Source organism: Lathyrus oleraceus, chromosome 5 (assembly GCF_024323335.1).
Source record: "Lathyrus oleraceus cultivar Zhongwan6 chromosome 5, CAAS_Psat_ZW6_1.0, whole genome shotgun sequence".
Taxonomy (NCBI): Eukaryota; Viridiplantae; Streptophyta; class Magnoliopsida; order Fabales; family Fabaceae; genus Lathyrus; species Lathyrus oleraceus.
This window is the reverse complement of record NC_066583.1, coordinates 509,656,006-509,800,184: the sequence shown is the minus strand read 5'-3', so window position 1 is coordinate 509,800,184 and position 144,179 is coordinate 509,656,006. Positions and strand designations below refer to the sequence as shown.

At 30.4% G+C, this 144,179-nt stretch overlaps 1 protein-coding gene and 1 long non-coding RNA gene across 5 annotated transcripts in view; one reads left to right on the top strand and one right to left on the bottom strand.

Moving 5' to 3' along the window:
* The first annotated feature begins 37,063 nt into the window (after nt 1-37,063).
* Nucleotides 37,064-101,965, top strand: LOC127082931 (uncharacterized). Of its 4 annotated transcripts, none has more exons than XR_007788263.1 (4): nt 37,064-37,287; nt 56,765-56,839; nt 80,470-80,544; nt 101,891-101,965. It is a non-coding gene; the product is annotated as an uncharacterized LOC127082931 (long non-coding RNA). The 4 variants fall into 4 exon arrangements; XR_007788262.1 differs by lacking the exon at nt 37,064-37,287 and adding an exon at nt 38,070-38,347; XR_007788264.1 differs by lacking the exon at nt 37,064-37,287 and adding an exon at nt 39,124-39,407.
* Nucleotides 101,966-143,179: 41,214 nt separating this feature from the next.
* The window catches only part of LOC127082930 (protein MAIN-LIKE 2), a 3,148-nt gene continuing 2,148 nt past the window's right edge, over nt 143,180-144,179 (bottom strand). The window contains exons 3-4 of the mRNA XM_051023158.1: nt 144,105-144,179; nt 143,180-143,679 (exon numbers count right to left, since the gene is read on the bottom strand). The exon at nt 144,105-144,179 is cut by the window's right edge and continues 87 nt beyond it. Of these exons, the coding sequence (XP_050879115.1) occupies nt 143,662-143,679; nt 144,105-144,179 (93 nt within the window). The 3' untranslated portion in view covers nt 143,180-143,661. The remainder of the gene's footprint in view (nt 143,680-144,104) is intronic.

The following is a 144,179-nucleotide window of genomic DNA, read 5'->3' as shown; positions in this document are numbered from 1 at the left end:
AATATTTAAAACAAGTCAAAAACCATTTAATTCATGAAAAATATCAAAATTAATCCAAAAAATGATTTTAATTTAAAATATGGAAGAGGAACATATTTAAAGATTTTTGGTGAAAGTTCAATATTTTTTGGATTAAAAATGAAATTAATATGAATTAAACAAAATAAAGGGATTAAATGAAAAATCAGAATTAAAAAGAAAAATAGAAAAAACGAGGGCCATCAAATCTCCCTCATTAATTGAGCTGGCAGATCTGATGGCCAAGTGCGCGTTATCTACCATGGTCCTCAGTCAACGCGCCACATGGTTGGTAATCACAAGGAGGGGGCTCAGATTAAAATGTTTTAAATAGATCAAGTGGCCAGGAGACACGCCAACGCATCACTAGCGCCCTAGCTCCGATTGTCTTCTCCGGTGGACCTCACCGGACTAGTCCACCATCAACCATCAAGAAAATGAAAAGTAAGGACACTATTTTAAAGAGAAAAAGCTTAGGAGCTCGAATCTGGTCTCAATTTCACCTAATTCCAAATATATTGAGAGATATGAGGAATTTAATTTTAAGGTATACGATCTGAGTTGCTTCGATTTGACCTCAAAGCAACTCAATCTTGTTGCCTACATTGGTAAGACTTAAGACAACCAATAAACAAGAAGAATGGTGGAGAATTGAGAGAGAATCTAAGGCTTGAAGTTTTGGAAAATTCACCTTCGGGTAGTAGTGATTTGACTGGATCTTGATGCAATTCCACTTGGTTCTTCCTCCTCTTACTTGCAGTGATCAATTGAGATGAAAATAGCTATAAATTCTTGGAGTTTAAATCCCAAAATAGAAGGGGGAATTCAAACTCGATTTCAAAGAAATCTTCAAGAAATTCTTGGAGTAGGGTTTTGAGTTTGCTTGGCAAGGGTTTGGAAGAATGTGTGTGTCATTTCTGAAGCAATGCACTTGTATTTATAGGCTACATGATTCATTTCTACACCAATCCAAAAAATGTCAAAAATAGCAATGTTAGTGCATTCTTTCACGGGCTTGTCATAGGCCCATGAAATGATTGAAAAAGGTCCACAATTGTGTATGAATGATGCTGAAAGCTTAACATGAGGCCATGCAATTGTTCTTGAGAATTGGTCATGTGATTTATCCAAATGGAACCATTAAGTGTAACCATACGCAAGTCCTTGTAAAATACTCCAAATGACATGACCTTGGACTCTTTAAAAAGGTGACATCAAGGGGAACAACTTTAATGTTGAAGACTTTTTCATTTGGGACTTGGATCATGATGAATTTTGAGGTGGAAGTTTGAGAAATCAAACATGGTTGAAAATTTTCTAAGTACCAAGTCAAATGACCACTTCTTCCACCTTGAATAACTTTTGCTATGAGATTAAAATGAAAACAGTTCCTTCACAAAAGTTGTATCTACTTCATTCCTCTTAAATTTAGTCACAAGTTTGAAATAATTTGGATTTGGCATGATGGATTTATGGATTTTAGAAGTTGAGGAAAATTGCTTGTTCAATGGTAATGGCCCAAAATGACCTATAATGTTTCCTCTTAGAACATGCCCTTGCAAGTAGGATTTGACATTTCTCAAAGAATAAAAGTTGGAGAAGACATCTTGAAATTTGTCATGAAACTTGAATGACCTCCATATAATAAAAATTGAGCAAGTTATGCTCCTTGAAAGTTGACCTCCTAACTAGGGCACAAACAAAATTACCTATAACCTTTCACCATTGAAAATTACTTTCCAAGCAAAATTAGCTCTTGATGCTAACATGAAAGTTGTTTGAAATGTCATAAATAGTAACGTTTCTCTTGGAATCATTTTCATATGACAAAAATTATAGGAGATAGGGTCTAGGGAACCCTAGTTTTGATTAGTTGAGTTTCTCTAGTCAACTTCTTTGAACCAACTTGCAAACTTGAAGTTCTCTTGATCTTTGAGACTCGTGAAGGATCATATATGCTTTATATGATATAAAATGAAGTATCATTTAATATCTTTGACAAATTGTTGATGAAACTTGCTGAGGAAGTTACACAAGATACCTAGATGAATTAGGGATTCCATAGCAAACAAGCTTCAAACTCTTGATGAATTCTTGATCAAAATGGAAAATAAAGAATGTGGGGATCCATATATGATGTTTAGAATCAATGTGGACCTTTGATTTCTTGATCCTTTTTCCTTGAGGGTCTCAAACCCTATATATGAGCTTGATGAGGCATAGGTGGACACACACACTACCTACAAAAGAATCAAAGACATACATAGACATATTTTTGGTATTTTGTTTAGTAAATAAAAAGAAAATAAATTATGATACAATCAAATGTGCTTGGTGATCTCTCCCAATGAATGAGGGGTAAGGAGGATGCCAAAATGTGATCTCAAATCTAATGCAAATGATGAGATATCATGAGGGATCTTAGGGTCAAAATTGGGGTCTTATAGTAGGGTTTGCTAGAGGGTTTTTGGGTATTTTTTATGGCTTGCTCACAATGGTGAGAACCCCCGTTTATTGGTGTTTTGGGATATGGAGAGAGCAAACTCACGTGAACGGAGAAGCTCTGTATTCTTAGGGTATTTCGTATGTATTATGACTTGTCTTTCCTCATGCTAGGAATGAGGTATTTATGGAGACCAATAGGCCTACAATTAGGGTTACTCGAGAATGACAAACACCCACCTAGTCATCGTAGTGGACCATTGAATTCCTATTTCCCCGGAAGACATGGTTTAGTCTCTTCAATCTAGTTACTATTTCCCATATTTCCCCAAAATTGGTCGAGTGGGGAGTGCCCAAGGCAAGGTGGCCCCTAATTGTAGGCATTGTAAGGATGTTGTCCCTTACTTAAAGCATAGTTCCCTCTCTCTTTATAGGTCCTCCACAAATATATCACTACAACAAATTACCTAGGTTGAGCTGGTAGGCGAAGGACACATTATTCAGGGAACACATGTTCTATTACCTAAGTTAAGTTAGAAATTGAGGGGAAAGATATTCAGAGACACGCCTTCGAATCCCAACAATTTCATTTTAGCACTTTTAATTTTTTGTTTATTTATGACCTACTACATTGATAGAGCTGGAAACCGAAGGGAAAAGTATTGATCAAGTCCCCTTTCAAATTACAACAACTACGTTTTAGCGTTATTTACTTATTTATTTTTTAAATTTATTTCTAACCTATTACCTCGGTTGATCTAGAAACTGAAGGAGACAACTTTTATCTAATTTGATGAAAAAATTAAGTAACAAATCTTTGAAGTCAATTTATAAAGTAACAACGGTCAAGACATTGTCAACTCATTAATCCAATGAAACATCAGTAATCCGTGTGAAATCCTCACTAGCCAACCAGAGAGTGAATGCGAAAATCATCTATCTTGGATGCAAAGTGCCAAAATGTGAACTTAACATAATAAAAACAAAGATAATGAAAGCAGGTTATGAAGTACATCACAATTCTATAGAATGGATTGAAATAGAAGGAAAATATTTCAAGGTCTGTTCCTTAATGCAATATATTCTCTTGTAATTTCTTGTTAAAAATGTTTAATGTTAGTTAGAAAAGCGTGGATGTGACTTAGTAATGTTAGTTGTTGTTGTGTCAAGTGGAATGCTTAATTTTGTTGTTGTGTCAAGTGGAATGTTTAATGTTGTTGTTGTTTTATTGAGATTTAATGCTTAACAATTATATTGATTTTGTTTATTTTGTGTTGTTGTTGAGATCTAATGTTTAACAATTCTATTAATTTGTTATTCTTGTTGTTGTTGATGTTGAAATTTAAAGTTTAAAGATTCTATTGATTTTGTTTTTGTTGTTGTTGAAGATGAGGAGGAAGATTCAAAATTTGTCAACAAATTTGATGTTTTGTAAATTTAAACAAAAAATAGAATAAAAAGAAAATTTTGTATATAGGGTATTCTAGTTCGGGTATTAATTCCAACCAAGGAGAAAAGTGGCGCACTTTTAAGTTTTGAAAATCTAAAAAAAGACTATTGATGGAGATCGAACCCGTGACTAGTTTCATTGTTCCCCCTTAGTTGGCAGTTCAACCGAGGCAAAACATGACACACTTTTTATAATACTCTTATTTACCTCATCCATCGAATTGAGGTAAACCCCATTTTTCAACTGATGTAAAAACAATTATTCGTAGTAGAGGCTACACATTTAATTTTGAGGTGTTATAGATTCTCTTGTTCTTGATGGTGATGAGTTTGATTTTCATGAATTAGTTTCTTTAAACTTGAATGAGAGTAATGACCCTAATAATAATATAGATGATAAAATAAGGAAAGTAGAAAGGGGATAAAGCTTCAATGTTGTGAATAACATAACTTGTTAGAAATAGGTTACAAAGAGAATATATAATAAACCATAAATAAATTAAACTACTCTTCGTCCAATCATAACAAAAGTTTTAAGGAGAGAAGGAGATGTGTAACTAGTGTTGCATATTATTAATGATTAATAATCGTGAGTGTGGTTAAGAATGACAAGAACATATTCATGTGAAGATTAATTTTTAAATTCAGAAAGAGATGACACTTGTGAAGTGTTGCAGTAGGTTGGAATTCAGAAATAGACAATACTTCGTGAAGTGGTCCAAATTGCGAATCAGTGGAACCTTTAAAAACTGTTGTTGTAGACGAAATAATATAACATTTTGTAAAAGTGATTTTGTAGGTGAAACAGGGCAACATTTAGGACGTGTTGTTGTAGGCGAAACAATGCAACATTTAGCAAAAATGTTGTTAAAAGTGTGTGTTTCATCTAAGATCGCAACCTTATGAAACAACATCAGTTTGACCTATAAATTGAGCATTCCAGATTTAGAAAAACACATTAAAAAAGTGTATTTTCACACAAAATTTCAGACTTCAACTTCCCAACATTCGAGTTTTTATCTGTCTTGTGCAAACTCGAGTATAGGTTGAATTATTCTGCGCATTCCTGCATTCCAACTCTAATACATTTAAGAATGTTTGAAATACTTATAAGGAAAGTGATTCGTTCACGATTCTAGCATCGGTCAATTCGATTTATAAATTAAGTTTTCTAACAATCTTATAAGAATCAATAACAAGAATGGACGTCATAGATTAATTGCAAATTGAAACGTTCGTATCAAGAATCAAGAACAAGAATTGACGTCATAGATCCGAATACGTTTTTATAATTTCTCATAAAAAAATAAAATATTAGAAAAATGTGAAAATCCTAATGTAAAGATCCCTGAATAAATTTTTTCTAACCATTGGTATTCATAGACTTGATTGTCTATAATGTGGTTTTCTGATAATTATTAATTTATATGTATCATAATTTAATTTTATGTGCCATACATAAAATAATCTTGATTGTGCGTAACTTTTTCATAAAGAACGGTGATTTCCATATCAGACTTATTCATAATTGAAAAAGGAATTGCAGTAATATGTTTAGTCTCATGTGTTCATAAGAGAAGTAACGTTTTACCATATTAATTTTTTATGAACGCGTTTACTTACGGTATCATAACGTTTCAAGTTTATCTTGATTTCAAAATTAAATATGTGCATGGAAAAATATGTTTTATTAACGTTTTTTTAAAATAAATAAATAAAATAAAAAATTTGAAATTATTTATTAAAGTAGAATTTATTAATTACTCAAGTGATCAATTATTAAAATTATGATTCCAAATTATGTGATTTAATTTTTTACTCTAATGCTATGTGAAAAAAAATATTTTTTGTTGAATAAAATTTATTATTATAAGAAGATAATCCGAATATGGATAATGACTTATTTAGATTTTTGAATTTTGAATATAATCTAACTATTGAATTTTGAGATGTAGAATTTCTAGAACCTTATCGCGGAGGATGTGGAATGAATTTGAAATTCGCACAAATGAAGAACCTCGTGAGGAACGTTCTCTATCACAAACCAAAAATTTGTCACTGATTATTGAAAAACAATCTGAATTTAGAATAAGCAAGAGATTTTGAAAGGCTAAGGATATAGGACCGAACGAAATCGATAGTAAATTTATTTATTTTATCTAGTAGAAGGAAATAATTAGCATTTTGTTCGTAAGATTCCTATTATTCTTCAAGTGGAAGGTGATCCTAAGATTTATAAAGAAGTAGTAACTTAAAAAGACTCCTCATTTTGGAATGATGTTATCCAAGACGAAATGGATTCAAAAATGTCAAACCACACTTGGGAACTTGTCGATCTACCTAAAAGATCAGGACCCATTGGATGCAAGTGGTTGTTTAGAAAAAAGTATCATAAACCTTATAAGGTTGGATTAGTAGCTAATGGTTTTTAGACAACATGAATGTGTTGAATATTTTAACACATATGCACCACTAGAAACGACGTCGCCAATTAGAAGTATTGTTTGCATTATTTTCTTTGCATAACCTTATAGTTCAACAAATGGATGTCAAAATAATATTCCAAACTATGGATGTCGATGAGGAGATTTACACAGAAAAATCAAAAGGTTATAGGCTTCTTGGTAATGAACAAAAATCGTGCAAACTTGTCAAATCCTTGTATGGATTAAAACAAGCACCAAAACAATGACATCAAAAAATTTGACTTTGTCATTGCAAGATTCACCAATTAAGAGGGAAACACACAACTTAGGAGGAGACATTATTTTGTCATCATCAAAAGGGGAAATTTTGAGGAATAAATCTTATATCTAGTTCAATTTTGATGAAGACAAAGATTATCAAAGGAGAAAATGTTTAAAAGTTTCATGGAAATCAATGATGAAGTTGATCAAGAAGGTTTAGCATAAAATTTCAAGTGAATATTTGAGACAAGTGAGCATAAATAAGGTGCTCATTGCAATTTATACTATACTACTTTAAATTTCTCATAATTTCATCTCTCATTTCATCTAAAAACCTTATTGCATCATCATGCATGATTATTTAAAAACCTTCTTCATCTAATTCCTGTTACAAGTGTTTTTACAAAAAGTTATGTGAGAATATTGTGATATTCATTTGTCTTCATGTTGATTATATGGTTGATCATTAGCAACGAGATGAATGAAATTTTAGAAACAATGAAGTTTTTAACTTCCACATTCAAGATGAATGATCTTGGACTAGTTGACACACTTTTGGGGTCAAAGTAAAGCGAAATAGTAGAGGTTATGAACTTAAACAAACACATTATATTCAGAAAGTACTTAGTGCATGCAATGTACTATACCCGACATAGCATTTGCAATTAATAAAATAAGTAAATTTTACTAGCAATCCAAATGGTGAGCACTGGAAGGCCATCATTATGATTTTTGGATATCTTATGAAAACCAAAAATTTTGGTCTCTATTATGGTAGATTTCTTGTCATATTATAAGGATATATCGATGTGAGTTTGATATCAAGTGTTGAATATCATAAATATGCATTTATGTGGATATTTACACTAACAGGGGGTGCAACTTCTTGGAAGAGCAAGAAACAAATGTGGATCACTCTCTCAACCATAGAATCAGAGTTTGAGGCTCTTGCTTCCGCTGGTGAAGAAGCTGAATGGTTAAGGGACCCTCAGTTGGAAGTTTCATTGGCTAAAGACAATCTTTTAAAGGTGTTGATACATTGTGAAAGTCAAGTCACTTTACCCAGAGCATACAAAAAGTGTATAGTAGAAAGTCTAGGAAACTAGGACTTAGATTTCTTTCGTGAGAAAATTGATTAAGGATGTAATCATCGAATTATAATTTGGCTGATCCATTTAATAAGTTACTGGCCATAGACTTAGTAAAGACAACCTCGAATATTTCATTAACAGAACATTAACCCCAAGATTCAATTGGTAACAACAAGTCGTTGATTTGCATGTTTGTCAGACATTTGATAATAATGTTGACCATTTTAAATTGAGGGTTGAGTTTTTCCAAACTGTTAATGAAGTTGAATACCAAGAATAAGTATCTTATAAAAAATGATACAATATGACCATAAATAAATGCTAGGCGAGATATGTAGGGGAATAATCCTTAAAGAATGTGTGTAAGGTAATGTCGGTCTAATCATATGGATTAATGGTTTAAAAGCATCGCTACCTAACATTCTGATTGAACTTTGTGTTGTCCTCACTAAGGTTAAGTTTTAAATCGACAGATACATAACTGTATTAATATTCTTTATTAATTTTTTTAATTGATCTTGTCATTATTAGAACAAGTGGGATATTATTGTAAATTATTAACGATTAATAATCTTGAGTGTCCAAAATGACAAGAAAGTTCAAGTGAATATTAACTTTTGAATTTCTAAATAGGCGACACTTGTGATGTGTTGCATTAAGTTTGAATTCAGAAATAGGCAACACTTCATGAAGTAGTGCAGAATGCAAAATAGTGCAACTTTTGAAAATTATTGTTGCAGGAGAAAAAGTGCAACATTTGGTAAAAGTGTTGTTGTAGGCGAAACAGTGCAACGTTTGAAAAGTGTTGTTGTAGGCGAAACAATGCAACATTTATTGTTGAAAGTGTGAATTTCATCAAGGGTCGCAACCTTATGAAATAACACTCGTTTGGCCTATAAATTAAGCATTTCATATTCATAAAAACACATTAAAAAAGCTCATCTTCTTCACACAAAATTTCAGATTTCATCTTCCCTACATTTGAGTTTTCATTGGTCTTATGCAAACTCGAGTATATGTTGAATTATCTTGGGTATTCATGCGTTCAAACTCTAAGACATTTGAGAGTGCTTGAAATACTTATAAAGAAAATGATTCGTTCACGGTTCTAGCTTCGATACATTCGATTTATAAATTAAGTTTTCTAGCAGCTAGACAATTTGATGATTAAGATGAATTAAAATAAATTTTGAGAAAGACATATACATCATCTCATTATTAAAGGGAACTACATCAAAAAAAAAAAATCAAAGGATAATAAAATAAGGTTCCAAGAGTGTGGAGAATTATTATAGAGACTTTGAGATTTAACTATAACATTAGAGAGGATAAAGATATTATAAGAGCTAGGTTTTTTTATGGTTTAAACTATGAGATTAAAGATCTTATTGAGTTTTGTTCATAAATATTTAGAAGTTTTTTCATAAGTCATCCACTTTTTAACAACAATAAAAGAAAAAGAGTACTAATAAAAGTATTCCTCAAACAAGAAATTATCGCACTGAAAGGACAAACACAAGCAGCGGTAGGTTCTACACTAACATTGGCAAAGAAAGATAAGTTTTTAAAATTTAAAGATCCTCCCTCTAGTTCATCTTATCATTCTTCAATGAAATGTTTGAAATATTTAAGAAAGATCACATAAAATTACTTGTATGGAAATACACCTAAATTCATATTTTTAGTTTCAATAAAAAGAGGGAAAATTTTAATTTTTTTTTTTTAAAATTAGAATCATGGGGTGATTGTGATATGAAGGAGAGAGAAAGTTTTTATTTTTAGTTTTTAATTAATAAAAAAATTTGATTAGTTGTATGTATAACTATGTGTTATGATTGTTTCTATCTAAGAATTTTCTAAATTAAATTAAAAAAAATCTTATATAAAACCAACCATAACACATAAGTATACACAAAACCAATCACAATTTTTTATTAACCAATCACAATTTTTTATTAATTAAAAAATAAAAATAAAATTGTCTCTTGCCTTCCTATCACAACTAACCCATGATTTCAATTAAAAAAGAAATTAAAATTTTATCTCCTCATATTAGATCTTTCTAAGAATATAGATTTAGAACTGTTTCCATTAAGTATTTCTCACCAAATTATTCAACAACAAAAATATAGATTGAAAAAAATAAAATAGTACTCCTTATGCCACATAAATAAGAAATTTAAATAAAATACAAACTATTAATAGAAGTGATTATTTTTATTAAATGGAAGGTTAAAACTATTAAAATAGATTGTAAAGATAATAGATCTTCCTCTGTTTGGTGTGATTGAAATTGAAATAATAAATAAGGGTAACAATTTTGTCAAGGTTAACCTGTATATACCGATCGTGAGTTGATCCACTAAAAATGGACATTGATTTTAGTAGAGAAAATCATACTTCAATCCTCTACAATTGCAATTAAGAGGAGTTAGAATCATTTGATGATAGAATTAATTCTCGAATCGAATTAATCAGTTCAATAAATCAGATATTAATGGTAAAAAAACAATGTAGATATGTGACAGTTTTGTTATGCATTTAACCGTTTTTCTCTTAATTCAATTCAAGTTAATGTTAGAAGTTATAATAACGTAGAAGTTATAAAAAAATTTGTAAAGAATATAATGAATAGAAAAATAGGTTATAATTTTGTTCTATATAAACCCTTGAAACTAGTTTAACCATAACATACTTTTTCCTGATTATTATTTTGAAACTTTTTAGAATGGCTAAGTATTCTTTCATGCTAATCATCTTTTTTATCTTCATTTTTTCAGGTATATTATTTATATATTAAAATTTGCAACATTTATAAGTATAATATTTTTATATTAAAGTTTGTAGCATTTCTTACCTAACCTTATATATATAATAACAACAATGAATAAAAATGTCATTTGAAAGAACTACATTATTTCACACTGAATTTTGTATGCAACTTTCCACTTCTTTTAGGCTATGAAATAATATTCAAAAAAATTTAAGTTAAATATTCAGTTTTCAGATATCATCTCATATTTAAATATTAATATTCACAATTTATTAAGTCAAATATTCAAAATTTAGATATCATCTCATATTCAATATTAATATTCACAATTTTTAAGGTCAAATATTCAAATTTTAGATATCATCTCATATTCAAATATTAATATTCACAGGTTTTTATATTAAATATTTATAATTTTAGATTATGCTATTAATATTTACAATTTATTAAGTCAAATGTTTGTAATTTTAACCAAACAATATACACAAAACACAAAAGTATTGTAAGATTTGAAAATAATATAATAATTTTAAAATTTAAAACTTGGGTATATGTTTCTTAATGATTTTGATTTAAATAACATTTACATGTTTGGTATTTGAAAATATTAATTCCTTCTCCAATATTGTTCAAAGAAATATAACCTTTCTAAATACTTTTTTCTTTAGAGTTGTTTTTTCATGCTAATTATGCTCTTTTTTTCTTTTACAGTCATATCAATGACAAATGGTATAGACAGACCAAGAGAATGTTTTAAAAGTCGTGAGGGACAATGCATCCTTAATGCATGTGGAGCATGGTGTTATCAAATTTATAAGGGATATGGAACTTGTATACAAGGTGGTACAGATCCCATTAACCCAATTTATAAATGTATTTGTAGATATATTTGTTCCACCTAAAGAAAACTTCACATTTAGATATACTTTAAACATAGAAGTTATCAGAATAAAGATATAAATTTGAGGTAATTCAGTTATTGAAAGTTTATTTAAGTGTTTCTTATATTTATTGTAATTCAAGACATAAAAATAAAAATAATTATTGTTTTATTTTGTGAAATTTTGATTATAATATAAGTCTTTTATCTCAAAAGTGTTGAATGACTAAGTAGTCTTTAGTCTTAGTTTTTTTTTTGTCTTCATTTTTTCAGGTATATTACTTTTATATTAAAATTTGTAGTATTTTTAAGTATGCGTTATTGTTCATTGGGCTGGTTGAATATGTCTAACCTTATATATAATGACAACAATGGATAAAAATGTCATTCAAAAGAACTACATTATTTTACATTGAATCTTGTAACACAAGGTTTCAAAATTTGGGGGTTTAATAGTTTTTTTATTTGATAAAAAGTATTTTAAAAAATAAAGATCATCAAAACGAAACAATGCGCTCTTCTCTCTTATTCTTTCATCTGTTTTGTACTTTTGTGAAAAACAAAATAAAATGGCGCTATCTTTTTTTTAATTGGTTGATATATAATTGTGTATTTGATGTATTATTTTTAATTACTAAAATTGTTTTTTTCTTAAATTTAAGTTTGTTTTATAAATTAGAACATGATGTTCGAATTGACTAAACCGACTCTGAATAATATTTACAATTTTTGAAGTCAAATATTCAAATTTTAGATATCATCTCATATTCAAATATTAATATTCACAATTATTAAAGTTAAATATTCAAATACAGATTTGTTAAAGTCATATGTTTTTTTTTTTTTTGGGGGGTCAACTAATGTTTTGTAATAAATTTGATATTAATATTTTTTCTTAAATAATTATAGGTCTTTCCAGGATAATAATATAATTTGTTGGTTTTGTAGCAGATTGTTAATTTAAGTTAAAAATTGTTAGTGTGTGAGGCATTTTTAGTGAGGAGAGAAAGAGAGAGAATAAGGAAATAAGGATTGTATTATTGAATTGAATGATAATAAAATTGAATTAGAAAGTGTTTATTTATATATATCTAAGTTACTTGACAATTAAGTAAAATAACAAACTAAGTAACAAACTCTAAACCCTAATTAGCTTTGGGTTTGAGCCACACAACTCAACTTGGATTATATCTAATATTTCAACATACTCCCATATAACCCAAGTTGTCGAAACACACTAATCATTGTCGATCTGAACTATTTCTAATTTCTTTCTCAATGTTAGGAACCTATTGATCTTCAATCCTTTGGTGAAAATGTCGGTCAATAGTGCTTCACTTGAGCAATGTCTTACTTCAAGTTCACCTCGATTCACCTTCTCCCTTAAGAAGTGAAATCTAGCTTCTATGTGCTTACTTCTTCCATGCAAAATTGGATTCTTCGCGAGATTTATGGATGACTTGTTGTCGATCTGTAGTACCAGAGGTTTCTTCATTTCGACCTCGATCTCTTCAAGCACATATCTAATCCAAATTGCTTGACATGCAGCATACGATCCTGTTATATATTCAGCCTCACACGATGACAATGCCACCACAAATTGCTTTCTCGAGCACCATGAGATTTAGACACCAAATACTTGAAATAAATATCTAGTAGTGCTTCTTTGATCTTCCTTATCTCCACACTAATCAGCATCTGAGTAACAAGTAACCATAGCTTCTTTGCTTTCAGAGTCTCGTCGAAATAAAATTGCATAGTTTGTTGATCCTTTTAAGTATCTCAGCATTCTTCTTGCATCCTTTATGTATGACACCATTGGTTTACTCATATATTTGCTCACTAATCCGACTGAGAAACATATATCAGGTCGAGTAATGCACATATCTCAGAGATTCGACAATTTGTTTGAACAAAGTTGCATCGACTTTGTCTTCTTCTCCATGCTTCTCCAACTTCAAATTTGGTTTGATATGCGAAGATGCAGAAGCCGGATCACCCATCCTGAATCTCTTGAGTATCTCTTTCACTTACTTTCTTTGATGTAACACCATACCTTGCTTCGACATTTGAAATTCCATGCCTAGGAAGTGTGACAACTTTCCCATATCCAACATTTCAAATTCCTTCTTCATTAGCTCTTTGAACTTTGACAAGTTCTTCAAGCTATTTCCAGTTACTGGTAAGTCATCGACATATAAGCAGATGATTGTTATATCTTGTTCCGCAACTTGAACATAGACACCATACTCAGATTTGCATTTGACGAATCTCAATTCGACCAAGTATGAGTTGATCTTTTTGTTCCATGCCCTAGGTGCCTGCTTGAGAACATAGATCGTTTTTCCGAACTTGTATATTTTCCTTGCTTCCTCTTGAATCACATACCCAGGAGGTTGTGTGACATACACATCTTCATCTAAAGGTTCATTCAAAAAAATTGATTTCACATCCATGTGAAATATCGACCAACCTTGCTTACATGCCAAGGCTACCACTAGTCGAACATTTTCCAATCTTACGACAGGTGCAAAGACTTTAGAGTAGTCACGTCCTGCTCGCTGAAGAAATCCTCGAGCTAACAATATCTCCTTATGTCATGCTATCGTACCATCAACATTGTGCTTCAACTTGAACACGCACTTCACTTTGATAAATTTTTGTATGTGCTGGAAATTCGACCACCTCCCATGTGTTTTTTCTTTCGATTGCTTGTAACTCTTCGACCATAGAAAACTTCCATTTCATATTCTTTAAAGCCTCGTTAAAGTTGATTGGTTCAGCACCTGCAAGTAAAGCAAATTGAACTAGTTCTTCATCTGTTGTGACTTCATCATTACCAAGCATTTCATAGTCTTGAAGTCTTGTTGGACGAGCTCTAGTTCTTTGAGGTCTCTAACTTGTGCTAGCCATAACCTACCAGACTTTGACTGTGTTGAGTATGTCAGCAACAACTTCGACTTCAACTGGAATATCGACAATATCTTCGACTTCGACATCATTACTTACTTCGTCAAAATCATAGCTCATGAATGGCTTTTCAATTGCATTACTAGAATTCAAATCCTAGGAAGAATTTTCATCAATCACAATATCTCGACTAATCATAATCTTCTGATTAATTGGATTGAACAACCTGTATGCTTCAGTCTTATGATATCCTACCAGAATCATAGTTTCACCCTTGTCATCAAGCTTCCTTCTTCTTGCACCAGGAATATGCTTGTAACACATAGAGCCAAACACCTTCAGATGACTCGCTAATGGTCGTTTGCCACTCCACGCTTCTTCAGGAACCTTGTTCTTCAGCTTCTTGGTAGGGCACATGTTCAGTATATAAACAGAAGTCAAAACAACTTCACCCCATAAGGATTTTAGCAAATTCTTCTGCTTCAGCGTGCATCTCTCCATGTCCAATATGGTAATGTTTCTATTTTCTGTTATTACATCATGTTGAGGATTATAAGAAGCAGTTACCCCATGATTAACACCATATTATGCACATAATTACCTCCATTTGTTGGTAGAACATTGATCTTCTTTTCACTCTGGTTTTCGACAAGCATCTTGAATCTCTCAAATATTTCGAATACTTCGTCCTTTCTCTTGATCACATAGATCCATAACTTTTGACTAAACTCATCGACAAACAAAACAAAATACTTGTTTCCACTAATGGTATGCTTCTCAAAATGACCAAATATGTTTGAATGTGCAACTTCGAGTATGCATGAGTATCGCATTGGTATAGTCGAAACAGAAGCTTTCCTGGACTACTTGCCGACTAGACAATGTAACACCTCATTTTCGTTAGATTATTTTATTTAATCTATTGATACATTTTGTGTAATTTAATTGTTTATCATATGATTATGGGTTATATGCCCTTGAGGTGAGGGCGCAGAGAGAACTTATAAGTGAATAGAATTAACTTAAAAATAATTAATTATTAGAATAAATAGTATCAGACTTGAGTTATTTAAATAAAAATAGAAATATGATAAATTGGGCCAATGTGTGATATGAGATAAATATATGGTAAGAGGAGAGAAGTTTAAAATTAGTTGGGTAATAATAATAATTAGGCTAAAGTAATTAGAATAATATATATTTTAAAAAATTAGGGAAATAGACTTATTCTATCAGTACGTAAAAAAGAGGAGAATAGAGAAACAAGGTTTTGGAAAATGAGTGCTATGGCTAGAGAGAATAGATCACTTGAATCTCTTCTTGCTTAATTTTATGGAATTACAAGGTAAGGGGGAGAAATGACTATCAATTAGGTGTATTGCATGATATAGTTAAAGAAGAGAGGTCTTTACTCTCATTATTAGTGTCTAGACATTTAATTTTGAGGTGTTATAGATTCTCTAGTTCTTGAAGGTGTTGAGTTTAATTTTTATGAATTAGTTTCTTTAAACTTGAATGAGAGTAATGGAACTAATATATGTTAATAATAGAGATAATAAAATAAGGAAATGAGAAAAGGGATGGAACTTCAATATTGTGAATAACATAACTTGTTAGAATAAGGGTTACAAAGAGAATATATAATAATCATATATAAATTAAACTACTCTTAGTCTAATCATAACAAAAGTCCCATTAATTATTATCGAACATCTCTTCTTAAACTTATAATACATTGCCATGAATCATTAAAAACTTGTTAAACAAGAAACCAAACTAATATAATAAACATTGTAACCAACAAAAAAAAAGATATGTAAACTTAAGAGATGGACCATCTTAGAAAAGAGGAACAATCAAAGAAAAGAAGCAACAAAGAGAGGATAAGCAACCAAAGAAAGAAATTTAAAAAACAAAACCACAGAAGGGAAAATGGTATTTTTATCATATAGATGAACCGTTATATTTTGGATGTTGTGAAAAATTGTTTCGTTGTCCCCTCTCAGCATATCAATGATTTATTGGTGGATAAGCCTATAATCTATAGATCAATGAGGATTAATAAAAAGTGAATTATAATTTAAAAGCTAAAAATATCATTATTTTTTAATTAGGTATGGTTGCATTTTTGTGTTTCACACTTTAATATTGCTAGAGAAATATGGAAGTCTGCTGAAATTACCCATGATGGTACTACCAAGATTGAAAGGGTTAGGATTAACATATTAATCAATGGAAAAATAATTGCTTAGAATGAAACCTCAAGAAAATATCTAAGATATGCAAAATTGTTTCATGCATATATTACTTCACTTAAGAGCTTTGAGTAAATTTTTTTAAAATTTGGATTTAACTAAAAAAAAAAAGTCCTTAGATGTTTAAACCACAACTAAAAACCTAAGCTCAATGCAATTTCTGAATCTAAATATTCGTCTTCTATGAATTTGACTACTCTATTTGGTAAATTGCATGAACACGAGACATAACTAAACTATATTGTTGAACGAGAAGAAGGTGGAAAAAAATACTTGCACTAAAGATGTAAATGTTAAAGATATGGAGTCAGAAAATTAAATTTTCCAAAATGAAAATGATGAAAACTTGGATCTTCTATTTTTCAAATTCAAATTTTTTTCAAGGAATAGAAAATAAACCTCCAAACATTAAAAATCAAAGTTAAGAAATATCATTCTTAATTCCAACATATTACCAATGTGAAAAAAACATCAGATAAAACCAAAATATCTGTAGAATCATAGAAAATTTTAAATATACAGAATACCACAAAAAAAATCAAAAGGAGTTTACATTTTAAAAGATGAAAACAACATTGACTCCTCCAATGACCGAGAAAAAAGGGAAGAAAGCAACTTGTCTTCCATGGAAAATCGCAAAAAAAATAAAGTAAATATTATAACTTTTCACTTTATTTATTTTGCATTCTTCTCAATTTGTAAAGAGTTAAATAATAAATTAAGCAATTAAAAAACATTGTTATTGTGTCTAAAAGACTATCTCCTCTATTGAAAATGAAAATGAAAAACTAGAAGAGAAAATAATTCGTCTTAAAGAGAAAATAATAATTTAAAATTCAAGACAATCCCTCTGTTCTTCATGATAATAAAATTGAAAAATCTATCAAATGTGTAAATTGCAAAGTGTTAGATTTTATTTTTTGAAATATTTCATAACACACATGATAAACTCAATAAAGAAAAAGATAAAGATAATTGGAATATCATTTTAGATAATCAAAATGGAATTTTAAAGATTTTGTAACTCAAATGAGATTGATAATCATAACATGCATAAATACACTTATTATGGTAAACATGATCTAATTTCACCTTCTTGTTTTATAAGAAAAAATCATGAAACTAGTATGAAAGGGACTTCTAGAAATAGAATGGTTTTCCCTAGAATAAGGCAAAATGATTAAAAAAAATGAGTTGTGTACCAAAGATCAAAGACATATGTTTTGATATATGTGTGTTTTAAACTCAAATTCAAAATGGTATATCAATAGTAATTGTTCATAGCAGGTGACAAAAACAAAAATAGTTCATCATCTTATACTCCAAGAAGGGAAGTTTTTTTTTAAATATACAATTTTAAAAAAAAAAATCCAAAAATACCCCCTTTTTAAAAAAAATTACAGAAATGAACATTTTTTGCCCTAATTTGCACTTGGGCGCCACCCTAGTTGGCGCCTACCCTTAAGGGGTAGAGCAAGTCGTCACTAGGAGTGGCGCCTACCCTTAAATCTTTTTTTTTTTAATTTATTTTTAACTTATTAATTTATATTAATTATAAATTATATTAATTTATATTAATACATATATATAAATAATATTATTTACAAGATATATATATATATATATATATATATATATATATATATATATTAATTTATATATATATATATTAATTTAATTTATAAGTAATTAATATTATTTATAAATTTTTGGAAACAAAATTAATTTATATACGTGTAAATAAATATTTATATACATGTAAATTAATATATATATATATATATATATATATATATATATATATATATATATATATATATATATATATATATATATATATATATATATATATATATATATATATATATATATATATATATATATATAAAGATATGATACACAATATCTTTAAAGATAAAGATATAAAGATAATAAACACAAAATATTTTTATTAAAATAATACACAAGACAAATATTATAAAGATATGATTAAAATGCATTATTAATTTGGGATTTATCACATATGATGCGGTCCCTTGTACGATCCGCATGGGGGAGGTCTAACTACTCGCCTAGACGGTTCACGTGGTGGTGGTGCTTCCCTATTACCACCCCTAGTCATAACGCGTCCCCTTGTCGTTTGCCGTCGTGGTTGGGTCGAAGTCCCTTCAATGCTGTAGGAAAGACGGGTGCCCTCTGCGCCCTCAAAGTTTTGTCTCGGTGGGACAAACTGACTACTGTTGGGTGCGCCCTCGAAATGTGGTCTTTGGTAGTTTGGGGTTGAATCGGGTTGGCCAAAGAACAATGTTTGTTGTGGTGTGTAGTAGTCTTGTTGGTAATCCTCTTGTATACCCGTGTCGGGGCTAGGTGGAGGACTGGAAGAGCTCGGGACATTGTCATGATGGAAGTGTTGGGATTGGTGGATGTGGGGGGATTGATATTGTGGTAGGTGTTGGGACTGTTGATGGTGGTGGGAATGTTGAGGTTGGTGTTGGTAATCTTCATGGTATTGGGGTTGAGTTTGTGGTATGTAGTGTTGATTTGGTTGGGGGGTGGACATGTGTTGTGGTGGTTGTTGTTGGTAATACGGTGGTGGTGGTTGTTGTTGGTAATAAGGTGGTGGTGGTTGTTGTTGGTAAAATGGTGGCGGTGGTTGTTGTTGGTAATACTGTGGTGGTTGTTGTTGTTGGGAATATTGTGGTGGTTGTTGTTGTTGGAAATGTGGTTGTTGCATCCGGGGATCGTCCAACTAGAACGGGTCAGACACAATCATTTCTGGATTTGTATTTGCTCTATACCAATCCACATATTCCCTTGTCGACTTCATTTTGTTGGGCGCCACCGGAAATTGTAGAACATAATGGGCACGGTCTTTCCACATTTTATGGAACTCCTTTGCAAATTCCTTCCAATTTTGGGCATACCACTAGTGGCTGACTTTTTTTAGATGCCAAGGTTCCAAAGACATTGGGGGGCCTGGGATTTCTTGATGCATTCCGAATTGCAGTTTGACACGGTCACTTTGGTGCATCTCCACAGTGGTGAACCGCATTATAGTCGTTTTTGCTGTCCAAACAGCTGCATCTTCGGGGTAGGGTTGATGTTCCAATCCCAAATATGGCCTCCAAATAAACTGCAAAGAAAAAAGTAAATATGTTATTTATTGAGAATGCTTGATATTAATAAATCAGTTAGAAAATGAGTGATTTAGTGGTAATACATCTTGTGCTCGGAGACGATCCAAGAGTTGACGATAAAATATTATTTTATTTTTGGGGGTAAGACTGTAATCTAGTCCGGTTGTAATGAACCTAAACAAAAAAAGATAAATAATATTATTTACAAATATTTATAGAATAAATATACAAAATGAAATAACATCATAAATTTACCTAGTTGCGTAGGGGAAGGAGTAGACGTTAGGATTTTCTGGGGCTAGCCTCGGCAATCTCCACCACCCCCATGTTTGGAGCAAAAAAGCACATCCGGAAAATGTACAGTGGTCATTTTGTGCATTTTTACACAAAGAGCTATGTAGGAAAGTCAATACAGCAGAACCCCAACTATACGTGCTTATTCTATCAATGTCCTCGAGCAAACTCAAGTACATAAAGTTTATGCTATTTCCCGTGCCTTCGGGAAATAGCAAGTTCCCAAACAATAACATAATGTAAACCCTGGTTTTTATGACTTTTTCTTGTTCGGACGAATCCTCAGTCAAAGTTATGGAGTCGTGGTAGAATTGGAGGCTCGATAGTTTAATACCCTGACCCCTTGCTTTTGTAAATCCCTCACCCTCGACCAGATCTACCCCCAACATTTGAACACATATTTCGTTGGGCTGTTGAACATTTCCAGTCACGGGCTTACCATCTATTCGAAGACACAAAAGCATGTACACGTCCTCTAGTGTGACGGTACATTCACCAGTTGGTAGGTGAAAAGTGTGTGTCTCTGGTCTCCAACGTTCACACAAAGCAAGAATAAATTTGACATCAATTGTGGCATTTACGACATGCATAACATGACCGAACCCCGCACGCTCTATGTAAGGTACGCACCATGGGTCTGGATAAGGCATAGGGTGTGAACGTTGGCGAAATTTCTTGGGATCCTTTAAAAACAAACAATATAAACAATCATTAGATTGGACTTTTAAAAAACAAATTATAAACATACGAAAGAGGCAATGTTCAAGAAAAACTTACGAATGAGGCAATGTTTTCCCTAGTGCCTCTGTGTTCTTGGCCCATGGTAAGAAGAGACATGATTGCAATGTAGAACGAAGCTTGGTGGATGAGAAGTTTCGCCAGAGTTCTCTGAATAAAAGTGTTAGTGGTTGATGAAAACTTGCAAGAATGACCTTCTATTTATACTCGTTTTCAAGTAGATTGAATATGCAAAAATGTGACACGTGTAAGGCATGCGTGGGAATCTTGTAGCTAGGTGGATAGGTTGGCATGCATTGGTACATATTAGGTTGCACTTGTCTTGTCTTGGGGAAGACTTGGTGGAACCTGATGATGCAAAGATGTGACACGTGTAAGGCATGCGTGGGAATCTTGCAGAATAGGTGCAGGCTAGGTGCAGGCTAGGTGGATAGGTTGGCATGCATTGGTACAGTTTAGGTTGCACTTGTCTTGTCTTGGGGAAGACTTGGTGGAACATGATGATGCAAAGATGTGACACGTGTAAGGCATGCGTGGGAATCTTGCAGAATAGGTGCGGGCTAGGTGCAGGCTAGGTGGATAGGTTGGCATGCATTGGTACAGATTAGGTTGCACTTGTCTTGTCTTGGGGAAGACTTGGTGGAACCTGATGATGCAAAGATGTGACACGTGTAAGGCATGCGTGGGAATCTTGCTTTGAATATTATTTTAGTACAACAGTTTTAGAAAGTTTAAATTGGTTTTTAATTCAATTTAGTTAATCAGGTTGTTTAAAATAAATAATTAAGCTTAAATAAGATTGAATATTATTTTAAACACATAATGGAAAAAAGAGGTAGTTTAGTATTGGAAGCGTGATATTCAGTATTGGAAGTTCAAGAAGTTTAACGTTTCGCTATGGAGTTATTCACTTTCAATTTGCACATGAAGACAAAGCTATTGTTGGTGCAAGCAAAGCTAAAGCCGAGAGAACATATTTGAAAAGGCATGCGTGGGAATCTTGCAGACTAGGTTCAGGCTAGGTGGTAGTGTTGCATGCAAAGATGTGACATGTGTGAGGCATGCGTGGGAATCTTGCAGACTAGGTGCATGCTAGGTGGTAGTGTTGCATGCAAAGATGTGACACGTGTAAGGCATGCGTGGGAATCTTGCAGACTAGGTGCAGGCTAGGTGGATAGGTTGGCATGCATTGGTCTCGGTGGGTGGTGAAGGCATGCATGCAAAGATGTGTGGGCTTGGTTGCAGACTTGGTGGTAGTATAAATATTCACACACATTTTCACAAAGGTATTCACAATATCTTCACATATATCTTCAAAATATCTTCACATATATCTTCACAAAATCTTCACAAAACCCTCACATATCATGGCATCTTCATCACAATACAAAATCAAAGCTCACGTCAATGGTGAGACTTATGAATGTGATATGTCTGGCTTCCTATTTAGAAACACCGATTGCACTCGTTTTTGTCTAAATAGAGGAGCTGACTTCTCTTATCTGAAAAAAAAGATTGAGTCCAAACTTAGACAACCCGTGTCCCAAATTTTTTATCAACAACCTTTTTTTCTGAAAATAAGTCAGTCAGGTTTTATAAGTCATTGATTCAAAATGACATGGAGGCACAATACATGTTTCGTAACCATGAGTATAGTGTTGTACATTGTGTTGGAACAATTTCAACCAACTTAGAATATGCAGTCACAGGTTATTGATCCTGTGGATGATGACGAACAAAATGTTGAACACCATGTTGAAGACGATGTGGTTGATGATGCAGAAGACGTGGTTGATGACTTGGTGAACCGTGATTCCGAAGACGAAGACCAAGTCCAAATACCTATAGTGCAACGCTACTCACCGCCTGCGCACTTCACAACCCTTAACTTGGGCGACGATGAGCCCTCATCAGATATGTTCTACAACCCATATATGAGGTCTGATGAGGAGTTAAAGAAGGGTGACCAATTTCGGACCAAGGAAGAGTGTCTGTTAGCAATAAAAAACTGGCACTTGAAAAACTGTGTTGACTACGATGTTAACAAATCAAATCCAGAAAGATACGTTATTTTATGCAAAAATCCGGAGTGTGGGTATAGGTTGATGGCATCGTACAAGAAGAAACATAATGCGTGGGTGATAAGGTCCATTTCTCAAGCTCACACTTGCGTCAACACAAACATGGCACAGGATCATCGCAAACTTAGCCATGATATGATCTGCCATTCCATAATACCTCTTGTTGAGGCTGACCCGTCACTCAAGGTCAAAACTATTATCTCCCATTGTGTGGCTGTTTTCAAATATACACCGTCGTACAGAAAGGCTTGGTTAGCGAAAACCAAGGCAATTGAACTGGTATACAGTAATTGGGAGGAATCATACAAACAACTTCCGCGCTACCTGGCTGCACTACATTTGTATTCACCTGGGACGGTTTCTATAATGGAGACCTTGCCGGCACAATCCCCTGACGGAACTCGTCTAGAAGGTAATGGAATATTCCATAGACTTTTCTGGGCATTCCGTCCCTGCATCATCGGTTTCACATTCTGCAAGCCACTTATTCAAGTCGATGGAACTTGGCTGTATGGGAAATACAAAGGATCGTTACTGATGGCGGTCGCACAAGATGGAAATTCAAATATTTTCCCAATAGCCTTTGCATTGGTTGAAGGAGAAACGGATGCTGCTTGGAGTTTCTTCCTTAAGAATCTCCGAACGCACGTGACTCCACAAGCTGGCATCTGTGTGATTTCTGACAGGCACGCTTCTATCGACAATGCATACAATAATCTAGCAAATGGTTGGCATGACCCCCCGTCTACGCATGTCTACTGCATCAGGCATATTGCTCAAAATTTTATGCGGGAGTTCAAAGATAATTTCTTGAAGCAAAATTTGATAAACGCGGGTTATGCATTAAACCAACCTGGATTCCAATACTACCGCCGGGAAATAGTGTTGGCAAATTCTGATGCAGGGAGGTGGATCGATAATATCGACAGAGCAAAGTGGACTAGGTCATACAACGATGGGGTGAGGTGGGGCCACATGACAACAAATCTTGTGGAATCAATGAACGACGTCTTTAAGGGCATACGTAACCTCCCGGTAACCGCTTTGGTGAGTGCGACCTATTTTCGGATGGCTACGTTGTTCGTAACAAGAGGCAAGCGCTGGCATGAAGTGTTACAAACGAGTCAAGTATATAGTGATGCCTGCATGAAGTTTATGAGGCAGGAATCTGCCAAAGCCAGCATCCATCGGGTTACGGAATTCGACCGCCATGGCCACACTTTTAGTGTCAAGGAAACAATTGACCACAACCAGGGGCTTCCCAGACAAGAGTATAGGGTCCTACTACCAGACTGTTGGTGCGACTGTGGTCAATTTCAGGCCTATCGTATGCCTTGTTCCCATGTCATTGCAGCGTGTTCACACAGCCACTTCGATGCATTATCGCTAGTGTCTCCCATCTACAAAGTTGCAATATTGCTAAATGTATACGACAATCCCTTTCCGGTGGTAGCATTGGAGGCATATTGGCCAGAGTATGACGGGGAAATTGTTTGGCACAACGAATCGATGCGGCGGAATAAAAGTGGTCGCCCAAATAGCAGGCGCATTAGAACTGAAATGGACGTCACAGAGAAAATGCAGAGGAAGTGTAGCATATGTAGACAACTAGGGCATAATAAGAACAAATGTCCATATCGTGGATCTAGTTCCACAACATAGTTTTCATACTCATAACTATGTGTACCAATGTTATTTATCAATAAAGTTTACTTTTCATTCCAAATAGAAGATGACACTGGAACAACAAACACAAACATCTAACATTACAACACCAATTACTAAAACAGGTACTAAAACAAGAACAAGTACTAGAACAATAACAAATACAACAACAACAACACAAACAACCATTAATATCTAGGAAATTACAACAGTCAACACTATGTCGTCTGATCCATGCATCATTTGGATGCAATCAATATCGCTTTCAACTTCAACCCACGAACATACCGTTTCTCCAGTTTCAAATGAGATACTTCTTCTAAGCCTCTGAATCCTTCTAATGACTTCACCAGGTTCGTAATCTCCCTCTAACCAAGACATCAAGGACCTTTTTAGTTGGTCCAACGAACGGATGTTCGAAAATTTCATCTCCATTAGGGGTTTCACAGGCGAGAAAATAACATGCGCATCCCTTTTTAAGATTACTGGTTCAGGATCCGGGCGCCTTGATGATGTTCAGAGAAAGTGATAGGAAATAGTGGTGAAGAAAATGCAAGGAAATAACACTTTATTTATAGGAAAAGATCTAGGTTGTACACAAATGTACTTAACCCTAATTAGATCTAGGTTGTACACCAATGTACTTAACCCTAAAAAGATCTATGAAAATAATATTAATTACTTATAAATTAAATCAATATATATATATATATATATATATATATATATAAATCAATATATATATATATATATATTGTGTATTTTACAAATATATACAAAATATTATTTATTTACACGTATATAAATTAATTTTTTTTCCAAAAATTTATAAATAATATTAATTACTTATAAATTAAATTAATATATATATAAATTAATATATATATATATATATATATATATATATATATATCTTGTAAATAATATTATTTATATATATGTATTAATATAAATTAATATAATTTATAATAAATATAAATTAAAAAAAATTTAAAAAAAATAAAAAAAAACATATTAAAAAAAAAAGATTTAAGAGTAGGCGCCACTCCTAGTGGCGACTTGCCCTAACCCTTAAGGGTAGACGCCAACTAGGGTGGCGCCCAAGTGTAAATTAGGGCAAAAAATACCTATTTTTGTAATTTTTTTGAAAAAGGGGGTATTTTTGAAATTTTTTTTAAAAAATTGTATATTTTAAAAAAAAACTTCCCAAGAAGGTGATGCTAAAACTATTATGGTGACAACAATAAAGATAAATGTGTTGGTTCTAGTATGTTTGATAAGAGTTCAAATCTTACTTTTGAGTTGTTTTAATTTTAGAAAGTATATAACAAAATTTACTTAGTACTAAGAAAATAGTGTGACAATAGTAATGACATATTGCCTGATTCTTCTATGTGGAGAATCATAAAATTGGAAAACAATTTTTTTTAAAGTAAATCTTTTTCAAGAAAAAAAATATCATATCTATAGAAAAATTCATACATAATACATTTTATAAAATAAACCTCATATTTAGACTAAGAACAAACTTCTTAGAAGATAAATATATAGACTAAGAATAAACTTCTTAGAAGATAAATACAAAAATAAGGAAGAACAAATGCAAATAAGGGACAACCTCAAAAGGGGAGTGATTAAGACCAACCCTAAATAAATGATAAGGATATTGAAAATCTAGAAGTGAATGTTCCATTTCAAAATATCAATCATGGTTATCTCTATAAATCATTGAAATTTTTATCTTACCTCTAACATAAACACATCATTCACATATTTAAATCACTTAGCATTTACTTTCATCACTTGTTTAATTTACACGTTAGGGCGTGCCTATGAATGTTTCTGTTTTTGTGATTTTATTTCTTTCAAATTCTTTGATTTTGTTTTGCAAATTTCTCTTGTCATATTTGACTTCTTGGATGATAACTTTCATTTATGTTTTGTCATATTTGTTAGAGGATTATCACAAACTTTATTGGGATTTGTTTATTTATTTTAGGAATCTGATGATATACATAACTGATACATTTCTTGAATGAGTAGTAAGGGCATTATTATTATTATTATTATTATTATTATTATTATTATTATTATTATTATTATTATTATTATTATTATTATTATTATTATTATTGTTTGTGTTCTTTCTTAGATGATTGTGGCCCTTTTTGAATTTTTCGTTATTGTCCGAAATTATGAGTGAAGTGAAATAACTCCATATTCTTCTAGAAGTGCTTCTATCATGGAAGACTTTACAAAAATATCGAATACTTAACTGAATTGCTTGAAAATAAAATAGTTTTATCAATTAAAGAGCCGTGATATTTTCAAAAATTTCAAGGAGAAAAGGGGAATTCTAGCTAGGCAATTTGATGATTAAGATGAATTAAAATAAATTTTGAGAAAATAGATATACATCATCTCATTATTAAAGGGAACTCCATAAAAGAATCTAAAGGATAATAAAGTAAGGTTTCAAGAGGGGGAAAATTACTATAGAGACTTTGAGAATCCACTATAATATTAGAGAGGATAAAGATATTATAAGAGTTAGGTTTAAACTATGAGATTAAAGATGTTATTGAGTTTTGTTCATAATTATTAAGAAGTTTGTTCATATGTCATCCACTTATAAAAATATTCCACAAACAAGAAATTATCACATTGAAAGGACAACACAAGAGGCCGGAGATTCTACACTAACATTGGCTAAGAAAGATAAGTTTTTTAAATGAAATGTGTGAAATATTTAAGAACGGTCACATAAAATCAAATTACTCAAAGAAAAACAATGATTGAAAAAAAAATACTACTTATTCTACCACATAATTGACATTGATTTTAGTAGGAAAGATCATAATTCGATTTTTTACACTTGTAATTAAAGAGGAGTTAGAGTTATTTTATGTCAGAATTAATCTCCAAATTAAGTTTTTGGTTTAAATCGGATATTAATGGTGGAAAAAAAATATAGTTTTACGACAGTTTTGTTATGCATCTAACAGTTTTTCTCTTAAATCAATTCGAGTTAATGTTAGAAATTATAATAACGTAGAAGTTATAAAAAAGTTGGTAAAGAGTATAATGAGTAGAAAAATATGTTATATTTATGTTCTATATAAACCCTTGAAACTAGTTTAATCATAACATTTTTTCCTGATTATTATTTTGAAGCTTTTTGAAATGGCCAAGTATTCTTTCATGCTAATCATCTTTTTTATCTTCATTTTTTCAGGTATATTATTTTTATATTAAAATTTGTAGCATTTCTTATCTAACTTTTATTTATATATATATATATATATATATATATATATATATATATATATATATATATATATATATATATATATATATATATATATATATATATATATATATATATATATATATATATATATATATATATATATATATATATATATATATATATATATATATATATATATATATATATAATGACAATAATGAATACAATTGTCATTTGAAAGAACTACATGATTTTACATTGAATCTTGTGTGTAACTTTCCACTTCTGTTAGGCTATGAATTCTGTTAGGCTATGAAATAATATTAAAAAAAAATTTAAGTTAAATATTCAATTTTCAGATATCATCTCATTTAATTATTAATATTCACACTTTTTTAAGTTAAAATTTTGAAATTTAGATATTATCTCATATTCAAATATTAATATTGTTAAATAATTAAGTTTGAGATATCATCTCATATTTAAATGTCAATATTCACAATTTTTAAAGTTAAATACTAAAACTTTAGATATTATTCTTATTCAAATATTAATATTTACGACTTTTTAAGTTAAATAATCAAATTTGAGATACCATCTCAGATTCAAATATTAATATTCACAATTTTTAAAGTCAGATATTCAAATTTCAAATATCATCTCATATTCAAATATTAATGTTCACAAATTTTATGTTAAATATTTATAATTTTAGATTATGCTATTAATATTCACAATTTATTAAGTCAAATGTCTGTAATTTAACCAAACAATATACACACAAAACACAAAAGTATTGTAAGATTTGAAAATAATATAATAATTTTAAAATTTAAAACTTGGGTATATGTTTCTTAATGATTTTGATTTAAATAACATTTACATGTTTGGTATTTGAAAATATTAATTCCTTCTCCAATATTGTTCAAAGAAATATAACTTTTCTAAATACTTTTTTCTTTAGTTGTTTTTTCATGCTAATTATGCTCTTTTTTCTTTTACAGTCATATCAATGACAAATGGTATAGACAGACCAAGAGAATGTTTTAAAACTCGTGAGGGACAATGCATCCTTAATGCGTGTGGAGCATGGTGTTATCAAATTTATAAGGGTTATGGAACTTGTATACAAGGTGGTACAGATCCTATTAACCCAATTTATAAATGTATTTGTAGATATATTTGTTCCACCTTGAATTAAAAACATCACCTTTAGATATATTTTAAATGTAGAAGATATCAGAATAAAGATGATAAATTTGAGGCAATTCAATTATTGATAGTTTATTTAAGTGTTTCTTATATTTATTGTAATTCAAGACATAAAAATAAAGATAATATTGTTTTATTTTATGAAATTTTGATTATAGTATAAGCCTTTTATCTCAAAAGTGTTGAAAAAATATATAAGAAAACAATAAAAAAGATTATTTGGTTTAATTTAAACTTTAAAAGTAAAGTCAATCTCAAGAAATAATTAAAGTCTAATCATCCAACGAGGAATACTCCATGTTAGAGTTTTGAATCATGGTTCATGGAGATATTAGATTGAGAGGAAGATGATAGTTGGTTAACCTTTACATTGTGTACGGGATCCTATTTATACAAGTAGCATTTTAATGATAGAGTTTGATTCATGTAGAAATTTGTTACACACTCTTAACTAATTTTATAACCCTAGTAACTAACTTCATAAGAACATTAACTACAATTTTAACTACTTAACTACTTAAGCAAACTTACATATAACATTTTTCCAATACTCCCTCACATACATATGGCGGATGGAATGAAAACACCTTGAGTTTGGTTCAAAAATCAGAAAATAAAGTAGTCGAGAGTGGTTTTGTTAGCGCGTCCGCAATCTGAGAATGAATTGGGACATGTCGAATGAGTAGTCGCTTCTCTACCACTTTCTCATTGACAAAGTGAATATAAAACTCAATATCCTTCGTTCTTGCATGAAGGATTGGATTATGAGACGACATTACATCACTGAGATTGTCACATAACAAGGTGAGAACTAAGTAAGGAATATGTTGTCATTACTGTAAAATAAACCTTTCGTAACACTAAATTACAACAGTCTGGCTGTTAACCGTGGTAATACCATATTTTTTGACGTACTTTGTTTTTTCTATTTACGAAAAAAACCTTGCACTACGGTTAAACTAATTAACCATGATTATATATTTTTGGAGTAACCGAATTCGAATCTCAGCTCCGACAATTTTCTACTTTTTCGTTTCAATAAGTGTTGTCGTTATAATATGATATATAAATTAAGATTAAAATACCTATCACCATGGTTGTTAATGTCAACCATTTTGAAAGTCATTACATTTCATCACGATTTTTGAATACGACCGTCATTACATTTCTTCTTCTTCCTTGTTCTCTCGTTTTCGTGTATGTTGTTGTTATGTTTCACACTATTTTTACATAATTTTCTTCTTTTTCGAGAGTTTATGGTTTTTTTATGTTGTTGTTGTTGTATGTTATATTAAAAAATGGTTTTCTCTTCTTGTTCAAATTTCAGATCATTCTCTCAGATTTCAGATTCTTCTCTCAACATGAATATTGGGAGCAACAAGCTTATCCACGAGATTAAGGTTACAAATGAGGTTATTGATATGTTTGAGTTATGGTTGAACAAAGCCAAGGAAGTCGGAGTTGTTAGAGATCATATTAGTGTTATTGAACCGTCTGGTGGAATAGACTCTAAGAAGATTCTTTTCAAGAATCTTAACCTTGAAAAGATGAAGAAGATATAGGCTATTATGAAAGATCTAATGAATATGGATGCAACTGACTCTGAATCAGATTATGAATCAGATGATGACCTTGAGAACAATGAAGACATTGAGAATTGCACGAATTTAACTAGACATGAAGATTGAAGACCTTGTTATGTTTGACATGAATTGCACGAATAATGTTAAGTCATTTTAATGATTTTGTCACTCAAATGAGATCTATAATCATAACATGCATAAATACACTTGTTATGGTAAACATGATCTTAGTTCACCTTCTTGTTTTATAAGGAAAAATCATGAAACTAGTATGAAAGGGACTTCTAGAAATAGAATGGTTTTCAGTAGTTCTAAGGCAAAATGACTAAAAAATGATTTGTCTACCAAAGATCAAAGACATATGTTTTGATACATGTTTGTTTTAAACTCGAACTCAAAATGGTATATCAATAGTAATTGTTCAAAACACGTGACAAAAACAAAAATAGTTCATTATCTTTTACTCCAAGAAGGTGATGCTAAAAGTTATTATGGTAACAATAATAAAGGTAAATGTGTTGGTTCTAACACGTTGGATAAGAGTTCAAATCTTACTTTTGAGTTTTTTTTTTAATTTTGAAAAGTATATAACAAAATTTACTTAGTATTAAGAAAATAGTGTGACATATTTCCGGATTGGAAAACAATTTTTTTAGTAAATCTTTTTCAAGAAAAAAAATATCATGTCTATACAAAAATTCATATATAATACATTTGATGGAACAAACCTCATTTGTTTTAGAATTAAATTTTTTTGTTTTTGTAGATAGACTAAGAACAAACTTCTTAGAAGATAAATACAAAAATAAGGAAAAACAAACACAAATAAGGGGAGTGATTAAAACCAACCCTAAATAAATGATAAGGATATTGAAAATCTAGAAGTGAATGTTCCATTTCAAAACATCAATTATGGTTGCCTCTATAAATCATTGAAATTTTTATTTTAACATACCTCTGACATAAACACATCATTCACATATTTAAATCACTTAGCATTTAGTTTTATCACTTTATGAGTTGTTTCATTTACACATTAGGGTGTGCCTCTGATTGTTTTTGTTTTTGTTTTTTTTTCTTTCAAATTCTTTGATTTTGTTTTGCAAATTTCTCTTATCATATTTGACTTCTTGAATGATAACTTTCATTTGTGTTTTGTCATATTTGTTAGAGGATTATCAACAAACTTGATTGAGATTTATTTATTTATTTTAGACACTTGATGATTTACCTAACTGATACATTTCTTGAATGAGTAGTAAGGGTATTATTATTATTATTATTATCATTATTATTATTATTATTATATTGTTTGTGTTCTTTGTTAGATGATTGTGGCCCTTTTTGAATTTTTTGTTATTGTTGAAATTATGAGTGGAAGTGAAATAACTCCATATTCTTCTAGAAGTGCTTCTATGATGGAAGACTTTACAAAAATACTGAGTACTTAACTGAATTGCTTGAAAATAAAATAGCTTATCAATTAAAGAGCCGTGATAGTGCATTATGAAAAATTTTTCAAAAATTTCAAGGAGAGAAGGAGATGTGTAGCTAGGCAATTTGATGATTAAGATGAACTAAAATAAATTTTGAGAAAGACATATACACTATCTCATTATTAAAGGGAACTCCATAAAAAAATCCACTATAACATAAGGTTTCAAGAGTGTGGAGAATTACTATAGAGACTTTGAGAATCCACTATAACATTAGAGAGGATAAAGATATTATAAGAGTTAGGTTTAAACTATGAGATTAAAGGGAAAAAGTACTTATAAAAGTATTCCTCAAACAAGAAATCATCACATTGAAAGGACAAACACAAGAGGCAGGAGATTCTACACTAACATTGGCTAAGAAAGATAAGTTTTTTAAACTTAAAGATCCACCCTCTAGTTCATCTTATAATTTTTCAATGATATGTCTGAAATATTTAAGAAAGGTCACATAAAATCAAATTACTCAAAAAGAAAACATTGATTGAAAAGAAAAATAGTACTTATTATGCCACATAAACAGGAAATTTAAATAAAATAAAATTCATCAAGGGAAATAATTATTTTTATTAAATGGGAGGTTAAAAATATTAAAATAGATTGTAAAGATAATAAATCTTCCTTTCTTTGCAATTATTGAAACTGAAATAATAAACTAAAGTAACAATTTTGTCAAGGTTATGTAGATTCCGATTTTGAGTTGATCCAGTAAAAATTGATTTTAGTAGGGAAGATCACAATTTGATTCCCTACCCTTGTAATTAAAGAAGAGTTAGAATTTTTTGAAGTCAAAATTAATCTCTAAATTGAATTTATTGATCCAATAAATCGGATATTAATGGTGGAAAAAAATAATAACTATGCGACAGTTTTGTTATGCATTTAACAATTTAACAGTTTGTCTCTTAAGTGAATTCAAGTTAATGTTAGAAATTATAATAACGTATAAGGTAAAAAAAAGTTTGTAAAGAGTATAATGAATAGAAAAATAGGTTATAATTTTGTTCTATATAAACCATTGAAACTAGTTTATCCATAACATTTTTTTTTCCTGATTATATTATTTTGAAGCTTTTTGAAATGGCCAAGTATTCTTTCATGCTAATTATCTTTTTTATCTTCATTTTTTCAGGTATATTATTTCTTGTCTAACCTTTTGTATATATATTCGCCTTAGTTCCTCCGTTTCAGAACTATTAACATTTGGCTCTTTTCCTAGTCTTGCCCCGTGTGACTGATGGTGTTTAAAAATTTAAAAGATACGAAGCACAGAGTACATATTTATATATTTAGGTTAGCTGTGTAGCAGAGCCCGACATATATCGGTGCTTCGCATTTGTATGGTTCTTGATTTTGTTACTTTCTATTTTGTTTATGACATCATTCATATATTTACATATTTATATGGTTCTTGATTTTGTTATTTTGTTGCATTATCATTAGGGTCCGAATATATTGAGAAGGTGAGAGTAATGTGGAACAAGATAAAACAAAATAATTTTAGGATTATGGTATGTTTGTTTCTATTGTTGAAATAATATGCATCGGTAGAATCTTGTTGGAATTCATTTTGATTTCTTTTTATTTGCGAATGGTAACTTAAGCGAAACTGAATCATGGAATTTTATAGATAATGTTCAATTTCGTTGGTAGAACTTGTTCAACGAATCTGAAGCACGAGTTTCTATTAATCCTGTTGAGACGAGCTAGTTAGATATGATTAGTTGACTTAAGAAAAAAGTTACTACAATATTTTATATATGATTGGTTTTGCATTATTGTTTGTGTTTATCGGACGTGAGAGTTATTCTTTTTCTAAACGCAGCATACAAAATCACTCAATTAAAGTGTAGAATTCAAGTATAGATCTAAATGAAGATAACTACATTCACACACACACGATGGTGGGGTCTGGTTAGTAGTTAGCCTATATTAAAAGTCAATATCATGAATATGAAAAGTCATACCAACTTATTCATTGATTCATTTACTCCATAATGTTGAAAAAGTACTTACAGTTAACTACAAAGAACGTGAAAAAGTATCATTATAAAAACAGAAAATTTGGTTTAGAGTTCTTCAAAGTTTCTATTTATTAGTACCATATATATTATTATTATTATTATTATTATTATTATTATTATTATTATTATTATTATTATTATTATTATTATTATTATTATTATGAAAGTTAACTGATATTTGTACCCAAAACAAAGATAAATTGTGAGTGTCCTGATTTAGGTTAGAGATAATCAGGTTAGAGATACATTATTAAGCGATTTTGCACAAAGCGATTTTGCACAAATTCTGTTTTATTTATACAAGGGATTTTGCTTTTGCAGGAAATGTCAACAAAAGGATCATCTAAACTAAAGACTTTGTGCACATTGTGGAAAGATTTAGATGAACCTTTTAAAGCATAGATTAACAATAGAATAGAAAATTATGGTGAAGGTTATACATTGTTAAGAGTTTTAAGGCTTGTCCAAGATAACTCATCTGAATTTTCAACATCATTGTTTGGATTGTTCATGAGTTATTATGGACACCAAGAAAATTATTATTGTTTTCATGTTTGTGGTCAAAACATGAACGTCACATTGGAGGACGTTCTGTTTTTGACCAACTTGCCCATTACGGGCCGAACACTTATATCTGAAAGCAATAAAGACCATATGGCTTTTAACATAATTTTTTCTTTACCTGCCACTCATAAACTTAAGTTAACAGTGTTGAAATTTTTTTGCTGCGATATAAATAAAAATGATGATGATAGGATCAAGGCCGTCATCCTCATGATCGTGTCATGTCTGATCATTCCAAGTAGGGATGGACAAAATTTCAAAACCACTTACGTCCAATTTATTGAAAAATTGGACGAAGTTGACTCCTATGCTTGGGGAGCGGCAATATTGTCCTATCTATATCAAGGTCTGAAGGAGAATAATTTACGGAATAAGAAAGTTGACGGCTTTGTATGACTGATAATGGTAAGTGCATATTTTTTCTTATATCTTTTTTTTTCTTACCTCTTTGTTTGATAACTTTTTAACCAACTTTTTTTTCATAGGGATTCTTCTTTTATCATTTTAAAGGTCTTTATGAAATCCTCAATATTAATGCAATTAATGCGGAGGAAGATCATATGTCTAATACGCCACTATTGGCATATTTGATAAAAGATATTTTCAAACTCGGCCAAAACCGCCACACAAAACCCCATCATCAATTAGGACAAAAGTTTCAATTGATACGTAACTTCTTGGATATGGATCATGAGGTAAGAAATGATTTATATAGCTTATGTAGGTTGTGATTTTGTGGGATAATGGTTGGTTAATTTTTAGTTTGTTATCTTTATCTTTTGTTTTTTGTATAACACAGGATATAAAAATTTTTCCTATTACTTGGCATCCCTATACTGAACAAATGCTGCCTCCCGACCTGCATGATCATATTCAATACCGTACTATCGTCGCCCCATTGTTTTGCTACAACTATGGGGAGCCTTAATATCCAAATGTTGTAGCAAAACAGTTCGAGGAACTTTATGATATTAACTTGACCGGTGTTGGATCTGATATGTGAGTGATTATTTCAAAGGGAAATAAAGGAAATAATCCCATCAATTTTAAAGCACATTTTAAAAAAGAGCTGAGACAATGGGAGGATATCGATAGGCGGTTTGCACAAAACTTCCAGACTATTGAAGCATCCACTTCTAAGACGGCAGGTGATATTGAAGCATCCACTTCCGAGACGGCAAGTGATAACCAATCACCCAATATTGAGAATAGCACTAGTGGAGGTAAAATATTTAATTATGTTATGGTTTTAGTTATGAATAATGATAAGTAATCAGCGGTGCATGTTATCTTATGAATATATAATTACGTTTTTAATTAAGAAAATGTTATTTTTGATTTGCCAAATTTTAACAATGTGATAGATGCATGTGAGATGTTGGCGGTTGATTTTGAAGCATATGAGATTACCGTACTATCGTCGCCCTATTGTTTTGCTACAACTATGGGGAGCCTTAATATCCAAATGTTGTAGCAAAACAGTTCGAGGAACTTTATGATATTAATTTGACCGGTGTCGGATCTGATATGGGAGTGATTATTTCAAAGGGGAATAAAGGCAATAATCCCATCAATTTTAAAGCACATTTTAAAAAAGAGCTGAGACAATGGGAGGATATCGATAGGCGGTTTGCATAAAACTTCCAGACTATTGAAGCATCCACTTCCGAGACGGCAGGTGATATTGAAGCATCCACTTCCGAGACCGCAAGTGGTCACCAATTACCCAATATTGAGAATAGCACTAGTGGAGGTAAAATATGTAACTATGTTATGGTTTTAGTTATGAATAATGATAAGTAATCAGCGGTGCATGTTATCTTATGAATATATAATTACGTTTTTAATTAAGAAAATGTTGTTTTTGATTTGCCAAATTTTAACAATGTGATAGATGCATGTGAGATATTGGCGGTTGATTTTGAAGCATATGAGATTACCGTACTATCGTCGTTCCATTGTTTTGCTACAACTATGTGTAGCCTCAATATCCAAATGTTGTAGCAAAACAGTTCGAGGAACCTGATGATATTAACTTGACCGGTGTTAGATCTAATTTGGGAGTGATCATTTCAAATTGAAATAAAGGCAATAATCCAATCAATTTTAAAGCACATTTTAAAAAAGAGCTGAGACAATGGGAGGTTATCGATAGGCGGTTTGCATAAAACTTCCCGACTATTGAAGAATCCACTTCTGAGACGGCAGGTGATATTGAAGCATCCACTTCCGAGACGGCAAGTGATCACCAATCACCCAATATTGAGAATAACACTAGTGGAGGTAAAATATTTAATTATGTTATGGTTTTAGTTATGAATAATGATAAGTAATCAGCGGTGCATGTTATCTTATGAATATATAATTACGTTTTTAATTAAGAAAATGTTGTTTTTGATTTGCCAAATTTTTATAATGTGATAGATGCATGTGAGATGTTGGCGGTTGATTTTGAAGCATATGAGATTATCGTACTATTGTCGCCCCATTTTTTTGCTACAACTATGTGGAGCCTCAATATCCAAATGTTGTAGAAAAACAGTTCGAGAAACTTGATGATATTAACTTGACCGATGTTGGATCTGATTTGGGAGTGATTATTTCAAAGGGAAATAAAGGCAATAGTCCCATCAATTTTAAAGCACATTTTAAAAAAGAGCTGAGACAATGGGAGGATATCGATAGGCGGTTTGCACAAAACTTCCAGACTATTGAAGCATCCACTTCCGAGACGGCAGGTGATATTGAAGCATCCACTTCCGAGACCGCAAGTGGTCACCAATCACCCAATATTGAGAATAGCACTAGTGGAGGTAAAATATATAATTATGTTATGGTTTTAGTTATGAATAATGATAAGTAATCAGCGGTGCATGTTATCTTATGAATATATAATTACGTTTTTAATTAAGAAAATGTTGTTTTTGATTTGCCAAATTTTTACAATGTGATAGATGCATGTGAGATGTTGGCGGTTGATTTTGAAGCATATGAGATTACCGTACTATCGTCGTTCCATTGTTTTGCTACAACTATGTGGAGCCTCAATATCCAAATGTTGTAGCAAAACAGTTCGAGGAACTTGATGATATTAACTTGACCGGTGTTTGATCTAATTTGGGAGTGATTATTTCAAATGGAAATAAAGGCAATAATTCCATCAATTTTAAAGCACATTTTAAAAAAGAGCTGAGCCAATGGGAGGATATCGATAGGCAGTTTGCACAAAACTTCCCGACTATTGAAGAATCCACTTCTGAGACGGCAGGTGATATTGAAGCATCCACTTCCGAGACGGCAAGTGACCACCAATCACCCAATATTGAGAATAACACTAGTGGAGGTAAAATATTTAATTATGTTATGGTTTTAGTTATGAATAATGATAAGTAATCAGCGGTGCATGTTATCTTATGAATATATAATTACGTTTTTAATTAAGAAAATGTTGTTTTTGATTTGCCAAATTTTTATAATGTGATAGATGCATGTGAGATGTTGGCGGTTGATTTTGAAGCATATGAGATTATCGTACTATTGTCGCCCCATTTTTTTGCTACAACTATGTGGAGCCTCAATATCCAAATGTTGTAGAAAAACAGTTCAAGAAACTTGATGATATTAACTTGACCGATGTTGGATCTGATTTGGGAGTGATTATTTCAAAGGGGAATAAAGGCAATAATCCCATCAATTTTAAAGCACATTTTAAAAAAGAGCTGAGACAATGGGAGGATATCGATAGGCGGTTTGCACAAAACTTCCAGACTATTGAAGCATCCACTTCCGAGACGGCAGGTGATATTGAAGCATCCACTTCCGAGACCGCAAGTGGTCACCAATTACCCAATATTGAGAATAGCACTAGTGGAGGTAAAATATGTAACTATGTTATGGTTTTAGTTATGAATAATGATAAGTAATCAGCGGTGCATGTTATCTTATGAATATATAATTACGTTTTTAATTAAGAAAATGTTGTTTTTGATTTGCCAAATTTTAACAATGTGATAGATGCATGTGAGATATTGGCGGTTGATTTTGAAGCATATGAGATTACCGTACTATCGTCGTTCCATTGTTTTGCTACAACTATGTGTAGCCTCAATATCCAAATGTTGTAGCAAAACAGTTCGAGGAACCTGATGATATTAACTTGACCGGTGTTAGATCTAATTTGGGAGTGATCATTTCAAATTGAAATAAAGGCAATAATCCCATGAATTTTAAAGCACATTTTAAAAAAGAGCTGAGACAATGGGAGGTTATCGATAGGCGGTTTGCATAAAACTTCCCGACTATTGAAGAATCCACTTCTGAGACGGCAGGTGATATTGAAGCATCCACTTCCGAGACGGCAAGTGATCACCAATCACCCAATATTGAGAATAACACTAGTGGAGGTAAAATATTTAATTATGTTATGGTTTTAGTTATGAATAATGATAAGTAATCAGCGGTGCATGTTATCTTATGAATATATAATTACGTTTTTAATTAAGAAAATGTTGTTTTTGATTTGCCAAATTTTTATAATGTGATAGATGCATGTGAGATGTTGGCGGTTGATTTTGAAGCATATGAGATTATCGTACTATTGTCGCCCCATTTTTTTGCTACAACTATGTGGAGCCTCAATATCCAAATGTTGTAGAAAAACAGTTCGAGAAACTTGATGATATTAACTTGACCGATGTTGGATCTGATTTGGGAGTGATTATTTCAAAGGGAAATAAAGGCAATAGTCCCATCAATTTTAAAGCACATTTTAAAAAAGAGCTGAGACAATGGGAGGATATCGATAGGCGGTTTGCACAAAACTTCCAGACTATTGAAGCATCCACTTCCGAGACGGCAGGTGATATTGAAGCATCCACTTCCGAGACCGCAAGTGGTCACCAATCACCCAATATTGAGAATAGCACTAGTGGAGGTAAAATATATAATTATGTTATGGTTTTAGTTATGAATAATGATAAGTAATCAGCGGTGCATGTTATCTTATGAATATATAATTACGTTTTTAATTAAGAAAATGTTGTTTTTGATTTGCCAAATTTTTACAATGTGATAGATGCATGTGAGATGTTGGCGGTTGATTTTGAAGCATATGAGATTACCGTACTATCGTCGTTCCATTGTTTTGCTACAACTATGTGGAGCCTCAATATCCAAATGTTGTAGCAAAACAGTTCGAGGAACTTGATGATATTAACTTGACCGGTGTTTGATCTAATTTGGGAGTGATTATTTCAAATGGAAATAAAGGCAATAATTCCATCAATTTTAAAGCACATTTTAAAAAAGAGCTGAGCCAATGGGAGGATATCGATAGGCAGTTTGCACAAAACTTCCCGACTATTGAAGAATCCACTTCTGAGACGGCAGGTGATATTGAAGCATCCACTTCCGAGACGGCAAGTGATCACCAATCACCCAATATTGAGAATAACACTAGTGGAGGTAAAATATTTAATTATGTTATGGTTTTAGTTATGAATAACGATAAGTAATCAGCGGTGTATGTTATCTTATGAATATATAATTACGTTTTTAATTAAGAAAATGTTGTTTTTGATTTGCCAAATTTTTATAATGTGATAGATGCATGTGAGATGTTGGCGGTTGATTTTGAAGCATATGAGATTATCGTACTATTGTCGCCCCATTTTTTTGCTACAACTATGTGGAGCCTCAATATCCAAATGTTGTAGAAAAACAGTTCAAGAAACTTGATGATATTAACTTGACCGATGTTGGATCTGATTTGGGAGTGATTATTTCAAAGGGGAATAAAGGCAATAATCCCATCAATTTTAAAGCACATTTTAAAAAAGAGCTGAGACAATGGGAGGATATCGATAGGCGGTTTGCACAAAACTTCCAGACTATTGAAGCATCCACTTCCGAGACGGCAGGTGATATTGAAGCATCCACTTCCGAGACGGCAGGTGGTCACCAATCACCCAATATTGAGAATAGCACTAGTGGAGGTAAAATATGTAACTATGTTATGGTTTTAGTTATGAATAATGATAAGTAATCAGCGGTGCATGTTATCTTATGAATATATAATTACGTTTTTAATTAAGAAAATGTTGTTTTTGATTTGCCAAATTTTTATAATGTGATAGATGCATGTGAGATGTTGGCGGTTGATTTTGAAGCATATGAGATTATCGTACTATTGTCGCCCCATTTTTTTGCTACAACTATGTGGAGCCTCAATATCCAAATGTTGTAGAAAAACAGTTCGAGAAACTTGATGATATTAACTTGACCGATGTTGGATCTGATTTGGGAGTGATTATTTCAAAGGGAAATAAGGCAATAGTCCTATCAATTTTAAAGCACATTTTAAAAAAGAGCTGAGACAATGGGAGGATATCGATAGGCGGTTTGCACAAAACTTCCAGACTATTGAAGCATCCACTTCCGAGACGGCAGGTGATATTGAAGCATCCACTTCCGAGACGGCAAGTGGTCACCAATCACCCAATATTGAGAATAGCACTATTGGAGGTAAAATATTTAATTATGTTATGGTTTTAGTTATGAATAATGATAAGTAATCAGCGGTGCATGTTATCTTATGAATATATGATTACGTTTTTAATTAAGAAAATGTTGTTTTTGATTTGCCAAATTTTAACAATGTGATAGATGCATGTGAGATGTTGGCGGTTGATTTTGAAGCATATGAGATTACTGTACTATCGTCGCCCCATTGTTTTGCTACAACTATGTGGAGCCTCAATATCCAAATGTTGTAGCAAAACAGTTCGAGGAACTTGATGATATTAACTGGACCGGTGTTGGATCTAATTTGGGAGTGATTATTTCAAATGGAAATAAAGGCAATAATCCCATCAATTTTAAAGCATATTTTAAAAAAGAGCTGAGACAATGGGAGGATATCGATAGGCGGTTTGCACAAAACTTCCCGACTATTGAAGCATCCACTTCTCAGACGGCAGGTGATATTGAAGCATCCACTTCCGAGATGGCAAGTGATCACCAATCACCCAATATTGAGAATAAAACTAGTGGAGATAAAATATTTAATTATGTTATGGTTTTAGTTATGAATAATGATAAGTAATCAGCGGTGCATTTTATCTTATGAATATATGATTACGTTTTTAATTAAGAAAATGTTGTTTTTGATTTGCCAAATTTTAACAATGTGATAGATGCATGTGAGATGTTGGCGGTTGATTTTGAAGCATATGAGATTACCGTACTATCGTCGCCCCATTGTTTTGCTACAACTATGTGGAGCCTCAATATCCAAATGTTGTAGCAAAACAGTTCGAGGAACTTGATGATATTAACTGGACCGGTGTTGGATCTAATTTGGGAGTGATTATTTCAAATGGAAATAAAGGCAATAATCCCATCAATTTTAAAGCACATTTTAAAAAAGAGCTGAGACAATGGGAGGATATCGATAGGCGGTTTGCACAAAACTTCCCGACTATTGAAGCATCCACTTCTGAGACGGCAGGTGATATTGAAGCATCCACTTCCGAGACGGCAAGTGATCACCAATCACCCAATATTGAGAATAACACTAGTGGAGATAAAATATTTAATTATGTTATGGTTTTAGTTATGAATAATGATAAGTAATCAACGGTGCATGTTATCTTATGAATATATAATTACGTTTTTAATTAAGAAAATGTTGTTTTTGATTTGCCAAATTTTAACAATGTGATAGATGCATGTGAGATGTTGGCGGTTGATTTTGAAGCATATGAGATTCCGGTAACATAGCACTCCAAGCATAGGCGTCAACTTCATCCAATTTTTCAATAAATTGGACGTAGGTGGTTTTGCAATTTTGTCCATCCCCACTTGGAATGATCAGACATGACACGATCATGAGGTGGAATGATCAGACATGACACGATCATGAGCAGCAAAAAAAATTCAACACTGTTAACTTAAGTTTATGAGTGGCAAGTAAAGAAAAAACTCTGTTAAAAGCCACAGGGTCTTTATTGCTTTCAGATATAAGTGCTCGGCCCGTAATGGGCAAGTTGGTCAAAAACAGGACGTCCTCCAATGTGACGTTCATGTTTTGACCACAAACATGAAAACAATAATAATTTTCTTGTAGTCCATAATAAATCATGAACAATTCAAACAATGATGTTGAAAATTCAGATGAGTTATCTTGGACAAGCCTTACAACTCTTAATAGTGTATAACCTTCACCATAATTTTCTATTCTATTGTTAATTTGTGCTTTCAAAGGTTCATCTAAATCTTTCCACATTGTGCACAAAGTCTTTAGTTTAGATGATCCTTTTGTTGACATTTCCTGCAAAAGCAAAATCCCTTGTATAAATAAAACAAAATTTGTGCAAAATCGCTTAATAATGTATCTCTAACCTGATTATCTCTAACCTAAATCAGGGCACTCACAATTTATCTTTGTTTTGGGTACAAATATCAGTTTACTTTCATAATAATAATAATAATAATAATAATAATAATAATAATGATAATAATAATAATAATAATAATAATAATAATAATATATGGTACTAATAAATAGAAACTTTGAACAACTCTAAACTGTAGCGGGGTATTCGTTACCTTTAGATTTATTGACTAAATCAAAAGTAAGCATACAATTCGAGTCGTCACCGCACTTCTATTTATCCAAAGGAAAGGTTAGAAAGCGAACAAAAACCGAGAAGTTTTATCAAATCAAAAACTAATAAAAAAGTCAGAGATCTGGGTAAGGGGGTTGGTTATGCAATGGGAAGGTTTTAAGCACCCAAAACATCCTTAGTACTCTAAGGGAGCCCTTTTTGCAAAGATGTATTGTAGGTTGGTATTTGTGAAAATATTTGTGCAAACAGGATTGGGGAGATGAGAAAAGAATATACATATTTACAATTTTGTTGTTTGAATGGATAAACCCATTGCCTACGTACCATCACAAAGATAGGATCAAAACCTCGTAGTTCGGGGTAAAAATCTCAAAAGATTGGTGAATTGATTTAGACAAAAGCCTTAAGGTCTTTTGTTATCAAAGGGAGAAAACTCAACCTAAACCAACAATCCACCATGTGAGGAGGGATTCAACATACTAGTGAGGGATTCACCCTATAATAAGTATGGAAGACTTATAGTCCAATCACTAAGGATAAGGTGAGGTTTACATCAACCACTATGATAACTCAAACCTATGGCTAATGTTTATGAAAAAAGTTTTAACAAAGGTGGCCATTGGAACCACAAAAACAACTTGAAGTGAGTTGTATTTACAAGTTAGAAATATTTACAAAATGTAGTCAAAGTATGATTAAGGTTCATTCAAGATAAGTATTAATGAAAAGGGTTTGAAAGATCAAAGGCATATGGCCTAGGTTTCTAGTTTTGAAAACAATGTCAATGTTTGCACAAAATGAGTTTGACTTGGGTTAGAGTGAGGAGAAGAAGAGAAGGGCTAGTCCTAAACATGCAAAGATGAGAGAAGAGATAAAACCCTTGGAGTTCCTTTCTTGAGATCATAAAGATGATTCAAGATGCTTCTTTCCTTTGGACTTAGCAAGCAACAAGCAATCAAAGCAAATATTATATTCAAGCTCCTAGGATCTCCATTTGGCTTGTCTCTCTTAACTTGGCTATTCATGACAATGGTCCTTCTTACTATCTCAAGTTTGGATTCCCTATCACACAAGAACAAACAATCAAAAAGTTCACAATGCAATAAGAGGAATGGACAAAGAGTGAATTTAGATTAGGGGTCCTTTCAAGTCAACTTCAAGATTAAGCATTCTAAAGGCATGAGGCCTTGTTGCTCTTCAACAAGTTTAGCATTCTAAAGGCATGAGGTCTAGTTGCTCTTGAACTCCATTAAGCATAGGTAAAGTCCTAATTCTGAGTCCTTTCTCCTTTTTGCATTGGGCTCACACAAACAAAGATAAAACAAGCACAAGGCAACAATATATTTACATAATAATGTGCTCAAATGAGCAAAGGGAAAATGGCAGAAACATAAAATATCATCTCAAGTGAGCAAAGGGAAAAGGCAATATGAATAAATGAGCAAGAAAGTAAATTGCATTAAGTAAAGAAAGATCATTCTTAATTCCAACATATTACCAATGTGAAAAAAAACATCAGATAAAACCAAAATATCTGCAGAACCATAGAAAACAAAACCACAGAAGGGAAAATGGTATCTTTATCATATAGATGGACCGTTATATTTTGGATGTTGTGAAAAATTGTTTCGTAATCCCCTCTCATCAGATCAATGATTTATTGGTGGATAAGCCTAAAATCTATAGATCAATGAGGATTAATAAAAAGTGAATTACAATTTAAAAGCTAAAAATATCATTATTTTTTAATTAGGTATGGTTGCATTTTTGTGTTTCACACTTTAATATTACTAGAGAAATATGGAAGTCTGCTCAAGTTACCCATGATGGTACTACCAAGATTGAAAGGGTTAGGATTAACATATTAATCAATGGAAAAATAATAGCTTAGAATGAAACCTCAAGAAAATATCTAAGATATGCAAAATTGTTTCATGCATATATTACTTCACTTAAGAACTTTGAGTAAATTTTTTTAAAATTTGGATTTAACTAAAAAAAGTCCTTGGATGTTTAAGATATGGAGTCTAAATATTCGTCTTCTATGAATTTGACTACTCTATTTGGTAAATTGCATGAACACGAGACATAACTAAACTATATTGCTGAACAAGAAGAAGGTGGAAAAAAAATACTTGCACTAAAGATATAAATGTTAAAGATATGGAGTCAGAAAATTAAATTTTCCAAAATGAAAATGATGAAAACTTGGATCTTCTATTTTTCAAATTCAAAAAATTTCCAAGGAATAGAAAATAAACCTCCAAACATTCAAAATCAAAGTAAAGAAAGATCATTCTTAATTCCAACATATTACCAATGTGAAAAAAAAACATCAGATAGAACCAAAATATCTGCAGAACCATAGAAAATTTTAAATATACAGAATACCACAAAAAAAATCAAAAGGAGTTTATGTTTTAATAGATGAAAACAACATTGACTCCTCCAATGACCGAGAAAAAAGGGAAGAAAGCAACTTGTCTTCCATGGAAAATCAAAAAAAAAATAAAGTAAATATTATAACTTTTCACTTTATTTATTTTGCATTCTTCTCAATTTGTAAAGAGTTAAATAATAAATTAAGTAATTAAAAAACATTGTTATTGTGTCTAAAAGACTATCTCCTCTATTGAAAATGAAAATGAAAAACTAAAAGAGGAAATAATTCGTCTTAAAGAGAAAATAATAATTTAAAATTCAAGACAATCCCTCTGTTCCTTATGATAATAAAATTGAAAAATCTATCAAATGTGTAAATTGCAAAGTGTTAGATTTTATTTTTTGAAATATTTCATAACACACATGATAAACTCAATAAAGAGAAAGATAATTGGAATATCATTTTAGATAATCAAAATGGAATTTTAAAGATTTTGTAACTCAAATGAGATTGATAATCATAACATGCATAAATACACTTATTATGGTAAACATGATCTAATTTCACCTTCTTGTTTTATAAGGAAAAATCATGAAACTAGTATGAAAGGGACTTCTAGAAATAGAATAGTTTTCGCTAGAATAAGGCAAAATGATCACACAAAAAAATGATTTGTGTACCAAAGATCAAAGACATATGTTTTGATATATGTGTGTTTTAAACTCAAATTCAAAATGGTATATCAATAGTAATTGTTCAAAGCAGGTGACAAAAACAAAAATAGTTCATCATCTTATACTCCAAGAAGGTGATGCTAAAACTATTATGGTGACAACAATAAAGATAAATGTGTTGGTTCTAGTATGTTTGATAAGAGTTCAAATCTTACTTTTGAGTTGTTTTAATTTTGGAAAGGATATAACAAAATTTACTTAGTATTAAGAAAATAGTGTGACAATAGTAATGACATATTTCCTGATTCTTCTATGTGGAGAATCATAAAATTGGAAAACAATTTTTTTTAAAGTAAATCTTTTTCAAGAAAAAAAATATCATATCTATAGAAAAATTCATACATAATACATTTTATAAAATAAACCTCATATTTAAACTAAGAACAAACTTCTTCGAAGATAAATATATAGACTAAGAATAAACTTCTTAGAATATAAATACAAAAATAAGGAAGAACAAATGCAAATAAGGGACAACCTCAAAAGGGGAGTGATTAAGACCAACCCTAAATAAATGATAAGGATATTGAAAATCTAGAAGTGAATGTTCCATTTCAAAATATCAATCATGGTTATCTCTATAAATCATTGAAATTTTTATTTTACCTCTGACATAAACACATCATTCACATATTTAAATCACTTAACATTTAGTTTCATCACTTGTTTAATATACACATTAGGGCGTGCCTACGAATGTTTTTGTTTTTTTTTATTTTGTTTCTTTCAAATTCTTTGATTTTGTTTTGCAAATTTCTCTTGTCATATTTGACCTCTTGGATGATAACTTTCATTTATGTTTTGTCATATTTGTTTGTCATATTTGTTAGAGGATTATCACAAATTTGATTGTGATTTGTTTATTTATTTTAGGAACCTGATGATATACATAACTGATACATTTCTTGAATGAGTAGTAAGGGTATTATTATTATTATTATTATTATTATTATTATTATTATTATTATTATTATTATTATTATTATTATTATTATTATTATTGTTTGTGTTCTTTCTTAGATGATTGTGGCCCTTTTTGAATTTTTCATTATTGTCGAAATTATGAGTGAAAGTGAAATAACTCCATATTCTTCTAGAAGTGCTTCTATCATGGAAGACTTTACAAAAATATCGAATACTTAACTGAATTGCTTGAAAATAAAATAGTTTATCAATTAAAGAGCCGTGATATTTTCAAAAATTTCAAGGAGAGAAGGAGAATTCTAGCTAGGCAATTTGATGATTAAGATGAATTAAAATAAATTTTGAGAAAGACATATACATCATCTCATTATTAAAGGGAACTCCATAAAAGAATCTAAAGGATAATAAAGTAAGGTTTCAAGAGGGGGAAAATTACTATAGAGACTTTGATAATCCACTATAACATTAGAGTTAGGTTTAAACTATGAGATTAAAGATGTTATTGAGTTTTGTTCATAAGTATTAAGAAGTTTGTTCATATGTCATCCACTTATAAAAATATTCCACAAACAAGAAATTATCACATTGAAAGGACAAACACAAGAGGCCGGAGATTCTACACTAACATTGGCTAAGAAAGATAAGTTTTTTAAATGAAATGTGTGAAATATTTAAGAAAGGTCACATAAAATCAAATTACTCAAAGAAAAACAATGATTGAAAAAAAAATACTACTTATTCTACCACATAAACAGGAAATTTAAATAAAATAAAATTCGTCAAGGGAAATAATTATTTTTATTAAATGGGAGGTTAAAAATATTAAAATAGATTGCAAAGATAATAAATCTTCTTTCTTTGCCGTTATTGAAACTGAAATAATAAACCAAAGTAATAATTGACATTGATTTTAGTAGGAAAGATCATAATTCGATTTTTTACACTTGTAATTAAAAAAAATATAGTTTTACGACAGTTTTGTTATGCATTTAACAGTTTTTCTCTTAAATCAATTCGAGTTAATGTTAGAAATTATAATAACGTAGAAGTTATAAAAAAGTTGGTAAAGAGTATAATGAATAGAAAAATATGTTATAATTATGTTCTATATAAACCCTTGAAACTAGTTTAATCATAACATTTTTTTCCTGATTATTATTTTGAAGCTTTTTGAAATGGCCAAGTATTCTTTCATGCTAATCATCTTTTTTATTTTCATTTTTTCAGGTATATTATTTTTATATTAAAATTTGTAACATTTCTTATCTAACCTTTTATATATATATATATATATATATATATATATATATATATATATATATATATATATAATATAATATATATATATATATATATATATATATATATATATATATATATATATATATATATATATATATATATATATAATGACAATAATGAATACAAATGTCATTTGAAAGAACTACATTATTTTACATTGAATCTTGTGTGTAACTTTCCACTTCTGTTAGGCTATTAAACAAAATTAAGTTAAATATTCAATTTTCAGATGTTATCTCATTTTTAATTATTAATATTCACACTTTTTAAGTTAAAATTTTGAAATTTAGATATTATCTCATATTCAAATATTAATATTGTTAAATAATTAAGTTTGAGATATCATCTCATATTTAAATGTCAATATTCACAATTTTTAAAGTTAAATACTAAAACTTTAGATATTATTCTTATTCAAATATTAATATTTACGACTTTTTAAGTTAAATAATCAAATTTGAAATACCATCTCAGATTCAAATATTAATATTCACAATTTTTAAAGTCAGATATTCAAATTTCAAATATCATCTCATATTCAAATATTAATGTTCACAAATTTTATGTTAAATATTTATAATTTTAGATGCTGCTATTAATATTCACAATTTATTAAGTCAAATGTCTGTAATTTTAACCAAACAATATACACACAAAACACAAAAGTATTGTAAGATTTGAAAATAATATAATAATTTCAAAATTTAAAACGTGGGTATATGTTTCTTAATGATTTTGATTTAAATAACATTTACATGTTTGGTATTTGAAAATATTAATTCCTTCTCCAATATTGTTCAAAGAAATATAACTTTTCTAAATACTTTTTTCTTTAGTTGTTTTTTCATGCTAATTATGCTCTTTTTTCTTTTACAGTCATATCAATGACAAATGGTATAGACAGACCAAGAGAATGTTTTAAAACTCGTGAGGGACAATGCATCCTTAATGCGTGTGGAGCATGGTGTTATCAAATTTATAAGGGTTATGGAACTTGTATACAAGGTGGTACAGATCCTATCAACCCAATTTATAAATGTATTTGTAGATATATTTGTTCCACCTAGAATTAAAAACATCACCTTTAGATATATTTTAAATGTAGAAGATATCAGAATAAAGATGATAAATTTGAGGCAATTCAATTATTGATAGTTTATTTAAGTGTTTCTTATATTTATTGTAATTCAAGACATAAAAATAAAGATAATATTGTTTTATTTTATGAAATTTTGATTATAGTATAAGCCTTTTATCTCAAAAGTGTTGAAAAAATATATAAGAAAACAATAAAAAAAATTATTTGATTTAATTTAAACTTTAAAAGTAAAGTCAATCTCAAGAAATAATTAAAGTCTAATCATCCAACGAGGAATACTCCATGTTAGAGTTTTGAATCATGGTTCATGGAGATATTAGATTGAGAGGAAGATGATTGTTGGTTAACCTTTACATTGTGTACGAGATCCTATTTATACAAGTAGCATTTTAATGATAGAGTTTGATTCATGTAGAAATTTGTTACACACTCTTAACTAATTTTATAACCCTAGTAACGAACTTCATAAGAACATTAACTACAATTTTAACTACTTAAGCAAACTTACATCTAACATTTTTCCAATACTCCCTCACATACATATGGCGGATGGAATGAAAACACCTTGAGTTTGGTTCAAAAATCAGAAAATAAAGTAGTCGAGAGTGGTTTTGTTAGCGCGTCCGCAATCTGAGAATGAATTGGGACATGTTGAATGAGTAGTCGTTTCTCTACCACTTTCTCATTGACAAAGTGAATATAAAGCTCAATATCCTTCGTTCTTGCATGAAGGATTGGATTATGAGACGACATTACATCACTGAGATTGTCACATAACAAGGTGAGAACTAAGTAAGGAATATGTTGTCATTACTGTAAAATAAACCTTTCGTAACACTAAATTACAACGGTCTGGCTGTTAACCGTGGTAATACCATATTTTTTGACGTACTTTGTTTTTTCTATTTACGAAAAAAACCTTGCACTACGGTTAAACTAATTAACCATGATTATATATTTTTGGAGTAACCGAGTTCGAATCTCAGCTCCGACAATTTTCTACTTTTTCGTTACAATAAGTGTTGTCCTTATAATATGATATATAAATTAAGATTAAAATACCTATCACCATGGTTGTTAATGTCAACCATTTTGAAAGTCATTACATTTCATCACGATTTTTGAATACGACCGTGATGAAATTGTTTACTCATATATAAGCGAATTAGTTCTCACAGCAAAACCGTAACACACATTTTCTCTCTTCTTCTTCGTCATTAGCTTTTCTATTCTACAGTATAACCTCAATCTTGTTCTTCATAAATAAACATATTCTTCTTCTTCCTTGTTCTCTCGTTTTCGTGTATGTTGTTGTTATGTTTCACATTATTTTCACATAATTTTCTTCTTTTTCGAGAGTTTATGGTTTTTGTATGTTGTTGTTGTTGTATGTTATATTAAAAAATGGTTTTCTCTTCTTGTTCAAATTTCAGATCATTCTCTCAGATTTCAGATTCTTCTCTCAACATGAATATTGGGAGCAACAAGCTTATCCACGAGATTAAGGTTACAAATGAGGTTATTGATATGTTTGAGTTATGGTTGAACAAAGCCAAGGAAGTCGGAGTTGTTAGAGATCATATTAGTGTTATTGAACCGTCTGGTGGAATAGACTCTAAGAAGATTCTTTTCAAGAATCTTAACCTTGAAAAGATGAAGAAGATATAGGCTATTATGAAAGATCTAATGAATATGGATGCAACTGACTCTGAATCAGATTATGAATCAGATGATGACCTTGAGAACAATGAAGACATTGAGAATTGCACGAATTTAACTAGACATGAAGATTGAAGACCTTATTATGTTTGACATGAATTGCACGAATAATATTAAGTCATTTTAATGATTTTGTCACTCAAATGAGATCTATAATCATAACATGCATAAATACACTTGTTATGGTAAACATGATCTTAGTTCACCTTCTTGTTTTATAAGGAAAAATCATGAAACTAGTATGAAAGGGACTTCTAGAAATAGAATGGTTTTCAGTAGTTCTAAGGCAAAATGACTAAAAAATGATTTGTCTACCAAAGATCAAAGACATATGTTTTGATACATGTTTGTTTTAAACTCGAACTCAAAATGGTATATCAATAGTAATTGTTCAAAACACGTGACAAAAACAAAAATAGTTCATTATCTTTTACTCCAAGAAGGTGATGCTAAAAGTTATTATGGTAACAATAATAAAGGTAAATGTGTTGGTTCTAACACGTTGGATAAGAGTTCAAATCTTACTTTTGAGTTTTTTTTTTTAATTTTGAAAAGTATATAACAAAATTTACTTAGTATTAAGAAAATAGTGTGACATATTTCCGGATTGGAAAAAATTTTTTTAATAAATCTTTTTCAAGAAAAAAAATATCATGTCTATACAAAATATCATACATAATACATTTGATGGAACAAACCTCATTTGTTTTAGAATTAAATTTTTTTGTTTTTGTAGATAGACAAAGAACAAACTTCTTAGAAGATAAATACAAAAATAAGGAAGAACAAACACAAATAAGGAGAGTGGTTAAAACCAACCCTAAATAAATGATAAGGCTATTGAAAATCTAGAAGTGAATGTTCCATTTCAAAACATCAATCATGGTTGCCTCTATAAATCATTGAAATTTTTATTTTAACATACCTCTGACATAAATACATCATTCACATATTTAAATCACTTAGCATTTAGTTTCATCACTTTATGAGTTGTTTCATTTACACATTAGGGTGTGCCTCTGATTGTTTTTGTTTTTGTTTGTTTTTTCTTTCAAATTCTTTGATTTTGTTTTGTAAATTTCTCTTATCATATTTGACTTCTTGAATGATAACTTTCATTTGTGTTTTGTCATATTTGTTAGAGGATTATCAACAAACTTGATTGAGATTTATTTATTTATTTTAGACACTTGATGATTTACCTAACTGATACATTTCTTGAATGAGTAGTAAGGGTATTATTATTATTATTATTATTATTATTATTATTATTATTATTATTATTATTATTATTATTATTATTATTATTATTATTATTATTATTATTATTATTCTTATTATTATTATTATTATTATTATTATTAACATTATTAACATTATTATTATTATTATTATTATTATTATTAATATTTATTATTATTATTATTATTATTATTATTATATTATTATTATTATTATTATTATTATTATTATTATTATTATTATTATTATTATTAATATTATTATTATTATTATTATTATTATTATTATTATTATTATATTGTTTGTGTTATTTGTTAGATGATTGTGGCCCTTTTTGAATTTTTTGTTATTGTTGAAATTATGAGTGGAAGTGAAATAACTCCATATTCTTCTAGAAGTGCTTCTATCATGGAAGACTTTACAAAAATACTGAATACTTAACTGAATTGCTTGAAAATAAAATAGCTTATCAATTAAAGAGCCGTGATAGTGCATTATGAAAAATATTTTCAAAAATTTCAAGGAGAGAAGGAGATGTGTAGCTAGGCAATTTGATGATTAAGATGAACTAAAATAAATTTTGAGAAAGACATATACACCATCTCATTATTAAAGGGAACTCCATAAAAAAATCCACTATAACATAAGGTTTCAAGAGTGTAGAGAATTACTATAGAGACTTTGCGAATCCACTATAACATTAGAGAGGATAAAGATATTATAAGAGTTAGGTTTAAACTATGAGATTAAAGATGTTATTGAGTTTTATTCATAAATATTAAGAATTTTGTTCATATGTCATCCACTTGTAAACAACAAATAAAGGGAAAAAGTACTTATAAAAGTATTCCTCAAACAAGAAATCATCACATTGAAAGGACAAACACAAGAGGCAGGAGATTCTACACTAACATTGGCTAAGAAAGATAAGTTTTTTAAACTTAAAGATCCACCCTCTAGTTCATCTTATAATTTTTCAATGAAATGTCTGAAATATTTAAGAAAGGTCACCTAAAATCAAATTACTCAAAAAAAAAACATTGATTGAAAAGAAAAATAGTACTTATTATGCCACATAAACAGGAAATTTAAATAAAATAAAATTCATCAAGAGAAATAATTATTTTTATTAAATGGGAGGTTAAAAATATTAAAATAGATTGTAAAGATAATAAATCTTCCTTTCTTTGCAATTATTGAAACTGAAAAAATAAACCAAAGTAACAATTTTGTCAAGGTTATGTAGATTCCGATTTTGAGTTGATCCAGTAAAAATTGATTTTAGTAGGGAAGATCACAATTTGATTTCCTACCCTTGTAATTAAAGAAGAGTTAGAATTTTTTGAAGTCAAAATTTATCTCTAAACTGAATTTATTGATCCAGTAAATCGGATATTAATGGTGGAAAAAAATAATAACTATGCGACAGTTTTGTTATGCATTTAACAATTTAACAGTTTGTCTCTTAAGTCAATTCAAGTTAATGTTAGAAATTATAATAACGTATAAGGTATAAAAAAGTTTGTAAAGAGTATAATGAATAGAAAAATAGGTTATAATTTTGTTCTATATAAACCATTGAAACTAGTTTATCCATAACATTTCTTTTTCCTGATTATATTATTTTGAAGCTTTTTGAAATGGCCAAGTATTCTTTCATGCTAATTATCTTTTTTATCTTCATATTTAGGTTAGCTGTGTAGCAGAGCCCGACATATATCGGTGCTTCGCATTTGTATGGTTCTTGATTTTGTTACTTTCTATTTTGTTTATGACATCATTCATATATTTACATATTTATATGGTTCTTGATTTTGTTATTTTGTTGCATTATCATTAGGGTCCGAATATATTGAGAAGGTGAGAGTAATGTGGAACAAGATAAAACAAAATAATTTTAGGATTATGGTATCTTTGTTATATTAGGTTTCATTAGCATCAGAATCTGAATCCTTTGGTTTATTTCTATCGTTTAAATAATATGCATCGGTAGAATCTTGTTGGAATTCATTTTGATTTCTTTTTATTTGCGAATGGTAACTTAAGCGAAACTGAATCATGGAATTTTATAAATAATGTTCAATTTCGTTGGTAGAACTTGTTCAACGAATCTGAAGCACGAGTTTCTATTAATCCTGTTGAGACGAGCTAGTTAGATATGACTAGTTGACTTAAGAAAAAAGTTACTACAATATTTTATATATGACTGGTTTTGCATTATTGTTTGTGTTTATCGGACGTGAGAGTTATTCTTTTTCTAAACGCAGCATACAAAATCACTCACATATGTTTTCTGAGCATCATACTCAATTAAAGTGTAGAATCCAAGTATAGATCTAAATGAAGATAACTACATTCACACACACACGATGGTGGGGTCTGGTTAGTAGTTAGCCTATATTAAAAGTCAATATCATGAATATGAAAAGTCATACCAACTGATTCATTGATTCATTTACTCCATAATGTTGAAAAAGTACTTGCAGTTAACTACAAAGAACATGAAAAAGTATCATTATAAAAACAGAAAATTTGGTTTAGAGTTCTTCAAAGTTTCTATTTATTAGTATCATATTATTATTATTATTATTATTATTATTATTATTATTATTATTATTATTATTATTATTATTATGAAAGTAAACTGATATTTGTATCCAAAACAAAGACAAATTGTGAGTGCCCTGATTTAGGTTAGAGATAATCAGGTTAGAGATACATTATTAAGCGATTTTGCACAAAGCGATTTTGCACAAATTCTGTTTTATTTATACAAGAGATTTTGTTTTTACAGGAAATGTCAACAAAAGGATCATCTAAACTAAAGACTTTGTGCACATTGTGGAAAGATTTAGATGAACCTTTTAAAGCATAGATTAACAATAGAATAGAAAATTATGGTGAAGGTTATAAACTCTTAAGAGTTTTAAGGCTTGTCCAAGATAACTCATGTGAATTTTCAACATCATTGTTTGGATTGTTCATGAGTTATTATGGACTCCAAGAAAATTATTATTGTTTTCATGTTTGTGGTCAAAACATGAACGTCACATTGGAGGACATTCTGTTTTTGACCAACTTGCCCATTATGGGCCGAACACTTATATCTGGAAGCAATAGAGACCATATGGCTTTTAACAGAATTTTTTCTTTACCTGTCACTCATAAACTTAAGTTAACAGTGTTGAAATTTTTTTGCTGCGATATAAATAAAAATGATGATGATAGGATTAGGCCGTCATCCTCATGATCGTGTCATGTCTGATCATTCCAAGTGGGGATGGACAAAATTTCAAAACCACCTACGTCCAATTTATTGAAAAATTGGACGAAGTTGACTCCTATGCTTGGGGAGCGGCAATATTGTCCCATCTATATCAAGGTCTGAAGGAAAATAATTTACGGAATAAGAAAGTTGACGGCTTTGTATGGCTGATAATGGTAAGTGCATATTTTTTCTTATATCTTTTTTTTTCTTACCTCTTTGTTTGATAACTTTTTAACCAACTTTTTTTTTCATAGGGATTCTTCTTTTATCATTTTAAAGGTCTTTATGAAATCCTCAATATTAATGCAATTAATGTGGAGGAAGATCATATGCCTAATACGCCACTATTGGCATATTTGATAAAAGATATTTTCAAACTCGGTCAAAACCGCCACACAAAACCCCATCATCAATTAGGACAAAAGTTTCAGTTGATACGTAACTTCTTGGATATGGATCATGAGGTAAGAAATGATTTATATAGCTTATGTAGGTTGTGATTTTGTGGGATAATGGTTGGTTAATTTTTAGTTTGTTATCTTTATCTTTTGTTTTTTGTATAACACAGGATATAGAAAATTTTCCTATTACTTGGCATCCCTATACTGAACAAATGCTGCCTCCCGACCTGCATGATCATATTCAATACCGTACTATTGTCGCCCCATTGTTTTGCTACAACTATGTGGAACCTTAATATCCAAATGTTGTAGCAAAACAGTTTGAGGAACTTTATGATATTAACTTGACCGGTGTTGGATCTGATATGTGAGTGATTATTTCAAAGGGAAATAAAGGAAATAATCCCATCAGTTTTAAAGCACATTTTAAAAAAGAGCTGAGACAATGGGAGAATATCGATAGGCGGTTTGCACAAAACTTCCAGACTATTGAAGCATCCACTTCTGAGACGGCAGGTGATATTGAAGCATCCACTTCCGAGACGGCAAGTGATCACCAATCACCCAATATTGAGAATAGCACTAGTGGAGGTAAAATATTTAATTATGTTATGGTTTTAGTTATGAATAATGATAAGTAATCAGCGGTGCATGTTATCTTATGAATATATAATTACGTTTTTAATTAAGAAAATGTTGTTTTTGATTTGCCAAATTTTAACAATGTGATAGATGCATGTGAGATGTTGGTTGTTGATTTTGAAAAATATGAGATTACCGTACTATCGTCGCCCCATTGTTTTGCTACAACCATGTGGAGCCTCAATATCCAAATGTTGTAGAAAAACAGTTCGAGGAACTTGGTGATAATAACTTGACCGGTGTTGGATCTGATATGGGAGTGATTATTTCAAAGGGAAATAAAGGCAATAATCCCATCAATTTTAAAGAACATTTTAAAAAAGAACTGAGACAATGAGAGGATATCGATAGGCGGTTTGCACAAAACTTCCAAACTATTGAAGTATCTACTTCTGAGACGGCAGGTGATATTGAAGCATCCACTTCCGAGATGACAAGTGATCACCAATCACCCAATATTTAGAGTAGCACTAGTGGAGGTAAAATATGTAATTATGTTATGGTTTTAGTTATGAATAATGATAAGTAATCAGCAGTGCATGTTATCTTATGAATATATAATTACGTTTTTAATTAAGAAAATGTTGTTTTTGATTTGCCAAATTTTAACAATGTGATAGATGCATGTGAGATGTTGGCGGTTGATTTTGAAGCATATGAGATTACCGTACTATCGTCGCCCGATTGTTTTGCTACAACTATGTGGAGCCTCAATATCCAAATGTTGTAGCAAAACAATTCGAGGAACTTGATGATATTAACTTGACCGGTGTTGGATCTGATATGGGAGTGATTATTTCAAAGGGGAATAAAGGCAATAATCCCATCAATTTTAAAGCACATTTTAAGAAAGAGCTAAGACAATGGGAGGATATCGATAGGCGGTTTGCACAAAACATCCAGACTATTGAAGCATCCGCTTCTGAGACGGCAGGTGATATTGAAGCACACACTTCCGAGACGGCAAGTGGTCACCAATCACCCAATATTGAGAATAGCACTAGTGGAGGTAAAATATGTAATTATGTTATGGTTTTAGTTATGAATAATGATAAGTAATCAGCGGTGCATGTTATCTTATGAATATATAATTACATTTTTAATTAAGAAAATGTTGTTTTTTATTTGCCAAATTTTAACAATGTGATAGATGCATGTGAGATGTTGGCGGTTGATTTTGAAGCATATGAGATTATCGTACTATCGTCGCCCCATTGTTTTGCTACAACTATGTGGAGCCTCAATATCCAAATGTTGTAGCAAAACAGTTCGAGGAACTTGATGATATTAACTTGACCGGTGTTGGATCTAATTTGGGAGTGATTATTTCAAATGGAAATAAAGGCAATAATCCCATCAATTTTAAAGCACATTTTAAAAAAGATCTGAGACAATGGGAGGATATCGATAGGCGGTTTGCAGAAAACTTCCCGACTATTGAAGCATCCACTTCTGAGACGGCAGGTGATATTGAAGCATCCACTTCCGAGACGGCAAGTGATCACCAATCACCCAATATTGAGAATAACACTAGTGGAGGTAAAATATTTAATTATGTTATGGTTTTAGTTATGAATAATGATAAGTAATCAGCGGTGCATGTTGTCTTATGAATATATAATTACGTTTTTAATTAAGAAAATGTTGTTTTCGATTTGCCAAATTTTTAAAATGTGATAGATGCATGTGAGATGTTGGCGGTTGATTTTGAAGCATATGAGATTATCGTACTATTGTCGCCCCATTTTTTTGCTACAACTATGTGGAGCCTCAATATCCAAATGTTGTAGCAAAACAGTTCGAGGAACTTGATGATATTAACTTGACCGGTGTTGGATCTCATTTGGGAGTGATTATTTCAAAGGGAAATAAAGGCAATAGTCCCATCAATTTTAAAGCATATTTTAAAAAAGAGCTGAGACAATGGGAGGATATCGATAGGCGGTTTGCACAAAACTTCCAGACTATTGAAGCATCCACTTCCGAGACGGCAGGTGATATTGAAGCATCCACTTCCTAGACGGCAAGTGATCACCAATCACCCAATATTGAGAATAACACTAGTGGAGGTAAAATATTTAATTATGTTATGGTTTTAGTTATGAATAAGGATAAGTAATCAGCGGTGCATGTTATCTTATGAATATATAATTACGTTTTTAATTAAGAAAATGTTGTTTTTGATTTGCCAAATTTTAACAATGTGATAGATGCATGTGAGATGTTGGCGGTTGATTTTGAAGCATATGAGATTCCGGTAACATAGCACTCCAAGCATAGGAGTCAACTTCATCCAATTTTTCAATAAATTGGACGTAGGTGGTTTTGCAATTTTGTCCATCCCCACTTGGAATGATCAGACATGACACGATCATGAGGAGGACGACCTTGATCCTATCATCATCATTTTTATTTATATCGCAGCAAAAAAATTTCAACACTGTTAACTTAAGTTTATGAGTGGCAGGTAAAGAAAAAACTTTGTTAAAAGCCATAGGGTCTTTATTGCTTTCAGATATAAGTGCTCGGCCCGTAATGGGCAAGTTGGTCAAAAACAGGACGTCCTCCAATGTGACGTTCATGTTTTGACCACAAACATGAAAACAATAATAATTTTCTTGTAGTCCATAATAAATCATGAACAATTCAAACAATGATGTTGAAAATTCAGATGAGTTATCTTGGACAAGCCTTACAACTCTTAACAGTGTATAACCTTCACCATAATTTTCTATTCTATTGTTAATCTGTGCTTTAAAAGGTTCATCTAAATCTTTCCACAGTGTGCACAAAGTCTTTAGTTTAGATGATCCTTTTGTTGACATTTCCTGCAAAAGAAAAATCCCTTGTATAAATAAAACAAAATTTGTGCAAAATCGCTTAATAATGTATCTCTAACCTGATTATCTCTAACCTAAATCATGGCACTCACAATTTATCTTTGTTTTGGGTACAAATATCAGTTTACTTTCATAATAATAATAATAATAATAATGATAATAATAATAATAATAATGATAATAATAATAATAATAATAATAATAATAATATACTAATAAATAGAAACTTTGAACAACTCTAAACTGTAGCGGGGTATTCGTTACCTTTAGATTTATTGATTAAATCAAAAGTAAGCATACAATTCGAGTCGTCACCGCACTTCTATTTATCCAAAGGAAAGGTTAGAAAGCGAACAAAAACCGAGAAGTTTTATCAAATCAAAAACTAATAAAAAAGTCAGAGATCTGGGTAAGGGGGTTGGTTATGCAATGGGAAGGTTTTAAGCACCCAAAACATCCTTAGTACTCTAAGGGAACCCTTTTTGCAAAGATGTACTGTAGGTTGGTATTTGTGAAAATATTTGTGCAAACAGGATTGGGGAGATGAGAAAAGAATATACATATTTACAATTTTGTTGTTTGAATGGATAAACCCATTGTCTACGTACCATCACAAAGATATGATCAAAACCTCGTAGTTCGGGGTAAAAATCTCAAAAGATTGGTGAATTGATTTGGACAAAAGCCTTAAGGTCTTTTGTTATCAAAGGGAGAAAACTCAACCTAAACCAACAATCCACCATGTGAGGAGGGCTTCAACATACTAGTGAGGGATCCACCCTATAATAAGTATGGAAGACTTATAGTCCAATCACTAAGGATAAGGTGAGGTTTACATCAACCACTATGATAACTCAAACCTATGGCTAATGTTTATGAATTTTTTTTTAACAAAGGTGGCCATTGGAACCACAAAAACAACTTGAAGTGAGTTGTATTTACAAGTTAGAAATATTTACAAAATGTAGTCAAAGTATGATTAAGGTTCATTCAAGATAAGTATTAATGAAAAGGGTTTGAAAGATCAAAGGCATATGGCCTAGGTTTCTAGTTTTGAAAACAATGTCAATGTTTGTACAAAATGAGTTTGGCTTGGGTTAGAGTGAGGAGAAGAAGAGAAGGGCTAGTCCTAAACATGCAAAGATGAGAGAAGAGATAAAACCCTTGGAGTTCCTTTCTTGAGATCATAAAGATGATTCAAGATGCTTCTTTCCTTTGGACATAGCAAGCAACAAGCAATCAAAGTAAATATTATATTCAAGCTCCTAGGATCTCCATTTGACTTGTCTCTCTTAACTTGGCTATTCATGACAATGGTCCTTCTTACTATCTCAAGTTTGGATTCCCTATCACACAAGAACAAACAATCAAAAAGTTCACAATGCAATAAGAGGAATGGACAAAGAGTGAATTTAGATTATGGGTCATTTCAAGTCAACTTCAAGATTAAGCATTCTAAAGGCATGAGGCCTTGTTGCTCTTCAACAAGTTTAGCATTCTAAAGGCATGAGGTCTAGTTGCTCTTGAACTCCATTAAGCATAAGTAAAGTCCTAATTCTGAGTCCTTTCTCCTTTTTGCATTGGGCTCACACAAACAAAGATAAAACAAGCACAAGGCAACAATATATTTACATAATAATGTGCTCAAATGAGCAAAGGGAAAATGGCAGAAACATAAAATATCATCTCAAGTGAGCAAAGGGAAAAGGCAATATGAATAAATGAGCAAGAAAGTAAATTGCATTAAGTAAAGAAAGATCATTCTTAATTCCAACATATTACCAATGTGAAAAAAAACATCAGATAAAACCAAAATATCTGCAGAACCATAGAAAACAAAACCACAGAAGGGAAAATAGTATCTTTATCATATAGATGGACCATTATATTTTGGATGTTGTGAAAAATTGTTTCGTTGTCCCCTCTCATCAGATCAATGATTTATTGGTGGATAAGCCTAGAATCTATAGATCAATGAGGATTAATAAAAAGTGAATTACAATTTAAAAGCTAAAAATATCATTATTTTTTAATTAGGTATGGTTGCATTTTTGTGTTTCACACTTTAATATTACTAGAGAAAAATGGAAGTCTGCTCAAGTTACCCATGATGGTACTACCAAGATTGAAAGGGTTAGGATTAACATATTAATCAATGGAAAAATAATAGCTTAGAATGAAACCTCAAGAAAATATCTAAGATATGCAAAATTGTTTCATGCATATATTACTTCACTTAAGAACTTTGAGTAAATTTTTTTAAAATTTGGATTTAACTAAAAAAAGTCCTTAGATGTTTAAGATATGGAGTCTAAATATTCGTCTTCTATGAATTTGACTACTCTATTTGGTAAATTGCATGAACACGAGACATAACTAAACTATATTGCTGAACGAGAAGAAGGTGGAAAAAAAATACTTGCACTAAAGATATAAATGTTAAAGATATGGAGTCAGAAAATTAAATTTTCCAAAATGAAAATGATGAAAACTTGGATCTTCTATTTTTCAAATTCAAAAAATTTCCAGGAATAGAAAATAAACCTCCAAACATTCAAAATCAAAGTAAAGAAAGATCATTCTTAATTCCAACATATTACCAATGTGAAAAAAAAACATCAGATAGAACCAAAATATCTGCAGAACCATAGAAAATTTTAAATATACAGAATACCACAAAAAAAATCAAAAGGAGTTTATGTTTTAATAGATGAAAACAACATTGACTCCTCCAATGATCGAGAAAAAAGGGAAGAAAGCAACTTGTCTTCCATGGAAAATAAAAAAAAAATAAAGTAAATATTATAACTTTTCACTTTATTTATTTTGCATTCTTCTCAATTTGTAAAGAGTTAAATAATAAATTAAGTAATTAAAAAACATTGTTATTGTGTCTAAAAGACTATCTCCTCTATTGAAAATGAAAATGAAAATGAAAAACTAGAAGAGGAAATAATTCGTCTTAAAGAGAAAATAATAATTTAAAATTCAAGACAATCCCTCTGTTCCTTATGATAATAAAATTTAAAAATCTATCAAATGTGTAAATTGCAAAGTGTTAGATTTTATTTTTTGAAATGTTTCATAACACACATGATAAAATCAATAAAGAGAAAGATAATTAGAATATCATTTTAGATAATCAAAATGGAATTTTAAAGATTTTGTAACTCAAATGAGATTGATAATCATAACATGCATAAATACACTTATTATGGTAAACATGATCTAATTTCACCTTCTTGTTTTATAAGGAAAAATCATGAAACTAGTATGAAAGGGACTTCTAGAAATAGAATGGTTTTCGCTAGAATAAGGCAAAATGATAAAAAAAATGATTTGTGTACCAAAGATCAAAGACATATGTTTTGATATATGTGTGTTTTAAACTCAAATTCAAAATGGTATATCAATAGTAATTGTTCAAAGCAGGTGACAAAAACAAAAATAGTTCATCATCTTATACTCCAAGAAGATGATGCTAAAACTATTATGGTGACAACAATAAAGATAAATGTGTTGGTTCTAGTATGTTTGATAAGAGTTCAAATCTTACTTTTGAGTTGTATTAATTTTGAAAAGTATATAACAAAATTTACTTAGTATTAAAAAAATAGTGTGACAATAGTAATGACATATTGCCTGATTCTTCTATGTGGAGAATCATAAAATTGGAAAACAATTTTTTTAAAGTAAATCTTTTTCAAGAAAAAGAATATCATATCTATAGAAAAATTCATACATAATACATTTTATAAAATAAACCTCATATTTAAACTAAGAACAAACTTCTTAGAATATAAATATATAGACTAAGAATAAACTTCTTAGAAGATGAATACAAAAATAAGGAAGAACAAATGCAAATAAGGGACAACCTCAAAAGGGGAGTGATTAAGACCAACCCTAAATAAATGATAAGGATATTGAAAATCTAAAAGTGAATGTTCCATTTCAAAATATCAATCATGGTTATCTCTATAAATCATTGAAATTTTTATTTTACCTCTGACATAATCACATCATTCACATATTTAAATCACTTAGCATTTAGTTTCATCACTTGTTTAATATACACATTAGGGCGTGCCTATGAATGTTTTTGTTTTTGTGATTTTGTTTCTTTCAAATTCTTTGATTTTGTTTTGCAAATTTCTCTTGTCATATTTGACCTCTTGGATGATAACTTTCATTTATGTTTTGTCATATTTGTTAGAGGATTATCACAAACTTGATTGGGATTTGTTTATTTATTTTAGGAACCTGATGATATACATAACTGATACATTTCTTGAATGAGTAGTAAGGGCATTATTATTATTATTATTATTATTATTATTATTGTTATTATTATTATTATTATTATTATTATTATTATTATTGTTTGTGTTTTTTCTTAGATGATTGTGGCCCTTTTTGAATTTTTCATTATTGTCGAAATTATGAGTGAAAGTGAAATAACTCCATATTCTTCTAGAAGTGCTTCTATCATGGAAGACTTTACAAAAATATCGAATACTTAACTGAATTGCTTGAAAATAAAATAGCTTATCAATTAAAGAATTTCAAGGAGAGAAGGAGAATTCTAGCTAGGCAATTTGATGATTGAGATGAATTAAAATAAACTTTGAGGAAGACATACATCATCTCATTATTAAAGGGAACTCCATAAAAGAATCCAAAGGATAATAAAGTAAGGTTTCAAGAGTGGGGAGAATTACTATAGAGACTTTGAGAATTCACTATAACATTAGAGAGGATAAAGATATTATAAGAGTTAGGTTTAAACTATGAGATTAAAGATGTTATTGAATTTTGTTCATAATTATTAAGAAGTTTGTTCATATGTCATCCACTTATAAAAATATTCCTCAAACAAGAAATTATCGCATTGAAAGGACAAACACAAGAGGGAGGAGATTCTACACTAACATTGGCTAAGAAAGATAAGTTTTTTAAATGAAATGTTTGAAATATTTAACAACGGTCACATAAAATCAAATTACTCAAAGAAAAACAATGATTGAAAAAAAAATAGTACTTATTATACCACATAAACAGGAAATTTAAATAAAATAAAATTCGTCAAGGGAAATAATTATTTTTATTAAATTGGAGGTTAAAAATATTAAAATAGATTGCAAAGATAATAAATCTTCCTTTCTTTTCCGTTATTGAAACTGAAATAATAAACCAAAGTAATAATTGATGTTGATTTTAGTAGGGAATATCATAATTCGATTTTTTACAGTTGTAATTAAAAAAAATATAGTTTTACGACAGTTTTGTTATGCATTTAACAGTTTTTCTCTTAAATCAATTCGAGTTAATGTTAGAAATTATAATAACGTAGAAGTTATAAAAAAGTTGGTAAAGAGTATAATGAATAGAAAAATATGTTATAATTATGTTCTATATAAACCCTTGAAACTAGTTTAATCATAAAATTTTTTTCCTGATTATTATTTTGAAGCTTTTTGAAATGGCCAAGTATTCTTTCATGCTAATCATCTTTTTTATCTTCATTTTTTCAGGTATATTATTTTTATATTAAAATTTGTAGCATTTCTTATCTAACCTTATATATATATATATATATATATATATATATATATATATATATATATATATATATATATATATATATATATATATATATATATATATATATATATATATATATATATATATATAATGACAATAATGAATACAAATGTCATTTGAAAGAACTACATTATTTTACATTGAATCTTGTGTGTAACTTTCCACTTCTGTTAGGCTATGAAATAATATTTAAAAAAAAATTTAAGTTAAATATTCAATTTTCAGATGTCATCTCATTTAATTATTAATATTCACACTTTTTAAGTTAAAATTTTGAAATTTAGATATTATCTCATATTCAAATATTAATATTGTTAAATAATTAAGTTTTAGATATCATTTCATATTTAAATGTCAATATTCACAATTTTTAAAGTTAAATACTAAAATTTTAGATATTATTCTTATTCAAATATTAATATTTACGACTTTTTAAGTTAAATAATCAAATTTGAGATACCATCTCAGATTCAAATATTAATATTCACAATTTTTAAAATCAGATATTCAAATTTCAAATATCATCTCATATTCAAATATTAATGTTCACAAATTTTTATGTTAAATATTTATAATTTTAGATTATGCTATTAATATTCACAATTTATTAAGTCAAATGTCTGTAATTTTAACCAAACAATATACACACAAAACACAAAAGTATTGTAAGATTTGAAAATAATATAATAATTTTAAAATTTAAAACGTGGGTATATGTTTCTTAATGATTTTGATATAAATAACATTTACATGTTTGGTATTTGAAAATATTAATTCCTTCTCCAATATTGTTCAAAGAAATATAACTTTTCTAAATACTTTTTTCTTTAGTTGTTATCAAATTTATAAGGGTTATGGAACTTGTAAACAAGGTGGTACAGATCCTATTAACCCAATTTATAAATGTATTTGTAGATATAGTTGTTCCACCTAGAATTAAAAACATCACCTTTAGATATATTTTAAATGTAGAAGATATCAGAATAAAGATGATAAATTTGAGGCAATTCAATTATTGATAGTTTATTTAAGTGTTTCTTATATTTATTGTAATTCAAGACATAAAAATAAAGATAATATTGTTTTATTTTATGAAATTTTGATTATAGTATAAGCCTTTTATCTCAAATGTGTTGAAAAAATATATAAGAAAACAATAAAAAAATTATTTGATTTAATTTAAACTTTAAAAGTAAAGTCAATCTCAAGAAATAATTAAAGTCTAATCATCCAACGAGGAATACTCCATGTTAGAGTTTTGAATCATGGTTCATGGAGATATTAGATTGAGAGGAAGATGATTGTTGGTTAACCTTTACATTGTGTACGAGATCCTATTTATACAGGTAACATTTTAATGATAGAGTTTGATTCATGTAGAAATTTGTTACACGCTCTTAACTAATTTTATAACCCTAGTAACTAACTTCATAAGAACATTAACTACAATTTTAACTACTTAAGCAAACTTACATCTAACATTTTTCCAATACTCCCTCACATACATATGGCGGATGGAATGAAAACACCTTGAGTTTGGTTCAAAAATCAGAAAATAAAGTAGTCGAGAGTGATTTTGTTAGCGCGTCTGCAATCTGAGAATGAATTGGGACATGTTGAATGAGTAGTCGTTTCTCTACCACTTTCTCATTGACAAAGTGAATATAAAGCTCAATATCCCTTGTTCTTGCATGAAGGATTGGATTATGAGACGACATTACATCACTGAGATTGTCACATAACAAGGTGAGAACTAAGTAAGGAATATGTTGTCATTACTGTAAAATAAACCTTTCGTAACACTAAATTACAACGGTCTGGCTGTTAACCGTGGTAATACCATATTTTTTGACGTACGTTGTTTTTTCTATTTACGAAAAAAAACCTTGCACTACGGTTAAACTAATTAACCATGATTATATATTTTTGGAGTAACCGAGTTCGAATCTCAGCTCCGACAATTTTCTACTTTTTCGTTACAATAAGTGTTGTCCTTATAATATGATATATAAATTAAGATTAAAATACCTATCACCATGGTTGTTAATGTCAACCATTTTGAAAGTCATTACATATCATCACGATTTTTGAATACGACCGTGATGAAATTGTTTACTCATATATAAGCGAATTAGTTCTCACAGCAAAACCGTAACACACATTTTCTCTCTTCTTCTTCGTCATTAGCTTTTCTATTCTACAGTATAACCTCAATCTTGTTCTTCATAAATAAACATATTCTTCTTCTTCCTTGTTCTCTCGTTTTCGTGTATGTTGTTGTTATGTTTCACATTATTTTCACATAATTTTCTTCTTTTTCGAGAGTTTATGGTTTTTTTATGTTGTTGTTGTTGTTGTATGTTATATTAAAAAATGGTTTTCTCTTCTTGTTCAAATTTCAGATCATTCTCTCAGATTTCAGATTCTTCTCTCAACATGAATATTGGGAGCAATAAGCTTATCCACGAGATTAAGGTTACAAATGAGGTTATTGATATGTTTGAGTTATGGCTGAACAAAGCCAAGGAAGTCAGAGTTGTTAGAGATCATATTAGTGTTATTGAACCGTCTGGTGGAATAGACTCTAAGAAGATTCTTTTCAAGAATCTTAACCTTGAAAAGATGAAGAAGATATAGGCTATTATGAAAGATCTAATGAATATGGATGCAACTGACTCTGAATCAGATTATGAATCAGATGATGACCTTGAGAACAATGAAGACATTGAGAATTGCACGAATTTAACTAGATATGAAGATTGAAGACCTTATTATGTTTGACATGAATTGCACGAATAATGTTAAGTCATTTTAATGATTTTGTCACTCAAATGAGATCTATAATCATAACATGCATAAATACACTTGTTATGGTAAACATGATCTTAGTTCACCTTCTTGTTTTATAAGGAAAAATCATGAAACTAGTATGAAAGGGACTTCTAGAAATAGAATGGTTTTCAGTAGTTCTAAGGCAAAATGACTAAAAAATGGTTTGTCTACCAAAGATCAAAGACATATGTTTTGATACATGTTTGTTTTAAACTCGAACTCAAAATGGTATATCAATAGTAATTGTTCAAAACACGTGACAAAAACAAAAATAGTTCATTATCTTTTACTCCAAGAAGGTGATGCTAAAAGTTATTATGGTAACAATAATAAAGGTAAATGTGTTGGTTCTAACACGTTGGATAAGAGTTCAAATCTTACTTTTGAGTTTTTTTTTTAATTTTGAAAAGTATATAACAAAATTTACTTAGTATTAAGAAAATAGTGTGACATATTTCCGGATTGGAAAACAATTTTTTTAATAAATCTTTTTCAAGAAAAAAATATCATGTCTATACAAAAATTCATACATAGTACATTTGATGGAACAAACCTCATTTGTTTTAGAATTAAATTTTTTTGTTTTTGTAGATAGACTAAGAACAAACTTCTTAGAAGATAAATACAAAAATAAGGAAGAAAAAACACAAATAAGGAGAGTGGTTAAAACCAACCCTAAATAAATGATAAGGCTATTGAAAATCTAGAAGTGAATGTTCCATTTCAAAACATCAATCATGGTTGCCTCTATAAATCATTGAAATTTTTATTTTAACATACCTGTGACATAAACACATCATTCACATATTTAAATCACTTAGCATTTAGTTTCATCACTTTATGAGTTGTTTCATTTACACATTAGGGTGTGCCTTTGATTGTTTTTGTTTTTGTTTGTTTTTTCTTTCAAATTCTTTGATTTTGTTTTGTAAATTTCTCTTATCATATTTGACTTCTTGAATGATAACTTTCATTTGTGTTTTGTCATATTTGTTAGAGGATTATCAACAAACTTGATTGAGATTTATTTATTTATTTTAGACACTTGATGATTTACCTAACTGATACATTTCTTGAATGAGTAGTAAGGGTATTATTATTATTATTATTATTATTATTATTATTATTATTATTATTATTATGATTATTATTATTATTATTATGATTATTATTATTATTATTATTATTATTATAATAATAATAATAATAATAATTATTATTATTATTATTCTTATTATTATTATTATTATTATTATTATTATTATTATTATTATTAACATTATTATTATTATTATTATTATTATTATTATTATTATATTGTTTGTGTTCTTTGTTAGATGATTGTGGCCCTTTTTGAATTTTTTGTTATTGTTGAAATTATGAGTGGAAGTGAAATAACTCCATATTCTTCTAGAAGTGCTTCTATCATGGAAGACTTTACAAAAATACTGATTACTTAACTGAATTGCTTGAAAATAAAATAGCTTATCAATTAAAGAGCCGTGATAGTGCATTATGAAAAATATTTTCAAAAATTTCAAGGAGAGAAGGAGATGTGTAGCTAGGCAATTTGATGATTAAGATGAACTAAAATAAATTTTGAGAAAGACATATACACCATCTCATTATTAAAGGGAACTCCATAAAAAAATCCACTATAACATAAGGTTTCAAGAGTGTGGAGAATTACTATAGAGACTTTGAGAATCCACTATAACATTAGAGAGGATAAAGATATTATAAGAGTTAGGTTTAAACTATGAGATTAAAGATGTTATTTTGTTTTATTCATAAATATTAAGAATTTTGTTCATATGTCATCCACTTGTAAACAACAAATAAAGGGAAAAAGTACTTATAAAAGTATTCCTCAAACAAGAAATCATCACATTGAAAGGACAAACACAAGAGGCAGGAGATTCTACACTAACATTGGCTAAGAAAGATAAGTTTTTTAAACTTAAAGATCCACCCTCTAGTTCATCTTATAATTTTTCAATGAAATGTCTGAAATATTTAAGAAAGGTCACATAAAATCAAATTACTCAAAAAAAAACATTGATTGAAAAGAAAAATAGTACTTATTATGCCACATAAACAGGAAATTTAAATAAAATAAAATTCATCAAGAGAAATAATTATTTTTATTAAATGGGAGGTTAAAAATATTAAAATAGACTGTAAAGATAATAAATCTTCCTTTCTTTGCAATTATTGAAACTGAAAAAATAAACCAAAGTAACAATTTTGTCAAGGTTATGTAGATTCCGATTTTGAGTTGATCCAGTAAAAATTGATTTTAGTAGGGAAGATCACAATTTGATTTCCTACCCTTGTAATTAAAGAAGAGTTAGAATTTTTTGAAGTCAAAATTTATCTCTAAACTGAATTTATTGTTCCAGTAAATCGGATATTAATGGTGGAAAAAAATAATAACTATGCGACAGTTTTGTTATGCATTTAACAATTTAACAGTTTGTCTCTTAAGTCAATTCAAGTTAATGTTAGAAATTATAATAACGTATAAGGTATAAAAAAGTTTGTAAAGAGTATAATGAATAGAAAAATAGGTTATAATTTTGTTCTATATAAACCATTGAAACTAGTTTATCCATAACATTTCTTTTTCCTGATTATATTATTTTGAAGCTTTTTGAAATGGCCAAGTATTCTTTCATGCTAATTATCTTTTTTATCTTCATATTTTCAGGTATATTATTTCTTGTCTAACCTTTTGTATATATATTCGCCTTAGTTCCTCCGTTTCAGAACTATTAACATTTGACTCTCTTCCTAGTCTTGCCCCGTGTGACTGATGGTGTTTAAAAATTTAAAAGGTACGAAGCACAGAGTACATATTTATATATTTAGGTTAGCTGTGCAGCAGAGCCCGACATATATCGGTGCTTCGCATTTGTATGGTTCTTGATTTTGTTACTTTCTATTTTGTTTATGACATCATTCATATATTTACATATTTATATGGTTCTTGATTTTGTTATTTTGTTGCATTATCATTAGGGTCCGAATACATTGAGAAGGTGAGAGTAATGTGGAACAAGATAAAACAAAATGATTTTAGGATTATGGTATGTTTGTTATATTAGGTTTCATTAGCATCAGAATCTGAATCCTTTGGTTTATTTCTATCGTTGAAATAATATGCATCGGTAGAATCTTGTTGGAATTCATTTTGATTTCTTTTTATTTGCGAATGGTAACTTAAGCGAAACTGAATCATGGAATTTTATAGATAATGTTCAATTTCGTTGGTAGAACTTGTTCAACGAATCTGAAGCACGAGTTTCTATTAATCCTGTTGAGACGAGCTAGTTAGATATGACTAGTTGACTTAAGAAAAAAGTTACTACAATATTTTATATATGACTGGTTTTGCATTATTGTTTGTGTTTATTGGACGTGAGAGTTATTCTTTTTCTAAACGCAGCATACAAAATCACTCACATATGTTTTGTGAGCATCATACTCAATTAAAGTGTAGAATCCAAGTATAGATCTAAATGAAAATAACTACATTCACACACACACGATGGTGGGGTCTGGTTAGTAGTTAGCCTATATTAAAAGTCAATATCATGAATATGAAAAGTCATACCAACTGATTCATTGATTCATTTACTCCATAATGTTGAAAAAGTACTTGCAGTTAACTACAAAGAACCTGAAAAAGTATCATTATAAAAACAGAAAATTTGGTTTAGAGTTCTTGAAAGTTTCTATTTATTAGTACCATATATATTATTATTATTATTATTATTATTATTATTATGAAAGTAAACTGATATTTGTATCCAAAACAAAGATAAATTGTGAGTGTTCTGATTTAGGTTAGAGATAATCAGGTTAGAGATACATTATTAAGCGATTTTGCACAAAGCGATTTTGCACAAATTCTGTTTTATTTATACAAGGGATTTTGTTTTTACAGGAAATGTCAACAAAAGGATCATCTAAACTAAAGACTTTGTGCACATTGTGGAAAGATTTAGATGAACCTTTTAAAGCATAGATTAACAATAGAATAGAAAATTATGGTGAAGGTTATAAACTCTTAAGAGTTTTAAGGCTTGTCCAAGATAACTCATGTGAATTTTCAACATCATTGTTTGGATTGTTCATGAGTTATTATGGACTCCAAGAAAATTATTATTGTTTTCATGTTTGTGGTCACAACATGAACGTCACATTGGAGGACGTTCTGTTTTTGACCAACTTGCCCATTACGGGCCGAACACTTATATCTGGAAGCAATAGAGACCATATGGCTTTTAACAAAATTTTTTCTTTACCTGTCACTCATTAACTTAAGTTAACAGTGTTGAATTTTTTTTGCTGCGATATAAATAAAAATGATGATGATAGGATTAAGGTCGTCATCCTCATGATCGTGTCATGTCTGATCATTCCAAGTGGGGATGGACAAAATTTCAAAACCACCTACGTCCAATTTATTGAAAAATTGGACGAAGTTGACTCCTATGCTTGGGGAGCGACAATATTGTCCCATCTATATCAAGGTCTGAAGGAGAATAATTTACGGAATAAGAAAGTTGACGGCTTTGTATGGCTGATAATGGTAAGTGCATATTTTTTCTTATATCTTTTTTTTTCTGACCTCTTTGTTTGATAACTTTTTAACCATCTTTTTTTTCATAGGGATTCTTCTTTTATCATTTTAAAGGTCTTTATGAAATCCTCAATATTAATGCAATTAATGCGGAGGAAGATCATATGCCTAATACGCCACTATTGGCATATTTGATAAAAGATATTTTCAAACTCGGCCAAAACCGCCACACAAAACCCCATCATCAATTAGGACAAAAGTTTCAGTTGATACGTAACTTCTTGGATATGGATCATGAGGTAAGAAATGATTTATATAGCTTATGTAGGTTGTGATTTTGTGGGATAATGGTTGGTTAATTTTTAGTTTGTTATCTTTTGTTGAAAAGTATATCTTCGGCAAATATTTTTGTATCGTATCCACAGAGATTGGTTGATATTACCGCCGTTCTATAATTCAAATGTTATAAGTTTAGAAAGTAACAGGGTTGTTTTGTTTGGAAAATATTTTGTGAGTGAATGTTAACAAAAACTATGAAATGGCTTTAGTCAAATATAAAAGCTTGGCAAGATTGGAGTTCACTATTTCAAATGTTTATGATTCCTTATGATAAATAAATAGATTCAAGATTATTGATGATGTTCAAGTATCCTCTCAAAGTCATTTATGTCTAAATGATATCGTGATAATCACTATATTGATCCTTAGACGATCTCTCCACCTAACTATCAATATAGCAATCTTTAATGTTTAATACCAAAGAAGAGTAATGAATAAATCTATCTCTACAACTTATTCACTACTTGAAAATCTGTTTTATGTCTAAACTCAAGTAATCTCTCTCGACAACTACTCAAATCTGGTTTTCAAAGTAAAGCAAAAACAGTATTCAATACATCAACAATCTTTATCCAATATATAAATCAAAGTGAATACATAAACAGATGAGAATAGCTACTACCTCCAATCTTGACAAAAGGGAGTTTAGCTCCTCATCACCATTGTTACAAAGCAGAAAGTTTTAGTAGAAAAACTCTGTTTTTCTCCCTTCAAAAGCTCTCTCGAACAATGTATGAATGATAATGAATGAATGTTTCAATGCCCTAGGTTAATGTATTTTGTCTCTACCAAAAAAGGTTGACATTTCCCTAATTGGACATTGTCCTCTAAAGCAGAAAAGCAATTCCCAGGCAGACATCAAAATGGCAATTAACTTTTCCTGCACAGCAGCACTTCTGACCCTTGGTCAGCTTGCTGGATTCGCAGCCTTCGCGGCGCGAAGGAAGTTCGCGGCGCGAACTGTTGCTTCTCCAGCTTCCTTGTTTGGCAAGCTTCCTCCAAAATGTATTGTTGCAATCCAAGGTCTTGCTTATCCACAATTCTACACAACTAACATAAAATGTGAAATAACTATTCAAAACAAAATAAATTAAACCTAATTGCATTTATACAAAATAGTGAAGATAAAAGTGTGTAATTAAATCAAAACTTGGTAAAAGGGACCAATAAAATGGTATAAAAAGTAGTACAAATTGGTCCCTAACAACTCTCCCCAACTTAGCATTTCGTTTGTCCCTAAACAAAAGTTTCCACCCTTACAACCAAAGTCATGACACAAAAGATTCAGATAAGAATTTATCAAGGATATTCAAATGGTTCAAAAGCGTTTGGCGTTTTCTCAATTCACCTATCTCAACTCTAGACAAAACATGAATAAGGGAAATGGTAAAGTGCAAAAATCATTCCAAGGAATTCAAAGTCATACATGTCAAACTTGAATCAAACTTACACACACATCATAATATTGATGAATAACATGAAGGGTTACTTTCACTCATCCAAGCAATTAAATCAACAACAACTCAAATCATGCGGTTATCCCAACAAGTACCAAATTATGTGAAAAATGAGAATCAAGAGGTCTTTCAAAGGTTGTAATGTGGCTTAGGTTACAAGAAAGGATATGATTAAGAGAATTCAACCAAATTGCCTATCCTAAGGGAGCATTCCCAAAGATTCACTCTACACAATTTCCCTTTCTTTGATCCCTACCTTTTTCTTTTTCTTTTCAAATCCACACAACCACGAGCATTTTTTTTTTTTTTTTTGCTCTATGGTTTCAAGGGTGATTTCTTTTCTTGTTCCTTTTTATATTTTTACCCTTTCATAGAAACTCACTTTTCCAAGTTTCTAATCAACTTTTCATTATACTCTCCCCAACTTTAGATTCCAAAACCAAATTCATTCAATAATGCTCCTTACTTAGACATAAGCAAAAGGCAAAATTTTGCAAACAACTCGGTTTGAGGTTACACTGATACGAAAGAAATTAGGATTCATTTATTCTACAATTTTCAATTGATTTTACAAAGATCAATCAAATGAATCCTAAGATAAGCTCAAAGGGGGTTAACTAGGGATTATTCCTCACAAGGTTAGTTGATTCAGGCTTTTTGGTCAAGTAGTTTTTCTCACAAACAATGCCTCTATCATTTTCAAAAATTTCACACGAAATTAGATTGATGCCTGATTTAGCATGATAAGAATGAGTTAAAATAATGCTCGGTTTCCCGCTATTTAGTGTACAATGGAAAGTTTCCTCACAAATGGTTAAGTCCTATTTTGATTCAAAGATGACATACATTTCAATGAGTTTATGATATGAAATTTGCACAAACCATCAAACTACTCATGTTAAGTCTAGAAAGCGATAAAGTGTACCTTGAAATACCGACACTACTTCTTATCATCACCACTCGAAGTGTCCTATGCTTCTTTCTTTGCGATCATTTCTTGGTTGCTTTAAGCTTGACTTAAGAGTAAGAACAATTTAACAGAAATGTTGGTAAACCAAGTTGATTAAAAACACACTTAAATCTCAAATAGTATTCATGCAATTATCAAGACAAACTCTAAAATTCAACAAACTCCTCAATCTTCCTTCAACTCATCGCCATGGGTTACACCACCTCCTGCACCCCCCAAAAAAAATTTGCCTGCCCTCAGGCCACTTAGCATAATCAACAAAATCCTCCTAGGAAGGGAATGGAGAGGAGAAGTTTTGAAATTTAGAGGTTAGGAAGTGGAGCAACGAGATTGTTGAAAGAATCTCCTAAGTTTGTGAAAATAGGAATGAAACGAAAATGATATAAAACAAAAGCTTTTTTTTTTTTTTTTTTTTTTCAAAAAAATTAGTTCTGCCATTCACTGTTCGCGGGGCGAACTTTGTTCGCGGCGCGAACTGAAGCTGTGAATTCAGTTCGCGGGGCGAACTGTGTTCGCGAGGCGAACGGTAAAAAACAGAACCCAATTTTTTCAAAATTTAACACAGCAGAAACTCACACAGCAGGAAAAAAAAATGAAAATGTAGACTTACAACGTTGGGTTGCCTCCGAACAAGCGCTTTGTTTAACGTCGTTTAGAGCTCGACGGTCCACTGATTAGCCCGGTTTAAATAGAGACACGACACCCACATCACGATTTACGTTGCCACTATGGTAGACTTTGAGTCTTTTACCATTAACAGTCCAGCTTTCTTGTGACTTTGGATCCTCGATCACAATGGCTCCATAATTGCGCACCTCTTTGACAACGAACGGTCCTGACCATTTTGACTTCAACTTACCAGGGAATAACTTCAACCTTGATTTGAAAAGCAATACCATTTGTCCGACATGAAACTCCTTGTGACGACCCTTTCCATCATGGAATTTCTCTTCAATTGCATCATTTCGGAGAGAATCATGCTTGTCATTTGGATGCTTCATAGCTTCAAAAAGATTAAAGGTCACCTCTTCGTCTTGCACTCTCACCTTCATCAGTCCATCATCTACGTCAATCATCATCCGGGCTGTTTTCATAAAAGGTCTTCCAAGAATTACGGGCACATCACGGTCCTCATCCATCTCTACTATTACGAAGTCTACCGGAAATAAGAATTTGTCCACTTTCACTAACATGTCTTTAGCAATTCCGTATGGTGAGGTGGTGGACTTGTCGGCTAGTTGCAGAGTCATCCTTGTCGATTTGATCTCCACATTTCCCAATCTTTTCACAATGGAGAGGGGGATTAAATTTATACTAGAGCCCAAGTCAATCAAACCATTTCCAACGTATGTGCTTCCAATGGTTACCGGTAGAACAACCCGGCCCGGATCAGACTCCTTCCTTGGGAGAGTCTTTTGGATGATGGCGCTACACCGTGCATCAAGCAATATGGTCTCATCTTCCACGTGTCGCCTTTTCTTGGTAAGAATGTCCTTCATGAATTTAGCATACCGCGGCATTTGTTCTAATGCATCAGCAAATGGAATGTTGATTTGGAGTTGCTTGAAGATGTCCATGAGCCGTGCATAATGCCTAGCATTGTCCTTCCTTGATGGTGCGTGCGGATATGGTAAATGTTGAACTGGACTGACCTTCACTCCTTTCTCTCCTTTCTTCTTCTTCCTTGGTTCGATTTCCTTATTCATTTCCGCTTCACACTGCTGTTCTTCCATCAATTGCTGATTCTGCTGTTTTCGCGGCGGGAAGGGAGATCGCGGCGCGAACTGAGCAGTTTCTGCCACTTTCTTCTTTCCACAAGCCACATACTCATTTTCCAGCATAGCATCCATATCATTATCTATTGTAATTTCCTCACTTTTTTCACCTGTCAACTCTCTACCACTTCTAGTAAATATTGCTTTACAGTGCTCCTTTGGATTGGGTTGAGTGTTAGCGGAGAAAGAAGATCCTGCGTTTTGTTCCGACAGTTGCTTTGCAAGTTGGCCTATTTGAGTTTCCAGATTTTTAATTGCTGCTTCGTTACTCTTCTGATTTGCCATGGAAGCTTGCATGAATTGTTGAAGAGTATCCTCTAGCTTGGAACTTCCTCCTTGCGACTGCTGTCCTTGAGAATTTGGATGTTGGTAAGGACTTTGTTGCTGAAAATTTTGATTGTTGAACCTTGATGGTTGATAACCTTGATTGTTCCTTTGATAGCCTTGATTTTGATTGTTCACATAGCTTACTTCTTCCAGTGGAGGACAAAAACCAGTAGGGTGATCCCCTTGACATAATTCGCAACATGCTACTTGATGTCGAACTTGAGAAGCTTGAATTTCCTTCATTTGCTGTGGAAGCTTGGCCATTTGTTGAGTAAGCAACTCCACTTGTTGAGAGAGTAGCTTGTTTTGAGCAAGAATGGCGTCATTGGTATTTAACTCAAGAACTCCCGGTTTACGTTGTGAAGGACTACGGTCATGTTGACTTTGACGATCATTGAGTGCCATCCGGTCAATAATGACTTTAGCTTCTTCCGCATTCTTTGACATAAGAGAGCCACCCGCGGTAGCATCCAAAAGTGTTCTATGAGTTGATTGGAGCCCATTTAGAAAAATATGGATTTGAGTGAGCTCATCAAAACCATGACCCTTGAATTTTCTCAACATTGACTTGAATCTTTCCCAAGCCTCATTTAAAGACTCGTTGCTTCCTTGAGTGAATACCGCAATAGCCGTTTTGGCTTCCATGAATCGGGATTGAGGGAAATATCTTTCTAAGAACTTTTCTTCTAACAAATTCCAATCCGTCATCACTCTTGCTGCTTGATCAAGGTACCACTCTTTTGCCTTTCCTACTAAGGAGTGTGGGAACATCCTCTTGAATAATGCTTCTTCACCCGCTTCGTCTATTCCCGTAGAACCCGCAATCTCATAAAATTTGATGAGATGGGTATACGGATCTTCATGATCCATTCCGGTGAATGGATTTGCATAGAGAAGTTGGAGGATTCCGGTCTTCATCTCCGTATTTCTTCCTCCACGGGCAAATTGAGAATTTCTTCTTGGACTATTAGCGGATATTTCGGTACGATTGTCATCCGCCATGTTTCCTTCACAAGCCTCTACAACCACTTCTTCGATCTGAACAAGTGCGGAAGTAGATGCTTCTTCTCTCCGGTTCCTCTCTTCGGCTAGTTTCCTTCTTCTTCGTGTTTTGCTATTGAGCTTCCGAAGTGTTCTTTCAATTTCGGGGTTGAATTGAAAATGCTCCTCGGTAGCTTTTTCTCGCATGCACTAGAATCTACAAAACCCACAAACCAAGTGAAACACAAGAGGGATAATAATAAAAGTAACAAAACTTAAAACAATAAATTATTGCAATGCTTGTAATATCGACACCAATCCCCGGCAACGGCGCCAATTTGTTGAAAAGTATATCTTCGGCAAATATTTTTGTATCGTATCCACAGAGATTGGTTGATATTACCGCCGTTCTATAATTCAAATGTTATAAGTTTAGAAAGTAACAGGGTTGTTTTGTTTGGAAAATATTTTGTGAGTGAATGTTAACAAAAACTATGAAATGGTTTTAGTCAAATATAAAAGCTTGGCAAGATTGGAGTTCACTATTTCAAATGTTTATGATTCCTTATGATAAATAAATAGATTCAAGATTATTGATGATGTTCAAGTATCCTCTCAAAGTCATTTATGTCTAAATGATATCGTGATAATCACTATATTGATCCTTAGACGATCTCTCCACCTAACTATCAATATAGCAATCTTTAATGTTTAATACCAAAGAAGAGTAATGAATAAATCTATCTCTACAACTTATTCACTACTTGAAAATCTGTTTTATGTCTAAACTCAAGTAATCTCTCTCGACAACTACTCAAATCTGGTTTTCAAAGTAAAGCAAAAACAGTATTCAATACATCAACAATCTTTATCCAATATATAAATCAAAGTGAATACATAAACAGATGAGAATAGCTACTACCTCCAATCTTGACAAAAGGGAGTTTAGCTCCTCATCACCATTGTTACAAAGCAGAAAGTTTTAGTAGAAAAACTCTGTTTTTCTCCCTTCAAAAGCTCTCTCGAACAATGTATGAATGATAATGAATGAATGTTTCAATGCCCTAGGTTAATGTATTTTGTCTCTACCAAAAAAGGTTGACATTTCCCTAATTGGACATTGTCCTCTAAAGCAGAAAAGCAATTCCCAGGCAGACATCAAAATGGCAATTAACTTTTCCTGCACAGCAGCACTTCTGACCCTTGGTCAGCTTGCTGGATTCGCAGCCTTCGCGGCGCGAACTGTTGCTTCTCCAGCTTCCTTGTTTGGCAAGCTTCCTCCAAAATGTATTGTTGCAATCCAAGGTCTTGCTTATCCACAATTCTACACAACTAACATAAAATGTGAAATAACTATTCAAAACAAAATAAATTAAACCTAATTGCATTTATACAAAATAGTGAAGATAAAAGTGTGTAATTAAATCAAAACTTGGTAAAAGGGACCAATAAAATGGTATAAAAAGTAGTACAAATTGGTCCCTAACATCTTTATCTTTTGTTTTTTGTATAACACAGGATATAGAAAATTTTCCTATTACTTGGCATCCCTATACTGAACAAATGCTGCCTCCCGACCTGCATGATCATATTCAATACCGTACTATCGTCGCTCCATTGTTTTGCTACAACTATGTGGAGCCTTAATATCCAAATGTTGTAGCAAAACAGTTCGAGGAACTTTATGATATTAACTTGACCGGTGTTGGATCTGATATGTGAGTGATTATTTCAAAGGGAAATAAAGGAAATAATCCCATCAATTTTAAAGCACATTTTAAAAAGAGCTGAGACAATGGGAGGATATCGATAGGCGGTTTGCACAAAACTTCCAGACTATTGAAGCATCCACTTCTGAGACGGCAGGTGATATTGAAGCATCCACTTCCGAGACGGCAAGTGATCACCAATCACCCAATATTGAGAATAGCACTAGTGGAGGTAAAATATTTAATTATGTTATGGTTTTAGTTATGAATAATGATAAGTAATCAGTGGTGCATGTTATCTTATGAATATATAATTACGTTTTTAATTAAGAAAATGTTGTTTTTGATTTGCCAAATTTTAACAATGTGATAGATGCATGTGAGATGTTGGCTGTTGATTTTGAAAAATATGAGATTACCGTACTATCGTCGCCCCATTGTTTTGCTACAACCATGTGGAGCCTCAATATCCAAATGTTGTAGAAAAACAGTTCGAGGAACTTGGTGATAATAACTTGATCGGTGTTGGATCTGATATGGGAGTGATTATTTCAAAGGGAAATAAAGGCAATAATCCCATCAATTTTAAAGAACATTTTAAAAAAGAACTGAGACAATGAGAGGATATCGATAGGCGGTTTGCACAAAACTTCCAAACTATTGAAGTATCTACTTCTGAGACGGAAGGTGATATTGAAGCATCCACTTCCGAGATGACAATTGATCACCAATCACCCAATATTGAGAGTAGCACTAGTGGAGGTAAAATATGTAATTATGTTATGGTTTTAGGTATGAATAATGATAAGTAATCAGCAGTGCATGTTATCTTATGAATATATAATTACGTTTTTAATTAAGAAAATGTTGTTTTTGATTTGCCAAATTTTAACAATGTGATAGATTCATGTGAGATATTGGCGGTTGATTTTGAAGCATATGAGATTACCGTACTATCGTCGCCCGATTGTTTATCTACAACTATGTGGAGCCTCAATATCCAAATGTTGTAGCAAAACAGTTCGAGGAACTTGATGATATTAACTTGACCGGTGTTGGATCTGATATGGGAGTGATTATTTCAAAGGGGAATAAAAGCAATAATCCCATCAATTTTAAAGCACATTTTAAGAAAGAGCTGAGACAATGGGAGGATATCGATAGGCGGTTTGCACCAAACATCCAGACTATTGAAGCATCCACTTCTGAGACGGCAGGTGATATTGAAGCATCCACTTCCGAGACGGCAAGTGGTCACCATTCACCCAATATTGAGAATAGCACTAGTGGAGGTAAAATATGTAATTATGTTATGGTTTTAGTTATGAATAATGATAAGTAATCAGCGGTGCATGTTATCTTATGAATATATAATTACATTTTTAATTAAGAAAATGTTGTTTTTGATTTGCCAAATTTTAACAATGTGATAGATGCATGTGAGATGTTGGCGGTTGATTTTGAAGCATATGAGATTATCGTACTATCGTCGCCCCATTGTTTTGCTACAACTATGTGGAGCCTCAATATCCAAATGTTGTAGCAAAACAGTTCGAGGAACTTGATAATATTAACTTGACCGGTGTTGGATCTAATTTGGGAGTGATTATTTCAAATGGAAATAAAGGCAATAATCCCATCAATTTTAAAGCACATTTTAAAAAAGAACTGAGACAATGGGAGGATATTGATAGGCGGTTTGCACAAAACTTCCCGACTATTGAAGCATCCACTTCTGAGACGGCAGGTGATATTGAAGCATCCACTTCCGAGACGGCAAGTGATCACCAATCACCCAATATTGAGAATAACACTAGTGGAGGTAAAATATTTAATTATGTTATGGTTTTAGTTATGAATAATGATAAGTAATCAGCGGTGCATGTTATCTTATGAATATATAATTACGTTTTTAATTAAGAAAATGTTGTTTTTGATTTGCCAAATTTTTACAATGTGATAGATGCATGTGAGATGTTGGCGGTTGATTTTGAAGCATATGAGATTATCGTACTATTGTCGCCCTATTTTTTTGCTACAACTATGTGGAGCCCCAATATCCAAATGTTGTAGCAAAACAGTTCGAGGAACTTGATGATATTAACTTGACCGGTGTTGGATCCCATTTGGGAGTGATTATTTCAAAGGGAAATAAAGGCAATAGTCCCATCAATTTTAAAGCACATTTTAAAAAAGAGCTGAAACAATGGGAGGATATCGATAGGCGATTTGCACAAAACTTCCAGACTATTGGCGGTTGATTTTGAAGCATATGAGATTCCGGTAACATAGCACTCCAAGCATAGGAGTAAACTTCATCCAATTTTTCAATAAATTGGACGTAGGTGGTTTTGCAATTTTGTCCATCCCCACTTGGAATGATCAGACATGACACGATCATGAGGAGGACAACCTTGATCCTATCATCATCATTTTTATTTATATCGCAGCAAAAAAATTTCAACACTGTTAACTTAAGTTTATGAGTGGCAGGTAAAGAAAAAACTTTGTTAAAAGCCATAGGGTCTTTATTGCTTTCAGATATAAGTGCTCGGCCCGTAATGGGCAAGTTGGTCAAAAACAGGACGTCCTTCAATGTGACGTTCATGTTTTGACCACAAACATGAAAACAATAATAATTTTCTTGTAGTCCATAATAAATCATGAACAATTCAAACAATGATGTTGAAAATTCAAATGAGTTATCTTGGACAAGCCTTACAACTCTTAACAGTGTATAACCTTCACCATAATTTTCTATTCTATTGTTAATCTGTGCTTTAAAAGGTTCATCTAAATCTTTCCACAGTGTGCACAAAGTCTTTAGTTTAGATGATCCTTTTGTTGAAATTTCCTGCAAAAGAAAAATCCCTTGTATAAATAAAACAAAATTTGTGCAAAATCGCTTCGTGCAAAATCGCTTAATAATGTATCTCTAACCTGATTATCTCTAACCTAAATCAGGGCACTCACAATTTATCTTTGTTTTGGGTACAAATATCAGTTAACTTTCATAATAATAATAATAATAATGATAATGATAATAATAATAATAATAATAATGATAATAATAATAATAATAATAATAATAATAATAATAATAATAATAATAATAATATACTAATAAATAGAAACTTTGAACAACTTTAAACTATAGCGGGGTATTCGTTACCTTTAGATTTATTGATTAAATCAAAAGTAAGCATACAATTCGAGTCGTCACCGCACTTCTATTTATCCAAAGGAAAGGTTAGAAAGCGAACAAAAACCGAGAAGTTTTATCAAATCAAAAACTAATAAAAAAGTCAGAGATCTGGGTAAGGGGGTTGGTTATGCAATGGGAAGGTTTTAAGCACCCAAAACATCCTTAGTACTCTAAGGGAACCCTTTTTGCAAAGATGTATTGTAGGTTGGTATTTGTGAAAATATTTGTGCAAATAGGATTGGGGAGATGAGAAAAGAATATACATATTTATAATTTTGTTGTTTGAATGGATAAACCCATTGTCTACGTACCATCACAAAGATAGGATCAAAACCTCGTAGTTCGGGGTAAAAATCTCAAAAGATTGGTGAATTGATTTGGACAAAAGCCTTAAGGTCTTTTGTTATCAAAGGGAGAAAACTCAACCTAAACCAACAATCCACCATGTGAGGAGGGCTTCAACATACTAGTGAGGGATCCACCCTATAATAAGTATGGAAGACTTATAGTCCAATCACTAAGGATAAGGTGAGGTTTACATCAACCACTATGATAACTCAAACCTATGGCTAATGTTTATGAAAAAAATTTTAACAAAGGTGGCCATTGGAACCACAAAAACAACTTGAAGTGAGTTGTATTTACAAGTTAGAAATATTTACAAAATGTAGTCAAAGTATGATTAAGGTTCATTCAAGATAAGTATTAATGAAAAGGGTTTGAAAGATCAAAGGCATATGGCCTAGGTTTCTAGTTTTGAAAACAATATCAATGTTTGTACAAAATGAGTTTGGCTTGGGTTAGAGTGAGGAGAAGAAGAGAAGGGCTAGTCCTAAACATGCAAAGATGAGAGAAGAGATAAAACCCTTGGAGTTCCTTTCTTGAGATCATAAAGATGATTCAAGATGCTTCTTTCCTTTGGACATAGCAAGCAACAAGCAATCAAAGTAAATATTATATTCAAGCTCCTAGGATCTCCATTTGACTTGTCTCTCTTAACTTGGCTATTCATGACAATGGTCCTTCTTACTATCTCAAGTTTGGATTCCCTATCACACAAGAACAAACAATCAAAAAGTTCACAATGCAATAAGAGGAATGGACAAAGAGTGAATTTAGATTAGGGGTCATTTCAAGTCAACTTCAAGATTAAGCATTCTAAAGGCATGAGGCCTTGTTGCTCTTCAACAAGTTTAGCATTCTAAAGGCATGAGGTCTAGTTGCTCTTGAACTCCATTAAGCATAGGTAAAGTCCTAATTCTGAGTCCTTTCTCCTTTTTGCATTGCGCTCAACAAAGATAAAACAAGCACAAGGCAACAATATATTTACATAATAATGTGCTCAAATGAGCAAAGGGAAAATGGCAGAAACATAAAATATCATCTCAAGTGAACAAAGGGAAAAGGCAATATGAATAAATGAGCAAGAAAGTAAATTGCATTAAGTAAAGAAAGATCATTCTTAATTCCAACATATTACCAATGTGAAAAAAAACATCAGATAAAACCAAAATATCTGCAGAACCATAGAAAACAAAACCACAGAAGGGAAAATAGTATCTTTATCATATAGATGGACCATTATATTTTGGATGTTGTGAAAAATTGTTTCGTTGTCCCCTCTCATCAGATCAATGATTTATTGGTGGATAAGCCTAGAATCTATAGATCAATGAGGATTAATAAAAAGTGAATTACAATTTAAAAGCTAAAAATATCATTATTTTTTAATTAGGTATGGTTGCATTTTTGTGTTTCACACTTTAATATTACTAGAGAAATATGGAAGTCTGCTCAAGTTACCCATGATGGTACTACCAAGATTGAAAGGGTTAGGATTAACATATTAATCAATGGAAAAATAATAGCTTAGAATGAAACCTCAAGAAAATATTTAAGATATGCAAAATTGTTTCATGCATATATTACTTCACTTAAGAACTTTGAGTAAATTTTTTTAAAATTTGGATTTAACTATAAAAAGTCCTTAGATGTTTAAGATATGGAGTCTAAATATTCGTCTTCTATGAATTTGACTACTCTATTTGGTAAATTGCATGAACACGAGACATAACTAAACTATATTGCTAAACGAGAAGAAGGTGGAAAAAAAATACTTGCACTAAAGATATAAATGTTAAAGATATGGAGTCAGAAAATTAAATTTTCCAAAATGAAAATGATGAAAACTTGGATCTTCTATTTTTCAAATTCAAAAAATTTCCAGGAATAGAAAATAAACCTCCAAACATTCAAAATCAAAGTAAAGAAAGATCATTCTTAATTCCAACATATTACCAATGTGAAAAAAAAACATCAGATAGAACCAAAATATCTGCAGAACCATAGAAAATTTTAAATATACAGAATACCACAAAAAAAATCAAAAGGAGTTTATGTTTTAATAGATGAAAACAACATTGACTCCTCCAATGATCGAGAAAAAAGGGAAGAAAGCAACTTGTCTTCCATGGAAAATCAAAAAAAAAATAAAGTAAATATTATAACTTTTCACTTTATTTATTTTGCATTCTTCTCAATTTGTAAAGAGTTAAATAATAAATTAAGTAATTAAAAAACATTGTTATTGTGTCTAAAAGACTATCTCCTCTATTGAAAATGAAAATGAAAATGAAAAACTAGAAGAGGAAATAATTCGTCTTAAAGAGAAAATAATAATTTAAAATTCAAGACAATCCCTCTGTTCCTTATGATAATAAAATTTAAAAATCTATCAAATGTGTAAATTGCAAAGTGTTAGATTTTATTTTTTGAAATATTTCATAACACACATGATAAAATCAATAAAGAGAAAGATAATTGGAATATCATTTTAGATAATCAAAATGGAATTTTAAATATTTTGTAACTCAAATGAGATTGATAATCATAACATGCATAAATACACTTATTATGCTAAACATGATCTAATTTCACCTTCTTGTTTTATAAGGAAAAATCATGAAACTAGTATGAAAGGGACTTCTAGAAATAGAATGGTTTTCGCTAGAATAAGGCAAAATGATAAAAAAAATGATTTGTGTACCAAAGATCAAAGACATATGTTTTGATATATGTGTGTTTTAAACTCAAATTCAAAATGGTATATCAATAGTAATGGTTCAAAGCAGGTGACAAAAACAAAAATAGTTCATCATCTTATACTCCAAGAAGATGATGCTAAAACTATTATGGTGACAACAATAAAGATAAATGTGTTGGTTCTAGTATGTTTGATAAGAGTTCAAATCTTACTTTTGAGTTGCATTAATTTTGGAAAGTATATAACAAAATTTACTTAGTATTAAAAAAATAGTGTGACAATAGTAATGACATATTGCCTGATTCTTCTATGTGGAGAATCATAAAATTGGAAAACAATTTTTTTTAAAGTAAATCTTTTTCAAGAAAAAGAATATCATATCTATAGAAAAATTCATACATAATACATTTTATAAAATAAACCTCATATTTAAACTAAGAACAAACTTCTTAGAAGATAAATATATAGACTAAGAATAAACTTCTTAGAAGATGAATACAAAAATAAGGAAGAACAAATGCAAATAAGGGACAACCTCAAAAGGGGAGTGATTAAGACCAACCCTAAATAAATGATAAGGATATTGAAAATCTAAAAGTGAATGTTCCATTTCAAAATATCAATCATGGTTATCTCTATAAATCATTGAAATTTTTATTTTACCTCTGACATAATCACATCATTCACATATTTAAATCACTTAGCATTTAGTTTCATCACTTGTTTAATATACACATTAGGGCGTGCCTATGAATGTTTTTGTTTTTGTGATTTTGTTTCTTTCAAATTCTTTGATTTTGTTTTGCAAATTTCTCTTGTCATATTTGACCTCTTGGATGATAACTTTCATTTATGTTTTGTCATATTTGTTAGAGGATTATCACAAACTTGATTGGGATTTGTTTATTTATTTTAGGAACCTGATGATATACATAACCGATACATTTCTTGAATGAGTAGTAAGGGCATTATTATTATTATTATTATTGTTATTATTATTATTATTATTATTATTATTATTATTGTTTGTGTTCTTTCTTAGATGATTGTGGCCCTTTTTGAATTTTTCATTATTGTCGAAATTATGAGTGAAAGTGAAATAACTCCATATTCTTCTAGAAGTGCTTCTATCATGGAAGACTTTACAAAAATATCGAATACTTAACTGAATTGCTTGAAAATAAAATAGCTTATCAATTAAAGAATTTCAAGGAGAGAAGGAGAATTCTAGCTAGGCAATTTGATGATTGAGATGAATTAAAATAAACTTTGAGAAAGACATACATCATCACATTATTAAAGGGAACTCCATAAAAGAATCCAAAGGATAATAAAGTAAGGTTTCAAGAGTGGGGAGAATTACTATAGAGACTTTGAGAATTCACTATAACATTAGAGAGGATAAAGATATTATAAGAGTTAGGTTTAAACTATGAGATTAAAGATGTTATTGAATTTTGTTCATAATTATTAAGAAGTTTGTTCATATGTCATCCACTTATAAAAATATTCCTCAAACAAGAAATTATCGCATTGAAAGGACAAACACAAGAGGGAGGAGATTCTACACTAACATTGGCTAAGAAAGATAAGTTTTTTAAATGAAATGTTTGAAATATTTAACAACGGTCACATAAAATCAAATTACTCAAAGAAAAACAATGATTGAAAAAAAAAATAGTACTTATTATACCACATAAACAGGAAATTTAAATAAAATAAAATTCGTCAAGGGAAATAATTATTTTTATTAAATTGGAGGTTAAAAATATTAAAATAGATTGCAAAGATAATAAATCTTCCTTTCTTTTCCGTTATTGAAACTGAAATAATAAACCAAAGTAATAATTGATGTTGATTTTAGTAGGGAATATCATAATTCGATTTTTTACAGTTGTAATTAAAAAAAATATAGTTTTACGACAGTTTTGTTATGCATTTAACAGTTTTTCTCTTAAATCAATTCGAGTTAATGTTAGAAATTATAATAACGTAGAAGTTATAAAAAAGTTGGTAAAGAGTATAATGAATAGAAAAATATGTTATAATTATGTTCTATATAAACCCTTGAAACTAGTTTAATCATAATTTTTTTTTCCTGATTATTATTTTGAAGCTTTTTGAAATGGCCAAGTATTTTTTCATGCTAATCATCTTTTTTATCTTCATTTTTTCAGGTATATTATTTTTATATTAAAAATTGTAGCATTTCTTATCTAACCTTTTATATATATATATATATATATATATATATATATATATATATATATATATATATATATATATATATATATATATATATATATATATATATATATATATATATATATATATATATATATATATATATATATATATATATATATATATATATATATATATATATATATATATATATAATGACAATAATGAATACAAATGTCATTTGAAAGAACTACATTATTTTACATTGAATCTTGTGTGTAACTTTCCACTTCTGTTAGGCTATGAAATAATATTTAAAAAAAATTTTAAGTTAAATATTCAATTTTCAGATGTCATCTCATTTAATTATTAATATTCACACTTTTTAAGTTAAAATTTTGAAATTTAGATATTATCTCATATTCAAATATTAATATTGTTAAATAATTAAGTTTGAGATATCATTTCATATTTAAATGTCAATATTCACAATTTTTAAAGTTAAATACTAAAATTTTAGATATTATTCTTATTCAAATATTAATATTTACGACTTTTTAAGTTAAATAATCAAATTTGAGATACCATCTCAGATTCAAATATTAATATTCACAATTTTTAAAATCAGATATTCAAATTTCAAATATCATCTCATATTCAAATATTAATGTTCACAAATTTTTATGTTAAATATTTATAATTTTAGATTATGCTATTAATATTCACAATTTATTAAGTCAAATGTCTGTAATTTTAACCAAACAATATACACACAAAACACAAAAGTATTGTAAGATTTGAAAATAATATAATAATTTTAAAATTTAAAACGTGGGTATATGTTTCTTAATGATTTTGATATAAATAACATTTACATGTTTGGTATTTGAAAATATTAATTCCTTCTCCAATATTGTTCAAAGAAATATAACTTTTCTAAATACTTTTTTCTTTAGTTGTTATCAAATTTATAAGGGTTATGGAACTTGTATACAAGGTGGTACAGATCCTATTAACCCAATTTATAAATGTATTTGTAGATATATTTGTTCCACCTAGAATTAAAAACATCACCTTTAGATATATTTTAAATGTAGAAGATATCAGAATAAAGATGATAAATTTGAGACAATTCAATTATTGATAGTTTATTTAAGTGTTTCTTATATTTATTGTAATTCAAGACATAAAAATAAAGATAATATTGTTTTATTTTATGAAATTTTGATTATAGTATAAGCCTTTTATCTCAAAAGTGTTGAAAAAATATATAAGAAAACAATAAAAAAATTATTTGATTTAATTTAAACTTTAAAAGTAAAGTCAATCTCAAGAAATAATTAAAGTCTAATCATCCAACGAGGAATACTCCATGTTAGAGTTTTGAATCATGGTTCATGGAGATATTAGATTGAGAGGAAGATGATTGTTGGTTAACCTTTACATTGTGTACGAGATCCTATTTATACAAGTAACATTTTAATGATAGAGTTTGATTCATGTAGAAATTTGTTACACGCTCTTAACTAATTTTATAACCCTAGTAACTAACTTCATAAGAACATTAACTACAATTTTAACTACTTAAGCAAACTTACATCTAACATTTTTCCAATACTCCCTCACATACATATGGCGGATGGAATGAAAACACCTTGAGTTTGGTTCAAAAATCAGAAAATAAAGTAGTCGAGAGTGGTTTTGTTAGCGCGTCTGCAATCTGAGAATGAATTGGGACATGTTGAATGAGTAGTCGTTTCTCCACCACTTTCTCATTGACAAAGTGAATATAAAGCTCAATATCCTTCGTTCTTGCATGAAGGATTGGATTATGAGACGACATTACATCACTGAGATTGTCACATAGCAAGGTGAGAACTAAGTAAGGAATATGTTGTCATTACTGTAAAATAAACCTTTCGTAACACTAAATTACAACGGTCTGGCTGTTAACCGTGGTAATACCATATTTTTTGACGTACGTTGTTTTTTCTATTTACGAAAAAAAAACCTTGCACTACGGTTAAACTAATTAACCATGATAATATATTTTTGGAGTAACCGAGTTCGAATCTCAGCTCCGACAATTTTCTACTTTTTCGTTACAATAAGTGTTGTCCTTATAATATGATATATAAATTAAGATTAAAATACCTATCACCATGGTTGTTAATGTCAACCATTTTGAAAGTCATTACATATCATCACGATTTTTGAATACGACCGTGATGAAATTGTTTACTCATATATAAGCGAATTAGTTCTCACAGCAAAACCGTAACACACATTTTCTCTCTTCTTCTTCGTCATTAGCTTTTCTATTCTACAGTATAACCTCAATCTTGTTCTTCATAAATAAACATATTCTTTTTCTTCCTTGTTCTCTCGTTTTCGTGTATGTTGTTGTTATGTTTCACATTATTTTCACATAATTTTCTTCTTTTTCGAGATTTTATGGTTTTTATATGTTGTTGTTGTTGTATGTTATATTAAAAAATGGTTTTCTCTTCTTGTTCAAATTTCAGATCATTCTCTCAGATTTCAGATTCTTCTCTCAACATGAATATTGGGAGCAATAAGCTTATCCACGAGATTAAGGTTACAAATGAGGTTATTGATATGTTTGAGTTATGGCTGAACAAAGCCAAGGAAGTCAGAGTTGTTAGAGATCATATTAGTGTTATTGAACCGTCTGGTGGAATAGACTCTAAGAAGATTCTTTTCAAGAATCTTAACCTTGAAAAGATGAAGAAGATATAGGCTATTATGAAAGATCTAATGAATATGGATGCAACTGACTCTGAATCAGATTATGAATCAGATGATGACCTTGAGAACAATGAAGACATTGAGAATTGCACGAATTTAACTAGACATGAAGATTGAAGACCTTATTATGTTTGACATGAATTGCACGAATAATGTTAAGTCATTTTAATGATTTTGTCACTCAAATGAGATCTATAATCATAACATGCATAAATACACTTGTTATGGTAAACATGATCTTAGTTCACCTTCTTGTTTTATAAGGAAAAATCATGAAACTAGTATGAAAGGGACTTCTAGAAATAGAATGGTTTTCAGTAGTTCTAAGGCAAAATGACTAAAAAATGATTTGTCTACCAAAGATCAAAGACATATGTTTTGATACATGTTTGTTTTAAACTCGAACTCAAAATGGTATATCAATAGTAATTGTTCAAAACACGTGACAAAAACAAAAATAGTTCATTATCTTTTACTCCAAGAAGGTGATGCTAAAAGTTATTATGGTAACAATAATAAAGGTAAATGTGTTGGTTCTAACACGTTGGATAAGAGTTCAAATCTTACTTTTGGGTTTTTTTTTAATTTTGAAAAGTATATAACAAAATTTACTTAGTATTAAGAAAATAGTGTGACATATTTCCGGATTGGAAAACAATTTTTTTAATAAATCTTTTTCAAGAAAAAAAATATCATGTCTATACAAAAATTCATACATAATACATTTGATGGAACAAACCTCATTTGTTTTAGAATTAAATTTTTTTGTTTTTGTAGATAGACTAAGAACAAACTTCTTAAAAGATAAATACAAAAATAAGGAAGAACAAACACAAATAAGGAGAGTGGTTAAAACCAACCCTAAATAAATGATAAGGCTATTGAAAATCTAGAAGTGAATGTTCCATTTCAAAACATCAATCATGGTTGCCTCTATAAATCATTGAAATTTTTATTTTAACATACCTCTGACATAAACACATCATTCACATATTTAAATCACTTAGCATTTAGTTTCATCACTTTATGAGTTGTTTCATTTACACATTAGGGTGTGCCTCTGATTGTTTTTGTTTTTGTTTGTTTTTTCTTTCAAATTCTTTGATTTTGTTTTGTAAATTTCTCTTATCATATTTGACTTCTTGAACGATAACTTTCATTTGTGTTTTGTCATATTTGTTAGAGGATTATCAACAAACTTGATTGAGATTTATTTATTTATTTTAGACACTTGATGATTTACCTAACTGATACATTTCTTGAATGAGTAGTAAGGGTATTATTATTATTATTATTATTATTATTATTATTATTATTATTATTATTATTATTGCTATTATTATTATTATTATTATTATTATTATTATTACTATTATTATTATTATTATTATTATTATTATTATTATTATTATTATTATTATTATTATTATTATATTGTTTGTGTTCTTTGTTAGATGATTGTGGCCCTTTTTGAATTTTTTGTTATTGTTGAAATTATGAGTGGAAGTGAAATAACTCCATATTCTTCTAGAAGTGCTTCTATCATGGAAGACTTTACAAAAATACTGAATACTTAACTGAATTGCTTGAAAATAAAATAGCTTATCAATTAAAGAGCCGTTATAGTGCATTATGAAAAATATTTTCAAAAATTTCAAGGAGAGAAGGAGATGTGTAGCTAGGCAATTTGATGATTAAGATGAACTAAAATAAATTTTGAGAAAGACATATACACCATCTCATTATTAAAGGGAACTCCATAAAAAAATCCACTATAACATAAGGTTTCAAGAGTGTGGAGAATTACTATAGAGACTTTGAGAATCCACTATAACATTAGAGAGGATAAATATATTATAAGAGTTAGGTTTAAACTATGAGATTAAAGATGTTATTGAGTTTTATTCATAAATATTAAGAATTTTGTTCATATGTCATCCACTTGTAAACAACAAATAAAGGGAAAAAGTACTTATAAAAGTATTCCTCAAACAAGAAATCATCACATTGAAAGGACAAACACAAGAGGCAGGAGATTCTACACTAACATTGGCTAAGAAAGATAAGTTTTTTAAACTTAAAGATCCACCCTCTAGTTCATCTTATAATTTTTCAATGAAATGTCTGAAATATTTAAGAAAGGTCACATAAAATCAAATTACTCAAAAAAAAAACATTGATTGAAAAGAGAAATAGTACATATTATGCCACATAAACAGGAAATTTAAATAAAATAAAATTCATCAAGAGAAATAATTATTTTTATTAAATGGGAGGTTAAAAATATTAAAATAGATTGTAAAGATAATAAATCTTCCTTTCTTTGCAATTATTGAAACTGAAAAAATAAACCAAAGTAACAATTTTGTCAAGGTTATGTAGATTCCGATTTTGAGTTGATCCAGTAAAAATTGATTTTAGTAGGGAAGATCACAATTTGATTTCCTACCCTTGTAATTAAAGAAGAGTGAGAATTTTTTGAAGTCAAAATTTATCTCTAAACTGAATTTATTGATCCAGTAAATCGGATATTAATGGTGGAAAAAAATAATAACTATGCGACAGTTTTGTTATGCATTTAACAATTTAACAGTTTGTCTCTTAAGTCAATTCAAGTTAATGTTAGAAATTATAATAACGTATAAGGTATAAAAAAGTTTGTAAAGAGTATAATGAATAGAAAAATAGGTTATAATTTTGTTCTATATAAACCATTGAAACTAGTTTATCCATAACATTTCTTTTTCCTGATTATATTATTTTGAAGCTTTTTGAAATGGCCAAGTATTCTTTCATGCTAATTATCTCTTTTATCTTCATATTTTCAGGTATATTATTTCTTGTCTAACCTTTTGTATATATATTCGCCTTAGTTCCTCCGTTTCAGAACTATTAACATTTGACTCTCTCCCTAGTCTTGCCCCGTGTGACTGATGGTGTTTAAAAATTTAAAAGGTACGAAGCACAGAGTACATATTTATATATTTAGGTTAGCTGTGTAGCAGAGCCCGACATATATCGGTGCTTCGCATTTGTATGGTTCTTGATTTTGTTACTTTCTATTTTGTTTATGACATCATTCATATATTTACATATTTATATGGTTCTTGATTTTGTTATTTTGTTGCATTATCATTAGGGTCCGAATATATTGAGAAGGTGAGAGTAATGTGGAACAAGATAAAACAAAATAATTTTAGGATTATGGTATGTTTGTTATATTAGGTTTCATTAGCATCAGAATCTGAATCCTTTGGTTTATTTCTATCGTTGAAATAATATGCATCGGTAGAATCTTGTTGGAATTCATTTTGATTTCTTTTTATTTGCGAATGGTAACTTAAGCGAAACTGAATCATGGAATTTTATAGATAATGTTCAATTTCGTTGGTAGAACTTGTTCAACGAATCTGAAGCACGAGTTTCTATTAATCCTGTTGAGACGAGCTAGTTAGATATGACTAGTTGACTTAAGAAAAAAGTTACTACAATATTTTATATATGACTGGTTTTGCATTATTGTTTGTGTTTATCGGACGTGAGAGTTATTTTTTTCTAAACGCAGCATACAAAATCACTCACATATGTTTTGTGAGCATCATACTCAATTAAAGTGTAGAATCCAAGTATAGATCTAAATGAAGATAACTACATTCACACACACACGATGGTGGGGTCTGGTTAGTAGTTAGCCTATATTAAAAGTCAATATCATGAATATGAAAAGTCATACCAACTGATTCATTGATTCATTTACTCCATAATGTTGAAAAAGTACTTGCAGTTAACTACAAAGAACATGAAAAAGTATCATTATAAAAACAGAAAATTTGGTTTAGAGTTCTTCAAAGTTTCTATTTATTAGTACCATATATATTATTATTATTATTATTATTATGAAAGTAAACTGATATTTGTATCCAAAACAAAGATAAATTGTGAGTTCCCTGATTTAGGTTAGAGATAATCAGGTTAGAGATACATTATTAAGCGATTTTGCACAAAGCGATTTTGCACAAATTCTGTTTTATTTATACAAGGGATTTTGTTTTTACAGGAAATGTCAACAAAAGGATCATCTAAACTAAAGACTTTGTGCACATTGTGGAAAGATTTAGATTAACCTTTTAAAGCATAGATTAACAATAGAATAGAAAATTATGGTGAAGGTTATAAACTCTTAAGAGTTTTGAGGCTTGTCCAAGATAACTCATGTGAATTTTCAACATCATTGTTTGGATTGTTCATGAGTTATTATGGACTCCAAGAAAATTATTATTGTTTTCATGTTTGTGGTCAAAACATGAACGTCACATTGGAGGACGTTCTGTTTTTGACCAACTTGCCCATTACGGGCCGAGCACTTATATCTGGAAGCAATAGAGACCATATGGCTTTTAACAGAATTTTTTCTTTACCTGTCACTCATAAACTTAAGTTAACAGTGTTGAATTTTTTTTGCTGCGATATAAATAAAAATGATGATGATAGGATTAAGGTCGTCATCCTCATGATCGTGTCATGTCTGATCATTCCAAGTGGGGATGGACAAAATTTCAAAACCACCTACGTCCAATTTATTGAAAAATTGGACAAAGTTGACTCCTATGCTTGGGGAGCGGCAATATTGTCCCATCTATATCAAGGTCTGAAGGAGAATAATTTACGGAATAAGAAAGTTGACGGCTTTGTATGGCTGATAATGGTAAGTGCATATTGTAGCACCTCAAATTTGCACCCTACCATTGAATACATTCATTTCATATTAGGTCATAGCATTAACAATGTCCACTGCATAACATTGCATTGTCCATTGGCCCAAGTGCAAGCTCAATTGATGGATTGGGTCAGAATGATCAGGAGAATCAGTCAATCAAGCAAGTGAGTGCCATTTTCATTGGGACAAGGCCCTAGGGTTGATTTATCAAGCTCATATGGTCTAAGGATCATTTTGAAGTGGTTTGGCCAAAGGTTGGATGCTCAGAAGTCACCAGTCATTGTTCAGTCAACCAGAAACCCTAGAAAGTCAACTGTGGTCAACTGTGCCCGATTTTATGGATTGGAAGGTGGGAAATGGTTTGAAAGGCCTCATTCATGTCCATTTGAGTCTCATTTGACATATCAAAGACCAAGGTTGAAGATTTGAAGGTCAGACAGAAAGTTTCCCAAAATAGCAGGTGACCTGTAATTTCAGCTGCCAAAAATGGAAAGTTTTTCTCCCAAATATTACGTGTCCAAGAAAGCTTCAAATGGAATTTTGTCCAACATGAAAGTTGAAGATCTTGATCTTACCTTTCCAAAAAGTCCAAGAACTTGAAAATCCAATGCATGGTTGGAAAATTAGGGCTCAGTGAATTTCAGAAATAACCCGTAATCAGGAGGGCATAAATTCCACATGGATTGTCCAAATTGCAAGTTCTTTATATGCACAAACTCCATTTGACATGTACTTTCATGGTGCATAATTGGATTTCTTCAAAAAAGCTCCATGCAAAAGGTCATTTTTGAGGTGAACTAATTAATAGTGAGGGGCAAAATGGTCCAAAATGCAAAGTATGGAGAATTTGAAGATGAGACCAATTCTATGAGCTTCCAAATGATATTTGCAACTTGTTCAAAGGGAGAAATTGCTGCTACAATGCTTCTAACCATTCCAAGGGCATAAGAGCCAAAATGCACATAAACTCACATTTGCTAATCACCATTTTTCCCTAATCATGATTTATTGGTGGATTAAGAGCTTGGTATATATACTTAATCTCTAACAGAAATTGCACTCACTAATCACTTTTCACAAACTCAACAGAAAATCTCAAGAAAATTTTCACTATTCTCTCATTTTTTCACTTTGAGCTTTCATCCTTTTTTCACCAATTCATCCACAATTCTGCAAGTTTTGTGCGAATTCTTGGTGAATTCATCATCTATACTTGTTTGTGAATTTCTGTTTGCAGGTATTTGATCAAGAAAGCTCACGAACACCACTGTCCAAATCATCATTCATCCATGGCAATCCAAATTTTCTGCGAATTGAAGCACTATTGAATCGTGCTGGAGCTTCCTATCACCTTCTGGAACGATAAGCTTGATCTGTTTCGCATTGCTGAAGCTCAAATCGCGAGAACTCCATCGCTGCACTTCAAGAGAGGTTGGATTTCAAAACTCGCGATTGCCGTGATTGTGTTAGGGATTCTGTAGAGCATTCATTGTAGATCACGTAGCAATTTGTAGATTGTGATTTCATTGAGAATCGACTGCGTTATATTCGATTGAAGTTTGTGTGTCGTATCTTCTTTCGCTCGATTCGTTCCATATCTGAACCTATAGACAATTTCACTATGATATTTGCAATCCACGAGCTGAGACGTTTCGATCGGTATATCGCTTATGTATTTTCGTTAACTTTTGCTCAAAACCTAATTTAAGATGATGAACCTGGAAGAACCGCGATGAACATTCAAGAAATCTGCAGAAAATCGTTCGTTTGATCCGCTTCCATCCGTTTTCAATTCAATTTCGTGTTTTCGCGCGCCAGAGCCAATGAAGCGTCGCCACATCATTAAGTTGGACGACCGCGTTTTGGTCCAGGGGCACATAATTACCGTTGTGCCATTTTCGTCCATAATTAATTAATTAATTCATTCTAAAACCTAAATAAATATTTCAAAACTTCAAAAAATCATAGAATATTCAATATTAATCCAAATAATCTGAGGCTTTTTCTGTTGGACTCCATTTTTAATCTATTATTTTTTAGACATAGAAAATAAAATTGTGCTTGGTAGAAAAATTAATTGGTATAGAGATGTTCTTAATGTATGCCATTTTCACATGTTCTACTATTTTAATCATAGAATAACCATGATTTACCCAAATGAATTGAAATTTTAGATGTTGATTCTTGACACATTTCTGGAGATTTTGACATATGATTTGTAATTTTTAGACCTCTGGTTTGCTAGATGTGATTAATTCTTTTTGAGTGTGACAACATGTGTCACACTTTGATATGCTGAGTTCATGTATTATTTTTCCATGCTTCCATTAGGCCTATGGTTCTGATTTTTTGCATGAGATACCTTTGACACGTTAACTTTCAACATGAATTTTTGTGGATTTTTATAATCCATTTTCTAATTGATTAGAATTTTTGTTTGCTGCTTAGCATTTTTAGGGCTTTGCTTATGTAACATTTTTTAGTATGTTGCCAAATCCTCATCCCTAACCATATGAACATGAAATTTGGTAGAGTAGTTCCTGACATGTGTAGCTTTCATTTGGCTTTGGTCCTACTCATTTCCCATTTAATGTCACTGTTTACCATTTGATTGAAGTTTGTGTACATTTTGTAACTTCATTTGGTTGTGTTTTTGCATGTCTTGACATGTTGAATTAATTCCCATAGTTCCACTAGGCCAAATTGTATGAAAATTGACATGTAGCTTGTTGAATGTCCTCTGTTTAGGATATAATTTTTGTGGAATTTTCCATGCTGTTTTGATATTTTTTTGGATGTGATCTTGCTGGTTGCTCATATGTGGTTTACATTTGCTTCCTTTGCCTTACATGTTGCATAAATTGAAATAGGTGTATAGTTTGGATATGGGACCAATTGGAGTCCCTTTGTAATTGAAATATCTTGGTTTTGATCATGATTTGCTTGCTGTTTTAGGATTTTTCCATCCTTTGGACCCTAGGCTCGGCCTAGTGGTCTAGTTACTTATGTTTGAGCTTGACTTTGACTTTTCAGGTTAAAAAGCTAATGCCTTAAGGAGGTTGATACATGATTGAGTTGAATTCATTTGACTAATTGTTTGTTTTGTAGGGCTTGGTTCACTTGACCTTTGTGCTAGGCACATGATGTACATCATTGTTTGATTGTTGATTGATTCTTAATGTTGTTGTTTTGTTTATGTCGGGATGCTGATTCTGTTTGACTGTTTCCAGGTACCCCTAGTTGCTCAGTTCTCTTAAGAACTTGCATTGCTTTGCTTATAAGCAATTGGCATTGAGGTATAGAACCTTCTTCTTCATGTAGTCTGGAGACCCGGCTGTTATTTGGCCGGGCAAACTGTCTGAAGTCCTCCTTAAGAGGCAATGCTTGTGTATGTTTATATTTGTCCCAAGCAGGAAAAGTCCTCATTTGAGGCAATTGGTGGAAGGTAGGGATAAGCAATCTATCCCCCACTATTCTGTGAGTCTTCTCCTTGCTCCCATTACATGGTTGTAGCATTGAGATCCAAACCCAAGATCTATCGAGTCTAATTGGGGAAAGAGTTCCATCTTTCTGAACTCCCCCACATTCTTATATTTACATGCTCTCTCGGACCTGAGATAGAAGCAATGAGGCACACCCCTCATCACCTTTCATCTGGCTTCACCTTAGCCCCTCAATGGCAAGGTTAAGAGCTAACCTGACCCCGATACAGAGGCTTGTTTGTTGAGGTTGATATGACCCCTCGACTAAAGCCTAGCCTTGATGTTTGAGCCCCTTGTTGGTGTGTTTATCTCATGCTGTATATGTTTGTGTGGTGTGATTGTATCCCCTAGGTTTGCTAGACTCCGCGTAGTCTCGTTTGCATGTCAATTAAGGTAGCACGGTTCCTTCGTATAGGACTTCCTTTCTTGCTTGAGCTTTCCTAAAACACAAACAAACATTACCCCCTCTCAAGGATACGTCCACTCCTTCTACTACAGGTGAGTAAGTCTCCAAAGGTCGAGCATCCGGTAGATTGCGTAGTGACGTTGTCCACTTAAAAAACACAAACCAACAGGAATAGTTTAGCCGAACTACGGCAACTCTGATTCTCATGTCCAAATGAGATACGTAGGCACGAGATGCGATGTCTTGTCGAGTTTAACTAACAACTAACACTAATTCTTTTCTCTCGCCCTCGTTGCGATTGAGACCTCCCCTTTCTCTTGCCCTAGTTGCAATCGAGACCCTTCTTCTTCCTGTGTCTTGTTGTGTGCTTGGAAGCTGATGTAAGTCCATCGAGTGACATTCGGGTTCCAGTGTTAGTGCGTGTTTTTGGTTCGGATGCTGATGTAAGCCCAGTGATTGGCATTCAGGCTCCACGTTTGCCTCCTTGTGTGTGTTTTGGTTCGGATGCTGATGTAAGCCCAGTGATTGGCATTCAGGCTCCACGTTTGCCTTTGCCTGTGTTTGTTTGCGTGCGTGTTAGCCGAGCTACGAATGCTCTGATTCTCCTTCGTCCAAAGGAGATACGTATGCATAGGATGCGATATCCTAGCGAGCATGTGTCGTTTCCCCAGTCCGAACTACTTCGACTCTGATGTCTATGCTTGATAGACTAACTAGGCCCAGGATACGATGTCCTGCCGAGTCAGTTTCAGTCTGTTTCTTGTGTCTCTCTCAGCCAGTGTGAGTGTGTGTGAGCAGTGTTTTAGCAACCATTTTCCTTCCCTATTGTGCGTGGATCCCGTCGAGTACGACGGATGCGTAGGGGTGCTAATACCTTCCCTTCGCATAACCGACTCCCGATCCCATTCTCTTTGGTCGCGAGACCATGCTTTTTCCAGGTTTACTTCGAGCATTTCCTTTCCCTCTTTTGGGATAAATAACGCACGGTGGCGGCTCTGTTGTTCTTGTTTTCCCGCCGGTTTTTCGCGTAATGCGACACATATTTTTTCTTATATCTTTTTTTTTCTTACCTCTTTGTTTGATAACTTTTTAACCAACTTTTTTTATAGGGATTCTTCTTTTATCATTTTAAAGGTCTTTATGAAATCCTCAATATTAATGCAATTAATGCGGAGGAAGATCATATGCCTAATACGCCACTATTGGCATATTTGATAAAAGATATTTTCAAACTCGGCCAAAACCGCCACACAAAACCCCATCATCAATTAGGACAAAAGTTTCAGTTGATACGTAACTTCTTGGATATGGATCATGAGGTAAGAAATGATTTATATAGCTTATGTAGGTTGTGATTTTGTGGGATAATGGTTGGTTAATTTTTAGTTTGTTATCTTCATCTTTTGTTTTTTGTATAACACAGGATATAGAAAATTTTCCTATTACTTGGCATCCCTATACTGAACAAATGCTGCCTCCCGACCTGCATGATCATATTCAATACCGTACTATCGTCGCCCCATTGTTTTGCTACAACTATGTGGAGCCTTAATATCCAAATGTTATAGCAAAACAGTTCGAGGAACTTTATGATATTAACTTGACCGGTGTTGGATCTGATATGTGAGTGATTATTTCAAAGGGAAATAAAGGAAATAATCCCATCAATTTTTAAGCACATTTTAAAAAAGAGCTGAGACAATGGGAGGATATCGATAGGCGGTTTGCACAAAACTTCCAGACTATTGAAGCATCCACTTCTGAGATGGCAGGTGATATTGAAGCATCCACTTCCGAGACGGCAAGTGATCACCAATCACCCAATATTGAGAATAGCACTAGTGGAGGTAAAATATTTAATTATGTTATGGTTTTAGTTATGAATAATGATAAGTAATCAGCGGTGCATGTTATCCTATGAATATATAATTACATTTTTAATTAAGAAAATGTTGTTTTTGATTTGCCAAATTTTAACAATGTGATAGATGCATGTGAGATGTTGGCTGTTGATTTTGAAAAATATGAGATTATCGTACTATCGTCGCCCCATTGTTTTGCTACAACCATGTGGAGCCTCAATATCCAAATGTTGTAGAAAAACAGTTCGAGGAACTTGGTGATAATAACTTTACCGGTGTTGGATCTGATATGGGAGTGATTATTTCAAAGGGAAATAAAGACAATAATCCCATCAATTTTAAAGAACATTTTAAAAAAGAACTGAGACAATGAGAGGATATCGATAGGCGGTTTGCACAAAACTTCAAAACTATTGAAGTATCTACTTCTGAGACGGCAGGTGATATTGAAGCATCCACTTCCGAGATGACAAGTGATCACCAATCACCCAATATTGAGAGTAGCACTAGTGGAGGTAAAATATGTAATTATGTTATGGTTTTAGTTATGAATAATGATAAGTAATCAGCAGTGCATGTTATCTTATGAATATATAATTACGTTTTTAATTAAGAAAATGTTGTTTTTGATTTGACAAATTTTAACAATGTGATAGATGCATGTGAGATGTTGGCGGTTGATTTTGAAGCATATGAGATTACCGTACTATCATCGCCCGATTGTTTTGCTACAACTATGTGGAGCCTCAATATCTAAATGTTGTAGCAAAACAGTTCGAGGAACTTGATGATATTAACTTGACCGGTGTTGGATCTGATATGGGAGTAATTATTTCAAAGGGGAATAAAGGCAATAATCCCATCAATTTTAAAGCACATTTTAAGAAAGAGCTAAGACAATGGGAGGATATCGATAGGCGGTTTGCACAAAACATCCAGACTATTGAAGCATCCACTTCTGAGACGGCAAGTGATATTGAAGCATCCACTTCCGAGACGGCAAGTGGTCACCAATCACCCAATATTGAGAATAGCACTAGTGGAGGTATAATATGTAATTATGTTATGGTTTTAGTTATGAATAATGATAAGTAATCAGCGGTGCATGTTATCTTATGAATATATAATTACATTTTTAATTAAGAAAATGTTGTTTTTGATTTGCCAAATTTTAACAATGTGATAGATGCATGTGAGATGTTGGCGGTTGATTTTGAAGCATATGAGATTATTGTACTATCGTCGCCCCATTGTTTTGCTACAACTATCTGGAGCCTCAATATCCAAATGTTGTAGCAAAACAGTTCGAGGAACTTGATGAAATTAACTTGACCGGTGTTGGATCTAATTTGGGAGTGATTATTTCAAATGGAAATAAAGGCAATAATCCCATCAATTTTAAAGAACATTTTAAAAAAGAACTGAGACAATGGGAGGATATCGATAGGCGGTTTGCACAAAACTTCCCGACTATTGAAGCATCCACTTCTGAGACGGCAGGTGATATTGAAGCATCCACTTCCGAGACGGCAAGTGATTACCAATCACCCAATATTGAGAATAACACTAGTGGAGGTAAAATATTTAATTATGTTATGGTTTTAGTTATGAATAATGATAAGTAATCAGCGGTGCATGTTATCTTATGAATATATAATTACGTTTTTAATTAAGAAAATGTTGTTTTTGATTTGCCAAATTTTTACAATGTGATAGATGCATGTGAGATGTTGGCGGTTGATTTTGAAGCATATGAGATTATCGTACTATTGTCGCCCCATTTTTTTGCTACAACTATGTGGAGCCTCAATATCCAAATGTTGTAGCAAAACAGTTCGAGGAACTTGATGATATTAACTTGACCGGTGTTGGATCTCATTTGGGAGTGATTATTTTAAAGGGAAATAAAGGCAATAGTCCCATCAATTTTAAAGCACATTTTAAAAAAGAGCTGAAACAATGGGAGGATATCGATAGGCGATTTGCACAAAACTTCCAGACTATTGAAGCATCCACTTCCGAGACGGCAGGTGATATTGAAGCATCCACTTCCTAGACGGCAAGTGATCACCAATCACCCAATATTGAGAATAACACTAGTGGAGGTAAAATATTTAATTATGTTATGGTTTTAGTTATGAATAATGATAAGTAATCAGCGGTGCATGTTATCTTATGAATATATAATTACGTTTTTAATTAAGAAAATGTTGTTTTTGATTTGCCAAATTTTAACAATGTGATAGATGCATGTGAGATGTTGGCGGTTGATTTTGAAGCATATGAGATTCCGGTAACATAGCACTCCAAGCATAGGAGTCAACTTCATCCAATTTTTCAATAAATTGGACGTAGGTGGTTTTGCAATTTTGTCCGTCCCCACTTGGAATGATCAGACATGACACGATCATGAGGAGGATGACCTTGATCCTATCATCATCATTTTTATTTATATCGCAGCAAAAAAATTTCAACACTGTTAACTTAAGTTTATGAGAGGCAGGTAAAGAAAAAACTCTGTTAAAAGAAATAGGGTCTTTATTGCTTTCAGATATAAGTGATCGGCCCGTAATGGGCAAGTTGGTCAAAAACATGACGTCCTCCAATGTGACGTTCATGTTTTGACCACAAACATGAAAACAATAATAATTTTCTTGTAGTCCATAATAAATCATGAACAATTCAAACAATGATGTTGAAAATTCAGATGAGTTATCTTGGACAAGCCTTACAACTCTTAACAGTGTATAACCTTCACCATAATTTTCTATTCTATTGTTAATCTGTGCTTTAAAAGGTTCATCTAAATCTTTCCACAGTGTGCACAAAGTCTTTAGTTTAGAGGATCCTTTTGTTGACATTTCCTGCAAAAGAAAAATCCCTTGTATAAATAAAACAAAATTTGTGCAAAATCGCTTCGTGCAAAATCGCTTAATAATGCATCTGTAACCTGATTATCTCTAACCTAAATCAGGGCACTCACAATTTATCTTTGTTTTGGGTACAAATATCAGTTTACTTTCATAATAATAATAATAATAATAATAATAATAATAATAATAATGATAATAATAATAAGAATAATGATAATAATAATAATAATAATAATAATAATAATAATAATATACTAATAAATAGAAAATTTGAACAACTCTAAACTATAGCGGGGTATTCGTTACCTTTAGATTTATTGACTAAATCAAAAGTAAGCATACAATTTGAGTCGTCACCGCACTTCTATTTATCCAAAGGAAAGGTTAGAAAGCGAACAAAAACCGAGAAGTTTTATCAAATCAAAAACTAATAAAAAAGTCAGAGATCTGGGTAAGGGAGTTGGTTATGCAATGGGAAGGTTTTAAGCACCCAAAACATCCTTAGTACTCTAAGGGAACCCTTTTTGCAAAGATGTATTGTAGGTTGGTATTTGTGAAAATATTTGTGCAAACAGGATTGGGGAGATGAGAAAAGAATATACATATTTACAATTTTGTTGTTTGAATGGATAAACCCATTGTCTACGTACCATCACAAAGATAGGATCAAAACCTCGTAGTTCGGGGTAAAAATCTCAAAAGATTGGTGAATTGATTTGGACAAAAGCCTTAAGGTCTTTTGTTATCAAAGGGAGAAAACTCAACCTAAACCAACAATCCACCATGTGAGGAGGGCTTCAACATACTAGTGAGGGATCCACCCTATAATAAGTATGGAAGACTTATAGTCCAATCACTAAGGATAAGGTGAGGTTTACATCAACCACTATGATAACTCAAACCCATGGCTAATGTTTATGAAAAAAGTTTTAACAAAGGTGGCCATTGGAACCACAAAAACAACTTGAAATGAGTTGTATTTACAAGTTAGAAATATTTACAAAATGTAGTCAAAGTACGATTAAGGTTCATTCAAGATAAGTATTAACGAAAAGGGTTTGAAAGATCAAAGGCATGTGGCCTAGGTTTCTAGTTTTGAAAACAATGTCAATGTTTGCACAAAATGAGTTTGGCTTGGGTTAGAGTGAGGAGAAGAAGAGAAGGGCTAGTCCTAAACATGCAAAGATGAGAGAAGAGATAAAACCCTTGGAGTTCCTTTCTTGAGATCATAAAGATGATTCAAGATGCTTCTTTCCTTTGGACATAGCAAGCAACAAGCAATCAAAGTAAATATTATATTCAAGCTCCTAGGATCTCCATTTGACTTGTCTCTCTTAACTTGGCTATTCATGACAATGGTCCTTCTTACTATCTCAAGTTTGGATTCCCTATCACACAAGAACAAACAATCAAAAAGTTCACAATGCAATAAGAGGAATGGACAAAGAGTGAATTTAGATTAGGGGTCATTTCAAGTCAACTTCAAGATTAAGCATTCTAAAGGCATGAGGCCTTGTTGCTCTTCAACAAGTTTAGCATTCTAAAGGCATGAGGTCTAGTTGCTCTTGAACTCCATTAAGCATAGGTAAAGTCCTAATTCTGAGTCCTTTCTCCTTTTTGCATTGGGCTCACACAAACAAAGATAAAACAAGCACAAGGCAACAATATATTTACATAATAATGTGCTCAAATGAGCAAAGGGAAAATGGCAGAAACATAAAATATCATCTCAAGTGAGCAAAGGGAAAAGGCAATATGAATAAATGAGCAAGAAAGTAAATTGCATTAAGTAAAGAAAGATCATTCTTAATTCCAACATATTACCAATATGAAAAAAAAACATCAGATAAAACCAAAATATCTGCAGAACCATAGAAAACAAAACCATAGAAGGGAAAATAGTATCTTTATCATATAGATAGACCATTATATTTTGGATGTTGTGAAAAATTGTTTCGTTGTCCCCTCTCATCAGATCAATGATTTATTGGTGGATAAGCCTAGAATCTATAGATCAATGAGGATTAATAAAAAGTGAATTACAATTTAAAAGCAAAAAATATCATTATTTTTTAATTAGGTATGGTTGCATTTTTGTGTTTCACACTTTAATATTACTAGAGAAATATGGAAGTCTGCTCAAGTTACCCATGATGGTACTACCAAGATTGAAAGGGTTAGGATTAACATATTAATCAATGGAAAAATAATAGCTTAGAATGAAACCTCAAGAAAATATCTAAGATATGCAAAATTGTTTCATGCATATATTACTTCACTTAAGAACTTTGAGTAAATTGTTTTAAAATTTGGATTTAACTAAAAAAAGTCCTTAGATGTTTAAGATATGGAGTCTAAATATTCGTCTTCTATGAATTTGACTACTCTATTTGGTAAATTGCATGAACACGAGACATAACTAAACTATATTGCTGAACGAGAAGAAGGTGGAAAAAAAATACTTGCACTAAAGATATAAATGTTAAAGATATGGAGTCAAAAAATTAAATTTTCCAAAATGAAAATGATGAAAACTTGGATCTTCTATTTTTCAAATTCAAAAAATTTCCAAGGAATAGAAAATAAACCTCCAAACATTCAAAATCAAAGTAAAGAAAGATCATTCTTAATTCCAACATATTACCAATGTGAAAAAAAAACATCAGATAGAACCAAAATATCTGCAGAACCATAGAAAATTTTAAATATACAGAATACCACAAAAAAAATCAAAAGGAGTTTATGTTTTAATAGATGAAAACAACATTGACTCCTCCAATGACCGAGAAAAAAGGGAAGAAAGCAACTTGTCTTCCATGGAAAATCACAAAAAAATAAAGTAAATATTATAACTTTTCACTTTATTTATTTTGCATTCTTCTCAATTTGTAAAGAGTTAAATAATAAATTAAGTAATTAAAAAACATTGTTATTGTGTCTAAAAGACTATCTCCTCTATTGAAAATGAAAATGAAAATGAAAAACTAGAAGAGGAAATAATTCGTCTTTAAGAGAAAATAATAATTTAAAATTCAAGACAATCCCTCTGTTCCTTATGATAATAAAATTTAAAAATCTATCAAATGTGTAAATTGCAAAGTGTTAGATTTTATTTTTTGAAATATTTCATAACACACATGATAAAATCAATAAAGAGAAAGATAATTGGAATATCATTTTAGATAATCAAAATGGAATTTTAAAGATTTTGTAACTCAAATGAGATTGATAATCATAACATGCATAAATACACTTATTATGGTAAACATGATCTAATTTCACCTTCTTGTTTTATAAGGAAAAATCATGAAACTAGTATGAAAGGGACTTCTAAAAATAGAATGGTTTTCGCTAGAATAAGGCAAAATGATAAAAAAAATGATTTGTGTACCAAAGATCAAAGACATATGTTTTGATATATGTGTGTTTTAAACTCAAATTCAAAATGGTATATCAATAGTAATTGTTCAAAGCAGGTGACAAAAACAAAAATAGTTCATCATCTTATACTCCAAGAAGGTGATGCCAAAACTATTATGGTGACAACAATAAAGATAAATGTGTTGGTTCTAGTATGTTTGATAAGAGTTCAAATCTTACTTTTGAGTTGTATTAATTTTGGAAAGTATATAACAAAATTTACTTAGTATTAAGAAAATAGTGTGACAATAGTAATGACATATTGCCTGATTCTTCTATGTGGAGAATCATAAAATTGGAAAACAAATTTTTTTAAAGTAAATCTTTTTCAAGAAAAAGAATATCATATCTATAGAAAAATTCATACATAATACATTTTATAAAATAAACCTCATATTTAAACTAAGAACAAACTTCTTAGAAGATAAATATATAGACGAAGAATAAACTTCTTAGAAGATAAATACAAAAATAAGGAAGAACAAATGCAAATAAGGGACAACCTCAAAAGGGGAGTGATTAAGACCAACCCTAAATAAATGATAAGGATATTGAAAATCTAAAAGTGAATGTTCCATTTCAAAATATCAATCATGGTTATCTCTATAAATCATTGAAATTTTTATTTTACCTCTGACATAATCACATCATTCACATATTTAAATCACTTAGCATTTAGTTTCATCACTTGTTTAATATACACATTAGGGCGTGCCTATGAATGTTTTTGTTTTTGTGATTTTGTTTCTTTCAAATTCTTTGATTTTGTTTTGCAAATTTCTCTTGTCATATTTGACCTCTTGGATGATAACTTTCATTTATGTTTTGTCATATTTGTTAGAGGATTATCACAAACTTGATTGGGATTTGTTTATTTATTTTAGGAACCTGATGATATACATAACTAATACATTTCTTGAATGAGTAGTAAGGGCATTATTATTATTATTATTATTATTATTATTATTATTATTTGTGTTCTTTCTTAGATGATTGTGGCCCTTTTTGAATTTTTCATTATTGTCGAAATTATGAGTGAAAGTGAAATAACTCCCTATTCTTCTAGAAGTGCTTCTATCATGGAAGACTTTACAAAAATATCGAATACTTAACTGAATTGCTTGAAAATAAAATAGCTTATCAATTAAAGAATTTCAAGGAGAGAAGGAGAATTCTAGCTAGGCAATTTGATGATTGAGATGAATTAAAATAAACTTTGAGAAAGAGATACATCATCTCATTATTAAAGGGAACTCCATAAAAGAATCCAAAGGATAATAAAGTAAGGTTTCAAGAGTGGGGAGAATTACTATACAGACTTTGAGAATTCACTATAACATTAGAGAGGATAAAGATATTATAAGAGTTAGGTTTAAACTATGAGATTAAAGATGTTATTGAATTTTGTTCATAATTATTAAGAAGTTTGTTCATATGTCATCCACTTATAAAAATATTCCTCAAACAAGAAATTATCGCATTGAAAGGACAAACACAAGAGGGAGGAGATTCTACACTAACATTGGCTAAGAAAGATAAGTTTTTTAAATGAAATGTTTGAAATATTTAACAACGGTCACATAAAATCAAATTACTCAAAGAAAAACAATGATTGAAAAAAAAAATAGTACTTATTATACCACATAAACAGGAAATTTAAATAAAATAAAATTCGTCAAGGGAAATAATTATTTTTATTAAATTGGAGGTTAAAAATATTAAAATAGATTGCAAAGATAATAAATCTTCCTTTCTTTGCCGTTATTGAAACTGAAATAATAAACCAAAGTAATAATTGATGTTGATTTTAGTAGGGAATATCATAATTCGATTTTTTACAGTTGTAATTAAAAAAAATATAGTTTTACGACAGTTTTGTTATGCATTTAACAGTTTTTCTCTTAAATCAATTCGAGTTAATGTTAGAAATTATAATAACGTAAAAGTTATAAAAAAGTTGGTAAAGAGTATAATGAATAGAAAATATGTTATAATTATGTTCTATATAACCCTTGAAACTAGTTTAATCATAAATTTTTTTTCCTGATTATTATTTTGAAGCTTTTTGAAATGGCCAAGTATTCTTTCATGCTAATCATCTTTTTTATCTTCATTTTTTCAGGTATATTATTTTATATTAAATTTGTAACATTTATAACTATATTATTTTATATTAAAATTTGTAGCATATCTAACCTATACTAATATATTATATATATATATATATATATATATATATATATATATATATATATATATATATATATATATATATATATATATATATATATATATATATATATATATATATATATATATATATATATATATATATATGATATATATATATATGTATATATATATATATATATATATATATATATATACATATATATATATATATATATATGATATATATATATATATATATATATCTATATATATATATATATATATATATATATATATATATATATATATATATATATATATATATATATATATATATATATATGTATATATATATAATGACAATAATGAATACAAATGTCATTTGAAAGAACTACATTATTTTACATTGAATCTTGTGTGTAACTTTCCACTTCTGCTAGGCTATGAAATAATATTTAAAATTTTTTTTAACTTAAATATTCAATTTTCAGATGTCATCTCATTTAATTATTAATATTCACACTTTTTAAGTTAAAATTTTGAAATTTAGATATTATCTCATATTCAAATAATAATATTGTTAAATAATTAAGTTTGAGATATCATCTCATATTTAAATGTCAATATTCACAATTTTTAAAGTTAAATACTAAAGTTTTAGATATTATTCTTATTCAAATATTAATATTTACGACTTTTTAAGTTAAATAATCAAATTTGAGATACCATCTCAGATTCAAATATTAATATTCACAATTTTTAAAATCAGATATTCAAATTTCAAATATCATCTCATATTCAAATATTAATGTTCACAAATTTTTATGTTAAATATTTATAATTTTAGATTATGCTATTAATATTCACAATTTATTAAGTCAAATGTCTGTAATTTTAACCAAACAATATACACACAAAACACAAAAGTATTGAAAGATTTGAAAATAATATAATAATTTGAAAATTTAAAACGTGGGTATATGTTTCTTAATGATTTTGATTTAAATAACATTTACATGTTTGGTATTTGAAATATTAATTCCTTCTCCAATATTGTTCAAAGAAATATAACTTTTCTAAATACTTTTTTCTTTAGTTGTTTTTTCATGCTAATTATGCTCTTTTTTCTTTTACAGTCATATCAATGACAAATGGTATAGACAGACCAAGAGAATGTTTTAAAACTCGTGAGGGACAATGCATCCTTAATGCGTGTGGAGCATGGTGTTATCAAATTTATAAGGGTTATGGAACTTGTATACAAGGTGGTACAGATCCTATTAACCCAATTTATAAATGTATTTGTAGATATATTTGTTCCACCTAGAATTAAAAACATCACCTTTAGATATATTTTTAATGTAGAAGATATCAGAATAAAGATGATAAATTTGAGGCAATTCAATTATTGATAGTTTATTTAAGTGTTTCTTATATTTATTGTAATTCAAGACATAAAAATAAAGATAATATTGTTTTATTTTATGAAATTTTGATTATAGTATAAGCCTTTTATCTCAAAAGTGTTGAAAAAATATATAAGAAAACAATAAAAAAATTATTTGATTTAATTTAAACTTTAAAAGTAAAGTCAATCTCAAGAAATAATTAAAGTCTAATCATCCAACGAGGAATACTCCATGTTAGAGTTTTGAATCATGGTTCATGGAGATATTAGATTGAGAGGAAGATGATTGTTGGTTAACCTTTACATTGTGTACGAGATCCTATTTATACAAGTAGCATTTTAATGATAGAGTTTGATTCATGTAGAAATTTGTTACACACTCTTAACTAATTTTATAACCCTAGTAACTAACTTCATAAGAACATTAACTACAATTTTAACTACTTAAGCAAACTTACATCTAACATTTTTCCAATACTCCCTCACATACATATGGCGGATGGAATGAAAACACCTTGAGTTTGGTTCAAAAATCAGAAAATAAAGTAGTCGAGAGTGGTTTTGTTAGCGCGTCCGCAATCTGAGAATGAATTGGGACATGTTGAATGAGTAGTCGTTTCTCTACCACTTTCTCATTGACAAAGTGAATATAAAGCTCAATATCCTTCGTTCTTGCATGAAGGATTGGATTATGAGACGACATTACATCACTGAGATTGTCACATAACAAGGTGAGAACTAAGTAAGGAATATGTTGTCATTACTGTAAAATAAACCTTTCGTAACACTAAATTACAACGGTCTGGCTGTTAACCGTGGTAATACCATATTTTTTGACGTACTTTGTTTTTTCTATTTACGAAAAAAAACCTTGCACTACGGTTAAACTAATTAACCATGATTATATATTTTTGGAGTAACCGAGTTCGAATCTCAGCTCCGACAATTTTCTACTTTTTCGTTACAATAAGTGTTGTCCTTATAATATGATATATAAATTAAGATTAAAATACCTATCACCATGGTTGTTAATGTCAACCATTTTGAAAGTCATTACATATCATCACGATTTTTGAATACGACCGTGATGAAATTGTTTACTCATATATAAGCGAATTAGTTCTCACAGCAAAACCGTAACACACATTTTCTCTCTTCTTCTTCGTCATTAGCTTTTCTATTCTACAGTATAACCTCAATCTTGTTCTTCATAAATAAACATATTCTTCTTCTTCCTTGTTCTCTCGTTTTCGTGTATGTTGTTGTTATGTTTCACATTATTTTCACATAATTTTCTTCTTTTTCGAGAGTTTATGGTTTTTTTATGTTGTTGTTGTTGTATGTTATATTAAAAAATTGTTTTCTCTTCTTGTTCAAATTTCAGATCATTCTCTCAGATATCAGATTCTTCTCTCAACATGAATATTGGGAGCAACAAGCTTATCCACGAGATTAAGGTTACAAATGAGGTTATTGATATGTTTGAGTTTTGGATGAACAAAGCCAAGGAAGTCGGAGTTGTTAGAGATCATATTAGTGTTATTGAACCGTCTGGTGGAATAGACTCTAAGAAGATTCTTTTCAAGAATCTTAACCTTGAAAAGATGAAGAAGATATAGGCTATTATGAAAGATCTAATGAATATGGATGCAACTGACTCTAAATCAGATTATGAATCAGATGATGACCTTGAGAACAATGAAGACATTGAGAATTGCATGAATTTAACTAGACATGAAGATTGAAGACCTTATTATGTTTGACATGAATTGCACGAATAATGTTAAGTCATTTTAATGATTTTGTCACTCAAATGAGATCTATAATCATAACATGCATAAATACACTTGTTATGGTAAACATGATCTTAGTTCACCTTCTTGTTTTATAAGGAAAAATCATGAAACTAGTATGAAAGGGACTTCTAGAAATAGAATGGTTTTCAGTAGTTCTAAGGCAAAATGACTAAAAAATGATTTGTCTACCAAAGATCAAAGACATATGTTTTGATACATGTTTGTTTTAAACTCGAACTCAAAATGGTATATCAATAGTAATTGTTCAAAACACGTGACAAAAACAAAAATAGTTCATTATCTTTTACTCCAAGAAGGTGATGCTAAAAGTTATTATGGTAACAATAATAAAGGTAAATGTGTTGGTTCTAACACGTTGGATAAGAGTTCAAATCTTACTTTTGAGTTTTTTTTTTTAATTTTGAAAATATATAACAAAATTTACTTAGTATTAAGAAAATAGTGTGATATATTTCCGGATTGGAAAACAATTTTTTTAATAAATCTTTTTCAAGAAAAAAAATATCATGTCTATACAAAAATTCATACATAATACATTTGATGGAACAAACCTCATTTGTTTTAGAATTAAATTTTTTTGTTTTTGTAGATAGACTAAGAACAAACTTCTTAGAAGATAAATACAAAAATAAGGAAGAACAAACACAAATAAGGAGAGTGGTTAAAACCAACCCTAAATAAATGCTAAGGCTATTGAAAATCTAGAAGTGAATGTTCCATTTCAAAACATCAATCATGGTTGCGTCTATAAATCATTGAAATTTTTATTTTAACATACCTCTGACATAAACACATCATTCACATATTTAAATCACTTAGCATTTAGTTTCATCACTTTATGAGTTGTTTCATTTACACAATAGGCTGTGCCTCTGATTGTTTTTGTTTTTGTTTGTTTTTTCTTTCAAATTCTTTGATTTTGTTTTGTAAATTTCTCTTATCATATTTGACTTCTTGAATGATAACTTTCATTTGTGTTTTGTCATATTTGTTAGAGGATTATCAACAAACTTGATTGAGATTTATTTATTTATTTTAGACACTTGATGATTTACCTAACTGATACATTTCTTGAATGAGTAGTAAGGGTATTATTATTATTATTATTATTATTATTATTATTATTATTATTATTATTATTATTATTATTACTACTATTATTATTATTATTATTATTATTAATATTATTATTATTATTATTATTATTATTATTATATTGTTTGTGTTCTTTGTTAGATGATTGTGGCCCTTTTTGAATTTTTTGTTATTGTTGAAATTATGAGTGGAAGTGAAATAACTCCATATTCTTCTAGAAGTGCTTCTATCATGGAAGACTTTACAAAAATATTGAATACTTAACTAAATTGCTTGAAAATAAAATAGCTTATCAATTAAAGAGCCGTGATAGTGCATTATGAAAAATATTTTCAAAAATTTCAAGGAGAGAAGGAGATGTGTAGCTAGGCAATTTGATGATTAAGATGAACTAAAATAAATTTTGAGAAAGACATATACACCATCTCATTATTAAAGGGAACTCCATAAAAAAATCCACTATAACATAAGGTTTCAAGAGTGTGGAGAATTACTATAGAGACTTTGAGAATCCACTATAACATTAGAGAGGATAAAGATATTATAAGAGTTAGGTTTAAACTATGAGATTAAAGATGTTATTGAGTTTAATTCATAAATATTAAGAATTTTGTTCATATGTCATCCACTTATAAAAATATTCCTCAAACAAGAAATCATCATATTGAAAGGACAAACACAAGAGGCAGGAGATTCTACACTAACATTGGCTAAGAAAGATAAGTTTTTTAAACTTACAGATCCACCCTCTAGTTCATCTTATAATTTTTCAATGAAATGTCTGAAATATTTAAGAAAGGTCACATAAAATCAAATTACTCAAAAAAAAAAACATTGATTGAAAAGAAAAATAGTACTTATTATGCCACATAAACAGGAAATTTAAATAAAATAAAATTCATCAAGAGAAATAATTATTTTTATTAAATGGGAGGTTAAAAATATTAAAATAGATTGTAAAGATAATAAATCTTCCTTTCTTTGCAATTATTGAAACTGAAAAAATAAACCAAAGTAACAATTTTGTCAAGGTTATGTAGATTCCGATTTTGAGTTGATCCAGTAAAAATTGATTTTAGTAGGGAAGATCACAATTTGATTTCCTACCCTTGTAATTAAAGAAGAGTTAGAATTTTTTGAAGTCAAAATTTATCTCTAAACTGAATTTATTGATCCAGTAAATTGGATATTAATGGTGGAAAAAAATAATAACTATGCGACAGTTTTGTTATGCATTTAACAATTTAACAGTTTTTCTCTTAAGTCAATTCAAGTTAATGTTAGAAATTATAATAACGTATAAGGTATAAAAAAATTTGTAAAGAGTATAATGAATAGAAAAATAGGTTATAATTTTGTTCTATATAAACCATTGAAACTAGTTTATCCATAACATTTCTTTTTCCTGATTATATTATTTTGAAGCTTTTTGAAATGGCCAAGTATTCTTTCATGCTAATTATCTTTTTTATCTTCATATTTTCAGGTATATTATTTCTTGTCTAACCTTTTGTATATATATTCGCCTTAGTTCCTCCGTTTCAGAACTATTAACATTTGACTCTTTTCCTAGTCTTGCCCCGTGTGATTGATGGTGTTTAAAAATTTAAAAGGTAGGAAGCACAGAGTACATATTTATATATTTAGGTTAGCTGTGTAGCAGAGCCCGACATATATCGGTGCTTCGCATTTGTATGGTTCTTGATTTTGTTACTTTCTATTTTGTTTATGACATCATTCATATATTTACATATTTATATGGTTCTTGATTTTGTTGCATTATCATTAGGGTCCGAATATATTGAGAAGGTGAGAGTAATGTGGAACAAGATAAAACAAAATAATTTTAGGATTATGGTATGTTTGTTATATTAGGTTTCATTAGCATCAGAATCTGAATCCTTTGGTTTATTTCTATCGTTGAAATAATATGCATCGGTAGAATCTTTTTGGAATTCATTTTGATTTCTTTTTATTTGCGAATGGTAACTTAAGCGAAACTGAATCATGGAATTTTATAGATAATGTTCAATTTCGTTGGTAGAACTTGTTCAACGAATCTGAAGCACGAGTTTCTATTAATCCTGTTGAGACGAGCTAGTTAGATATGACTAGTTGACTTAAGAAAAAAGTTACTACAATATTTTATATATGACTGGTTTTGCATTATTGTTTGTGTTTATCGGACGTGAGAGTTATTTTTTTCTAAACGCAGCATACAAAATCACTCACATATGTTTTGTGAGCATCATACTCAATTAAAGTGTAGAATCCAAGTATAGATCTAAATGAAGATAACTACATTCACACACACACACGATGGTGGGGTCTGGTTAGTAGTTAGCCTATATTAAAAGTCAATATCATGAATATGAAAAGTCATACCAACTTATTCATTGATTCATTTACTCCATAATGTTGAAAAAGTACTTGCAGTTAACTACAAAGAACATGAAAAAGTATCATTATAAAAACAGAAAATTTGGTTTAGAGTTCTTCAAAGTTTCTATTTATTAGTACCATATATATTATTATTATTATTATTATTATTATTATTATTATTATTATTATTATTATTATGAAAGTAAACTGATATTTGTATCCAAAACAAAGATAAATTGTGAGTGCCCTGATTTAGGTTAGAGATAATCAGGTTAGAGATACATTATTAAGCGATTTTGCACAAAGCGATTTTGCACAAATTCTGTTTTATTTATACAAGGGATTTTATTTTTACAGGAAATGTCAACAAAAGGATCATCTAAACTAAAGACTTTGTGCACATTGTGGAAAGATTTAGATGAACCTTTTAAAGCATAGATTAACAATAGAATAGAAAATTATGGTGAAGGTTATAAACTCTTAAGAGTTTTAAGGCTTGTCCAAGATAACTCATGTGAATTTTCAACATCATTGTTTGGATTGTTCATGAGTTATTATGGACTCCAAGAAAATTATTATTGTTTTCATGTTTGTGGTCAAAACATGAACGTCACATTGGAGGACGTTCTGTTTTTGACCAACTTGCCCATTACGGGTCGAGCACTTATATCTTGAAGCAATAGAGACCATATGGCTTTTAACAGAATTTTTTCTTTACCTGTCACTCATAAACTTAAGTTAACAGTGTTGAAATTTTTTTGCTGCGATATTAATAAAAATGATGATGATAGGATTAAGGTCGTCATCCTCATGATCGTGTCATGTCTGATCATTCCAAGTGGGGATGGACAAAATTTCAAAACCACCTACGTCCAATTTATTGAAAAATTTGACGAAGTTGACTCCTATGCTTGGGGAGCGGCAATATTGTCCCATCTATATCAAGGTCTGAAGGAGAATAATTTACGGAATAAGAAAGTTGACGGCTTTGTATGGCTGATAATGGTAAGTGCATATTTTTTCTTATATCTTCTTTTTTCTTACCTCTTTGTTTGATAACTTTTTAACCAACTTTATTTTCATAGAGATTCTTCATTTATCATTTTAAAGGTCTTTATGAAATCCTCAATATTAATGCAATTAATGCGGAGGAAGATCATATGCCTAATACGCCACTATTGGCATATTTGATAAAAGATATTTTCAAACTCGGCCAAAACCGCCACACAAAACCTCATCATCAATTAGGACAAAAGTTTCAGTTGATACGTAACTTCTTGGATATGGATCATGAGGTAAGAAATGATTTATATAGCTTATGTAGGTTGTGATTTTGTGGGATAATGGTTGGTTAATTTTTAGTTTGTTATCTTTATCTTTTGTTTATTGTATAACACAGGATATAGAAAATTTTCCTATTACTTGGCATCCCTATACTGAACAAATGCTGCCTCCCGACCTGCATGATCATATTCAATACCGTACTATCGTCGCCCCATTGTTTTGCTACAACCATGTGGAGCCTTAATATCCAAATGTTGTAGCAAAACAGTTCGAGGAACTTTATGATATTAACTTGATCGGTGTTGGATCTGATATGTGAGTGATTATTTCAAAGGGAAATAAAGGAAATAATCCCATCAATTTTAAAGCACATTTTAAAAAAGAGCTGAGACAATGGGAGGATATCGATAGGCGGTATGCACAAAACTTCCAGACTATTGAAGCATCAACTTCTGAGACGGCAGATGATATTGAAGCATCCACTTCCGAGACGGCAAGTGATCACCAATCACCCAATATTGAGAATAGCACTAGTGGAGGTAAAATATTTAATTATGTTATGGTTTTAGTTATGAATAATGATAAGTAATCAGTGGTGCATGTTATCTTATGAATATATAATTACGTTTTTAATTAAGAAAATGTTATTTTTGATTTGCCAAATTTTAACAATGTGATAGATGCATGTGAGATGTTGGTTGTTGATTTTGAAAAATATGAGATTACCATACTATCGTCGCCCCATTGTTTTGCTACAACCATGTGGAGCCTCAATATCCAAATGTTGTAGAAAAACAGTTCGAGGAACTTGGTGATAATAACTTGACCGGTGTTGGATTTGATATGGGAGTGATTATTTCAAAGGGAAATAAAGGCAATAATCCCATCAATTTTAAAGAACATTTTTAGAAAGAGCTAAGACAATGGAGGGATATCGATAGGCGGTTTGCACAAAACTTCCAAACTATTGAAGCATCCACTTCTGAGACGGCAGGTGATATTGAAGCATCCACTTCCGAGACGGCAAGTGGTCACCAATCACCCAATATTGAGAATAGCACTAGTGGAGGTAAAATATGTAATTATGTTAAGGTTTTAGTTATGAATAATGATAAGTAATCAGCAGTGCATGTTATCTTATGAATATATAATTACGTTTTTAATTAAGAAAATGTTGTTTTTGATTTGCCAAATTTTAACAATGTGATAGATGCATGTGAGATGTTGGCGGTTGATTTTGAAGCATATGAGATTACCGTACTATCGTCGCCCGATTGTTTTGCTACAACTATGTGGAGCCTCAATATCCAAATGTTGTAGCAAAACAGTTCGAGGAACTTGATGATATTAACTTGACCGGTGTTGGATCTGATATGGGAGTGATTATTTCAAAGGGGAATAAAGGCAATAATCCCATCAATTTTAAAGCACATTTTAAAAAAGAACTGAGACAATGGAAGGATATCGATAGGCGGTTTGCACAAAACTTCTCGATTATTGAAGCATCCACTTCTGAGACGGCAGGTGATATTGAAGCATCCACTTCCGAGACGGCAAGTGATCACCAATCACCCAATATTGAGAATAACACTAGTGGAGGTAAAATATTTAATTATGTTATGGTTTTAGTTATGAATAATGATAAGTAATCAGCGGTGCATGTTATCTTATGAATATATAATTACGTTTTTAATTAAGAAAATGTTGTTTTTGATTTGCCAAATTTTTACAATGTGATAGATGCATGTGAGATGTTGGCGGTTGATTTTGAAGCATACGAGATTATCGTACTATTGTCGCCCCATTTTTTTGCTACAACTATGTGGAGCCTCAATATCCAAATGTTGTAGCAAAAAAGTTCGAGGAACTTGATGATATTAACTTGACCGGTGTTGGATCTCATTTGGGAGTGATTATTTCAAAGGGAAATAAAGGCAATAGTCCCATCAATTTTAAAGCACATTTTAAAAAAGAGCTGAGACAATGGGAGGATATCGATAGGCGGTTTTCACAAAACTTCCAAACTATTGAAGCATCCACTTCCGAGACGGCAGGTGATATTGAAGCATCCACTTCCGAGACGGCAAGTGATCACCAATCACCCAATATTGAGAATAACACTAGTGGAGGTAAAATATTTAATTATGTTATGGTTTTAGTTATGAATAATGATAAGTAATCAGCGGTGCATGTTATCTTATGAATATATAATTACGTTTTTAATTAAGAAAATGTTATTTTTGATTTGCCAAATTTTAACAATGTGATAGATGTATGTGAGATGTTGGCGGTTGATTTTGAAGCATATGAGATTCCGGTAACATAGCACTCCAAGCATAGGAGTCAACTTCATCCAATTTTTCAATAAATTGGACGTAGGTGGTTTTGCAATTTTGTCCATCCCCACTTGGAATGATCAGACATGACACGATCATGAGGAGGATGACCTTGATCCTATCATCATCATTTTTATTTATATCGCAGCAAAAAAATTTCAACACTGTTAACTTAAGTTTATGAGTGGCAGGTAAAGAAAAAACTCTGTTAAAAGAAATAGGGTCTTTATTGCTTTCAAATATAAGTGCTCGGCCCGTAATGGGCAAGTTGGTCAAAAACATGACGTCCTCCAATGTGACGTTCATGTTTTGACCACAAACAGGAAAACAATAATAATTTTCTTGTAGTCCATAATAAATCATGAACAATTCAAACAATGATGTTGAAAATTCAGATGAGTTATCTTGGACAAGCCTTACAACTCTTAACAGTGTATAACCTTCACCATAATTTTCTATTCTATTGTTAATCCGTGCATTAAAAGGTCCATCTAAATCTTTCCACAGTGTGCACAAAGTCTTTAGTTTAGATGATCCTTTTGTTGACATTTCCTGCAAAAGAAAAATCCCTTGTATAAATAAAACAAAATTTGTGCAAAATCGCTTCGTGCAAAATCGCTTAATAATGTATCTCTAACCTGATTATCTCTAACCTAAATCAGGGCACTCACAATTTATCTTTGTTTTGGGTACAAATATCAGTTTACTTTCATAATAATAATAATAATAATAATAATAATGATAATAATAATAAGAATAATGATAATAATAATAATAATAATATACTAATAAATAGAAACTTTGAACAACTCTAAACTGTAGCGGGGTATTCGTTACCTTTAGATTTATTGACTAAATCAAAAGTAAGCATACAATTTGAGTCGTCACCGCACTTCTATTTAAGGTTAGAAAGCGAACAAAAACCGAGAAGTTTTATCAAATCAAAAACTAATAAAAAAGTCAGAGATCTGGGTAAGGGGGTTGGTTATGCAATGGGAAGGTTTTAAGCACCCAAAACATCCTTAGTACTCTAAGGGAACCCTTTTTGCAAAGATGTATTGTAGGTTGGTATTTGTGAAAATATTTGTGCAAACAGGATTGGGGAGATGAGAAAAGAATATACATATTTACAATTTTGTTGTTTGAATGGATAAACCCATTGTCTACGTACCATCACAAAGATAGGATCAAAACCTAGTAGTTCGGGGTAAAAATCTCAAAAGATTGGTGAATTGATTTGGACAAAAGCCTTAAGGTCTTTTGTTATCAAAGGGAGAAAACTCAACCTAAACCAACAATCCACCATGTGAGGAGGGCTTCAACATACTAGTGAGGGATCCACCCTATAATAAGTATGGAAGACTTATAGTCCAATCACTAAGGATAAGGTGAGGTTTACATCAACCACTATGATAACCCAAACCCATGGCTAATGTTTATGAAAAAAGTTTTAACAAAGGTGGCCATTGGAACCACAAAAACAACTTGAAATGAGTTGTATTTACAAGTTAGAAATATTTACAAAATGTAGTCAAAGTACGATTAAGGTTCATTCAAGATAAGTATTAACGAAAAGGGTTTGAAAGATCAAAGGCATGTGGCCTAGGTTTCTAGTTTTGAAAACAATGTCAATGTTTGCACAAAATGAGTTTGGCTTGGGTTAGAGTGAGGAGAAGAAGAGAAGGGCTAGTCCTAAACATGCAAAGATGAGAGAAGAGATAAAACCCTTGGAGTTCCTTTCTTGAGATCATAAAGATGATTCAAGATGCTTCTTTCCTTTGGACATAGCAAGCAACAAGCAATCAAAGTAAATATTATATTCAAGCTCCTAGGATCTCCATTTGACTTGTCTCTCTTAACTTGGCTATTCATGACAATGGTCCTTCTTACTATCTCAAGTTTGGATTCCCTATCACACAAGAACAAACAATCAAAAAGTTCACAATGCAATAAGAGGAATGGACAAAGAGTGAATTTAGATTAGGGGTCATTTCAAGTCAACTTCAAGATTAAGCATTCTAAAGGCATGAGGCCTTGTTGCTCTTCAACAAGTTTAGCATTCTAAAGGCATGAGGTCTAGTTGCTCTTGAACTCCATTAAGCATAGGTAAAGTCCTAATTCTGAGTCCTTTCTCCTTTTTGCATTGGGCTCACACAAACAAAGATAAAACAAGCACAAGGCAACAATATATTTACATAATAATGTGCTCAAATGAGCAAAGGGAAAATGGCAGAAACATAAAATATCATCTCAAGTGAGCAAAGGGAAAAGGCAATATGAATAAATGAGCAAGAAAGTAAATTGCATTAAGTAAAGAAAGATCATTCTTAATTCCAACATATTACCAATATGAAAAAAAAACATCAGATAAAACCAAAATATCTGCAGAACCATAGAAAACAAAACCATAGAAGGGAAAATAGTATCTTTATCATATAGATAGACCATTATATTTTGGATGTTGTGAAAAATTGTTTCGTTGTCCCCTCTCATCAGATCAATGATTTATTGGTGGATAAGCCTAGAATCTATAGATCAATGAGGTTTAATAAAAAGTGAATTACAATTTAAAAGCTAAAAATATCATTATTTTTTAATTAGGTATGGTTGCATTTTTGTGTTTCACACTTTAATATTACTAGAGAAATATGGAAGTCTGCTCAAGTTACCCATGATGGTACTACCAAGATTGAAAGGGTTAGGATTAACATATTAATCAATGGAAAAATAATAGCTTAGAATGAAACCTCAAGAAAATATCTAAGATATGCAAAATTGTTTCATGCATATATTACTTCACTTAAGAACTTTGAGTAAATTTTTTTACAATTTGGATTTAACTAAAAAAAGTCCTTAGATGTTTAAGATATGGAGTCTAAATATTCGTCTTCTATGAATTTGACTACTCTATTTGGTAAATTGCATGAACACGAGACATAACTAAACTATATTGCTGAACGAGAAGAAGGTGGAAAAAAAATACTTGCGCTAAAGATATAAATGTTAAAGATATGGAGTCAGAAAATTAAATTTTCCAAAATGAAAATGATGAAAACTTGGATCTTCTATTTTTCAAATTCAAAAAATTTCCATGGAATAGAAAATAAACCTCCAAACATTCAAAATCAAAGTAAAGAAAGATCATTCTTAATTCCAACATATTACCAATGTGAAAAAAAAAACATCAGATAGAACCAAAATATCTGCAGAACCATAGAAAATTTTAAATATACAGAATACCACAAAAAAAATCAAAAGGAGTTTATGTTTTAATAGATGAAAACAACATTGACTCCTCCAATGACCGAGAAAAAAGGGAAGAAAGCAACTTGTCTTCCATGGAAAATCACAAAAAAAATAAAGTAAATATTATAACTTTTCACTTTATTTATTTTGCATTCTTCTCAATTTGTAAAGAGTTAAATAATAAATTAAGTAATTAAAAAACATTGTTATTGTGTCTAAAAGACTATCTCCTCTATTGAAAATGAAAATGAAAATGAAAAACTAGAAGAGGAAATAATTCGTCTTAAAGAGAAAATAATAATTTAAAATTCAAGACAATCCCTCTGTTCCTTATGATAATAAAATTTAAAAATCTATCAAATGTGTAAATTGCAAAGTGTTAGATTTTATTTTTTGAAATATTTCATAACACACATGATAAAATCAATAAAGAGAAAGATAATTGGAATATCATTTTAGATAATCAAAATGGAATTTTAAAGATTTTGTAACTCAAATGAGATTGATAATCATAACATGCATAAATACACTTATTATCGTAAACATGATCTAATTTCACCTTCTTGTTTTATAAGGAAAAATCATGAAACTAGTATGAAAGGGACTTCTAGAAATAGAATGATTTTCGCTAGAATAAGGCAAAATGATAAAAAAAATGATTTGTGTACCAAAGATCAAAGACATATGTTTTGATATATGTGTGTTTTAAACTCAAATTCAAAATGGTATATCAATAGTAATTGTTCAAAGCAGGTGACAAAAACAAAAATAGTTCATCATCTTATACTCCAAGAAGGTGATGCCAAAACTATTATGGTGACAACAATAAAGATAAATGTGTTGGTTCTAGTATGTTTGATAAGAGTTCAAATCTTACTTTTGAGTTGTATTAATTTTGGAAAGTATATAACAAAATTTACTTAGTATTAAAAAAATAGTGTGACAATAGTAATGACATATTGCCTGATTCTTCTATGTGGAGAATCATAAAATTGGAAAACAATTTTTTTAAAGTAAATCTTTTTCAAGAAAAAGAATATCATATCTATAGAAAAATTCATACATAATACATTTTATAAAATAAACCTCATATTTAAACTAAGAACAAACTTCTTAGAAGATAAATATATAGACGAAGAATAAACTTCTTAGAAGATAAATACAAAAATAAGGAAGAACAAATGCAAATAAGGGACAACCTCAAAAGGGGAGTGATTAAGACCAACCCTAAATAAATGATAAGGATATTGAAAATCTAAAAGTGAATGTTCCATTTCAAAATATCAATCATGGTTATCTCTATAAATCATTGAAATTTTTATTTTACCTCTGACATAATCACATCATTCACATATTTAAATCACTTAGCATTTAGTTTCATCACTTGTTTAATATACACATTAGGGCGTGCCTATGAATGTTTTTGTTTTTGTGATTTTGTTTCTTTCAAATTCTTTGATTTTGTTTTGCAAATTTCTCTTGTCATATTTGACCTCTTGGATGATAACTTTCATTTATGTTTTGTCATATTTGCTAGAGGATTATCACAAACTTGATTGGGATTTGTTTATTTATTTTAGGAACCTGATGATATACATAACTAATACATTTCTTGAATGAGTAGTAAGGGCATTATTATTATTATTATTATTATTATTATTATTATTATTATTATTATTATTATTATTATTATTTGTGTTCTTTCTTAGATGATTGTGGCCCTTTTTGAATTTTTCATTATTGTCGAAATTATGAGTGAAAGTGAAATAACTCCATATTCTTCTAGAAGTGCTTCTATCATGGAAGACTTTACAAAAATATCGAATACTTAACTGAATTGCTTGAAAATAAAATAGCTTATCAATTAAAGAGCCGTGATATTTTCAAAAATTTCAAGGAGAGAAGGAGAATTCTAGCTAGGCAATTTGATGATTGAGATGAATTAAAATAAACTTTGAGAAAGACATACATCATCTCATTATTAAAGGGAACTCCATAAAAGAATCCAAAGGATAATAAAGTAAGGTTTCAAGAGTGGAGAGAATTACCATAGAGACTTTGAGAATTCACTATAACATTAGAGAGGATAAAGATATTATAAGAGTTAGGTTTAAACTATGAGATTAAAGATGTTATTGAATTTTGTTCATAATTATTAAGAAGTTTGTTCATATGTCATCCACTTATAAAAATATTCCTCAAACAAGAAATTATCGCATTGAAAGGACAAACACAAGAGGGAGGAGATTCTACACTAACATTGGCTAAGAAAGATAAGTTTTTTAAATGAAATGTTTGAAATATTTAACAACGGTCACATAAAATCAAATTACTCAAAGAAAAATAATGATTGAAAAAAAAATAGTACTTATTATACCACATAAACAGGAAATTTAAATAAAATAAAATTCGTCAAGGGAAATAATTATTTTTATTAAATTGGAGGTTAAAAATATTAAAATAGATTGCAAAGATAATAAATTTTCCTTTCTTTGCCGTTATTGAAACTGAAATAATAAACCAAAGTAATAATTGATGTTGATTTTAGTAGGGAATATCATAATTCGATTTTTTACAGTTGTAATTAAAAAAAATATAGTTTTACGACAGTTTTGTTATGCATTTAACAGTTTTTCTCTTAAATCAATTTGAGTTAATGTTAGAAATTATAATAACGTAAAAGTTATAAAAAAGTTGGTAAAGAGTATAATGAATAGAAAAATATGTTATAATTATGTTCTATATAAACCCTTGAAACTAGTTTAATCATAAATTTTTTTTCCTGATTATTATTTTGAAGCTTTTTGAAATGGCCAAGTATTCTTTCATGCTAATCATCTTTTTTATCTTCATTTTTTCAGGTACATTATTTTTATATTAAAATTTGTAACATTTATAACTATATTATTTTTATATTAAAATTTGTAGCATTTCTTATCTAACCTTTTATATATATATATATATATATATATATATATATATATATATATATATATATATATATATATATATATATATATATATATATATATATATATATATATATATATATATATATATATATATATATATATATATATATATATATATATATATAATGACAATAATGAATACAAATGTCATTTGAAAGAACTACATTATTTTACATTGAATCTTGTGTGTAACTTCCCACTTCTGTTAGGCTATGAAATAATATTTAAAAAAAAATTTAAGTTAAATATTCAATTTTCAGATGTCATCTCATTTAATTATTAATATTCACACTTTTTAAGTTAAAATTTTGAAATTTAGATATTATCTCATATTCAAATATTAATATTGTTAAATAATTAAGTTTGAGATATCATCTCATATTTAAATGTCAATATTCACAATTTTTAAAGTTAAATACTAAAATTTTAGATATTATTCTTATTCAAATATTAATATTTACGACTTTTTAAGTTAAATAATCAAATTTGAGATACCATCTCAGATTCAAATATTAATATTCACAATTTTTAAAATCAGATATTCAAATTTCAAATATCATCTCATATTCAAATATTAATGTTCACAAATTTTTATGTTAAATATTTATAATTTTAGATTATGCTATTAATATTCACAATTTATTAAGTCAAATGTCTGTAATTTTAACCAAACAATATACACACAAAACACAAAAGTATTGAAAGATTTGAAAATAATATAATAATTTTAAAATTTAAAACGTGGGTATATGTTTCTTAATGATTTTGATTTAAATAACATTTACATGTTTGGTATTTGAAAATATTAATTCCTTCTCCAATATTGTTCAAAGAAATATAACTTTTCTAAATACTTTTTTCTTTAGTTGTTTTTTCATGCTAATTATGCTCTTTTTTCTTTTACAGTCATATCAATGACAAATGGTATAGACAGACCAAGAGAATGTTTTAAAACTCGTGAGGGACAATGCATCCTTAATGCGTGTGGAGCATGGTGTTATCAAATTTATAAGGGTTATGGAACTTGTATACAAGGTGGTACAGATCCTATTAACCCAATTTATAAATGTATTTGTAGATATATTTGTTCCACCTAGAATTAAAAACATCACCTTTAGATATATTTTAAATGTAGAAGATATCAGAATAAAGATGATAAATTTGAGGCAATTCAATTATTGATAGTTTATTTAAGTGTTTCTTATATTTATTGTAATTCAAGACAAAAAAATAAATATAAGATTGTTTTATTTTATGAAATTTTGATTATAGTATAAGCCTTTTATCTCAAAAGTGTTGAAAAATATATAACAAAACAATGAAAAAATTTATTTGGTTTAATTTAATCTTTAAAAGTAAAGTCAATCTCTTAAGAAATAATTAAAAGTCTAATCATCCAATGAGGAATACTCCATGTTAGAGTTTTGAATCAGGGTTCATGGAGATATTAGATTGAGATGAAGATGATAGTTGGTTAACCTTTACATTGTTTACGAGATCCTATTTATACAAGTAGCATTTTAGTGATAGAGTTTGATTCATGTAGTAACTAACTTCATAAGAACATTAACTACAATTTTAACTACTTAAGCAAACTTACATCTAACATTTTTCCAATACTCCCTCACATACATATGGCGGATGGAATGAAAACACCTTGAGTTTGGTTCAAAAATCAGAAAATAAAGTAGTCAAGAGTGGTTTTGTTAGCGCGTCCGCAATATGAGAATGAATTGGGACATGTTGAATGAGTAGTCGCTTCTCAACAACTTTCTCATTGACGAAGTGAATATAAAGCTCTATATCCTTCGTTCTTGCATGAAGGATTGGATTATGAGACAACATTACATCACTGAGATTGTCACATAACAAGGTGAGAACTAAGTAAGGAATATGTTGTCACTACTGTAAAATAAATCTTTCGTAACACTAAATTACAACGGTATGACTGTTAACCGTGGTAATACCATATTTTTTGACGTACTTTGTTTTTTCTATTTATGAAAAAAACCTTGCACTACGGTTAAACTAATTAACCATGATTATATATTTTTGGAGTGACTGAGTTCAAATCTCAGCTCCGACAATTTTCTACTCTTTCGTTACAATAAGTGTTGTCCTTATAATATGATATATAAATTAAGATTAAAATACCTATCACCATGGTTGTTAATGTCAATCATTTTGAAAGTCATTACATTTCATCACGATTTTTGAATACGACCGTGATGAAATTGTTTACTCATATATAAGCGAATTAGTTCTCACAGCAAAACCGTAACACACATTTTCTCTCTTCTTCTTCGTCATTAGCTTTTCTATTCTACAGTATAACCTCAATCTTGTTCTTCATAAATAAACATATTCTTCTTCTTCCTTGTTCTCTCGTTTTCGTGTATGTTGTTGTTATGTTTTACATTATTTTTACATGATTTTCTTCTTGTTCGAGAGTTTATGGTTTTTTTATGTTGTTGTTGTTGTTGTTGTTGTTGTATGTTATATTAAAAAATGGTTTTCTCTTCTTGTTCAAATTTCAGATCATTCTCTCAGATTTCAGATTCTTCTCTCAAAATGAATATTGGGAGCAACAAACTTATCCACGAGATTGAGGTTACAAATGAGGTTATTGATATGTTTGAGTTATGGATGAACAAAGCCAAGGAAGCCAGAGTTGTTAGAGATCATATTAGTGTTATTGAACCGTTTGGTGGAATAGATTATAAGAAGATTCTTTTCAAGAATCTTAACCTTGAAAAGATGAAGAAGATATAGGCTATTATGAAAGATCTAATGAATATGGATGCAACTGATTCTGAATCAGATTATGAATCAGATGATGACCTTGAGAACTATGAAGACATTGAGAATTGCATGAATTTAACTAGACATGAAGATTGAAGACCTTGTTATGTTTAACATGAATTGCACGAATAATGTTAAGTCATTTTAAAGATTTTGTCACTCAAATGAGATCTATAATCATAACATGCATAAATACACTTGTTATGGTAAACATGATCTTATTTCACCTTCTTGTTTTATAAGGAAAAATCATGAAACTAGTATGACAGGGACTTCTAGAAATAGAATGGTTTTCAGTAGTACTAAGGCAAAATGACTAAAAAATGATTTGTCTACCAAAGATCAAAGACATATGTTTTGATACATGTTTGTTTTAAACTCGAACTCAAAATGGTATATCAATAGTAATTGTTTAAAGCACGTGACAAAAACAAAAATAGTTCATCATCTTATACTCCAAAAAGGTGATGCTAAAACTATTATGGTGACAATAATAAAGGTAAATGTGTTGGTTCTAATATGTTTGGTAAGAGTTCAAATCTTACTTTTGAGTTGTTTTAATTTTGGAAAGTATATAACAAAATTTACTTAGTATTAAGAAAATCGTGTGACATTTTGCCGGATTCTACTACGTGGAAAACAACTTTTTTTAGTAAATCTTTTTCAAGAAAAAAATATATCATGTCTATAGAAAAATTCATACATAATACATTTGATGAAATTACCCTCATATTTGTTTTGGAATTAAATTTTTTTGTTTTTGTAGATAGACTAAGAACAAACTTCTTAGAAGATAAATACAAAAATAAGGAAGAACAAACACAAATAAGGGACAACCTCAAAAGGGGAGTGATTAAGACCAACCCTAAATAAATGATAAGGATATTGAAAATCTAGAAGTGAATGTTCCATTTCAAAACATCAATCATGGTTACCTCTATAAATCATTGAAATTTTTATTTTACCATACCTCTGACATAAACACATCATTCACATATTTATATCACTTAGCATTTAGTCTCATCACTTTATGAGTTGTTTCATTTACACATTAGGGCGTGCCTCTGATTGTTTTTGTTTTTGTGCTTTTGTTTCTTTCAAATTCTTTGATTTTGTTTTGCAAATTTCGCTTGTCATATTTGGCCTCTTGAATGATAACTTTCATTTATGTTTTGTCATATTTGTTAGAGGATTATCACAAACTTGATTGAGATTTGTTTATTTATTTTAGGAACTTGATGATATACATAATTGATACATTTCTTGAATGAATAGTAAGGGCATTATTATTATTATTATTATTATTATTATTATTATTATTATTATTATTATTATTATTATTATTGTAGCGGGGTATTCGTTACCTTTAGATTTATTGACTAAATCAAAAGTAAACCATACAAGTCGAGTCGCCACCGGACTTCTATTTATCCAAAGGAAAGATTAGAAAGCGAACTAAAACCGAGAAGTTTTACGAATCAAAAACTAATAAAAATGTCAGAGATCGGGGTAAGGGGGTTGGTTATGCAATGGGAAGGTTTTAAGCACCCAAAACATCCTAGGTACTCCTAGGGAGCCCTTTTCACACTTGTTGTAAGGTTGGTATTTTGTGAAAAATTTGTTTGTGCAAACATGATTGAGGAGATGAGAAGAGAATATACAAGTTATTTACAATTTGTGTTTGGATGGATAAACTCATTGCATACGTACCATCTTAAAAAAGATTAGGATCAAAACCTCATAGTTCGGGGTAAAAATCTCAAAACAAGTTGGTGAATTGATTGGGTCCAAAAGCCTTAAGGTCTTTTGTTATCCAAGGGAGAAAACTCAAGCTAAAAACCACAAATCCACCATGTGAGGATAACTTCAACATGCTAGTGAGGGGTTAACCCTATAATAAGCATGGAAGACTCATTGTCCATCACTAAGAATATATGTGAGTATTACATCTACCTCAAGGATAACTCAAACCTAATAGCTAAAGGTTAAGAAAAGTTTTTGATAAGAAAGTGGCCATTGAAACCACAAAAGTATTTGTATGGGTTATATTTACCAATGAAAAGTATTTACAAAATATATGGTCAAAGTTGACTTAAAGATTCAATTCAAAATAAGTGTTATGAAAAGAAAGTTTGAAAATCAAAAGCATAATGCTTAGGTTTCTAATGTTTGAAAACAAGTGTTAATATTTGCAAAAAAGTTTTGGCTTGGGTTAGAGTGGAGGGAAGAAGAAGAATGGCTAAAGTCTTAATCATACAAGAGATGAAGGAGAATAAATAAGACCACAAATGGAGTTCCCTTCTTGAGATCATATTGATGATCCAAGTAGCTCCCATCCTTTGGAATAAGCAAACAAATAAGTATAAACTCAAGCAATCAATCAAGCAAGCAAGCTCTTAGAAGATCCCCAATAGCTCTTAGATCTCTTCTCTTTAGAAGCTCATGACAATGGTTCTTCAATTTGGCTCAAATAGGATTCCCTAGCACAAAAGCACACACATCAAAAAGTTCCATGAAGTAAATCAAGAATGGACAAGAGTGAGTTTAGAGATTTGGTCCTTCTAATCCATCTTCAACATTTAGGCATTTTTACTCCATTTTTGCATAGGGAATGTCCTAGAATCTAAGTCCTTTTTGTCCATTTTGGTCCACAACAATCAAAACAAAAGCACAAGCACAATAATATATACAACATTATATGCTCAAGTGAGCAAAAGGCAAATTGCATTAACATAAACATGTGCTCAAATGAGCAAAGGGCAAAAGCAAATAAATAATATGTACAAGAATAGTAAATTGCATAAATGTAAAGTGCAAGAATTAAATGTTAATGGTTAATGGTTAGTGTTAGAGTTAGTGTGCCATAAGGCAATTTAACGCTATGTTAAGCAATCGTAATTGGACTTATGTAGAAGTCACAACTATCTGAGACCGGTCAATAATAATGTAGGAAACAACACAAGTTAGAGATTTTGATTAGTGAATCAAACTCCTACAACTTGCCATGCCAAAAAGAAGATGAGAAATGATCTTGTATTGATTTAGGTTCTTTGCTTGATTAGGAAGCAACCTACACTTAATGCAAATTCATTCACTTGATCCATGATCAAGATGAATTAGATTTGAATCAAGGAAGGTTAGACCTCCCATACATCAAGGCTAACCACCAATCTTTAACTCATTGATCAAAAAAGAAAAACAAGAAGAAGAAAAAGAAGAAGAAGATGAATATTAAAGTACATTAATGGAAATGAAATGAAATAATCAACAAACATTGACCAAGGATAGAGAAGATCAAGGTCAAACAATGGTAAACAGAGGCAAAATGGAGATTAGAAGTCAAGAAACAAATAAAATTTTTTTGATATTTTTTAAAAGTAAAATAATACTTGAATTGAAATAATAAAGAAAGGTCAAACTTCAAAATCACTTCAAATCAACTTTGAAAAGTCCAAGTGAATTATCCTAAATTCAACAAGGTCAAACAAAGTTTGACAAAAAATTTCAGCATTTTTAGAAGTCAGAAACTATTTTTAATCAATTAAAAATGCATATAAATAACCTAATTGAATTAAAATCTCAAATCAATTAATAAATTGATGAGAATATTTTTCATAGATCTATCATCATTCAAAGGGGTTGGAAAAATATTTTTGTATTTTTTGAATATCAAAAACTATTTTAAATGAATTAAAAAGAACCAGAAAAAGAGAAAATTCCTAAAAAAATATCAAATGATAAAATAAAAAAAATTAAAAATCACTTTTGGAAACTAGAAATTAAAAGAAGAAAAATGCAATTGGTCTCACATTTTTTGGACCAATAATGGAGGAGATATGAATTTTTTAAATGAAATGGAATTAAAGAAATAAAAAGAAATTAAAATAAGAAATTAAAATAATGAAAAAAACGTGGAGCGTTGGATGCAAAGCTCATTAATTGAGCTGGAAAATCGCTTGGTCCACATATGCGTGCCTACCATGTACCTTAGTCAATGTAATCACACTTGGCCTTTAAACAAGTCATAACATTGAGTGACCTGGATTAAATCTGGAAAAGCAAATGCACGGTTCAGATTCAATCTGGAGACCAGACGGTGGTGTACACCACCGTCTTCATCCGGCCAACTTCCGGCACTGGTCAAATTTGCAGAGAAATAAATGTGCATGAAAAGCCACGATCCAGGTACCAAACGAAAGCTGGGGTGATGTACATCACCCCTATGCCAACCAAATCCACTCTAGATTCCTATTGAGAGAGAAATCAGAGGTTGAATTTCATGGAGTTCAACTGAAACTTGTTGGATTTTGAAATTTCAAAGCTCAAAAAGATTGCCTCTATGAAGAGGACTTCAAACAACACAGCAACAACAAGAAACAAGCAATATATTAGTGGATTCGAAGAAAATAAAATCTGAAGTAAACCTCTGATTTGCAGAGTTTGAGAGCACGATTTCTTGGTGATTAAGCTTGCAGTGTGATCTATGGATTAAGGTAAGCAAGGCTAAGGAACTTTAGATCTAAAAATCAATAAATGAAATTGAAGTTTAGATCTGAAAAAATTGAGAGAAAATGGTGAGTTCCTTTGATTATGGGTGAGGAATCAACCGTGCAGCATGTAAGGCGCCTTCAGGTTATTGAAATGAGGAGCATAAGGCACTTATTTATAGCAAAAGGCATGGCTGAAAGCATGATCATTTCATTGCATGGATGGAAAGGGCCTCCATGCATGGGCCTGTACAGGCGCATGGAGGGCCCAATTCCACTTGAATTTGCAAGCTAATCATCAGCAGATGTAAATTGGACGTGCAGATGGTGTATGTTAGGTCATGCAATGCAAATTTAATTGATTTTCAAAAATGCACCAATATGTTCATGCTTTCGAAAATGCCATGTCCATACTTGAAACACAACCTTATGAGTAATGGTTGGACAACTTTTTGCATGAGGATCATTTGTTATGTTGATCAAAACTTCATTTGAAACTTGGAAATTGATGAAAAATGATCATGAAGTGTAGGGTGCAAAACATGTACATGTGAAAACTTCAAAAATGGTCAAACTTTAAGCAATCCTGTTTCAATGATGCAAGCTCCAAATGATAAAATCTTCAACATCAAAGTTGTAGATATTTTCAAGACAATAAATATGGACTTATATTTTGCATCATTTATATTTTTGATGAAGAAGTTATGGGCACTTGAAGTTGGACTTTTTCACATTTCAATGCTTTTGGTTCAAAGTGACCTATAATGTTTTGCATTATCACATGTATTTCTTTTAGGATTTTGAAATTTTGCTCAACATAACATTTTAAGTAGACAACTTAATCTTTCCAATTCATTTAATATCACCTCAAAATCATGAAAAATGAAGGAGCTATGTCCTTGGGAAGTTGACCCAAAATTAGGGTTTTAGTCAAAATGACCTATAATGTTTTGAAATGGATGATGACCTTCCAAGCTTCAAATAAATTTTTTATGAACATGAAAGTTGTTCATAAGATTCTTAAGAACATTGTTTCTCTTGGGGTTATCTCCATTTGACAAACACATTAAAAGTTAGGTCTCAGTGTACTTCAAAATAGTCATATGAATTGACTGATCAACTTCTCAAGTCTACACCTCATATCTTGATGAATTGATGATTGAGGATACTCAAGTAAGTTCAAATATGCATGAAATGATGATTTAAAGAACTTCCCTTGATTGCATTTGATCATAGGTTGAGGTTGCTTCATGAGCAACGCATAGTTGATGAACAGATAAATTACGGCTTCCTTGGGAAACAAACCTCAAACCCTTTGGTTTGCTTTGATCAAAATTATGAATTGAGATACTTGGGAGGCATATTTGATGTATGAGAGCTTTGGGAACCATTGACATGCTTGCTTTCATCTTCCCTTGACTATATCAGTGCACCTAGGATCTCCTAGAAGTTTTGGATCTTGTGACTGCTCAAGCTACAAACAAAAGATGTTAGTGACATATTTTTGTGTTTTTGGTTAGTGAATAAAATGAGAGAAGCAATAATATACAATTCAAGTATGCTTGGTGATCTCAAACCAATTCTCAAAAGTTCCCACCCCAAAGGTAAGAAGCCAAGATGCCTATGATCCTTGAGGCAAAATGCAAATGCAATGATATGATGCCATGAGGGATCTTAGGGTCAAAATTGGGATCTTACAATTATTATTATTATTATATTGTTTGTGTTCTTTGTTATATGATTGTGGTCCTTTTTGAATTTTTTGTTATTGTTGAAATTATGAGTGGAAGTGAAATAACTCCATATTCTTCTAGAAGGGCTTCTATCATGGAAGACTTTACAAAAATATTGAATACTTAACTGAATTGCTTGAAAATAAAATAGCTTATCAATTAAAGAGCCGTGATAGTGCATTATGAAAAATATTTTCAAAAATTTCAAGGAGAAAAGGAGATGTGTAGCTAGGCAATTTGATGATTAAGATGAATTAAAATAAATTTTGAGAAACACATATACATCATCTCATTATTAAAGGGAACTCCATAAAAAATCCACTATAACATAAGGTTTCAAGAGTGTGGAGAATTACTATAGAGACTTTGAGAATCCACTATAACATTAGAGAGGATAAAGATATTATAAGAGTTAGGTTTAAACTATGAGATTAAAGATGTTATTGAGTTTTATTCATAAATATTAAGAAGTTTGTTCATATGTCATCCACTTGTAAACAACAATTAAAGAGAAAAAGTACTTATAAAAGTATTCCTCAAACAAGAAATCATCACATTGAAAGGACAAACACAAGAGGCAGGAGATTCTACACTAACATTGGCTAAGAAAGATAAGTTTTTTAAACTTAAAGATCCACCCTCTAGTTCATCTTATCATTTTTCAATGAAATGTTTGAAATATTTAAGAAAGGTCAAATAAAATCAAATTACTAAAAAAAACATTGATTGAAAAAAAAAATAGTACTTATTATGCCACATAAACAGGAAATTTAAATAAAATAAAATTTATCAAGGGAAATAATTATTTTTATTAAATGGGAGGTTAAAAATATTAAAATAGATTGTAAAGATAATAAATCTTCCTTTCTTTGCAATTATTGAAACTGAAATAATAAACCAAAGTAACAATTTTGTCAAGGTTAATATTGTAGATTCCGATTTTGAGTTGGTCCAGTAAAAATTGATTTTAGTAGGGAAGATCACAATTTGATTTCCTACACTTGTAATTAAAGAAGAGTTAGAATTTTTTGAAGTCAAAATTAATCTCTAAACTGAATTTATTGATCCAGTAAATCGGATATTAATGATGGAAAAAAATAATAACCATGCGACAGTTTTGTTATGCATTTAACAATTTAACAGTTTGTCTCTTAAGTCAATATAAGTTAATGTTAGAAATTATAATAACGTATAAGGTATAAAAAAGTTTGTAAAGAGTATAATGAATAGAAAAATAGGTTATAATTTTGTTCTATATAAACCATTGAAACTAGTTTATCCATAACATTTCTTTTTCCTGATTATATTATTTTGAAGCCTTTTGAAATGGCCAAGTATTCTTTCATATTAATTATCTTTTTTATCTTCATTTTCTCAGATATATTATTTTTTGTCTAACCTTTTGTATATATATTCGCCTCAGTTCCTCTATTTCAGAACTATTAACATTTGACTCTTTTCTTAGTCTTGTCCAGGTGACTGATGGTGTTTACAGATTTAAAAGGTACGAAGCACAAAGTACATATTTATATATTTAGGTTAGCTGTGTATGTCGGTGCTTCGCATTTGTATGGTTCTTGATTTTGTTACTTTCTATTTTTTTTATGACATCATTCATATATTTACATATTTATATGGTTCTTGATTTTGTTATTTTGTTGATGACATCATTCATATATTTACATATTTATATGGTTCTTGATTTTGTTATTTTGTTGCATTATCATTAGGGTCCGAATACATTGAGAAGGTGAGAGTAATGTGGAACAAGATAAAACAAAATAATTTTAGGATTATGATATGTTTGTTATATTAGGTTTCGTTAGCATCAGGTTCTGAATCCTTTGGTTTATTTCTATTGTTGAAATAATATGCATAGGTGGAATCTTGTTGGAATTCATTTTGATTTCTTTTTATTTGCGAACGGTAACTTAAGCGAAACTGAATCATGGGAATTTTGCAAATAATGTTCAATTTCGTTGGTAGAACTTGTTCAACGAATCTGAAGCACGAGTTTCTATTAGTCCTATTGAGACGAGCTAGTTAGATATGACTAGTTGACTTAAGAAAAAAGTTACTACAATATTTTATATATGACTGGTTTTGCATTATTGTTTGTGTTTATCAGAAGTGAGAGTTATTCTTTTTCTAAACGCAGCATACAAAATCAGTCACATATGTTTTGTGAGCATCATACTCAATTAAAGTGTAAAATCCAATTATAGATCTAAATGAAGATAATTACATTCACACACACGATGGTGAGGTCTGGTTAGTAGTTAGCCTATATTAAAAGTCAATATCATGAATATGAAAAGTCATACCAACTGATTCGTTGATTCATTTACTCCTTAATATTGAAAAAGTACTTCTAGTTAACTACAAAGAAAATGAAAAAGTATCATTACAAAAACAGAAAATTTGGTTTAGAGTTGTTCAAAGTTTCTATTTATTAGTACCATATATTATTATTATTATTATTATTATTATTATTATTATTATTATTATGAAAGTAAACTGATATTTGTACTCAAAACAATGATAAATTGTGAGTGCCCTGATTTAGGTTAGAGATAATCAGGTTAGAGATACATTATTAAGCGATTTTGCACAAATTCTGTTTTATTTATACAAGGGATTTTGCTTTTGCAGAAAATGTCAACAAAAGGATCATCTAAACTAAAGACTTTGTGCACACTGTGGAAAGATTTAGATGAACCTTTTAAAGCACGGATTAACAATAGAATAGAAAATTATGGTGAAGGTTATACACTGTTAAGAGTTTTAAGGTTTGTCCAAGATAACTCATCTGAATTTTCAACATCATTGTTTGAATTGTTCATGAGTTATTATGGACTCCAAGAAAATTATTATTGTTTTCATGTTTGTGGTCAAAACATGAACGTCACATTGGAGGACGTTCTGTTTTTGACCAACTTACCCATTACGGGCCGAACACTTATATCTGAAAGCAATAAAGACCATATGGCTTTTAACAGAATTTTTTCTTTACCTGACACTCATAAACTTAAGTTAACAGTGTTGAAATTTTTTTGCTACGATATAAATAAAATTGATGATGATATGATCAAGGCCGTCATCCTCATGATCGTGTCATGTCTGATCATTCCAAGTGGGGATGGACAAAATTGCAAAACCACCTACGTCGAATTTATTGAAAAATTAGACGAAGTATACTCCTATGCTTGGGGAGCGGCAATATTATCCTATCTATATCAAGGTCTGAAGGAGAATAATTTACGGAATAAGAAAGTTGACGGCTTTGTATGGCTGATAATGGTAAGTGCATATTTTTTCTTATATCTTTTTTCTTCTTACCTCTTTGTTTGATAACTTTTTAACCAACTTTTTTTTCATAGGGATTCTTCTTTTATCATTTTAAAGGTCTTTATCAAATCCTCAATATTAATGCTATTAATGCGGAGGAAGATCATATGCCTAATACGCCACTATTGACATATTTGATAAAAGCTCTTTTCAAACTCGGCCAAAACCGCCACACAAAACCCCATCATCAATTAGGACAAAAGTTTTAGTTGATACGTAACTTCTTGGATATGGATCATGATGTAAGAAATGATTTTATCAAGAAGTTACGTATCAACTAAAACTTTTGTCCTAATTGATGATGGGGTTTTGTGTGGCGGTTTTGGCCGAGTTTGAAAAGAGCTTTTATCAAATATGTCAATAGTGGCGTATTAGGCATATGATCTTCCTCCGCATTAATAGCATTAATATTGAGGATTTGATAAAGACCTTTAAAATGATAAAAGAAGAATCCCTATGAAAAAAAAGTTGGTTAAAAAGTTATCAAACAAAGAGGTAAGAAGAAAAAAGATATAAGAAAAAATATGCACTTACCATTATCAGCCATACAAAGCCGTCAACTTTCTTATTCCGTAAATTATTCTCCTTCAGACCTTGATATAGATAGGATAATATTGCCGCTCCCCAAGCATAGGAGTATACTTCGTCTAATTTTTCAATAAATTCGACGTAGGTGGTTTTGCAATTTTGTCCATCCCCACTTGGAATGATCAGACATGACACGATCATGAGGATGACGGCCTTGATCATATCATCATCAATTTTATTTATATCGTAGCAAAAAAATTTCAACACTGTTAACTTAAGTTTATGAGTGTCAGGTAAAGAAAAAATTCTGTTAAAAGCCATATGGTCTTTATTGCTTTCAGATATAAGTGTTCGGCCCGTAATGGGTAAGTTGGTCAAAAACAGAACGTCCTCCAATGTGACGTTCATGTTTTGACCACAAACATGAAAACAATAATAATTTTCTTGGAGTCCATAATAACTCATGAACAATTCAAACAATGATGTTGAAAATTCAGATGAGTTATCTTGGACAAACCTTAAAACTCTTAACAGTGTATAACCTTCACCATAATTTTCTATTCTATTGTTAATCCGTGCTTTAAAAGGTTCATCTAAATCTTTCCACAGTGTGCACAAAGTCTTTAGTTTAGATGATCCTTTTGTTGACATTTTCTGCAAAAGCAAAATCCCTTGTATAAATAAAACAGAATTTGTGCAAAATCGCTTAATAATGTATCTCTAACCTGATTATCTCTAACCTAAATCAGGGCACTCACAATTTATCATTGTTTTGAGTACAAATATCAGTTTACTTTCATAATAATAATAATAATAATAATAATAATAATAATAATATATGGTACTAATAAATAGAAACTTTGAACAACTCTAAACCAAATTTTCTGTTTTTGTAATGATACTTTTTCATTTTCTTTGTAGTTAACTAGAAGTACTTTTTCAATATTAAGGAGTAAATGAATCAACGAATCAGTTGGTATGACTTTTCATATTCATGATATTGACTTTTAATATAGGCTAACTACTAACCAGACCTCACCATCGTGTGTGTGAATGTAATTATCTTCATTTAGATCTATAATTGGATTTTACACTTTAATTGAGTATGATGCTCACAAAACATATGTGACTGATTTTGTATGCTGCGTTTAGAAAAAGAATAACTCTCACTTCTGATAAACACAAACAATAATGCAAAACCAGTCATATATAAAATATTGTAGTAACTTTTTTCTTAAGTCAACTAGTCATATCTAACTAGCTCGTCTCAATAGGACTAATAGAAACTCGTGCTTCAGATTCGTTGAACAAGTTCTACCAACGAAATTGAACATTATTTGTAAAATTCCCATGATTCAGTTTCGCTTAAGTTACCGTTCGCAAATAAAAAGAAATCAAAATGAATTCCAACAAGATTCCACCTATGCATATTATTTCAACAATAGAAATAAACCAAAGGATTCAGAACCTGATGCTAACGAAACCTAATATAACAAACATATCATAATCCTAAAATTATTTGTTTTATCTTGTTCCACATTACTCTCACCTTCTCAATGTATTCGGACCCTAATGATAATGCAACAAAATAACAAAATCAAGAACCATATAAATATGTAAATATATGAATGATGTCATCAACAAAATAACAAAATCAAGAACCATATAAATATGTAAATATATGAATGATGTCATAAAAAAAATAGAAAGTAACAAAATCAAGAACCATACAAATGCGAAGCACCGACATACACAGCTAACCTAAATATATAAATATGTACTTTGTGCTTCGTACCTTTTAAATCTGTAAACACCATCAGTCACCTGGACAAGACTAAGAAAAGAGTCAAATGTTAATAGTTCTGAAATAGAGGAACTGAGGCGAATATATATACAAAAGGTTAGACAAAAAATAATATATCTGAGAAAATGAAGATAAAAAAGATAATTAATATGAAAGAATACTTGGCCATTTCAAAAGGCTTCAAAATAATATAATCAGGAAAAAGAAATGTTATGGATAAACTAGTTTCAATGGTTTATATAGAACAAAATTATAACCTATTTTTCTATTCATTATACTCTTTACAAACTTTTTTATACCTTATACGTTATTATAATTTCTAACATTAACTTATATTGACTTAAGAGACAAACTGTTAAATTGTTAAATGCATAACAAAACTGTCGCATGGTTATTATTTTTTTCCATCATTAATATCCGATTTACTGGATCAATAAATTCAGTTTAGAGATTAATTTTGACTTCAAAAAATTCTAACTCTTCTTTAATTACAAGTGTAGGAAATCAAATTGTGATCTTCCCTACTAAAATCAATTTTTACTGGACCAACTCAAAATCGGAATCTACAATATTAACCTTGACAAAATTGTTACTTTGGTTTATTATTTCAGTTTCAATAATTGCAAAGAAAGGAAGATTTATTATCTTTACAATCTATTTTAATATTTTTAACCTCCCATTTAATAAAAATAATTATTTCCCTTGATAAATTTTATTTTATTTAAATTTCCTGTTTATGTGGCATAATAAGTACTATTTTTTTTTTCAATCAATGTTTTTTTTAGTAATTTGATTTTATTTGACCTTTCTTAAATATTTCAAACATTTCATTGAAAAATGATAAGATGAACTAGAGGGTGGATCTTTAAGTTTAAAAAACTTATCTTTCTTAGCCAATGTTAGTGTAGAATCTCCTGCCTCTTGTGTTTGTCCTTTCAATGTGATGATTTCTTGTTTGAGGAATACTTTTATAAGTACTTTTTCTCTTTAATTGTTGTTTACAAGTGGATGACATATGAACAAACTTCTTAATATTTATGAATAAAACTCAATAACATCTTTAATCTCATAGTTTAAACCTAACTCTTATAATATCTTTATCCTCTCTAATGTTATAGTGGATTCTCAAAGTCTCTATAGTAATTCTCCACACTCTTGAAACCTTATGTTATAGTGGATTTTTTATGGAGTTCCCTTTAATAATGAGATGATGTATATGTGTTTCTCAAAATTTATTTTAATTCATCTTAATCATCAAATTGCCTAGCTACACATCTCCTTTTCTCCTTGAAATTTTTGAAAATATTTTTCATAATGCACTATCACGGCTCTTTAATTGATAAGCTATTTTATTTTCAAGCAATTCAGTTAAGTATTCAATATTTTTGTAAAGTCTTCCATGATAGAAGCCCTTCTAGAAGAATATGGAGTTATTTCACTTCCACTCATAATTTCAACAATAACAAAAAATTCAAAAAGGACCACAATCATATAACAAAGAACACAAACAATATAATAATAATAATAATTGTAAGATCCCAATTTTGACCCTAAGATCCCTCATGGCATCATATCATTGCATTTGCATTTTGCCTCAAGGATCATAAGCATCTTGGCTTCTTACCTTTGGGGTGGGAACTTTTGAGAATTGGTTTGAGATCACCAAGCATACTTGAATTGTATATTATTGCTTCTCTCATTTTATTCACTAACCAAAAACACAAAAATATGTCACTAACATCTTTTGTTTGTAGCTTGAGCAGTCACAAGATCCAAAACTTCTAGGAGATCCTAGGTGCACTGATATAGTCAAGGGAAGATGAAAGCAAGCATGTCAATGGTTCCCAAAGCTCTCATACATCAAATATGCCTCCCAAGTATCTCAATTCATAATTTTGATCAAAGCAAACCAAAGGGTTTGAGGTTTGTTTCCCAAGGAAGCCGTAATTTATCTGTTCATCAACTATGCGTTGCTCATGAAGCAACCTCAACCTATGATCAAATGCAATCAAGGGAAGTTCTTTAAATCATCATTTCATGCATATTTGAACTTATTTGAGTATCCTCAATCATCAATTCATCAAGATATGAGGTGTAGACTTGAGAAGTTGATCAGTCAATTCATATGACTATTTTGAAGTACACTGAGACCTAACTTTTAATGTGTTTGTCAAATGGAGATAACCCCAAGAGAAACAATGTTCTTAAGAATCTTATGAACAACTTTCATGTTCATAAAAAATTTATTTGAAGCTTGGAAGGTCATCATCCATTTCAAAACATTATAGGTCATTTTGACTAAAACCCTAATTTTGGGTCAACTTCCCAAGGACATAGCTCCTTCATTTTTCATGATTTTGAGGTGATATTAAATGAATTGGAAAGATTAAGTTGTCTACTTAAAATGTTATGTTGACCTTCAATTGTAATGGGATGTTGGCCTTCTTTGGGTGGATTTTGCCGGTTTTCTCAAGTGACTCTATCAAATATGC